We start from the raw sequence: 144,179 nt of genomic DNA, 5'->3' as shown, positions 1-144,179 counted from the left end.
TTATAACAATAGGAGGAAGAAAATGAGCATCTTTTGCAAACAATTTGTACATATTTCCTGGTAGCTTCACATACTCAGTTGGAAAAGATATAAATGAAAAACTTTCTTATGACCTTTCTGACATAAAACTTACCTAGGTGAGGTCATAATTCATATAGTTGTGCTTCAAAGCAATAATGCTGTCTGATCTTACTGTCCCAAGTTCCTCCAAATTACCGTTTTATTGTTGTGTTCAGACACTCTAATTCACAAAGGAAGGAAGAAAATTTACTGACAACCTGTTCAAGGTGTTGTATAGACAGTGTAATGAGATCCTGGTTACGCTGTACTTCTCCCTGGAGAACAAATCAGCTCAGAGTGTCTTCTTGTAGCAGAGACTTGCAGTGGAGGTTTTATCACAGGCTATCAAAAAGTACTAGGGATGATTTCTTCTGGTTTTGTTTTATATTGCAGCTTTGCTTTTTTTTTAAAAAAAAAAAAGATACAGTGTGGCAGTGAGAGCAATCAGAGGAGCAATTTAGAGAGGAGAGCACCAATTACTGGGTGCTTTTAGTTCATGCTAAGTTTAACAGACATAAGGCCAGCACCCCAAAATCGAGAGACAATATACCAAATAGTGAGCATCAGATACCTCATAACCAGTCCACTTTTGTGTTAAGCCTGTCTATGTTGTTTGATTGACTTACGTGGGTCAGACTCAGTCAGTGCTGAGCAGTGAAAAGGGAATCCAGCAGCAGTCACATGGTTCCCTCACAGACAGGCTGGCAAGGCAAGGTTGACAGTTTTGTACAACCAAGTATAAGTGATTCAAAGCAAAACTTTCAACTTGAAACTTATAATTGCTTTGGCAATCCATTTTTATGGCAGCAGCTACTTTCCTGCACCTACTTCAGTGACTAGTAATATCAACTATTATTACCAAAAGACGCCTCTCCTCGTGACTCAACTACCAGAAATATTACATGTGTTAAGTGTTTAGAAATATTACCTACACTCCTGAATAGAGTCCCTATTGACATATTAATAAATTCAGTATTTCTAGGCTTTCAAACTTTTGTAATGGCTATTTGAAGGTCAAAGAAAGAACTATCTGAGATTTACTCAAATAAGCCTAGCTCAGCAATATGTATTGCACAGGAAGAATAACCATAGTAATGAAAGGAAGAAAAGGAGGCTCAAGGGGACACCTTATCACACTCTACAGCTACCTGAAAGGAGGTAGGTGGTGATGGTTGATCTCTTTTCTCAAGTAACACAGGGGTTACAAGAGTAAACAGCCTCAAGGTTCTCCAGGAGAGGTTTATATTGGATATCAGAAAAAAAATTCTTCACCAAAAGAGTTGTCAAGCATTGGAACAGGCTGCCCAGACAAGGATTCACTATCTCTGAAGGTATTGCAGGAGTGCACGTGTGGTTCTTGAAGCATGGTTTACAGGCAGGTTTGGCAGTGCTGGGTTAACAATGACCCTAAAACCTTTTCCAGCCTAAACAGTTCTGTGAATCTGTGCTGGCTCACAGAAAGTCATCTAGTGACTGCAGAGTGAGCAGAAATTACACAGCAGGGACACCACAGAAGAATCGGTCTTGAACACTGAGCATTCCTACCTGAGTGAAGCACTGGGGACATGAAGAAGGCAAACAGAACCATACTAGAGTCATCCTCCTTGAGACAGGACCTGGGTTCACATCACATCTGCCAATTTACCTGCAGTTTCTGAATGGTGCAGCATGGATGCCTTGAGAGCTGCTGCCAAAAGGTGCAGCTTTAGAACACAGACACAGTAAAGGGGGGAAGGGTCTTCAGAGTCCTCTCTCTTTTCAGGCACATAATGCAACCAATGAAAAATACATCACTCAGCCAGTTATCCCTCACAGCACTCTTCTGATTTATTTCCCAGGAAAAAATGCTGTTTCGTTTCTGGTACTGAAAGGTTCAGAACCTTGTTGGGACAAGCTCTGATTACTAACAGCAGTCTGCTGTTTTATTCACAGCCCACATCAGGGAATGGGAACAGTTCAATAAATTTTGTCTTTAGAAAGGCATTTACAGGAAATGTTCTGCAAGACTGATGCTCAAAAATACAAGCTGATTTTTTTTTTAATGAGAACAACTTTAAAAATACTAAAAATTCTGCAATATGTATTCCAGTTCCCTTCAAATAAAAGAAAAAAGAAATACATTCAGTTTTAAACTGAAGCATTCTGTGTTGAATCAAACCACAAAAAGTTGATATTTTTTTTTCTATTTTGCTTTGGTTTTAATCACAGATGTTTCCTTTTTATTTTTTCCTTTTTTTTTTCCCTCTTTTCTTTTTTAATCAGCACAATTTTATCCCAGGGAATTTATACTAAATAACATTAAATCAATTTTAATTAAAAGCTTTAGCTATTTCCCTGAAGGTTTGTTTCAAAATCAGAAAGAGGCATGGAAGTTACTGGCACTATTCAGCAAATAAATTTTTACTAAAAGCTTAGAAAAATTTGGGTTGAAGGGAACCTCTAGGGGTCATCTGGTCCAATCTCACTCAGAGCAAGAGCGAGTCTACTCAAGGCCTCCTCAAGCTATGTTCTCAAAATCTCCAAGGATGAGGAGTCTCTAACCTTTCCAGCATTAAGTTGCCTGTGTCAGATATGTTTGCTCCATGAAGTAGCTTTTGTGGTGGTCCCCCACCAAGGGATGTGATCAGAGGTGGAGTTATAATGGCTGCAAGTAGAACAAACTTCACCTGTTTATTCCTCTAGATTAGAAGTAATTGTGGACAGCTTTCAAAGAAGCTTAAACCTTCAGTGAGTTTTCCTGAGCTGCAAACTTTTACAAACTCTTCCTCATGAAAGCTGAAATTAATGTCCTCATAAACAGCAACAGTTCATTATCTTACCAAATCCCCATCCAACTTACTCTTAGCATTACAATTAAAGAATACTAATAGCGTTTATCTAGCACATCTTTGACGTAAGATATGAATCAGACTCTGGAGGTATTGATCTCCCTTTGCTGGGGAAGGAGCTGCCAGTCAATGAGGAAACAACCTTGATTATTTGCCCAGATATGGTTAGGAGGAATCAAGGTCTACATGTATGTCTTTTAGGAAACATATGCCCTGTACTTGCATCCAGCAGTTAAAAAGAAACTGACAGTTTGCCATTGCTTTCCTTCTTTTCAGCTGAAAGAACCAAGCAGCTGTAACTACAACATCATGACAGGAAAATACAAGACCATTTAAATTTTTGCTCTCGTTGCGCATTTCCTGTTCATTTTTGGTGTGCTCATTTCCACACAATTACCAAAAATTTTTTAAAGCTTCCAACAATACTGTCATAATAATTTAAAAAGCAAATTATGTCCAGGTTTGTCAGATGCCAAAAAAGACTCAACTGTTTTTCATAAATCTCTAAGTATAAAGCCCATGACTCCCCACATACTGATAGTTCACAGTGGCCCCATGATAAGCAGCAGCATATCAAAATTCTGATTCTTTTCTTCTGTAGTCTGTTTGCTAACTCCTATTTATCTAGGATCTTCAGATTCAAACCTTCAACATGTTGCACGTACTGACAGTAATATCCTGTAGATGTAGGAGTCCTTGACAATTTTCTTCACTTGATGACTCTAGATCCTTCATCTGGCTTCCTTCATTATATATTTCTTTCTGCTCACCTTCGTGGTCCTCCCCACATCCCCTGCTTTCATTTGTTATGCCCCCTTCTTCCCAGCCATATATTCCAGCAAACTACTTTCCTGTGCTTTTCCCAGTACTTTTGTCCTGTGTTCTTTAATTCTCTGTCCATAACTGCTTCCAGCATTCTTTCCTGGTGGGAATGCTGTCATTCTTGAGCATGCACTTGCACTGAAGATGTCTATAAACCTTAGCTCTTGCCCTAAGAAAACTGCTGATTGACCAAACGAGGTAGAGAGAGCAGATGTTCTTGGGGTGAGACTGGAGTCAGCAGAGCACAGAGCAGAAGCAGCAGGTGTTTGATACCCTTCTTTCTTTGACTGTGGGGCATGTCCCAGCAGGTTTCTAAGATAATAATTTCATAACTACCTGTAAAATGCCTCATTAATAATAGTCATAATAACCATAGTCATCAGTTCTGTCCAGTTAATCACAGTTATTAGTCTTAAAATTTTCAGGGAGGTTTTTCCAGACTGAAAACTGGCAGCAGTGCACCAAAGCACAAGTGCACCAGGCAACAAAACCTCAATGCTTTACCACTCCTTGCTTCCTGTTTCTGGAACAGTCGTCCCGTGGAGCATCTCATCTTAACAGCCTCATGCAAGAAAGGTCAATGTTTTTTGTACAGTTTTAATTGGCTGGAAAGTATTTTCTGATTCTCAAGTCTTTGAATTCCAGCTTTTGCCAAACAAAGTAGTCCCAGCAGGGTCCCGTCAGTTACTTCTTCATTGCTTTATTTGAAAGGCTCATTCACTTGAGAATGAATTATAACATGTGATAGTAATTAGCTGCGGAAGTCTCATCAAATTCTAAATAAATTCCTTGTGATCAAAATCAGATTAGGCAAATAAATACAGAAAAAATTGATAAACAAAGGCTTCTGCAGGAGTTCATTGTATGAAGAACAGTTAATGAAAGTATTGTGTCCTCAAGAGCTTCCCCAAAGAATGGAAAAGCAGCAGGGACAGAAAGGCATCAATAACAGCAGAATTAACATGCTCTTAAAAGGAAACAGAAATTAAAATAAGAGAGGATTGAGGAGCTGGCCAGAGGATGTGGATGGCAAAGGCTGAGTCATTCAAAGATTCCTGGGCCTGGAGGTTACATGACCACTCCTCAGCCTTCTTTAAGTGCACTGAGATGAAGTAGGCTGAAATACAGCTCTGCTCAGCTTAGTCTACCTCACTAGGGCAGCACTGTTACACACCAGAGAACCTGTCCTACTCATTAGATTCATTCTTGATACCAGCTGGTTGTTTCCTGGCTTTATACCAGACAGTAGAGAACATCACTTGCCCATTTAATCCAGATTTTGAAATAAAATAATCCAAATCCATTTGGATTTTTTTTTTATTTTTAATTTTCTTTACACTCCATGCATGAAGCTGGGGGGTGGGGAAAAGGGGAAGGGCAGGGGCCAGCCTTTTGCAAAAAGATGAAAACCATTTGGATTTTCTATATTTTGTTAAAAAGGAAATGAAGTATGAAATTTAGAGGAGCAAATTTTCCCAGTGAAAATCAAAATCCACTGGACCATGATATGGTTTCAAGTTATCCCTTTGGGGTTTCATAAATCTCTGGTTAATTTGAGGAAAGATACCCTCTAGGGGGATAATACTCTTAATGGAATTGACAAAACAACTAGAAAATGTCTTTCCAGTCAGATTCACACTATTCCTTACTCAGGAGGAATAAAGACACAACTGAGAGCTCAAGGCAAGGAGTTCTCTTGAGGTTTCTTAAGAACTGGAAGTTGGAATAATCATCTTAGTCATCAAAAGATGAGTATTTAATGTCCTGGATTTTAGAATCAGAGCGTGCAATACTAACTATAAGCCATAGTTGTCAAAGACAGCTTCGTCATTTGGAAGACTAAAAATAGAAATGTCCTGAAGCAAAAGAATTTTCTGTCCAAAGATTTCTTTTCTAATTTGAATGTGGAAAAAACAAATATGTATAAATGCAAACAACTGAGGAGCAGCAGGTAAATGAAAGTGAAATATTTCAGTGAAATATTTCTCCTCTCATTGCACAATGGTTTCATGTTGCTCGTCCAACAATGAAGGACCATACTTTCAATCTAAGGATATTTTCTCTGGAGAGAGTTCTATTTGGAAGACTTTAGATCCATCTCTGAAGCAAGGTACCTAGATCTGTGTCAAATAAAGTAGTGCCAAATTCATTGCTGTGATGATGGGACAGTCCTACAACAAAGACCACACACAAGACAAAGCAGCTTGGTATCCTGAATGGTACTTTCCCAAATCGTCTATCTCTGGGCATCAGGGAGGAGAAACATTGAAACTTTTAGCAGGGAAAAATAATATTTCTCCAAAATGCAGAGGTGAAGAACTTGGTCCATGCCAAGGTTAGATAAATTCAGCAGCTGAAATGGACTGTGCACTTTGCTGCATCTGGGATTTTCATCAGGTGAATCAATATGAAAACGTGGCCAAAATCTTGATATTTGGCAGTCAGCTGACTGGATTTGTTAATAAATCAGTCAGTGCATTTATGAAGATCTCTGTGATGATCTTCAGGATTCAAGAATAAAATTCAAATTTCCTTGAATTATGTCTTCAAGCCAAACAGACAAAATACATTTTTGACAGCCTTCTTTCAAAGCACAGCCATGGGTTTTCAGCATGATAGAAACCTTTTCTCTTACTGGAATATGATATTCAAAGCTATGAAGCACTTTCAAACAATATTGTGTTTAAACCCCAAATCTCAGAGCAGCAAGGACATATTCAGAGTTAATATAGCCAAAGCATTCTTGACACCACTTCATTTTTCCCAGTTGGTGTGCACACTGTCTGCATGCCAATAGCTCTTAAACAGCAAAGTGTGCCTAGAATAAGTCTCTAGGACAGCTCTCAGAGCTGCTGGAATGATCAGGCAGGAAGGTTTTGCTGCTTGGTCACTAATTAAACTCTAGCCTCAAGATAATAATGACTAATCTCTTTTAGCTAGTGTTTAAATATCATGTGCAAAGTAGGGCAGCGGTTTGAGCCCTGTTTCCGGCAGCCAGAAGTGACAACACAGAATGCATTTGCACACCAGGAAATTTGCTAGCTAGTTAGTTTATTTCTATGTTGCATTGAAAGCCTCCAAAGACTGAAGGATATAAAGGACATGGAAAATAAAAAAAGGACATAACTGTGACATTTGTTAATGAGACAAAACATCAGAATAGTGGCATGGATGAGCTTCATGACTATCCATAGGCCTATTAGTTGTCCCAGTCAGTTATGTCAGGGCAAGAAACTGTATTCTAGTTTTCTTATACCAGGGCCCAAGAAAATCAGGCTTCTCTTCTACTGACATGTAAAGAGGGTCAGGACCTATGTTCCCTCTCTCCCATTCCATTGCCCTGCAGCAACACATGCTATGTCCTGTTCTTTAGGGATGTCCTCTCTCATCTCCTGCCTGAAATCCACCTTCTACACTTCCAACTCAGTCCCATTCCTTCTTCTTTAGGAAAGCAAAGGCTTTGTTTGGTTTGGAGAAGTCCTGAGCTGCAGGTAGACCTGACCTGCTCCTGCCCCAGTCAAATGGAGATCTTACCCACCTCCTGCTCTGAATCTGTCACCCCACCCCCTCACCCACCCACCCCCAGTTGTCTGTCATGCACCACCACCTGATGTCTGGCTGTGGGACCTCCTCCATCAGCCCCTTTGTAAAGTTTTCACTGTAAGAATTCACAAAGTAATTATTCTAGGATAAGAGCTTTGCACTGACAAGTGTAACATTAAATCCCACAGCTACATACAATGGAAACTTCTGATCGTTACAGTAAACACATCTCTAAATTCAGTTTGAAATCCCTTTGGCATTTCTTCTGGTATGCTGGTTGGTTTTGTTTTTGTTTTTAATAAAGATTAAATTGCTAGAAAATTTGCTTCTGAAGACTTGACCTTGGAAAATTCAAACCCTCACATGTCTAGACTGTGCAGTGGAACCAGTTACTTCCCCTTGCTAACTCCAGCATTTCTCAGAGGACTGCAGTTGAAGATAAAGGCAGCTGGTGACAAGGAGTAGTCAGACAAATGAGTACACTTAGGATACTCTCTCTCTAGAGGATTTCAGCTTGTTTCCTACATTCCTTTGATGAAAATATCAAACTTCCAGAGCAGTCTGGACTTTCCTCTGGACCTCTTAAGAGACAAAGGCACTGAAGACCAGGTTAGAAAATTACTTTTAAAAACCCACAAGCTGTTTTCTGCAAAAACTTACCTGCTCCCAAACCCCTGCTGATGTTAAAGAAGAGAAAAAGCATGAGCTGTTTTTCAATATCAGCCCTGTTAAATGACATCTTACAAGCACTTCATAAAAGAAATCCACTCGACTCTACAACAGCTGTAGAAATTTACTTTTCAGGCATGCATTAAAGCACACTGAAAGCTGTGCTCAACATTCCTCCCCAGTCACATGGAAGCTGGCTGCTCCTGTGGTCACACACGTGAGGCAGGAGCACTTGGCTGCAGCCTGTGGAACGCTCATCCGTGACACGTGAGGGTGGTTCTCCCCCAACACCAGACTTCCCCCTGGCTTTTCCTTCCTCCTGCAAATGTCAATTCTACAGTTATCCACTTCTTAAAATATTTTCATTTATTTATCACTGCTATTTTGAACTATATAGCAAATTCTAAACCCTTTCACATGAAGGGTTTTTTTTGAACGAAAATCTCGGAGGAGCCAGGGAGTCTGGAACAGCCATCTTAGTGCTGAGAGAGCCTTGCAGCACAAATCCTCACAGGCTGCTTCATTAATTAATAATCTGTAAGCATTTAATTGGTACCACTGGATATGTTCAGAACATAGAAATGACAGTCTGAGAAATGAGGCAGCCCAGGTAGAGCTCTTTCAGGAATGCTTTTCCTGTGAGTATTCCTATAACTTGTAGCCTGACACTTTAACAACACTGCACTGCCTTCCTCATAACATCCGGGGTGTTTCTGTGGGAAATACACATCTCATACTTCAAAAGCTGCTGTCAGTACTCCTGGGGCTGTGGAGCAAGAAGAAAGGCCCACTCTTGGGCCTTGACCAGAGGTCCCAGAGAAACAGAAAAGAGAAATGGAAAAGTTCCTGCTGACTTTGAACATAGCTTTTGCTTAGCATATACTCAAGATGGGTGATGGGCTTTCTGTGTAAGGGCTTGAGGGTCTGCTCCAGCAAAGGGTTTTGGTGTCAGTAAAATCTTACCCAGCTGAAGGCCATGACAGTGCCCTTAAATGGTCTTTTATTACCTAAGGGTAAGCATTAGATTTGTTGCGGACCGTTCCTAAAGCATCAAGGGAGAAGGCTGAGTCCCATTAGACACAAGAACACCACTTCCCACCCTTCCCCTTGCTAAATATGTGCATGACCTAAAAGGAAGCACATACCTTCTTTTTCTAAAAAATAGAATTAACCAATACAAATTAGGGCAGCTGTGAGAGGGATTGGAAAGCAACTTGGTAAACTAACATCTTCAAATAAGTGTATAAAATGTTCATTGATTCAAAAATCCTACATTAAAGTACTTCTTTGCTTCCTCTACAGATGGGGCCATGTCCCTGTGTGTCCCAAAGTGTAGGAGTGTAGGAGTGTGAGCATAGCAGCACCTTCCCAGCTGGACTGGAAGATGTGCCAGTGCTGTAGAGGCAGCTCAGAGCTCAAACTTAGAGCTGCCATCAGGCCAACATGGAAGCTGGATGGTGCCCACTGCAAGACCAGAAAGACCTGTGACACTGGACACAAAGGTGTGAGAGGTGGAAGGGAAGATGTCTGCTGCCTGACACCTCTTCTTGGCTTCTTGCCTCAGAACAAGTCCCACTGCACACAGCAGGAACAGGACTCCTTCTGCCTGCCACATCTGAGGGGACTCAGAGCTTTTCCCTGTGGAAATTTGTTGAATCCAAAACCTTTTAAACAACACGCTGTAGTTTCAGAGAAAATATATGTTTTGGTTAAAGTACTTTGCCATAAGGTTTCCAACTAACTCTAATTAAAAGAGCTTTCAAAATTCAACAGCCCCCAGTTTCTTGACTCATTTTGCTAATCTTTTTCGTGGCCTCTCATTCAAACTTCAGCTGGACCATAGCATCACTAACACTCTTCCTCTGCTGAACCCTCTAATTTGAAATCTTCTCTGCAGTTTCCTACTTTCCCTGTAACTTCTATGAAAGCAAATTTAAGCTCTGTGCCCACATTATTCAGGTTGTTGCTGACTAAAAGTCTCCCTGTGCTGTCTGACCTACTGACTTTGGCTTTCAACTACCCACTCACCATCTCACCCAGGGCTTTACACTCACAGCTAAGAGAGTGACTCAGCTTCTGTGTGATGTGAAATGGTTTCTATTTTACTTTGCACCACCTGCAGCCTGAGAGGGGAGCTTGAGCTCCCTGCTCTGTGAGCAGAGCATCAGGCATGGAGCAGGCTCTGCACAGGAAGGGTGTGGAGGTCTCCAGGCAGGAGGGGCTGATGATCCTGTCTGTCAGTGCGCTCAAGGCACACATGGTGGGCATGCACTTCCAGGTGAGCTCTCCTGCATAACTTAGGTTGCCATACCCGAACCTCCTTCTCTGCTCATGGCCTTGTTTTTCAGCTGGGCCTTTTGGAATGTTGGCATTTCCCTGCCTTAAGTGAGTCATGGCAATATTGAGGTGAGCACAAAATTCCTGGCTCCCCAGATCAGGGCACTGACCCCACATGCCTGGGCTCAGACACTCACTCAGGGAGGGAGCTGTGCTCTTCTAAAGAAAGATGATCAAACTCAAGGTTGAGCTGAAGAGCAGGATTGCTTAAGTTGTCTTTTCAGATAAGTTCCAGCTAATTCCCACCTTAAGTACATAGGGCAACAGTCTTACATATCAGTCTCTATGCTAATTTAGATTTTGTAAATATAGTTTGCATGATTCATCTGTCTGCCAAAAAGTATCTGGCAAATATAAGGTTAATGTAAAGACAGAAAAACATTCCTTTGAATGCTTTCCAGAAGCAGTTAAGGAATTTACACAATTTTTTTCAGAGGCATTCATTACCTTATACCTGCTGAGTTATGGCAGGCAGGTATAATAGCAAGGACATTCTAACAAACAATAACTCCTGCTGAGGAAAATAATATTTGCTCCTAAGATAAACCAGGTAGGGTGTGTTCTGATCGTCTGGTGACAAAACCTTGTAAGTGTGTATAATAACTGCCAAAGGCATAACTTCCAGAAGGTGGTGATGTGTTCTCAATGGGTGATATATTTCTAATCTTTTGTGATTTTGCCATGTTTTTTCTTATATACCTGCTATTTTATTGAATTTAGTGATAAATACAGTTTGTGGGCAGCAACACAAGTCAATCATAGCGATCAGTGGTCACAGCACATTAGCACCATTACAGACCATAGGGAAGTACAGCAGAAATTATTACTTATTTTATATTAGACACCCATTAGATTACTCATCAGATTACACCCCTCTCACATTTCCTTTCTCCCCCGCCGCCCCAATAAAAGAAGAGAGAACTAAAAGCCTAGAGTGACAAAACTAACCACTAAAGTGTTAATTCAAACATTAAACTACTATTATGAAACCTGTGCAACCAATTTCTCTCAGGAGACAATTATAGGCCATAGGACCACCAGTTATATGTATTAAATGGCACTATGAATATCTTTGAAAGCAAGAGAATATCTGATAAGTAAGCAGTAGAGAACTAACTGTGTTTTAGAGCAATTTACTAAGGTTTTATCTCTATTCACCTTTGTGTTACAAATTTTGCACGCCATCACCTCTCAACACCTGCTTAACAGTATGGTGACAAACTGCAGGTGTCTGTCAGACTCTTGCTGAAATTATAAATGCAAGGGAGGGGTGAATTTAGAAACTGCAAATGGATGCATCACAAAACACAGCCAACAAAAATATCTGTGCAAAATGTTGTTGAAAATATTTTTTCAGAAACCTCTCTTCCTCGCTTTGCTCATGGCATTTATACACTGATAGCTCATTTCCAATAATAGCAGCTGCAGAGTTTGGGTCACACATGCAGAGCTTCCCCAGCCTCTCTAATTCCCTGCACTTATCCCTTCTCCTAGCCTAGATAAGTTTTTTTCATTGACCCAAATTTTTCTTTTTTCCTTCCTTCCTTTTTTTTTATTCAGAAAGGTCTGCATGCTTTCATTCATCTGAGGACTTACATCAATCTTTTATCTGTGCTAAGGCTCAACCCAGCTCTGGGAATACAGCACTGTATCCAGCTCTGCTCCTGGCTACACAGAATAGCCCAGTCCATAAAAGTTTCATTCAACTGAAAGTCCTTTAAAATAATCAGCTTCCTAATACCAAGGCTGGCTTCTTTTTCATAGAGATGCAAAGCTGAGAAGTTGCCAAAAACTTTAATTTCCAGAGATTTAATTACCATTTTTAATTTCAGATGTATCTGAATTCTGATGTCTTCAGTGGAAAGGTTTCTGACATAACTGTACCTACACTTCGAAGTTGACAGCATTACTTGCCTCACCTAAAGGATCAGCTCTTTAAGTGCATCTTCTTGTCTTGGTGGCCAATTCCACTGACTTTGAGGATGTACTTCTTGGACACAGGAGGCTGTAGACACCCCTTCTGAAGCTGGGCCCAAACCTTTTCAGCTGCTGGTCCTATGCAGTGGCATAGGATTCTTTTCAAACAGAATTTCTGGGTTGTCTGCTCTCTTAATTCTCTTCTGACAGTACAAATTTGATAGTTATAGCTCAGGGAAGTAGCTAGAGGGTAATTTTAAGGGGCAAATATATGGTAGTGTTAACTGATCAATAACCAGTGCTTGACTGCATTAAAGGACTAAATTCACAGTAATTGTAGGTTCTATTCAGTCAGGTCTATCAATGGAATCCTTTAGTTTCATACTGCTGAACTTCCTGAGCTACATACTTCATGAAGAAAGGAATGAACCTGACCTCTGGGTATTATTTGTAATGCTCCAGTACTTGTAATTGAGCCAAAGTCTTGGACAATGTTACCTGTTTAACATAGTCTTGTACTTCCTAAAAGTTTTGCTATGGGGCCCACCATTTTTTAGAGAGATTTTCAAGAGGCCTGTGGAGCAGAGTTCATCTGTCAATAGCTATTGCAATTCTTTGAGCCTCTGCTGTGAAGAATTGTGTGATTGTCTTTTGAGCATCTCTTAACACCAGGTTTTTAATTGTTCAGCTAACATCATTAATTACTTTCCTACAATCTGAGTCACCACTGTTGTACATCTGGTGCTGTCATTCACCTTCCAAAATAGTGATAGATTATGAAATTTCACTGTTCTGATTGGTAACAAGCCAAGAGATTCATTATATTATTCATCCTGTTAAGATGCAACCCTTTCTCTAAAAAAAAAAAAGAAAAAAAGCAAGATTACTTCTGCTGGCATAACATTCACTTGCCCTAAAATTCCTCTGATGTCTTCTGCTGGGCTGTATATTACAGACTGAAAATACCACTTTGGCAATTTGGTGCAGGGAAGTTTAAACTTTAAACTAAGGAGGCAAGATTTTCACTGAAGTATAGTGAATGGAAATAATTTTTTATACTTGCTGATGGCAGGTTTTCCAGAGCATTTGTGAACATCTCCTACCTTTGCCAATTTAACAATGCTGTGCCTACACTGCAGCCACTAATCTCACTTCTTGAAGAGCAGATTAGAGAGCTCCACGCTGCCTCACCTGTCCATTCCCCCACAGCCCCTCTAGCCACCTCACAGGGCTGACAGGCAGCACAACAAACTGGCTGACAAACTCCTCTAATGAACCAAGCAGCATTATTTGAGACCAACCAGAGTTGTGGCACGAAAGCTTCATTTTTCCGCAGAGCTCCTTTACCTTTTACTTCAGTGCTGGCTTTAATGGTTCATTTAGATTGTGCTGAGTAATTGTGGTGTTCCATTAAGCCAGGTCCAGATGTTTCCTTGCTTGAGTCCTGTGACCCCCCTCACACATCACAGCCTCTTCATTCTGAGCCAGCTTTACGTCTTACCCTCATGCTCAGCAGTTGCTGCCAGCACTGTCATTCCCTGATGCCAGTTTTGAGCCTGCTTAGTGGGCCTAGGTGACATTGTAGCAGATGTCACCCCTTAGTAAAGGAGAGAGATTATGTATATTCTCCTATCCTAAAAGAAAGGATGGGAAAATGTATATGCAAATAGCATAGAAGTGCATTTCATCCTTTCATAAATAACAAATGATTGCAGTGCCTTGAGAAACTGAATTCAATTAAGAAAAATTTACATTACCGTTTTTTGCTCCGATCCTCCTGTGTTACAGTTCTCCTTGGAAGTCTGCCTTCCTAGCAGAGAGCTGCACTGGTATAAGCACTTTATAAAAGCACTTTGCAGAGGCATCCACTTCTAACCTGATATCTGGGCTATTATAAAGCAGTTTTCATGAAAGCGTGTTAATTCAAAGGAAAAATCAGAACAGCTTCTGCTCTCTTCTTTTAAAAACAAAGAGTTTTTAGTGATGGAAAGCAGACATGTATGCCTAAGGGAAACCATAAATTCTACTGTGTGCAGTCAGTGGAATACATGAAACCAAGAGCAGCTATGAAAAACATGGGTAAGAGGGCCACTGTTGCCTAGGTTTGCATGAAACATAACAGCTGGTTTTACATAAAGGATTCTTTTTGTGTTTGTTCACTGCTACCTGATTTCTCAGTGGTCTGTTTCCTGTTAGGCAATAACTGAATAATCCACTGTTTCTCTAGTGTCCTATGCAGTCATCTCTGGAATTTAAGATTACTATGTTGCTTACCATAATTGCCCATCCCTTGGTTAATGACTACAGTTCTAGATGGACAAAAAGCCTCTCATGTACTTACACAATCTGCCAGACACAGGACAGTGTGAAGCAGGGCTCAAAGTCCAATTGATTCTAATTCCACACAGCGGTAATTTCCACAGCAGCTGTCCTCTGAGGATCTTGCTAAGCCCCCCTATTTTCATGGGAGTATGAGAGCGACATGACTGCCCCAAATACAATAGCAGAAAGTGTCTTACCACCCATACAGCACTCCTTGCCTAAGAAGGGCACATTCTCTGAAGAACATCATAACTATCCTGACTTTTGCTTTTCCCACCACACTGGTAGTTCTCAGAGCTACCAGGAAATTATGAAAGAGTTAGTTTTGATGAGAGAGTATTCCCAATAATGAGAAAAAAATATTTGATCCACATAATTTCAAGAGAAAAGAGACATATCCAAAAATAGATGGTTAACCAAAATAAGAATCAGATGTTGAAAACTTTGAGAACTTCCCAGATTCTGGGAGCAGAATTGAATTTTAGTTCCCAACTGCCAGTAGTGTTCATAGGACCGCAGATAACCTTCCTAAAACTACATCTACAACACAATCTTCTGCCACAGCATTAAACTGTACACAGATGAGTCTTGGCTGCTGCTTTGTCTGAGTTACAGTGGAAGCTCTTCCATTTTGCTTACACCCAGGCCTGACAGCCAGACCAATGAATGAGTGGCAGAGTGTTTGCACACATTCTAATGTAACCTATATCAGAATGTATTCTAGGTATGATTTATCATTAATATGGAAGTAAATAACATCGCTCAGACAAAAGTTTTTAAGGCCAATCGATATAAGAGGTGGGATGAATGAGCACTTCCCAGGATGGGACCATGTGCTCCCCCAATTGTGTCCTAGCTCAATGCTAAAAGGAGGCATGGTTGTGATCCCTCTCCCTTACACCTCAGAGTCCCTCTACATGGCAGAAGGGAGCCAGAGCATATCCAGGGCTTCTTCAATTGTCAAAATATACCTGTAAAATAACTGTGAAATGCCTGAGTCTTCTCCTAAGTGCTGCCATCTCACTACAACTTCTCATAAAGTCATCTGGCATAAGAAAAACTCTGCAGCTCTCAGTGTTCAGCCTCTGCACTAGGGGTGATCAATCTTTAGCCTCTGGCATGATGGGGGCATGAGCCACCAGCACTATGGCAGAGACCATTAGAAAATGAGCATATGCCTCATGAGAGGAGAAGACAGTAAGTCCAGATGCTGATTTTCTTATGGCTCTACTACAACATTGTATGGTGAATGCCAGCTATGACAAATTATGGGATTTTCATATACCTACTGATATAAGCAGCATATCTGTGATAATGCAGACAACAGAAAGTCTTTAAAACTATGTCACTGAAGAGCTTTCTTAGTGAGCTTGTGAGACAGAGGTGCACAATAAAGTGCAAAGCTGCAGAATTTCCCTACCACTGCCACTTCCTGAGTGCATGCTGTCAGGAGAAATCCACTCACTGGGCTGCTTCTGATTCTCATTTTGAAGTTATCATTGCAAGCGCAATCCCCAGCAATGAGGTAACAGAGATATTTTAGTTTCTCAGTGGGAGGCCTCTATATATCAGGCTTGTGATTGCAGGGATCTTCCAGAGCATTACACCTTCCCTGCCTGACAAGTGTATCACATCAGAGGCGTGCTGGAGGGGTGGAGAAAGCAAAATGATGCTCACACAGCAATGTCACCCACAGCATCACTCTGCTCTGGTGACATGGATTGGAACGCCTGCAACCAAACTGAGAGGAGCTGAATTTCTATCAAAAGGCACAGCCTCAGAGAAGGAGCCTTACAAAAGGAATCCTATGAGATATATGCATATATTTATATATATACTTGAATGCATACGTGCTTGTGGATATGAATTTCTGTAGGTGATGCCGTATGGGATGCTGTGCCTCTGGCTGGCAGCTGGCAGGCAGTGCTTGTTAGAGCCTGGTTCCCCCTCCCAGGAGTGAAAAAGCTGCCAGCTTCCAGTGCAGGGCTGACTTTCACACAAGATTGTCCTTGAAAGAGATAAGGAAGCATAAGGATAATTAACCTGATCATAAGTGGGTCACTGTGTTACAATTGAGCAGGTATTATAGACATGTTTTTCCTTTAGTTAAAATTTCCAGTCCCACAGGAACAATTGATATTTCACAGATTCAATTTTTTATGTGTAATATTTGGCTGTAAGAGGACTGAAAAGATCACTTCTGCTTCAAACCCACAAGCTTTCTATGGTTTACTATGATAAAATATTGTTGCTGATTGTTTCAAGGAAACTTGTTTTCCTGGAAGTGTCTGGAAGTTTAGAAATAATCAAGAATAAGACCAAAAATCAAAATAACCATTAGGTTCACCAATCAAGCTAAGTAAGAAAAGAAGCTTTAGAAATCCTTCAAGCCACAGTTACAGGAAAAATGGCAGTCCTCAGAGACATGACTGACAGTTCTGTCTTTTAATCCCAAAAGCTGATTTTGCAAGTTTTAAATTTTTATGCAATTAACTATGGTCACAGAAGGTTGTTTGGGGGGTAACCTGATTAAACTATCAGTAAGACATATATGCCTCTAACATGCAGTATATGGTAATTAAACTAAAAAATTTGTTTAATTGGGTTACAAAGGTGAGTGCTTGTTTTGACTATTAACAGTATTTAGCTTTATGTCATTAATTTTTCCTTGAGAAATAAGCAAAATCATTTGCAGATATGAGTGAATGAAAGCTTGCCATGCCTTTGTAGTCATTAGTCCCACTTCCCTGCTGAAGACACTATATCATGCTCTGTACATCATCACAGAGGGGTAACAGGACCTTGCAACAGCAGCAGAGAGGCTCATTGTCAGGCTAAAAACAGGACCAGGGTAACCAGAGTCCTTGGCATGCATGTTACAGGCATCTATCTGAGTCTTCCCATCTAACACGAGCAGAAATAAAATGAAAAATGCCACAAGGCTTCAGACTACGCCTTATACTAATATACTTGTCTCTCAAACAGCAATACCCTCCTTCCTCTGGGTCACCCAAAGTGGTCTGGCTTCTCCTTCCCTCACCAACTGGAAAAAAACAGCAAAGCTCAGCTGTGGCTGTGTGGTGGCAGCAAGAGCACACCAGGCACAGAGTCAGTCCATCACTGAGCACAGCCTCGTGAGGAGGATGTGCAGGATCATCACAGCAATTTAAGCAACCTGGCCTGCAACTAGCACATTCTTTTTACCAGCAGGAGCACAGAGCTGGTTTCCACAGTCACCCAGTTCAGCCCCTGGCATAACAGTTATTATGAAATGCAACCTGAAATCAATAATAGTTAATAGAGGAAAGTGGGAAAGTATGTAAAAGGGAAAAGGCAGTGAAATTCTGAGGTTAAGTTCTAACTTTTCTAGCTCCGGGTACAAGCACAGGGACTTGAGACAGACATTTAACATTATTTCATCTACCATCTCTAGATTTCTAAGCATCATTCTGCATTTCTCAATGCCTTTCCAAAAGGAAGAATGAAGATCAGCTTTATGGGACTAAAAAATTTTATCTGGAAAAGAAGGGCCATTTTATACTGTGAGAGAACAGAGATGTGTAACTGCACATATTCATTTAGAGCAGGGAATATGGTGAAGCAAAACAAGGAAAACTAAAGCACAGACATGGTTATCAGTATGAAATCTTCTCATTTACTTCCCACTGTGTAATTTATTCATGTCATAGCATAAGGGAACATCAAGAGAAAAAAAGAAAAAAGTGGTTTGTCAGAGATCAATCAGTGTTGTTGATAAAGAAAAAGCCACCTTTATCCTCTAGGCAGCCCTTAATTGTGAACACACTCCAACATTCTTACAACTATGATGGTTGCAGCTTCTCAAAAATAATTAGTGTAGATGATGTTCACAATTATCAATTTTAAAAAGGCCAGAGGAACTGAGACATCAGTGTGAATCCCAGCTTCCTGCCACACAGCACTGGAACAGCAGCAGCCCAAACCAGCCTGTTCACCTCATTATGCTGCTGATGGGGAGTCATGTCCTCCACATCCCCCTTCCACACTCTCAATGAGGGGAAAACAGGTATGCAATAAGGACTTTGTTGAATATTTTATGGGACTGGAGGGATCCAGTCACTCTATTTTCTTCCTCTGCCTCCGGTGCAATGAAGAGGAACTTCAGGGCAGCAGAGAGTAATGCCTGAAGAATTTGATTCCTCAATTTTTTATGCCTTTTAAAAGTTTTTAAAACCCTGCTGTATAAGGATAATGGCATCTTCTACCAAAAGTACATTGCTGCTGACAATGGCAAAGCATTGAGTATTCAAACCCCGCTTTTATCCGATTCCCTTCTGTAATCTCCCAGATAAGAGCAAGCAAAGCGTTTTACTTGTAGACCTTTCATATCCCTCCTGGGAAATTAAAAGTTGCAAAAATCCACCGTGGGATACTGGGAAGCTTAAGGGAGAAATAATGAACCCTTGTTAGTGAGAAAGGAAGAAAAGTCTGAGGAACCTGGGGACAGAACTGTAAGGAAAATCAGCAGTGACTGAATGGCTCTGGAGAGGAGGATTTTAGCCAGCAACAGTGAATGGATCATTATGTATAAGGCCTTAAGGGACTCCACCCAGAGAAGATAGCAGGGAAAGTTTCTGCAAGACAGGAGGGAGACATAAAGTTTTTCATCCCTTTCTTTCAGATTCATGAGAAAAAAGGAGCATCACACCTTAAGGATGGCTCCATGCTGAGGGACAGCAGTAACCCATCTGCCCTGCAAAACTGTTGGGAGGAGGGTCAGGCTTTTCAACTGAACTTCATTTCAAGTAAAGTATTTACTTTGAAGAGCCACACAAATCTGGCACCCCTTCACTTTTATTGTTGCAAGTTATTTGCAGCGGAAATAAAGAACAATGACAGAGAGGATATACTCAGTTTTTGAAGGAATTTTTTATTATTTATAGCTGAGGAATGAACACCAACATGTTTTACATTTCCCAGTTGCAGATGTCACTTGATTCCTGGTGTTAAGTGTCCAGGTTGCCCACTGCAGCCTACCTGTCACTCTGGGCTGCTGGGCAGCATTTCCTAAGAGTTAAGGCACTCACAAGGACTGGGGCATCAAGTGCTCCCAGCAGAGGTGAGCTCCATGACCCCACTCTGCAATGCCCAGCACTGTATGAGACTGATGGAGTAGAAAAAAGCTGAGGGAATGTGTATAAGGGAGGCTCAGAGTCTGAGAAGAAGACACTGGGAGATGAGGGGCAAAATGAAAAGCTGAATATCATCTGAGAAACATCACCTGATATAGTACCATATTCCTTACTTTTACCAATACTGGTTGTTCTTAGCACTCTAAAACACACACAGATCCAGCTCAGGCAAGTCTCAAACCACGAGTGTTTAACAACACCCTGACGTACAGGGTTCGGGCAGGGTCCTGTGTGCCAAGACAAGCCAAAACAAGAAGTCAGGTCTAATGTGTCAGCCTGTGGTAAAATGAATCTCAAAATTCAGAGTGTGTGAATAGCATGCAGCCATTAGAGAAATGTAAGTCTACTTTTCCAAAACCTTAGATGACAACTTTCTAGCCTGAATACAGATGGCTATCGACCTTATTATAGCAATGTGGGTATAATGAGTACCGAATCCAGAGAGTAACCATTTCCTGGGTACAACATACAGATGAACAGGTAATCTCCCCCTCTACAACTTACCCTTGCTTCATAAGCAGGAATCATGACCATATCAAAGGAAATCAGAGAAAGTCCCAGTCAGTGGTGTTCACACTTCTGTTTTCAAATAGCTAATTTGAGGAAAATCAAGAACAACATGACTGATGATGATGAAATACTTCCAGTTAATTTGCAACCAACTAGGAAGCATATCATAGAATTTTAATTGGAGAGAAATGGATGAGTAGATCAAGACAATTCATACCAAAGAGTGCCAAAAATGATGGATGATGTGTTAGCTGTTGAGAAATTTTCATGCTTCTAAAAATTTCTGACGCATGTCAGTGTTTTATTTTTCACTAAAGCAAAAATTGAGGTAATTCATTTAACTATAGCTGGCATCAGTTTCAGGCAGAATTATGGCAAACTAGGCCAGGAGTTTATGACTAAAAAGATTGGAGTGCAACGGAAAAACAAGCCTGATCCCACATTCTAGTGAGATTTCACTTCTGTTTGATAAAGTTACCTGCAGTGGTGTAGAAAATTCTGGCAAAATCAAGAGAAGTAGCAGTACAAACCTGTGATGAAAGAAATGCACCTGTAGCCCTCCAATCTTACAGGCAACAGCAATCTCCTGTCAGAGAGGGAATGACACAGATGTAGTTTTACATGTCCTCTGGACCTGGGCTGCAAATTCAGTTTTGACTGACTAAAAGACTAAAGACAGAAATAGGAGCCTGCCACTCTTTATGGTATGGATGTGATGTTTCATATGGTTATAAAACCATGGACTATGGTTTATATATATTTATATATATTGCAACGATATATAAAATATATATAATATTTTATTTTATTATATTTTATATAATATTTATATTATAGATATTATTCTGTTTATATTATTTTATATTTATATATTTATATATGTTTTATATAAAATCACGGAGTATGGAAGTGGCCTTTGATGCCAAAGTTCAGGATGACACAAGAAGAAATAAGAAAGGAAAAAGGAGGAGGGAAATATGGCAAAAATTGCAAATTAAGAGTTATTTATAGGAATTGTTTGGTTGAAAAGAAATTAACTGTGTGAAAGATGCCCACATTGTCAGAATCTATCAGGTTCATAAATTCTTCCCTTTTTACTAACAACCTTAGCTAATAAGCAAAAGTTCTAGATATGTGTGCACAGTTGGAAAATGAGCTTTTCAATGCACAAGTGATCCAAAATGCAGAGGGAAACAGCCCCATGTGGGAGTAGGACATGGATTCAGGGGGACACATGGGATCTTATGGTGCTCCCTGGAGATGGGAATCTGAGAAGTCCAAGCCAGAAGAGATCTGCAGCTGCCAGGTGAATATGAAAGAGACTTTCCACAGATAAGACTTGAAGTACTCCCACTTCAAAAGGGCAGAGATGGCTGACCTGAATGCAGGCTCAGAGGGAACTTATAACAATTGTGAAGCTGAGTTCATCTCTAGATTCAGGCATGCTGGTCTTGAAGCAATAACAGAGACTTTCTGCATTTCTCAGCGAAGAATTTACCCTGATGTTGAAATATATTATTTAAAAATAATATATATAAGGTGAAATGCTATTTCACCTTCATAGACAACTGTACCAGGACATGATTTTCCCACACAGTGAATTGTGAAATATGTAAGATAGATATAGCCAGTGATTATGGACCAAAAAAGTAACCTTCAGATTCTGTTTGCAGTACAAATCTGCCACAGCAATCAATAAAGGCTTGTTAAACACTAGTGAAGAGAGAACAAATGGGGAAGTAGCATACCAAAAAGATACCACTTAGATTTCAACTAGCTGTCAAAACCATTCTCTTTTTAATCTCCAGCAATTCAGCATTGTTTGGCATTGTCATTTGTCTCCTTTACTTACACACTCACTCTGAATGCTTGCAGCAGTCTGATGGGAAACATTAGTGGAAAAAGCTATTTGTGAAAATACTTTGTTGTATTTGGAAGAACCCAATTCAATAGAGCTAAGAAGAAAATGTGATTCAAGAGGGCCACAAAATGCTTACATTTTATTTTTTGGTTAAAAACAGTGTATCTGACCAGTATTGTCTTCTCGTTACCTCGGGTTCCCTCTTCTGAGTATTCCTCTAGCTTTAGCACATGCCCAGACTATAGAGCACAGCGTAGAATCGAATGCCTCCAGCTTTGAACAAGCTTCCTCAGGCAGCCCAGCAAGCAGACTGTGCTGCACTTCATGCTCCCACTCTGGAGATGTCAGGTTCAGCAGCAGTGGGTCACAATACCAGCAGCAAGACCGTCACTCACAGACTGAAGCTGCCCACAGTGATGCCACAAGTCTGGCAGTCCCCAGGACATGGGAACTGTCCCGACACAACACCAACAAAGTAGAGGTGCTGTGTTATACTCCTCCCAAAACTAAAGATCTTTTGAAGAATCTGACCAGCCTTACAAGACAGATCCTCTCCTATAGGGGAGAGAGCAATTTTTCAAGTGGGAATATTCTCCATTCAGTGGGTCTCTGTGATACAACTAACCATTAACGTGATGAAGCCCCTGAGGATGGTGCAGCCACATACCGTTGCTTGTTAACTACCAGCAGCAACAAAAGCCAAAGCCTTACTGGCAGGGTTTTTTTAATCTTGATAATTTGACATTTAACAGCTATGAAATGCACCCTCAGGAAGAGGATTGACAAGTCAGGGTGGTCACCAGGGAGCAGGATACTACAAAATAGAAACAAGCCATGATTCATAAACTGCTGTAGTGCCACTGAATGTAGCAGAGCTCCCCTGGTGCATGTAAGCTCAGGCTCTGTCTGACAGGACCAGATCCTGTCAGGTCTCTAAAACAAATAAGTGGGCCACACTGCCCACATGCTCATTCCTTATGCTGTCCCACAGATTTTCCCAGTCTATCCACCCCTGCACAGTTCTTTGACAGAGTGGTTTTGCAGCACAAATATTCATATGAAATACTGCTCACTGCTGATAAAGGATCACACTGTCATTTTCATCCAAGACAGGTGCCAGGGAACTGCTGCTCAGTCTATGTGGGGAAGTAAGATATGCTTCAAGGAAAGAAATCATGAGCTGTAAATTAAACACACCGAAAGTCTCCTTGAAGAGTGATCTGCAAGCCCTTGTGCTTATCCAATGCTGACTACACAATGAAAAGCTCATTTGATTAGGAAAAAAGGCTGAAAAATCCATGTGACTAAGAAAAACATGTCCTGAGGAGGCTGCCCCTGCTACAGTACAAGAAAGCACATTGTGAAACCACCGTGATGTGGGTGGGAGAAGCAAATTCCAGAACTGCAGATGGTATGTGGCAGCATATTGATCACTCCCTGACAGGACTGCCCCAGCTCCTCACAGACAGTTTGCTTGAAGGAGACAGAAAACAGAGAAGCAAATACTTCTGCAACACAGGAACTATTCTAAACAGTCAGCTCATCATCTCCATGAAGTTGTCCACCATGGTTAGAGTTGTTCAGTTTCTTCAAAAAATTTTCATATTCCTGGACTTTGGGCTTTGAGACAAGAGAAGCTGTGAAAAGGACTTTCCAAGTCAGCTGTTAGACTGCAATGTATTTACTTTAGCCCACTGTATAATAATACAGGTTTTGTTTTTATAATAATGTAGATTCCTTTGTTTTTTCTAAGGCCTTATGCAAACTTTTAGCTATGTAGCACTGAACCTTTGAAGACTTGACCTTGTTCTTCATAACAAAAATATGTGGTAGGGAACCTCTAAGATGAAAGGCCCACATTTCAACCTGTGCATCATATTCAGCTGTAAAAACAGTCTTCACACTCCTCTTGAGAGCTATTGAGCAGGTTTAGCAGTAGAGTGCCTCAAAAGGAATTGCATTCACGGCCCTGAGTGCCAACAGCCCTGTTTTAGCTCATACTGAGGGAGAAATCATAAGGGAATGCTGATGAAAGGCCATCACATGCTGGTAAGCAGACATGGGAACAGATTCAAGTACAGACATGAAGTTTTTGCTCCTCATGATGGAGGAGCATGTGGACTTCTTGCTTTGGACATTTCAGGCTTTGTTTGACCCAAAACTTTCCGAGTCATGCACCCACAACTCACAGCCTGAGTAGAAACACTTAAAAGATGGCAGCATCCCCTGAGTCCAAGAAAGCAAATTACATCTGGAAATGATTACCATGCCTTCTGGGAGACCTGTGGTGGATCCTGGACCTGCCTCTGATCCATCCAGACTGCCTAAACAAGCAGACTTGGGTCTGTAACGTACCTTCAGTTTATTTGATGCTCTGGATCTCCAGAGGCTGGGATGGATTTCAAGTTGTACAGAGGTGGTGAACAGATCCAGTCCTTGGTCTCACATGCAGAAGTTATCAGAAACTTGTTCTGCTTCTCCTGCCATGTCTTGTCTTACTTGCCTGCTTGGTGGTCTTCAGAGTTCCCTGAGGTAAAATAACAGCATTTCCTATCACTCTTCACACACCTTTGAAGACAGTCACAGTGAAATTTTCTTGTAAATGAACATTAGAAGTAGGCCTTATTGGAGTGAAACATGTGCCATGAACAGTGACAGAGAGCTCCAGGATGAAAAAGTATCTCTAGCTCAAACCAGATCTTGTCAATGCAGACACAGATTCAGGCTCTGTCAACTTTTCCCCCAAGTTCTATCCAAAGCAGGAAGAAATACTATTCTGCTTCAAGCTGGATCAAGCAAACCACCAGACAACAAACAAACACACAAAGCTCAGCTATTTAATTTTGTAATAGACAATTTTGCCAAACAACTATTCCACAGCAGTAGGGATGATGTTTTACACCAACATATCAGCTATATACCAGCACCCTGACACAACTTTGTAAGGATGAAAGATCAAGCTGTGTGGTAGTCTATTTCTTTTTGGGCAATTAGACCAATTGTCAGAATGCCATTTAACTTGGCATTTAAATGTCAGATTTAAGTTGGGTGCCTTTTAACTTGGGTGCCTCATAATCTGGGTGCCAAATCTAGGATATATTGACACAGATTTTCAGGTTTCAGGCACCAGGTAGTGGCAAGTTGGTTTCAGACATGTGGAAAATACAAGCTCTCCACACCTCAGAAGGAATACTGTCCTCTTTATGTTTTAAACCAGGTGATACAGCTAGGGACAAAAGATCAGACAATCTGAAGAATTTGATTCCTTTTGAATGGAATGAAAGGAAACTCACTCTGTTTTACTGATACTGTGCACCTGCAGACTGAGTCACATCCCAGTGCAGATGTACCCTTTTACACCATGGCTCAAGGAACTGAAGAAGTTGTTTGCTTGTTTTATGTGACAGCTACTGATATCCTATTGAGAAGCAGAACCACTCTCTTTTAAGCTTCTTTCTTTGCTTTAGTCACTAGATCATGCTTTCTGTATTGGAACAGCTCAGTGAAGAGTGGGAGGGCTGAAGCACAAGCACCAAATGGTAGGACTTTTCCTCCAATGGCACTTTAAAAAAGTAGAAAGCCATAGTGAGCTGAGCCAGATGATAAAATAGAAATACAAATGTTCTACATTGCTAGAACAATGGGGAAATAAATGAAGGCAATCAAGATTTATGCCTGCTCAAAATGTAGTCATGTCCAGGTAAAAATGCACTCATATAGGGCAAGGCATAATTTTGTTTTTATCACAAGTGTACAAACTCATGACTATAGGACCTCACAGACAAGTATTAGCCCTTACTGAAATCATTTTAAGTACTTCTGATGATGTGTACTGAAAATTTCTATGGTCCAACTTAATAATTAGGTGCTAGATAACTTATTTTTTTTTTTTATTCTATGCAAAGAAACAAATCCTCCCAATTAATTCTGGTGCCCTCTAAATTGTTCCAGTACTAATTTAACATATTCCCAACTAGGCTGAGCCATTCAGTATAGCTTACTGCAATACAGATAATCATATTATCCTCTGCACACTGTTTGTTACCTCAAAAGCTTTTAATTCAGGCTGTAAAAACCAGTTATAGATGGAACAACAGGGTCTTATGAGCTTGGAGAGGCTAGAAAACTGGCAGACATCTGTCTCCTCCCCAGCAAGGCTGCACCCTGACTTCTCAGGGCAGGGAGAAATCCTGATCACCTGTGGAAGTACAGACAAGTGAAAGCATCTCTTTGCTGTCAAAGATCATACTTATGACTTTCACTTAAGAGCTCTGAGCTGTAAATTGTGCATTTTAGCTATTTCCCTTCATTTTGAATAAATAAAAATGCTTTCTTGCAAAAGTCAGTGACTCAGGGAAAGGTTTGTTTGCTCTCCAAGTGATTTGGGAAGGCAGAGGAGAATGCAGTTGTGGAGTTCTTGGCACAAATTTATGGTGTGGAAACAAGAGCCTGCAATGGAAGGTGGGAAATATTTAGAAAATTTGAAAACAGATTGTGTTTTATTGTTCTTGTTTCAATTGATGTGTGGACGGTGTTCACCTCCCAGCGGGAGGGATGGGGGTGAATGGCCGAGGAGGGAGCCAGTGGAATTTGCACACTCCAGTCCCACTGGCCAGTGCTTTGTTTTGGTACAGGGGAGGATGGAGGCTGAGGAAAGGACACTGCTTGTATATCTGAAAAATAAAGAGGATTTTTAACTGTTAGGAATGAATTGCCTTATATTAATAGTTTATGGGCAAGAGGAGGCAGGGAGAAAAAAGGTGGAGGTAATTTTTACCCCCAAACTAGGTAGAGCAGGAAAGCACACGTTTAGACAGTCAGAAATGTTTACCATATTAAATATTGGTAAAATTTTGCCCATTTTGTGAAACACATGTTGTCATTGTTTTGACAGGAAGGAAGGAAGAGGGTGGGATAGTGGAAAAAAGTAAAGAAGAGAGGAAGACAAAGCACATGAGAACGTACACATGAAGCACTTCCCAAACAGTTCAGAAAAATATGCATAGCTGAAGAATTATTACAGCACTTCAGAAAACTGGGGGTTTGATTAGGATCACCTGGCAGTTTAACCAAAGCAGCCAGTACATAATGACCCCTAATAAACCATCCCAGATTTTCACAGCATTACAAAGGGTGTTTTCAACATGATTATTTGCCTTCCAATTACAATCAGTGATGCTTTGTTTATGTAAGGTTACCCCTATTACATCAGGTGTAAAGCAGATCAAGTTCTTAGAAAAACCAAAGCTCAGTTGGCTCTGCTTCTAAGCAGAAATCTTATATTTCAAGATCCTTGCAGTTCAGGCTTCCAGGACTGCTCAGCTCAGAATGCAATGGTTGACAGTGGCTGTAGAAAATAGCCATGTTTTCACCTTCCCTGCCTGCCACTGGCTGCAGCAGTCCCAGACACATGGCAGGAAGGGAACTGGAAGTGCCACATGTGGTTACAGAGCAAATTGTCTTTGCATGGTTCCTAGCATCACTACAGGCCATTGCTTAGGGGGAAAGACTGTTTGGCAATATCTAGGCATCTAAGGTTTAAAGTCAAGAGGGGTTCAGACGTGTGCTCCTCAATGCCACGTGCTGCACAGCACTTCTTCATAAGCCTTCCTCTCTCCTCGACTGAGAAGGAGCAGGCACTTGGCTGCCTAGTGCACATGCAAGCACTCATCACATCCTGCTCAACCAGAGGGACTAGTGCCAGATTTCAATATTCCCTACCTCCATCAGTCCATTTCACTCCACTTACATAATCTATGGGAATCATTAGGGGAGTATTTGCACAAGCTAGTCTGAAAAAGAAGGTCAGCCGGTGCTAATCTGCTGAGAAACTGGCAGCCCCTATGAGCTCGTAGCACCAGAACCCATTTGCTTTCAAAAGCAGCAATGTCAGATGCAAACAAGGTCAGGTCAATAACCTCCAGTTTGCTGCCAGTCTACATCATGGGCACACTGGAATGGATAGTCTTGCTAAATGTGATGAAGTGTTTTATCATATCTACCCTGGCATCTAATTTCCATGTTAACCCCTTGCTGAATTCTGTATCTTCCATCCGTTATCTATCATAATAATGTGTTATTTCATGTGGAAAGAGTCAGAATTAACACAGCTGGGGAGATGGGAATGTTTCCATGATAGAGCTACCAGCTCCAGGCATTTGCTTATTGCACACTAATTGAAACCTACAGTCACATGAGGTATTGCTGCTATTATGGCCAGCAAGAGCCATGCAAATGTTAGGGTGAGAAATCTGAGCTCCCCTTAATAAAGGTAAGATAAATTGTCCTCTGCTGTGTTCACATCTTCTTGTGCATTCTTACAAGCAGTCAACCACCTATTAAATTAGGTTACAACATCTGGAGAGATGGAACTTATGCTTGCACATGCAAGGGTTTTACATTTTTACACATGAAGTCGTCATGCCAGAGACCTGGTTGCAATAATACTTTCATACTTGAGTGCAAAGCAACAGTGTCTCTTATCCAATCCAAGCTTTCAGTCCTGAGCTACAGAGCTGTCATTTTGCATTCTCATCTCTGAAAACATAGGGTCAACAAAAGCCAGGAACAAGTTTGTGAAATAATTTTGATTGATGACGGTAAGTTTGTTCACAGTCCATTGCCTCACTGAGCAGTAGGAGGCCCTTCTACAGTGTTGAGTCAGTGTCTGTAGCTGGAACTAGAAGTCTAAGAGCAGGTTAATACAAAATCTAACACAAAGGGATCACCAAAGTCTAAAAATCATGCTAACACCAACAACAAAAAGTTGCTGCAGGAAAAGGGCACAAATATCCTTAATGCTCTTGTCACATATCCCACAAAAACATTTCTCCAGACAAACACTGGATGGTTTTCTCAGGGACCTGTTGTCAGTCAGGACTCCCAGATGTTTATTTGGGGCTGTGATTACAGGGCTCAGCTCCAGTATTCTCTGAAGTGCTCTCTGAATGGGAGCACACAAAGAATGTCAGTTGCCTTGAACTCTTCCCATGCAAACTGGCACATGGACATGGTGGTACTCTCTGAGACTCATCTGAAAGCAAAAAGTGATGCAAGCCTGCATCATAATGACATATTAGATGGTTAGAGGTACATCAGGTTCTGCTAGTGGGTTACTAAACCCTTAAAGAACAAACAGTACGTTTGTCCTGTACTTCCTGAAAAGATCATGGAAGCAAAATGATTCAACTTATTTCCTGTGCTCCCTTACAGGTCTTGCTTTCTAAAGACCCACATTTTTTGGCACAGTTGTCTTGGCAAAATTCAATGTTTTTAAAGACTTAGTACAGATGCACAGTCACAGCATTTTTCATTGTACACACATCTGGATACAGATCTTTCTATTCTCTGTTAAGAATGGATGGTAGGTGTTACCTTTGTCTATGGATTAAAATTTTAAAGCCACTCAGGTGCAACATTTGCCAAGAGGGGCTCTGCATCTGAATTAACACACAGTTTTGAATGAAGCACTAAGTATTATCACATGTTTTACTTGTATATGCCTGCTCAGTTCTTCCATGTTCATCATGGAACATCCATTGACTTAATTCTATTAAGTCAAACTAAGAAAAATATTTAGCAGGTAGAAACCTGCCTACTTTACAGTGAAGGCTGAGAGATACTTGTTAGTTGAATGATTTCAAGTATCCAGTTTGAGAATGTTTTCCTCTGTCCAGGTTTTGAGCTGAGATAATCATATTTTATTAGATCTGCACCATAGCAGTTCTCCCAATTGAAATATGATAGCTAGAACACTCATCTGCTGAAAAACAGTCCATCTGGAATGATGAATCATCAGCTCTTGTCTGCCAGCACCCACCCATACAAAACGTGTGTGTCAACCATCCTTTGGATTTACCAAAAGTGGATTTACCACACTTGTTTCTAAGGAATCCACTAAATTAAAAGCCTATTCATTAAAGCACAGCTTTAATTCATTTCAGGCTCTTTCATGCCCCGTCATGTTATGGATATTCCTATTTCACAATCCAAGCAAGCATAAAAGAACAATCCATCCTTTGATTTGCCAAAACATTCACATGAGTTGATGACAAATATCCATCATGGAAGAAATAAGAGCTTTCACATGATGCCTAAAAAAGAAATGTTCAAATGGAGTAACTTCAGTAAACAATTTAAGTTATTTTGAACAAATATTTGTGCGCATCAGGAAACAAAACACTCATTTTGTTTTTCAGCTACTCGTCATAAACAACAAGAAATGAATAACTTTTGCGAATTCAAAAACACCACCAACTCCCTTCTTTCCCCTGATGTTTGTAAATTGTCTGCAGCAATGTCCTACATACACTGAGAAAAACTGCTGATTGCTGTCAAAAACGAGACAAATGGCACTACAGAGAAAATCTCAGACTGACGAGGAGGTGATTGACCCTTCCATCATGCCCTGTCTGGAGGGGGGCTGCTGCTGAGTTGTGAAGAGACAAAACAAAAGAAGAGGTTTTCCCCATTCTTGGGCCAAAGGGCTTGCAGCACAGTTTGTATCTCTATCCTTCACTCAATAAAAGGCCAGAGTGTGCTGAGCTTGTTACTCCTGGATGCTCCTGGAGCTGTGCAGCAGATTCACTTTACCCTCAGTTATGTGACTCAAAAAAGCAATATAATAGTTACAGAATACTGGTAAAAACTGAGGGAATTTTAGAGTCTTTTAAGTGTCTCCTCTCCTCATATATAGTTTTTTTTCCCTTTCTTAATTTCCAGATTGAAAGTTCTCTCATGCTAATTGCTTTTGGTCTTGACTTTTTAAACCCTGTACAGGATGTTTAAAGCTCGCCTATCTAAGTGCACTAGATCCCTTAAGGGGTTCAGCCCTGAGGACATTGACTGTCTATAAACAGCAGGCAAATGATCCATCTGTTATGAGGGAATTGTATTGCAAAACCATACACAGCAAAACTTTGATTTTGTATACACTCCACGGCTGAGCATTTTTTCTTTCCTTTATTTTGATCCACAGTTTGCTCCTTTGCATTCAAAGGCTGTTGGTAGAAAAGGAAACAGGAGGAGAATTACAAGAAACAAATATAACAGCAGAAGTGTCTTTGTACATTATTTGGTCCTAATCTTTAAGAACTTTTGCCTTTAGAAGGTCAGCAAGAAGGTACCTACTGATCATACTGGACACCATTACTTAGGCAAAACAACTAATCTTAAATTAATTTTTACTTTGACTCATAATAACTAATATGAAAATTTTGAAGTAGATTCCTCTTGCCTTGACTCACTCTTTAAATTGGCTGAAAACTCAGGGCAAGGGTCTGCCCTCCAACAAAGGGATACAAAAGTCAGATAAGCCAGTCCAGAGGCAACAAAACTGCCCCCCTAATTCTTCCCTTGGAGAACATGCCCACAATGCTCCCCACTACAATTTTTTCTGTTGAACTGCTTGCAGAGGATGATTCAGAGACCCTGACACCCTCTGGCAAGCATCTGTCTCACAACTTGACAGGTGACTCACCAATACAGTGAAAGTTTCATTGTGGGAAAAGTGGTCCCACAGTATGGAAAAAGAGACTTTGTGGCATAAGTGGGAGGGAAAGAGCTCTCTAGCAAACTCAAGCCTGCTAGAACAGGTCATCTTGGTTTTTCAACTCAGCTCACCAGGGATAAAAAGGGAAATTACTTCAGCTACTTAGTTCATTAAGATTGTATTTAACAACCTCAGGCAGGAACCATCAGGCCCTATGGCATCTAGACCAGTTAAAGGATGTGGGAAGTATGTATGATTTACACAGATGAAATAAAGGATTTGATTTAGATAGATAGACAGAAAGAAGGACTTAGTGCAACACCATTACTTTTTCTCTCTCAGTCCCTCTGCTCTGCCTCCACTCTTTTTTCACCAAGCAATGGAGGCAAAGCAAAGGTCACAGTTCTCCAGAAACCCAGGCAGCTGCTGCCAGCAAAGAGGTAAGAAAAATGCAGTTATGTAACTTTATGAACATTTTGCTTACACAGGAAATTTAATCAGCAAAGACATCATGTACTTTAAGACTTCCTAAATAGCAGTATTATCTATAAAAGGAATGAATGCTATTACATTAATTCCCCTTCCGGAGGCAGAAGTACATTTCATCCCCTTTGCCTTCTTGGCATCCCTGTAAACTCCAAAGTATTTACATGTAGTGTGCTCCAGGGCTGCTGAGCAGTGAGTGTTTGATTTGGGCAGCTCTTAACCTCTCAAGCTCTTCTGAGTACCATATGCTGTGTGATCCAAGATGTCAGTTTTAAAAACTCTAGGTTCTTTCATACCAGTGACTTCTAAAACACTCATTCTTCTATAGAAGTGGTAACACTGCTCCTGCCTTGTGATCTGTCTCTTCAAAATACCTTAACATCTCTCCTCTTTCAGAGTTACACAACTGAAAATCACACTATAGGTCTGAAATAACAAAGACTTGTGCTCTAAACTGCAGCATCCCCAAACATTTCCCAAATTCTATTTGGTGAAAAGGAAAGAGGGAGCAAAGCTGTGTACATATGCTCCTTGGAAAGATACAGATCTAGTTAGGGTTTAAGCTCATGCTTCCTTGTCAATCTCTTATGGTCCCAGAAGAGACACCAGGAGGCAAAAGAAGAAAAAAAACTGCAATAAGCTGACTTATCCTGTGTTATATTCATCTTTTCTTGAGCTGAGCAAAGCTAACTTGCTGGAGAGCTCCTTAGGCAAATCCATGTCTCTGCCATGTAGGAGCTAAGGGTTTCTTAGCATGTCTTACAGGATTCTGCAAGTCCCAGGTGCTTCACTACAAAAATTAAGATATTATTATGAGAAAAACTGCTAATTTTATCTTTATAATATTCCTTAAAACAACACTTCTTTTTTCCTGTTTATCGGGGAAGGAAGAAACTGGAAAGAATTAATCTACATATTAAATCTTTTGAATCTCCCTCTTTTTAACAGTTGGACTATACCAACAGTATAATGTTTGAACAGGAACCTCTCCTACCTACATATCCATATTATATATATAATACCTATATGTAGGAGCATGCAAGTCAAGCTCATTTCATGCACATAAATTCTTTTTAACTTTGTTAGAAAAAAACATGTCCTCTTCTTTTTTTCCTGATCCTGAGGACCCACCTTTAGCTTTACACCTCTTCTGCCCTGATTTTCAGGGCATTTACTTCAGGGCTAGTCCTGCCTGCCTATTGTCTGATTTCTCTCCACCTGGCTGACCATATTGTGAATGGTGTTTATGCACAGACAGATGAGGCTTGTTTAGCCCCTTACATGTTCAGCCCCATCCTGTCACATTATTAACTGGCAGCATTTCTAACAATGACTACAGCTACTGCTGTGACTGGTACCCCAGCTGGGACTTATTTCCTTGGGCTCCAGAGCTAGTCAGGAGAGAAAATGTCACTTCAGTTAGAAAGCAGACTCTGCAAGGGAACTGTAGTGTTCTTCCACCTGTGTGATCCAGAGAGGACAAATAAAAGATCCTCTAATCCCAGTATGTAACAACAGTAGTGAGGAGTACAATGCTGTCACAGGAGATGAGTTCAGACAGTGACCGAAGAGAGAAGCAGAATAATTCATGGGCAAAACCTATTCCATCTTCAGGCAAAATCTGTGTAAATAAAAACAAAAATGCTGCAGGAAGGACTATGAAGATATTTAGGCAAAATTGTTCAACAGGACTGCGTTTGATGGAATTAGAAAATCTTTAATAACAACATTGACACTCTTCAGGCCATATGTCCAGTGAATGGCAAAGTTCAATGTAGCCTTTTCTAGATGTTCTCTGTCCTTTTATCCACTTGAGCAATGAGCTATTACTCATTCATATGCTAGCATGTCCATAATTCAGTGTGGGTATTATTATACTTGCTGGGGAATTTCCCAACAAAATTGATTTTTATTTTGAGAGTATTTACCAATCAAAACCAAGAAATTTTAGGCAAATTGTAGTGAAAGACAGAAGCCTGTCCTGAAATTGTCCTGCCACTTTTCATTTGGGGCATCTAATGGTATCAAAGGTTCCAGCATCTCAGCTTCTTGAGGATTTTTGCCATAACCAGCACTATCTCACCCACCAGGTCTCAATCTTTCAGTCTCCTTGACTTGATTTTGGATCATAAGGAAGAGAGAGCCTCAAGTACCAGATCTTTATCAATTTTTCTTCCTCTGTTTGTTTCTCATTCATAGTCCTGTAAAAACCTATCCCAGATGATCAGCTTCACTTATTTCACATTGCATTTCACTTTTTCAGGTCTGCATCTTAGTTTTAGGAACAACCTATGCTGCTATAACAGAGACACTACAATTTGTATAAAGCAAGAAGCTTTCCATTTGAGAGCAAGTTAACTCCCAAGACATTGAAGGACAAAAATTGACAACGCTTCTCATTTCACCTTATGCCAGCGTAATCCTTGTTGCAATATCTGAAGAGACAATTTCTTCTTCTCAAGATGAACATTAAAACCTGATGGGCAATATGCTGGCCAAAATAAAGCCACACAGCCACATCAAGCACTGTTAAGGCAAATGAGCTCTGCTTGCTAGGCATGCTGTTGAAGGAACCAGAATGAGCATTAGAAGTGTTTGAAGACATCCCCTCAGGGCTAAAAAGAACAAGCTGAACTGAATTTGATCTGTACCATGAAAGGTACACTACCTAGAGGCCTAGCAGCAGAAAGTCAGTAAATGAAAGCCACGCTATACTTGAGCACTGCAAGAGAAACAGAACAAAGGTAAAGCACGTTAATTATGCCTGTGTAATTGATAATTAATCTGAAAAGAGAGAAGTGATGTTCATCATTCATCTACTTCAACATATGACATTAGAATAAATCAACACTTTCATAAGGTTGACAAATCTGGGGAAGAAAACATTGTGTTCTCAAACAGAGAAAGCCTGAAGATTCTAATCTAACCTATACCAGTGAATGACAGAGGACAAACACAGGTGTTTGATGCCCTGAGAATTAAAATAAATCAAGGACACAGGGGGAAAAACAAGGAGGGCTTCAGCATTCTTCATTGGTTTTAGATTACAACAGGGAAAAAAAAGAAGTCCAGGTTTTGATCTTAAGGAAAAGTTGAAAACTTTACCCAACCATGTATTTTGTACTATTGTTATTATTTTATTATTAGTTTAATATGTGTTCTTAGGTGCTGATATAAAACTGAAAGAATAAGAAATCAAAGTTATTATCCTGGAGTCAAGAAAGGATTTTAACTGTTGCCCCATTTTACTACACGTACAACTATGACACAGTAAAAATCAATTGCTGGTTGATAGCATCACTGTATAAAACAGAGTGACTATATGCCACTTGGTAAATCTTCTGAGGATTGTAGTTCTCCTCACATAAGTTGTTAAGATGTGAACCTGAAAGACACAAGCCAAAGCTCTTAAGCAGGCTTCTACTAATTTGGCAGGTGGCACCAAATAAACAACCAACACTTCAAATGAATTCCCCATGTTCTAAGGGAAAATCAGTGTGGAAAAACTCAACACTGGAATTTTTTTTTTCAAATACTGATCAATTCAGACCTGTCTTTGTGTATGTGTGTGTGCATCCCCAAAAAGAGGGAAATTAAAGTTTAATAAACCCAGCCTTTGAACATCAGTTTGCCACTAAAAAAAAGGGAAAAAAAAGTGAAAAAAAAGAGAGCAGTTTCAGCTAGACAGAAATGCTTCTTTTCCAAAAATTAAAATTATTTTGTTATTTCTGTTAGGAAGAGGTAGATACTCTTTTCAAGACAGCATCAATATTGCAGGTTTTAAACAGGGGGAGACCTTTTATTGTTCTGCTGCCAGTTTACTGATCCTAACTTCTTCCACAGCCCCCATCACACACCTCAGAGCACTACAAAATCTTTTAATCTATTTATCCTTATGGCACCCCTAGGAGACAGCAAAGCACTGTTATCCCCATCTGCCGGGTGAACTGATGAAAGGAAGCCAGGCCCTTGTGAACTCATCATGAGCAGACCAAAGTCCAAGGGCAGAGCAATATCCTTCCAGCAAAGTGGCAGGAGACTTTATCCATGGCTAAGATACCCCACCAGATGAGGAAGACTTTGGTTCTTTGCTCACAGTTACGCAAAAAACCAAAATCTTCTCTTTGTCATCTTGGAAATTTTCAATGTAGTCCAGCAGCTTCTTGCATGTTGTTTGGTACCACATTTGAGCAATGAGACCACTTCAGGAAAAAGTGCAAACAGATAACAATTCTGTAAAGTAATTATCCACTTCTGATGACACCCTTTATGCTGGTGCCAGAAAACCTTGCAGTGTATTTTGCTCACTGTTTTCTCTATACAGGAGGCTGCTTCTCCTGGCACACAGCGTAGGAAACCTGCACTTTCAACTCAGTGCTTGGAATGGTCCTGAAGGAGTCAGGTCTTGCAGCAGTGAGGAGAAAACCTGAGTACAGCACCTCTGAGTGGTCTGCCAACAGTAATAGGAAAAAAGTGGCTGAAAGTGAAGCAGAGATATAAATTTAGGCATTCCTGACTTTGCTTGCAAATTCTGGTGCTCCAGCCCCTGGACTATTTTCACTTTTGAACCTTGTAGATTTTTGAAAGGAGATGAGAAGCATTCCTGCCCTGACCAACCAGGACTGTTTTAATCCAGAAATATATTAAAAATCTCTTCTCTTTACCATCTGTTAACAAGACAAGCACACATGGAGTGGGAATGTTAATCCATGACATTATCTTCCTTCACCTCCTCCAACTGATACCTAGAGTATACAGCTATGTGAGTCTGATTTATGCAGAAAGAATAAAATCATTAACTGTGGTTAACTTGGCCAAAAATCTTCTAAGATGGAGGTAGCTGTAAGCATTTGGAAAGCATAAAAAATAAGTAAGGAAATTAACTGGCAAAGTTAACCCAAAGGAGTGGAAATGGTTAAGTACTGTCAATTTTTATACTAGACTAATACAGAGACTAAAAATATCAAAAAGCCTTGTTTTCACTTACAGCTCCCATTAAGACATGTATTGCTAGAGTAAAATAATGTTGTCTGGGTTTCAGTATCAGGCACAAAAAGGGCATAAATAAAGGACAAGTGTATGGCAGAGACGAAAGGATTCAGCTTCTGGATCAATATACACAAGGCCCAACATATTAAAGGCCCAAATTGCTGCCTATATCTTTTCCACCTAAAGGCAAAATGGGCTGCCATCATCCCTGTTTGCTACTTTGCCACATCTCACAGCTCAGTCATCCCAATTTTTGCATTTACATTGAAGCCAACACTTAATGAGACAGCAGCAAATGCTTCTGTCTATCTCACCATAATATTACAGGTTTGCATTCCCCCTTCTGAATTTTATTCTCTAATCTCTGCTGTATTTTACAGACTCACAGGCTGGTCAAGGTTGAATAGGAGCTCTGGAAGTGATTTGTCCAAACTCTGTTCAAACAGGGTCATCTAGAGTTGGTTGCCTAAGTCTACACCCAGATGTCTTGTGAATAAATATATTTATATTGTCTAAGACCTTTAATCAACAGTAAAGTCTAAAACAAATTAGAGCTAGCATATATTCTAGGAAGTACTAGAATACTTTATGCTTCTAGGCATAGTGATCATTCAAGTTACAGATGTCCTTAGAGAGCCCACATATGGCAATGACTATCCACCTACAGCAAACTTGAATATTGACTGTTACTGACTGTCAGCTAAGTTAGATTCCCATCATGTTCAGTCTAAAAGGATACGGTGGTTGAATAGAAAATCTGCCCCTCTGAAAGTCATTTGAGATTTTAGGTAATATTGATGGATTGGACCTGAGTCTCTGTCCCAAGATGTTATAGTGTAAACAAAGCTAATGAACACGAAAAGGAGGGCCAAGAGCAGGATGAGATGTCTCTCCCATCTTTCAAGGGAACAATGGCACAGAGAAGAGATAGGCTTCAACTAACTTGCACCTAGTTCAATGCCTTGTACCTTCACCCAAGGTGCATGGATCATCCAGTTTGAACAGACAGCCTTTCCCAAATCATATTTCTTTCAAAGCTGTTAAAAACAATACCACTTACCTATGAAACATGGCTGCAAATAAACATTCAAATCCCAGACACATTTTAGGAATAGTCCTGTGAGCACATATTGATGGAGCTTTTACAAAGATTGATATGAAAAAATCATGTTTCCCTGCTATTTACTACTTTAACTTTACTACTTTAGCTTTACTACTGCACCTGGAAGCTTTTGCATTAAGCTTTTGCATTGAACACAGCTCATCACAGCACAGCAGGTCCCAGGTTTCCATCAGATTTCTACATAACACACACTGCTTTCTTTATAAAAGCTTGACTGATAAGACAAATGTGCCTCCTGAGCCAGAGGAGCACATTAGCAGTAAACTTTCCATGCAGGCATAGGCAGTGGCTAATAAAGTGCAGACTAATGGAACAGAGTCAACAGGGATCTCACAATCCATGAACTGATCATGTAAATGTCCTCTGATTGTTTACTTGAGCCATTCTAAGCACAGCCTAAACACAAAGCACATGGAGTTTTTCAAATGTGAATGAAACTCTACTAAACATCTAGACACTTTCTTCTTGGTTTTTCTCCAGTGCATTTGACTTTCTCAAACCAGCCTAAGTTAAAGGTGCAATTGCCACTGGAATGAGGAGCCAGCTAGTTGGTGTCCTTTAGAAACACCATTCTTCTTCAAATATGTCAGAAAGGAAAAAAACAAGTGCATTATGAAGCTTGGAGGGTAGCTGTTGTAAATCTTGATGCTGAAAGTGATCATTTTAAGCTACAGATTCATGCACAGGTTACAATGGTTGGGTTCTTATGGTTTTGGTTTCTGGGGGAGTATTGTTTGTTTGTTTGGGGGGGTGTGATCTCAGTTTTAAATGGAGCATTGTGCTTCATAGATAAAGTTAATATAATGCCAGAAATTGTGAGGCACAACTACAATACTATGGATGCCCAGCTCACATTCCTGCAGCTTATGTACAAACCATCTTTCCCATTTCTCTAACCAAGCATATATTATTTTTCCGCATATGCAGACACTCCACAGCATGTACCTGTCCCACTTAAAGCCCCAGTCCTTCAGTATTCCTGGCACTCCCACATAACAGATGTCATTATCTGAGGTTTGCCATCCATGGTCTGCATGCAACAACTGGTGTTGAAAACTCTTCCATGGTGAATATAGGGCAGGTGGCAGTAACAGTTCTTGATACTGGCAGCATGGATGTTTCCCCAGGAGCTGCTGGATAAATCCCCCATGCTTCTCACAGAGCAACTGGGACTTGAAACAATTAGCAACCAACACAACCATGCCTTTAATGGCAATGCAAATGCTAAGAACTTGGCAGGATGAGGTTGGGATCATTGGATTAGGATGGAAGGAAAGCTAGGTCATATTTACCCCTGAGGTGAAAGAAGAAGAGCAATTAAGAAAGAAGAAGGATAGGACTGGGTTCCTCGTTTTGGCAGACAGGTAAAAAAGGGAAGTAAAAGCCAGAGAGTGAACTGCTGCTTAGAGGTGTGTTAAAGGAAGCAAGGAGCTTAAAACTGGGAAGGGAAGACGGGTGGGAGTGAAGTCCTACTTTGGAAAGCAAGCAGGGACGTGCAGCTTGACCCAAAAGCTAGCAACTGTTGCTGCCCCGAGTAGTGCTTCCCAAACAGAGTAGAAAGTGAATTTCAGAACAAAAGGTTTATGGAGAACCCCCTGCCCATTCTCCCATCCCTTTTATTTCACAGAAAGAGAAATCTGATTCTTGATTTCACAGAAAGAGAAATCAGAATGACTTGTGGTTGAAAGCTGAGCTCTGGAAACATGGCTCCACTCCCAGCCAGCTGGTGTCAGAACCAAGCAGAAGTGAACCCACAGGACTATAGCCAGGAGCCAGAACAGCTCTGAGGACAGGGTATCTATCCCATATTCCTTCTCAGGGATGTTGTCTACTGACATGATGCTTTTCCATTGAAACTGGACTACTGAGAGAGTACTGTGGAGCAGCTTCCAGGTCTATGAAAGCAGAGATACCATTTGCAGTAAAAAAAAACCAACCAAACAGAAAAAAACAAACTCACAACACATGTACACTGGAAATAATGCCAGGGAATAGCAGTGGTCAATTTTTTTTTTTCTTTTTCATTGACCACTAATGCACACTACAAAAATTTTATATCACTGAAGAAAAGCTTCCCACAAATGCTTAGATGTAATTTGGCCTAGTTAAAAAGGGGGTTCTTAGGCCTGAGTTTGACAGAAATCAGTGATTAAAGTTAAACTCATCCATAAGCACCTGCAGGATCAGAGACTGTGTCCCCATAGTCAGCTTTTTCTAGTACAGTTAACAACACTGCCAGGGAATCATATCTAAGACTGTATTTTGGTATATCCAATCTGTTTAGCTGATGAGTTGTGAATCTCAGAATAGATAATTTCTACAAAATATTGTTGAAAATTTGCTTTTCTGACCCCCAGTTGTCCTGATAATCTGCTTTCTTTTTTTGTCAAGATGTGATTCATTAAACTGATTTAAATGTACTTTGATTTTTTTTTAATGTTCACATCAATCATGTTTGCTGAATTCCGTATTTGTATTATTTGTGAGATGCATAATGTTTAGAAACACATAAACAATACATTCACTGAGGATAAAAACTACCAGCTCCAAAGGCAAGAAAATTATGTTCCTTCCATTATCTAGATTCACCAACAGAAATCTCATAGATGAACTCTATTCTAATACACAGCCAGATAAACAATCTTCTTATCTCGTAATGATTTCTTGTCATCTAAATCTCCATTACTTCTGCCATCTCATTTTTATGTAATTTCCTTCTTACAGATGCTTTTATGTTAAATTTCCCCAAGCAGACAATAGATACTACATTTTCTTGATAACTACTTCAAAGCCTTTTATGTGGAATGAATATAAGTGTAGAGAAGCCACAGGAAGGTTTTGTGTTCTCATGCATTCCCAAAATATACATATTCTATATTACAAATTCCTTCTAGATGGAAACTACACTCATTCTTCTTAGAAACAGTCTCATTTCCCAAGGTAAGGATTAGGAAGCTAAATTCCAGGCTTCAAAAACTTTTGATATAATATTATTGCTCATAATACTGGGCAAAAAAAAAAATCAATTCAGAAAGTCCCTACAGCTTATCAGCTGAACCATATTCCAGAGATCAGATGCAACAATATCATCCTTTAATTGATTCTTGTCCACCAGTACAAATTTCTTCCTCTAACAATCCTGTGAACCTCACCACATTTGTCTTACCAAGGTATAGGTTCTGAAATCTGTCACTAAAAGATGGAGGAGTGAAACCAAACCTGAATGAAGTGCAACTTGCCTTTGGCAACTACACATCAGCTAGACTAAGCTGATAATTTTTCTCTGTGAACTTACTGAGGCTGCATTCAAGCCCCTCATCCAGATCATCAATAAAGATGTTAAACAGGGCTGGGCCCAATACTGAGTCTAGGGGACACCACTGGTCACTGGCCCCCAGCTGGATGCAGCACCGTTCACCACCACTCCCTGGGCCTGGCCATCCAGCCAGTTCCTAACCCAGCACAGAGTGCTCCTGTCCAAGCCTGGGCTGCAGCTTTTCCAGGGAATGCTGTGGAAGACAGTAGTGAATTCCAGGTAGACAACAGCCACAGCATTTCCTTTGTCCACCAGGTGGGTCACCTGGTCTTAAAAGAAGATCAGGTTGCTCAAAAAGGACCTGCTTTCCTAAACTCATTCTGGCTGGGTCTGACCCCCTGGCTGTCCTGTATGTGCTACATGAAAGCACTCAATCTGTTTTATAACCTTCCCCAGCACAAGGTCAGGCTCACAGCCCTGTAGTTCCCTGGATCCTCCTTCTGGCCTTTCTTGGTGGCACAGTGGCCAGGTTCCATTCATCTGGGACCTCCCTGGTTAGCCAGAACTGACGATAAATGATGGACAGTGACCTGGCAAGCTCTTCCACCACTTCCCTCAATACCCTCAGGTGGATCCCATCCAGCCCCATAGACTTTTGAGTGCCTAAGTGGCCCAGCAGGTCACTGACTACCTCCTCTCAGATCTCAGGAGGTCCATTCTGTTCTCCATCTCTGCCTACCTGCTCAGGGGCCAGTTGCCCTGAAGATAACTGGTCTTTCTGTTAAAGACTGAGGCAAAGAAGGTATTAAGTACTTCAGCCTTTTCCTCATCCATGGAAACAATGTCCCACCCCCTGCATCCAATAAAGGATGGCAATTCTCCTTGGCCCTTCTTTTGTTGTTAGTGTATTTATAAATAATATTTTTATTGTCTTTCATAGAGTGGTGAGACTGTGTTCTAGCTGAGCTTTCGCCTTTCTCATTTTCTCTCTCTGCGACGCAACACCTTTGTACTCTTCCTGAGTTACCTGCCCTTTATTCTAAAGGTCAAAACCTCTTTTTTCCCTGGGTTCCAGTGGAAACTCCCTGTTCAACCAGGCCAATCTTCTCTGATATTTTATCTTTCAGCACATAGGGATGGGCTGCCTCTGCATCTCTAAGACTTCCTTCTTAAATATGTCTGACCTTCCTGGACCCTTTCACTATTAAGAACTGTTTCCTAAGGGACTCTCTGAACCACTGTCCTGAACAGGCCAAAGTCCACCTTCCGTAAGATCAAGGTAGTGGTTTTGTTGATCACTTCCTTAATCCATCAAGAAATAAAAAGTCCTAAAGCTTTGTGGGCACTCTGCCCAAAGCAGCCTGTGACCACCACATCTCCCACCACCCCTTTTCTGTTCATAAAGAGCAGATCTGCAGGACACTGCCCCTGTAGGCTCCCTCACCGGCTGTGTCAGGAAGTTATCTTCCAGGAACCTCCTAGACTGACTCCTTTCCACTGTGCTGGGTTTCCAGCAGAAACTGGAAAGTTAAAGTCTCCCACAAGAACAAGGTCTGGTGATTGTGAAACATCAGCCAGGACATTCCATCTGCCTCTTCATCCTGGTTGGATGGTCTGTAATAGACTGTCACCAGGATATCTGGCTTACCAGCCTTTGCCCTGATTCTCACCCCTAGATACTCAACTTCATCATCACTATCCTCAAGCTCTGCGTAGTGAAAAGACTCCCTGAGGTACAGAGACACCCCACTACCCCTCCTTCCTCGCCTGTCCCCTCTGAAGAGCCTGTAGCCACCCACTGCATCACTCCAGTCATGACAGTCACCCTCCACCTTTCCCTGATGGCAGCTACATCACGTCTTTTCTGCTGCACGATGGCCTCCAGTTCCTCCTGGAACTGTGTTTCTTATCCATACTGCAGGCACTGGTGGAGATGCAATTGTGACTGCTCCACTCTCCTCCAAAACCAGCCTCTATGTGTCTCAGGTTCTGCACCTGAAATGAATTGTAAGCATTTGAAATAATGATCCTTAAATCAATGAATAATTCTAACCACTGGATGTTGTTGAAAAACAAGAGTATGTATGACTCAGATAAGTTCATGTACGTATTTTGAGACTCCAAAGAGAAGGGGTTTTGAATTAACAGGTTAGAAAAACAGTATGAAGAACATCCTGAGGGCAAATGAGCTAACAATTGTGTCATGACATGTATTTTAGTAAGAAAAAATATTAACTGCCATGGTGAGCTAAGTGATCATTTAGAATTTTGTAGACAAAGGAACCACTGCCCTGCTGAGTTTTTAATGACTTGAGAACAAAAGCATCTCCATTTAGACACCAGAAGCATTTGATCCTTACAACCCACTGTTGCTGTGTTCACTAGGTTGTGCCAATACTGCCCTTCTGGTTCAGTGTTGAAGTGAAACCTCAACTGTCCTAATTCACCATCTGTCAGCTGGATTCGCAGTGTGGTTTTAGCATATTCAAACTAGATTATCTGAGCAAGAAACTCATCCAAAAGCTCTTCTCCATCTACCCATGCACCATATTTACCCCGGTCTGTAATGGAGAAAATAAGTGGCTAAATCAACGACTTGTCCATCAGACAGCCTCAAACTACTGAATGACCAAGACTGCTGTGAGAATTAAAGGATATGGTATCAAAACTTGCAGGGACTAGAGACCAGGTCTGAGTTACCCACCCCAGTTTGCGCAGGTAGATGTTCAGAAATGTACGTTGCATTTCGGCCTTGGCAATAGCTCTCAGTGTTCCTATTACAAAACTCTAATGGATGTCTCCATTTCATCTGTCTAGCACTACTACAATTTTATAGCTAAACATGTCTGGATTTTCTCCCTCAACAGTCAGTCTGGAATTACTCTCACAATATTGCAAAATTGGGTCATTTCTGATTCTTGTTTCATCCTGTCCATTTTAGCTGCAGCACTGAATCATGCCACCTTCAGACTGTGTAACTGGTTATCCACATGGAAGGTAAGTAGCCTCACAAACTGCATTATGCAAAATCCAAACAGGGTTGCTTAATGCCAAGGTATTCCAGCATCAAAGGGCTAGGACACCCCTCCTTGCTGCTGCTTCTCTGTGTGTCTCTATCCTGAGTTTTCCCTGCATCCCAATGTGCTAAATATGACTGTACTTTGCAACTGCGCAAAGCCTGAATTCCTTGTGCCCGTAGCTCTCCTTCCTTTCTTGTGCTCAACATGACAGTCTCACCATCGTCCATTTTTCCCCCAAATACTTCCCCCAGACTGCCTTAGCCTAGGCTCTCTTAGTCGTGGGTCTGGGACAGTTTGAGACAGGCTCTGCACCAGAGCTGGAAAGCACCATGATGTGTGATTGCTCCTGCAGCAATGACACAGACAGAAGCACAGGTCACTGCAGCACCAGGTGTCCAAGCACGTGGTCTCTAACACAACCTGCAGCAGATCCAGGGGATGTTCAAGGTTTAGTGACCACTGGAAAAAGCCCTCTTCCAGGATAATTCTTGGCTGCAGCCCTAGGAAGTACCATCCATGGGAGCTCCAGGTGAGGATAATGCAGGGCATTGTGAGGGCAGACTACTGCAGCTGCCTTCCCACAGCTGCTGTGTGCCAGGCTGCACCCGTGCTTGACCCATTTACAGTTGCCATGGAGAGAATGAAGCATAAAGAATTTTCACTCCTCCAACTGCGATGAGATCTCATGGAAATAAATATCTATTTGTGAATTTAAAGGGGAAATACAATAAAATAATTATGAAAATCTATGATGTCCAGTGACTGCTGACAAACATGCATTATTTGACAGTGCTAATCTATCATCCTTTGTTATCAGCAGGCTGCAGCTCTAGCCTAGCCAACCCTCTTAACAAGAAAAGAGAGGAAATTTGGCACAGTTGTGGCACCATTCCTTTAAAGACTTTCACATTCAAAACTCAAATACTTTTCATCTTAATGGTCTTGTAGCACAAAAATGGATTAAAGCAGCATTAAGCCAGGAATCACATTTTTATGTGCAGTGCAATTTCTTGCAAATTCCATGAATAGGTTGGTCTCCCTCCCAACAATTAGATTTCTTCCCTCTGTAATTGTGTTGCAGCTACCAAAGAGAACAGCACAGTGAATCTGATTCTGTGGGATTGCAAAGAGCTCCTTCCCAGTGCTACTACTCAGCAAGGTTTCATAAAGAGAGAAACACTACTATATAAAGTCCATTGAATTGATAGGAAATGACCAAAAATGGTTCATTTAGGCTTCAGTAAACATTTTATACATCTTAGTGACTTTTTCATTAGTTTATTCTCTTTTTCTGCTAAACTGTGAATTTATGAATTTCAAGGATGTATAAAAATGTTAAGCTATTGCAAGCAACTCTGCAATCATGAGACAGCTCAATTTTGCACGCTTGGTGGCTGAAGGTAATTTTGGTCAAGCCTCTAGATACTAATATTTGTAGCACATAATAGCAATAATTTATTGAAACTATGGCTCAGTGAACAATGCTATCTACACTCACTTGTCAGTGGATGGCCCTTGATTAGCCATTTATGTCCAGGTAGCTAAGCACATTCATTATTTTTTATTTTCATTTGTTAAAGAACTTAGAAGCCTATATGGGGATCAGCATTCCCAAACATCACCTGCATTTGGAGGAACTTAATCTTGCACTAGAGATCTGATCCCACTTTTTTCCACTGAGCCTTCTGATTATTTTACATTTGTGATAGCAGGGAGAGAAAAACAAGCTAAAAGAACAAAGTACAAAAATCAAGGAAGGCATATAATGTGTATTATTCTAACCAGAATGTCCCACAGGGAAATGATTCAGGGCTAGCAACACTGAAGACAGAGGAGGGGAAACGGTGCTAAAGCACATTTGAGTGACACAGACCCAGGCAGTGGGTTTGTGGGGGTTTGAGTTTGGTATTTTTTTCATTTTGTTTCCCGGTAAAGATTAAAGCAGACAGCTGAAAACTCAGAGGTAGGCAATGTCTTTCATTCATCTTAGAGACAGAGGGAGGTAACTTGTCCCGCGGTAACACAGTGCCATCTATTGATTCCTTTCTTTAAGGGAAAAAAAGAATAAAAGAAAACCACACTAAATTATATCTTCATGTTAAAAGGGAAAAAAAAAAAACAAGCAAAAAACCCCACAAATACAAACAAACAAACAAACAAAAACCACAAAAATAAACAAAAACAACAAAACCAATCTAAATTACCCCTCATGGTAGGGCAGGTGTAATTAGTGGCTGCAGTGCCAAATGTCAGCTGTCCTGATCCTTACTGTGAGCTTTGAAGTACTGCAGCTTACCTGTCTTGACTACCCATAGTTAACTACAGCTAAACCCAAAATATTTATTTCACAGGTGCCAAAAAGCACAAAAATGGGAAGGAAACTTTTTTTTAAAAAAGAAAACAAGCCCAGAATTTCTCATCACAGAAGACTTCATGACATACAGGGATTTTTGGATGCTGGCAGTTACTCTACATCTGATTTATCCCCATCCTGTCAGTTGAGGTTCTGGTACAGGTGCCTTCCAGAAGCCACACACTCCCATGAGTTAAGTGCAGGGTTACATGCCAGGAAATTCCACATATTTTATTTCTGCTCCCATCTGACCTGAAGAAACCCATCCCTCTGTATGGCTGTGTAGCTGCCCTTGGCCAGGAGACAGCCTCAGGCTGCACAAAAAGGTGGGGACTGGGATGCAGCTGCATGGTCATGACTTTGGCACATGACCACCACGTGGGCCCACTGCTTCAGCAGGTGCTAAACGGGACTGCTACCTTTCCCTCACCACCAAATCTGCCTTTTATCTTCTTTATTCCTAACTGAGAGGAAGATTTAGCCCAGGATTTAGAAGTGCTCATAGCCTCCCACAGATGGGTATTTTTCCATAGTCTTTCAGTGAGAAAGAGCAATTCCTAATGCAAAACCAAAGAGAATCTTTTGCACATTTTTGATTGAACAAATTTTTATGCACTGGTGCATCATTTACCTTTTCCCAAAGATACCTTTTTTTTTTCCCCTTCAACTCAAAATAGTTTCCTGAAAACTATTGTTTGCATATTGGGCTATAAAAACACCATGAATATACAGAGTCTGAGATGATGTATTTAAAACAATGGTGAACAGCCTTCTAGAACAGTAGAAGAGCAGATCCTGAGGGCTTTAATAGTTCAAAACTGATCGATATTCATCACTAACACACAATTTTCAACTTACATGACACATAGGAAGTAGTCCTTTTGCCCTGTTCTGTCTTGGCACACTCAGATACCATAGTTAGGATTTCATGACACCTTTAGGATGTGTGTGAAGAGATCCAGTGGAAAGCAGTGAACAACAAGAGATCCAGAAAGCATGGCATACAAGGAAGACTTGCATGAGGTAATATCACCTAAAAATATATTAAAACCTACTGAAAAGAGAAGTAATAAAATCTTCCTGCCTCACTCGGACAGAAGGAAGATGTAATGACCTTCATTCACAGTTAGGAGAATTCAGGTTGCATGCTAGCAAAAAGCACCTCAGCAGCAGAGAAACAGTAGAGATAAGGGAATAGAGTGTCTGAGAGGCTGAGGACTCTCTTCAGCCAGAGCTCCTTACTGACAAATTTATATAAAAATACGGATATAATTACTCTGGCCAGAAGCAAAGCCTAGACAAGTTCATGAGGTTCTTCAAATTCTCCTTGCTCCATGAACCTCTGATATTAAAATTCTAGCCCAGAAAAAAAATGAGCTTCCTTCCAATCACTAACACAGGGTCAAAATACAAGTACAGCCTGATTTCACACATGCTGGTGTAAATCAGGAAATACTAAAGTAGGGGAGGTGGAATTACACTGCTGTAAAGCCCAAAAGGATGGCCTTTAAGATCATTAAGCTAGAGGGTTTTACTGCAACAAAAGGCAATTTCTAGATACTTTTTGTACCTATTCTAGTTTCTTTGTAATGTTCTATTCTGGGCTTTATAGTAAGAGTGATATCATCACATCATAGCCCTGGTATTTAAATAGTGTAAGAGGTGGAAAAAAATATTAGCCAGGAGAAAGATAAATTGATTTGATGCCCCTGCACCATATTTTAAACCCACAATAGAAGCATGGAGATTAATACATTCTTTTTATTAAATTCTACTTAGTAAACCAGTTTCTCTGCCTTCTGTGGCTAACAGTTTCACACAATTTTCTTTTTTAGACTGGCTAATTTTGTGCAGAAAAAATGCTAACTAAAAATGAAATCAAAGGGCTTAGTTAAATCTTTGATTTTCTCTGTGCCCCTCATTTGCTCATTTGTAACACAGAGATCATAGCTTTCTCAACCCAGACATCTGCTGTATGATTCATTAAGATTTGTAGAGTGGTTTCCATATTCTCAAGTTATTAAAATAGATCACAGCAGATAATCCAAAAACTACATTCGAAATTAATTTCCTTTTACTGGATTTTTGACAGAATTCAAAAAATTACTGGAAGATCTGTGGTTTTTCTTCCAAGATACACAGTCAGCCTGTGTGACTGCCCATGCTGAGCGCAGCAAATAAATCTCTCAGTAGCCTCAGTGGGAATGGGATCAGCTCATCATTTCCCCACTTCTTCTACAGGAAGCCTGTCACTTTACAAACACAATGATCACCCCCCAAGAGGTACTTCTACTCCTGCATTTGCATCCTCTCCCCGTGGATCTCCCTTACTAGCACCTCCCAAAACGCTGGCCCACGCCTTTGTACATGGATAGACAGCTTTCATTGCACACAGGAGTATTTAAATGTCCTTTCTATTTAGCATGAAAGGCAAGCAGTCAGTACAACTTTGGTTTTGAGGTAATTTACCTACTGGCAAGGATCAGCCTAATATCACCTACTGTTGGGTGGAAATAAGTTTTCCTTGGGGTAAAGGGGATGCACAGTTTGCCCGGCTGCATGAAGAGCATCATCCCTTGTAGCTGTGATAACATTTAACTCCTCATGTGTGGACACTCTTATCCTAGGAGTAACAAGCACATTTTCATGTTTAATCCACTTCTGAAGATTAATGTTGGGTGTGAGTAAACTAAGCAGGAAGAAGACACTCATATGCCAGGAGCTGATAAAGCAAAGTTTATCGGTCTCAGCATAAAGCAAGACACACCTGAAGCTGTGGATATCAAAAGCCCAGGTTCCAGGCATGAACAAATCACCTTAAAACTTTTGACCACGCAGGAGTAGCCTGCAAACCAGGAAACAGGTATTTGGAAGTGTGAGGCAATGGCCACTAACTTGCCACAGGTATCTGGGACAAAATGTTCTCACTTTCAACTCTTGATGCCATTGACCCCAGACAGCTTGATCTGTCATGGGTGAAGCTGTTCACTTCCCCATAGCTGAGAGGCCACCAAGCAAGGACAGCTTCCACTGAACACTACAGCAGTTCTCTTGCTTGAGCACTGCATTATCTTTCCTATTTCTCACATTATTTGGTAACTGTGTCCTATAATTTTGGTCTAGCAAAGCCCCTCATTTTCCACTGTTTCCAAATATAATTCTGAAATAAGGAAGCCTTAACTTTGGGTTGTTAACTTTGAATGCCAGATTATGATTTCCATTATTTATTGCCACAACAGATTATTCAAGAGGCATCTCCACCCAGCTAAATGTAAGGTTTTGTCTTCAGGCATAAAAATATCTCTGTGAGCTGCTCAGCTCTAGTAAGTATTTAAATATATACTTAAATTTAAGCATGCAAGTTGTCCTCTGATGTCAGTCAGAATTCTGTTTAAAAGTAAATCTGTGGTTAACTCACTACACAGACTTTTTTTCCTTTTACTCAATACAACATAGTTGCTATGGCAATAATCAGTAGCAGAGCACTTATGGTGAAAGGCAGAACGTCTTGATTGTCATGTGAAGATTCATACCTTCAGAATTAAATTCTTTCACTAGCTGCTGCTGTTCCTCCCGCTGGCCCAACAGACTGCAGTGAGTCTTTGTTAGCTCTGATAAGCAGCACAATGATTGTCCAGCTTGCTCTGAATGGCCACTTAGCAGAATTAACAAGGCCCTGTACAAACAAACACTCTAAAGATGATTCTGTAGAGCAGGTGTTCAATCTACAAGGAAACAATCTTTTACTTGGTAAGGAAAGCTTTTAATTCACTTCCTCTATAAAGAACACCTGATGGATTCTATTACGCAAATGCTAATCATGATCAAAGCAGTTATAAGAAGGGATATCCAATCCATGATCGTAAGTCTATAGTCTTCTTGTGTGTGCACAATATGTATTCAATTTTTATCAGAGTTTTATGGAGCAACAAACAAATATAGTGCCACCAAGAACAGAAAAATATCCCCAGCTACTCAGAAGGAAAAGTTGATATGTGAGGAAGAATAAGTGAAAAGGTATCAAAGTAGACAGAATAGGAAGACAGAAGTTGCTGTTTAGCCTTGAGGTCCCAAGCAGGTTCGTACAAATTTCTGAAACTATTCTGTGTGTTGAAGAACCTGAGACCTCTTAAAATACGTGCTTTTAGAAGGTACTCTCAAGGCTGGTCCTGAACTACTTCTTGGGAATTTTAGGAGGAAAAGTCAGTTCCTCAAAAGTGTCCTCATGACTCAGTTGAAGCGCACTTGGGCTTTTGCAACTTCCAGCTATTCCCCCTGCCCTTTCAATGACCATGTCCAGTATAAAAAATTCAGATATCTTTCCCTGAGGTCACTGTAGGATAAACAAGGACCCAGTGTCTTGCTACCACCTTCCACAAAGGTTCATGGCCTTTATATGCAATCTGAATACAAGCTGCTACAAAAGATAACATCCCCACAGTCAGGTCCCAAGGGTGTCCTGGGATTAAGCAGGCCCTGATGCTCTGTTTCAAAAGTAAAGTACACACAACATCCCTGAAATTCAATGCAAATACTATTTTTATAGCAAGAAACACACACTAAGCCTTTGAGATTATAGCTGGAAAAAAATTTAGGTACTTTCCTTAGCATGTTCCTAGGGAATCTGCATTTATTCTGACAGTTTTCATGTAAAAGATTGGTCACATGTTAATACAGGAAAGTAAATAAGTAAAAAGACTGAACAGTGTTAGTAAGAGCTACTTCACAATAGATCTGAAAATCCACTTTATCTCTGCTTAACTCAGCTGACTCTGAAATGGAACACACCAGTGGAAATTTTTTTTGCTTCTGTTACCTATTTTTGGACTTGTCAAAAATATATCACTTAGATTTTTCCAGTTTTTAGCTGATAAAATGCTTGTTGCTTTTCCCTATATACCTTCATATTGCTATGCTTTTCCATGCACAGTAACTGAGCTTGCCTTACCTCAGTCAAGCCCTGTCTTATAAAGCCTGATGTCTGCAGTCCATTTCATAATGTTAGAGTCAGGTCTTACACAACTGTAAATGTCCAACACCTTTCCATTTAAAAGACACTAGTTTAAAGTCTCAGCATAGGAGGTGGAAGCTGAAAAAAAATACCCAACAGAATCTGCCACTACAAGTGGCTGGACATTTTGACAGACACAGGTTGACATCAATTTCAGGCAAATATTCAAAGATTTGATATTTCAAAGTATATCACACCTGGATCTGGTCTAGTCCCTGAACCTGAAGCCTTAGGCACAAGGATTTCTCACAGGAACAACTTTCCTGCTAGCTTTTTAGTGCTTTGTCCTTTTGCTGTTTCAAATTTCAAACTTGCAGAGGCAAAGGTAAAGCAGACAAGAAAAAAGTCACTGTAAAAAGATGGGAACAAAGGGGTTTTTAATAATCAGAAAAAAAATTAATTTTTAGAAGTTGGTGAGCTTCAGTAACTAATTTTTCAAAAAATATTACTTAATATTTAAAATATTTTTGAAGTTTTTCACTGCCTTTAACAATGGACACTGACCCCAATGATAAAGATAAATAAGCTTTGACATGGAAAGCAATGTCTTCTCCTTGTCCAGGGAATTCCCGGAGAACTGCTTGCTGGGAAATCATCAGTAACAGGCACATAGGAAAGCCTCGTGAAAATGTTCTTCACAAATGGGTTTCCTATTTAAAAGTAGGCCCTCCAGCCATACACTTTCCACAGTTTGAATTGAGTATATGGGATCCAGTATGAGAATTTGATGTTTCTTTTGTTGAAACATTAATCATCTTTTGCAGAAATAGCAAAGCAGTTTCATTCTCTTTTCAATTTATATAAATATTAGATTTGAAAATACATAAAAAATCACTTTGTACTTCTAAAACTTAAATTACCACAAACCTGAAATGTCATTTCATACAATACATGCAAAACTGAAGAAAAACATAACAAAAGCAGGAGGGAAAGAACTGAAAATACTTTCCTAATATATATGATCAGTCAGATAAGTTTTCTACAGCTATCAACAAATTTGCTTCAAGAAGATTTTATTTGCAGTTCAGCCCTACTAAAATGCCCCTAAAATTAGTTCTCCTTGCTCTGTATTTCCACAAAAGCTTACAACTATCAGAACTTAGTCTTGCTGAAGCAAAAATTATGAAATTTTTCATAATTTTCACCACCACTTGCTGCAAATTAATATTTTTATAAAATGTTTGTTGTGCTTAAGGTAAGAGATATAAAACCACCTTAATCTTGCAGACCAAGTCAAACCATCCCTCCAGTAAAGAGCCATCAGGCAGAAAGGAAAATTCCTTTCTTGGCTCAGAAGTTTGTGAATGCTGAGAAGACCTCTGCGGGCAGGGGTAGTTCCTCAGCCTCCTCCCATCCCATCCAAATCAATCAGCAGGACAGCTCTACACACCCTTCAGGGCTGGTTTATATTTAGAACTTAATAAAGAATAAAAAATAGCAAATCATACACCCACTCTGCTGTGGGGAAACAAATGTGCTAGTCAACGGAAGATATAAATAATCGCACGATGACACAACGAAACGCCTCATCCGGTGGCTCCAGTTCAAGTCTCTGTCCAGAGGCCAGCAGAGCTGCGCCATGTACTCCATTAATCTCTTTTCCAAAGTGATGGATTCCTTTTTTGGGAATGAGCCCAGTTCACTGAGGAGTCATTTTTTCCCCCATCAGCTGAGATCAGTCACCAGTAACTCATCACTTCTCATCCAGCCCGTGCTCTTCACTTGTAACTGAGACTTTCCAGCAATGATACCACAGCTGGCCTGCAGGAAACACCCCCAAACTCCCTATTCTTACTCTGGGAAGGGCAGAGGAAGGAGAGAGAAGGCAATCAGATACAGAGCGATAGGAAAAGTGTGACCTTCCTTTCCTTCGATAGTGACACCATTTTCTCCCTCAGCTTTAACCTTTCAAAAACATTCAAGAAGCCATGTGAAAGCTCGCAACCTCAATGCAATATAGACATAATAACTCCAAATTTTTAGATGCAAAAGAAAATCCATAGTGCTGGGTATAGATACCAGGCCAGAGAAGGTGAATGTGACCAACAGCTCCAGGGAAGAGCCATTCTGAGTTATTAATCCACCAACTGCAGGCACTTCTCTTAAAAACTGGTTTTATGTTTCATTAAATAAGTTGGACATGCTGTCCTGGGAGCAAGAAAAGAGCAGTTTTGGGTACCTAGCTCTCCTACTGTGACATAGTTTACCTTTAGGGGCTGTATGAAAAATAAATCTTTATCAGGGACTTCCATGCCCCCTCCCAGCCAGCTGCAAGTGAGGTTGGCATGAGAAGTCATAAACACCCGTGAAAGGACTGAGAAGCCTGGAACATTCGGATGTTAAATGCACAGAGGGTGGTAAATTTATAGAGTGGCTAAGCAGGGGCCTGGGAAATTGCTATGAAGGTTACCCAGTGCCTTGCCTTGGCCATCCAAAGCTGGCTCTGTAAGTCTACTCAACTTCACAGGAACTTGCAGACACATGTGACTGGAGGTGTACAGGGACAGAAGAACTGGGATGTTTACTGCTTTCCAGCTGCTTTACAAGAAAAGAGTACTGGAATGGCAGGCTTGTGCCCTCAGGGTGGCCCACAGCGGTGTGTAAAATCGTTGGGGAGTTTATTTACATGCTTAGTCACTCTCTCTGACCTCTAATATGAGCAAAAGCAGCATAAAATGAGGTCCCAGCTACTGTGAAAAATTGCCAGATAATGGGATTTATGGAAGAGCAAATGTGTTTATACACATCTCTTAGCAGTTAACCACTGTATTGAGCAAAAGATGTGCTGCCACTTCAAGGGTTAAAGCAGATTCATAATTAGAAGGGAGACTACAAGACCCTGGTGCAATCCTGCTGTGCAGGACAAGGAGGAGGGTGGTGAGTGTATACACACACTTGCCTCTCCTCACAGCAATATTTTTATTCACTTTCCCAGATAACAGAATCAAAGAATCATAGAGCAGTTTGGATTGGAAGGGACTTTAAAGGTCATCTAGTTCAATCCCCCTGTCATGAGCAGGGATACCTGCATTTAGCTCAGGATGCTCAGAACCCCTTCCAACCTGGCCATGAATCTTCACAGGGACATTAGAGTAGCTGTAAATTGCAGAGCTTTTTGTTGGCTGGGCTATCGCTGTGGTCCTGGTTCAAGTTAGTGCTGTAGCTGAAAGCCTCTGCTGCCCAGTGCCTCTTTGAGGAGCAGCACAAAGTGAATGAGTTTGATCCTTGGATCCTTGGCATTAACACAGCTGCCAGCACCTTTGCTAGCAGTTTCTGGGCACATAGAATGAGTTTCTTCTTCTTAGTTCTAGTAGGGCAGAGCTGAGGCACTACTGCAGAAGACATTGCTTGATCTGCTTCCATTTGGGGAGGAGTGAACATTGGTCTCTTGGGCTGTAAATTCTACCAGCATTTCTCCATATTATACACGGTTTTCTCAGAATTAGGGGTGGTGGAGGAAACAACTCTAAATATCCATGATACAAACATTTTACAGTAGAAAGAAAGCACCACCCTAAAAATGGCACAGAGCCATCATTTTAAATTACACAGGGCAAGAGCAATGCCCCTTTGGAAAATGTCATTTCAAGGTAATGAGGGTGTTAAGGAAAGAGTGTGTGACCCTGCCCATATTTATGCTCCTGAATAGGTGGGGATGTGTCACGAATCGCTGTTACCAACCCCAGCCACTCCTCATTCCCGCACGGCAAGCTCTGCCTTGCCACCAAGGGACAAAGCACAGCTGCCACCAGAGCTGCTCCATAGGAGCAGCTCACAGCCAGTTTATCACTGTGAACCTGCAGTGGGGAGCCAGCAGTGCCAAAAGACAGAAATAGCAGCACTCCTTTTATCACCCAGGGTTCCACAATGCACAGTGCGGTGCCAAAAGGTCCATGGACAGGGTGGGGAGATTCCCCATACCTTTTCCTAGGGCTCATCACTTAGTCTTGACATTTCCAAGAACTGTAACAAAAGGTTTCTCATTCCCAGGTGTGGCAACGTGACCCTCACCTCTCAGTTCAGGAGCTGGTCTTTACAAAGCCTGGGCTGCATGGGATGCACCCTGAGGAAAGGGTGCAGTGCCACTCTGCGTGACTGCTGCCCGGGACCATGAACTGTATTAACCTTCTGGAGGGAAAGGGGGAAAAAGAGACTGCCCCTCATCTGAGATATACAGTCACCTTTAAACAATACTTTGGTCACACAGTCTAATGGCTGTCTCTTTACCATTGCTCCATCCTGCTCCAGGGAGAATTGCAGCTCCAAGTGGAAAGTTAAGAGCTGGAGCAGTGCTTGGCCAAAATTCCTATTGTGATGAACAGAAGCCAAATAGTGAGAGAACAGGCTCTGCAGGGCTGGTCTGAGCTCACCCCCAAGCTTACCCATCCAGAGCAAAACTGTCCCTGATTGGTGAAAAGGCATCCATTGATGTTGGAAGAACAAAATGCTGCATTCAGCAGCTTCCCTAGGACAAGAGAGCACCTTCCTCATTCACATTTTTCCATCAACAAAGTACATATTAGTCTTCCCTACAGTGAAATAAGAGTTACTACCATTCTGATGTTTCAGATACCAAGTGGTCTGCATGAAGATCTACAGGACCACAAATCACATCTATTCAAAGCACAGCAAATTCTTCAGGGCCACATAGAAAAAAACAAACCAAATTTCACATGAGGTTTGGGAAACCCAGGCAACTTCTGGTTCAGTTAAGACAAACCTGATTTGGCACACCTAATTCACCTGCTGCTCTGATCATGCAGGGCTTAGTCCATGCCCAGTTACTACTTTGAGTGTTCATCATTTCTTAAATTTAACTCAGAGGATAGCTAAGTGGCCGCATGTGGAAAGAGAAAGAGTGCTATGAATTATTAATAAAAATCACCTGACTTAGCTTCAAGGAACAGAGAGCTAAAGAGCACTCAAAATCTGACAGCATCCCAGCAACAACTCCATGGAGGACAACTCCAGCCCTTAATGGCTGGTTCCTAAAACCAAAATAACTGAAGTTCCTATACCACTCCATGGCAGTGAATTCCAAAGGAAAGTTTGGTATTGTTCAGAATATTGCCATAGAAATATTATTTTCCTGTGCACAGATGAGTGTCAGCAGTTGTTTTTTCTCTTTTACATTATTTGAATGGTCTCAAAGGCAAAAGCCAACACCCCCTCTAAAAGCTATTTAATTTTTTTCTTTCCTGAGCTTCTCCCAAGTCTAGTCCTCACTTATATTCTATTTCTTTATATCTGCTGTTACTTTAAGTATCTTTATTATTTAGAGGTATATAAATCGATTTACAAGATTCATCTATAGTGAAACAAGAACTAACCAGCCTTCCTGAATTAAAAGTCTTACCTTCCAGTGATCCACACAGAAATCTTTTACTCTTCCTACCTCAGCTCTGCTCTACCAGACACCCAGCAGCCAGAGTACACACCAGCTGACACCTTTTTCCTTGAGTTCCAGCAGTAAGTTTTCCAGAGTACCTAAAGACAACACAAATCATAATACCACCAAAGAAAGGAATAAGCGAGAAAATTTCATCCAGGAACATTTTGCCTCTCCCTTACAAAGCAACTTTCTTCTCTGGTGAGATCAGTCAAACCATTCAGAACATGACTGCATGAGGGAAAAAAACTACCCTCAACTCACTTTGAAGAAATGTCTTGCAGGCATTACAGTATAGTCTGTCCTTAAATTGCCTCCGCAGCAAGAGGAAAAATGCTTCACATTTCCAGATGTAAGATGTGCAAAGAAGGTTAATTAACTAGAGTTCATATAGTGCTTTGAAGGTGGAAAGACCTCTGAAGGAAGTGTTAAGAACAGATAACCAGAATCCATCTTTTCCAACCTCATAAAAAGCAAATCGATGCTGCACAAAGCATGTACAACAGAGAATTTGTCCAGTTGTAGGATTATTCACCTTAAGTTTTACTTAGAGCCTAAGGGCTTGCTTAGAAATTGGTATTTCCCAGCTGTATCTCAGTCAGAGCTGTGATTTCACTACCAATTTTTGACAGGTAACCCAAATGGGAGTAAGAGAGTAATGAGAGTAAATATGGCTGAAACATTAAGACATTTTCTTCAGCACTCGGGGCCCATAGTTCTGATGTTTAAAAAGCAGATTTCTGACAGCTCCTTCAAAATGTATTTTTTTTCTGTATCTGTCCAAGTACATAACAGCCCAGCTAATAATGCTGTTTCTGCAGCACAGTATTCCCATTAAATAATTCATATCACTGACTAACACTGGTGAGAAGTGGTATGCAGTAGCAAAACAACAAATGAATCTGAGTACATGACAGCACATTTCTAAATATTAATTAGCAAGGAAAGAATGAGAATATTTAAAAATCAAACCAAAATGTACTTCTTGCTGTATTTTGTCTTTAGACAGAGCATTATCATCCTTACATCCAAACTTCATGCACTGCAATAACTTAGCCAAACCTCAGGAAGGACAAGAGGAATTACTTTCCTCCCCCAGGAATGGACAGCTACATCTCTCAGGCAAAGAAGCACAATTTATTTTGGTAAACAATTTTCTAATTCCACTGTGGAAAAGAGGTATTGGTCAGACCCTGCAAAGAAAAGTGAGTCTTAGGCAGGATGGCAGTAAAACCAGAACCAAACCATCAGCTGATTGTCAAACGTAGACTATCAGCTAAGAGGAATGTGACCTCCCCTGAACCCTTGTTCTCAAACTAAGGTAGTTGCATTATTTAGATGGGTGGATGGCATTAAGCACTACAAATACTTAGCATGTTGTGCTATAAAGAGCTCAGGAATCTAAAAAACTTGTTTTCTCTCGGGCTGTTCATGGAAAGAAACTGAATAGGAAAGTAAGGTCTCAGAGCAGAGTGAGATTTTCTTTGGAAGCACTTGGATAAATAACTCAGCTTGCCCTTCTAACTGGAGCACCACTCTATGGAAACTGCATATCTGAACAATTATGCACATACACATATTTTTAAACATAAAGCAAAGGTTTCAATACATATCAGCAGCAGAGGAAGCAGCCTGAAGCTCCTCGCAGGGGTCAACTGATTAGAAGAATCTCACAGCGCTGTAACAGCAAATTTCTCCCTGAATCTCCAACAAACTCTGGTGCATGTGGCTCTTGCAGGATGCTGGTTTTCACCCCTGTCCCATATGACTCAAAGCCACAAAGGTCAGAGACACATCTGACCATCCAAAAAAACCTCTCCACACTATGCATTTGAATAGGCAAAACTGACAACTCTGGAAAAAAAAATGATTAAAAGTAGGAATATGAGTATGGGTTACAAAAGTATTCTTTCCATCCTCAAAAAGCTTAGTGCAGCTCTGGAAGCAAACCAGCACAGGAAGGATGTAATTTCCTAATCAAACTTCTAAGGCTATCTTATCATACCTACTCAACATCCTCTACTTGGAAAACTGGCTCCAGTGTCTCCTTGGAAAAGGATGACTGAAATATAGCCATTCAGCAGGACTGAAATTACCTACTTACAGCTTAATAAGTATTCATGTGAAAACATGGGTATTTCACCACGAGAATCCCAAAGAGAATCCCAGACAGACATTCTGCTGTTTCCACCAACAAACATTTGGCATTCATCCTGAGGACAAAAGCTCATATTTTCACCAGTTAAACACAGTCAATTCACTGCAGCCAAGTAAGTGTAAACAAATCAGTTTTAAAAAATTAAGGCAACATTAGGAAATGTTCCTTTACTTTTATTTTTTTTCTTTTTATAAGTCAGCCCTTGAAAATGCCATTTTACAGCTGCAGAAAATGTGACTTTGCCTGACTTTTTTGTTGGGTCAGCCAAACCTGAAGAAAAACATGAAATCTCTCCATAACCAAGGATAGACCATTACTTTAATAGGCGCTGTTCCCAAAGGAAGAGAAAATCCAATTACTAAAATGGTAGTATAATCTTTTCATTATTATTTCAGGAGCTCAGAGTTAATTGGACAAGTTTAGCACCCTGTGAATGAATGTGTGTCCTCACTTCACAATAAATAGTCTATAATTACTTCCATTTCTCTGAAACCAGGAGATAGCTCTCATTAGCAATACCCTGGAAGAAGCCTTTTGCAGGTTTGGGTAATATTACAAACCCCATCATTATCATATCTGGGCACCCCACAGAAGCTCTTACACACAGGGAAATGTTCTTATTTCATTTTTCATGTAACTGCACAAAGGCCCCACATGCCTAAGGGGAAGCTGCACAAGTGCTTTTGTCTCAGCCTCCACTGGAGCCCAGCATCTGTCTGTCACCTCCTCATGTCCCAGCGGGTTCCTGGGACCAGGCACTCCTGCCTTCGCTTGAGCCAAGCTGCAAGGTCCAGCACATCTCCCCAAAGCACAGGACAAAACCAGAGTGGAGGCACCCAGGTGAGAAACCTTGGCCTGATCCACCTGACAGGTCACATCTTCCACCTTCCTCTTTCCACCTTAAACAACTGCCCATCCAGGACCCCCGTGCTCCCTTCTGAGGGAGCACCTGCATTTTCCAGGATATTATTAAGGACACCTGGTGCCTTAACATAGACAGGCTGTGCTGTGGTTAACTTGTCACCCACCAGAGAACACACCTGTCAGGTGTGCTCCAAAACTTGCTCTTCAACACAGCAGCCCAGGAGTGTGCATCTGCCCCACTGGACTCATCACTGACTCCTGCAATTCCTTCCCTGCATATGAACATACACACACACACACAGAGTTGTCTTGGTAAAAGAGGTGTTTGTAAAACCTAAAGGTGTTGCAACACATCATCCAAGTCCCACACTAGAAGGACTTTTTTCAGAATTTGGAGTAAGTTTCTTACCTCCAAATCTCTTTGTTAAAGAGAACAGAAATAGATGCACAACATGACGGTAGTATTACATACAAAGTTAAAGATTATTTGCAGATTTAGCACAGTTCTGCTTATTCTCTCCAGGATCATGCTGACTCTGCTGTTAATTGCAATGATGTAGCAGAGCTCAGGCTGTGTTCTACACTGTTGGGCTCCTTTGGCTGAACTGGTATTCTCACACGGATTGCGCTTTCCCTCATAATCTCCAAATCCATTTCAGCTGCTCCTTTTCAGGAGGCAGCACCATACACATGGTCTGGCTGCACAACTAGCCTTCAGCTGAATTAAGATTCTGCATCCTGTCTAACCAGTTATAATACTGCATGGCTTCCCTCTTTTTCTCATTATACCCCAATCTCCGCCTAAATTACAGCTGTTACCAACAGAGATTTGATGTATTCTAGAAAAAACCTTGTGCATTGTTGTCCCTTAAGTACAAACATCACCCTTCAAGTACAAAAACAAATGCTTGGAAAGGAGGGGAACAAAATTCAATGAAGAAAATGTCCCAGAATTTCCTGCAACTGTTGTTGGTTTCCTTTATTCATTATATTTAGCTTTCTATAGCATATTTAATTACCATCTAGGGTGGAAACCTAGATGTTCTTACTCTAAGACTAAGAAAATTTCATTCTATTTTCATTTTTCACTCTCCCACCACACAGAAAATCCATAAATTTAATAAGAAGCTTGAGGACAAGTACTTGGACTCTTCAGCCAGCATCCCTTTTAGAGCTGAGATAGGTGTTGAGCTCAAGCTTCAAGTCTGAACTAAAACTAAAACCTCAGCCCTGAAGACAAGCCTTGAAAGAAACTCCTCATAGTTTTCTCAGAATCCCAGTGTCTTTTTCTTTCATTATTCCTTTTTTTTGTTGTTGTTATTAAGAGGAAAGTCTTAAGTACCTGACTCTGCCTGTGAAGTTGAATCTTAAGGTATAGCTTTCTGAAGTTTGGAAATTCAAAGCTTGGGTTTTAAAACCAGACTAGCTTACAGACTAGCTTCTGCACTTTTAAGTTAGGCATGAAACTTTCTCTGACCCAAAAAGTCAAATCTGTTTTCATCCCTGAGAGTTTTACAAATATGTCTTACTTTGCCTGAGTCATAAACACTGTGGGAACATGGACATAGCTTGATTTGAATATAAACATTAGAGCCAATGTGTTCCCTCTCCAAACAATATGCAGAGTCTCCCTATGCAAAGCTGCTTTCAGGCATTATACAATAACTGGGTACAGATATAAACAGGCTGAGAAAAGATCTGAAATAGAACAAAAAATAACCCTATGCTAATTGAGAGCTGTAAAGGATGGCAAATATATTAAGACCTCCCCATGTAAAGTAATCATCTCACACCAGCGAGATAATCTTCTAGTGTTAAACAGAACTGTACTCACTCCATCAGTAAGAATTAACAGATGGAGCAACTCTTTGAGATTTATATAACAGTAATTAAACAAATCCTCACAATGGCCACATGATTCCATGCACAAGCCAGGGCAGACTACAAAAAAAAAAAAAAAAAAAAAAGCTTTACTGTCATGTTGGAAAATTCCAGAATGTGTAGCCTGAAGAGCTCTGTAAGAGCCGTCAGCCTCCTGATTTGAATCAGCCTGCCTCATCCTCCAGGATATCCTCTTCACTGTCCACTTTGAGTGAGAGCAGAAAACTCAGAAATAAAGCAGCTGTAATAGACACCTTCATTATCTGTAGGAAGAAGTCCTTGGATTGCTTCATCTGTAAGATGAGACAGTTATCCATACACATTGCTACACTGCTCATAGCTCTTACAGAAGCTTCTTATAGGAAAACTCTTTGTGCCCACAGAGAGCTCCTGGTACAAGCAGGTAACTTGTCCCATGGCACCTGTTTCACTGCCACAAGCACCAACCAGCAGCTCCCTTTGGAGCTAGGATCTGAGGAGGTAGGCATGGGAAATGCAAGAATTACCTATTACTGCTGGCTGGAAATTTCCCCACTGAGTAACACCCTCCCACCTGTACAAGCAAATGTGCAAATGTCTACTAATCTAAAAGGGCAAGAAATAGCAGAATAAATAAGGTACTTGAACTGCACATTAACTGCAGAAGGAGGGAGTCCACCCACTGGAGGTGGAAAATGCAGAAAGGGACAATGTTTTGTATCTTCACATGGGCTCTCCCTCCTGCCCAAAAGTCAGCAGAATCATTAGCACCAGCAGACCTCCCTTTCCTCTATGAGGGGCTGGACACAGAGATGATGGAATGAGGCTTCTCAGAAGTTCACCTCTGAGAAACCTTCACAATCATGTTGGACACAGAGCCGCCACCTCCGTACCCCACAGCTGGGGGTCCTGCAGAGTTCTGTCCCCACCCCACCCACTACTCCACCTCTGGTGTCTTGGGCCAGAATCACATAGATGAACACACAGACCTTTGTCTCCAGGATGTGAAACACATCTAGAAATCTCCCATGACATCTAATGCAAAGATAAAATCAACCCCTGAAAGCAAATTCATCTCATTAAACCTGATCCTAGAGCAGATCCAGGTGGGGGAAGGTATCCATCCATTTCTATTAATTGTGCAATATCACATCTGCTGGTGCTGAAAACGTCTGGCCCCCGCATCCTCCATCGCCCCCCAATTAACAAACTGTTTCACAGCTTTTGGGTTCTTATGCTCTTCCAAACAGGATGTGTAAATAGAAAAGAAATTGGCAGAATGAAACGTGCTGTGATATGGCTGTTTATTCCCCTCCCAGCTGAGTGACTGGGGATTAAAAGCACCAAAGCAGGTGTTCTGCTGCCACCACATGGTCATGAATAGACCTAGGCATTTTAAAAATAAAATGTTAATGCTTCTTCAGAGTTCATCAATTCACTAAGCCTATCATTTTTACGTATTCCCTTCACATGCCTTCAGCTGGGGATTCTTGTACTAAACCCATCAAATGCCCACAGCTCCAACTTGGCTGCTAGGTCTGCTCTGCAACCAGGTGGCATCCAGAGATGTGGAGGTGTATCCAAGTCTATTTTTCTTTTTGTTGAAAGCAAACAAGTTTGTGAGATACCAGATTTTAAAAAATCTCTGCAAACAAATGAGAAAGAGTTGGAAGTTGGTTTTAAATTTTGGTGACAAACGTTTCCAACAGTTCATTCTCTCAGGACTAAATTCTAGGTTTTATTAATGAAGAGTGACGCTGTCTGTGATGTAGCCATATTTTTGTGTAGGGATGTAAAAACCACCATCACTGAGGTCTCAAAGTGACAAAAGGCTTTAATTTCAAAATAGTCAGAGAACAGCTATTAGGATGATTCAGGTCCCTACCATAAAGGTTATAATTAAAACATTTATTGTCTCCATGAATAGCAAGAGAAAGTCATGACCCCATGGTTTAAAAACACTTAGTAGATTAAAGGTAGTTCCTCAGGCTTTTAGTGTAGTACCAATCCTTGTCAGATATCAGTGAAGTGCAATGCGGGTGGATGTGTGGACCACCCTGTTTAGAGCGAAAATGAGCTCATTTCTCTGCACAATATCAGTCTAAGTGCTTGCTACTTTGTCCCTCAAGGTAATTCACCAACCAGAGCTACTGTCATATATTACAGTTTCTCCAATCTGCCTTAAAGAGACAGATTTTGGAGGCAGGAATATAAAAAATATCAAAAATATTTAGAACCTGTAAGACAGGCAAGTCATCTGGCTTGGGATGGGTTGATTGTGCTGTCCATACTGATCTTCTCATCTGACACGAAAAGCTGACTTTAACATTAGCACTTGGGATGATATTACTTGACCAAAATTCAAGAAAGGAATGGCCAAAATAGCAGCCTGTGTTCTAAGGAGCCATTTTTGAAAGCTCAAATTGCTGTAATTTATTTCACTCTAAAATACTTCCGTTGACACATGTCAGTGCTTTATTGTGATGGTTTTGACCTCAGTGAAGAACTCGTAGGAATCCTTTGCTCCCTCCCTGCCTATGCCTGAGGCTTTCATCCCACCAAATGGCAAGTTCAGATCTCTCACAAGCCAGCAGTTGGTCCACACCAATCCAGACTGCAGCCTGTGTGCCACCCTGTGAACACGTCCCACGTTGCTGGACCACACTGTGGCTGCCAAGCCGTATTTCACACCATTGGCTCTTCTGATCACCTCTTCTTCTGTATCAAATGCTACCACACACGTCACAGGACCAAAGATCTCTTCTTGCATGCAACAAGATTCATCCTTGACTTCAGCAATAACTGTGGGCAACATGAAATAGCCTTTCTGGTTGCTAGGTGGGAGGGCCAAAGGATCCACTCCCTCTCCACAGAGGACTTTGGCTCCTTCAGCCTGGGCTTTCTTCACATAGTTCCTTACCTGGGGAAGCAGCAGAAAAACATCACTGCTAAAGGACACCAAATCCCAAGGGTTCACACATCAGCAGGAGCCCCTGAACATCTCCAGCTGGAACATGCTGCCCTCTTACAACAGAGGGCAGCATTCCCTAACTTTTGTTGCTAGTTTCTGTGCATGCAAAGCTCCGTATTTCTTGCTGAAAAAAGCAATTGTTTTCTACTTCCTAACACTTACCAGCCTAGCTGGCCCTTCCCACTAAGTTCTGCCAAAAGGGTAGAGCCCTTGATGAAAACACAAGTGGTCCCAGAGCCTCCCTCTCTTCTCCCAGGAGCCTGGACAGCCTGCCATGTTTCCCATGCCACGCTTCACTCATTTACTTCAAGGAATTAGTAGTATTTTCCTGCCTCACAGGCAAGGCTTTTTAATTGTTTACATGCCACTAGGATAATGAAGCCATGAATGCTACAGAAAATCCCATCAATAAATGATTAAAGATGTTTCCGTGGCTGCCGCTACCATATGCTTGCTGCCTTGAACACATAGGACGTACTGTTGATCTGCTTCTGCTGCTCTGAAATCGTTTCCTTGTTTCTCTCCTTACAGAAAGACCACAGAGATACCACAGGACTTCCTTATCTTTTTCTTCTTGTAGCCATTTTAGTAGGTAAAACTTGGAAGTTCTCTGTGGTGCTACAGACCCAAGAACCTCAGAAAGTGGGTCTTTCTACCACTCTACTTCAGAACAAGGGAACCTGGAGAACCTCCCGAGGCATCAGGAAGCATATCAAAGGTCTGGCTTTCTCTCACTCTGTGGTTTTTCGGTCAGCTTCTTGCGTCAGAGACTTCTGGGATATGAGCATCTGCTCTCCCTGAACTCTGACACCACAACTTTCATTTGATATAAGCCACTAAAGCAGACTGTGTCTAACTGTGCACCATCTCAGCTGCTCTCCACACACAGACCATTAAGAATTACTGCAAGCAGTTCTAGGAAACTGTTTTGTACAAACCAGAATTTGCCAGAGTGACATAAAAATAAAACTTTTACGTTGTCAACTAACTTATTTGGCAAATTAGTGATCTTAGTAAACGCACTATTAAAACACAAGAAAATGCTGAACTCTAAGATTTGTGAGTATAAATTCAGGACTTAGAAACCATTTGAAATATCTCATTCAAACAGGAGGAAATATTCTTTTGCCATTTTAAATAATTTTCCCCAGAGCATTTGATTTTTTTCAGAGTAATCACATGATCCCAAGCCACAGGCAACAGAAACCTCATTAAAAAGATCCCTTATAAAGGCTTTGAGTTATCATCCCTCAGAGCTAATCTTGGAGATGGCAAGATCCTTTCCCACATACTCCTGAAACTACCTTTTGTAGCCCTGAGATGGTACCACATAAACTCAGGGTAACATCACCTTTTCTAGATGCTCTTTACTTATTAGTGCTCCCACATCGATGGTAGGATCTGAGGGATTCCCAGTCTTCCACTTCTTTGCCTCTGCCACAAACCTCTTCAAAAACTCACTGTATATTCCCCTCTGAACAAAGATCCTGGAGGTGCAGAGACAGATCTCACCCTACCAAAAAGAAAGAAACAAACAAAATATCAACAATATTGGTTCATATTACATTGCACTATTGACATGTACTAGTAATTACAACCCAGTTCACTTGTCACCCTGCATCCTTGGGAGCGTAAACTACATTAACCAGCACTGAAAAGTGTGATTTTTTCCATATAAAAAACGAAAGGAGAAGGAAAAGGCAAAACAGTTATCAGTATCATGCACTCATTACCATAACTAAATTTAATTTTATTGATTATATGTTTTCTTCTCCAACATTTTTTATAGAAAAAATTATTTCTAACTCTGAATGATCTCTCTCTTCATTTCCTGATAATCTCTCTCTGATACCAAGCTATTTTTCTAACATTTGTCCAGATACGATTTCGTTCTCTCTCTGAGGGTGGTGATGAGGGAAGAATAATGTTGGTAAAATTTTGGGGGAAGTCCCCTAATTTAATTCTACCAAATCAACAACCTTCCCACTTACTTGCACAGTGGGACTTAAAGCAGCTGCTTCCCTGAGAGATAAGAAATGTATCTACTTTGTTATTATCTTCTGACAGAGGGCACAAAGAAGAGCCTTTTATTACTTTGTTTCCCTCCTTGTGGAATAATGAAACCTTTTTCACATTTTTCTACTTAGGATTTTCTCAAACACGGTCTTGAAGTAGACCTTGACAATTTGAGATTCAGATCCAAAGGTAGGTGCACGCATGCACACAAACCCTCAGAGGCGCCCCTCCTGCTGCCAACGGGGTTTATGTGTTACAGGGGTGGGAGGCACCTGGTTGGCAAAGCTGGACCTCACGGTGGTGGGGATGCACTGGCTCAAGTCGGCATCATCGAAGATGATGGCGGGGTTTTTGCCCCCCAGCTCCAGCGAGAGCCGCTTGCAGTGCGGAGCACTTTTCTCTGTGATCCGCTGGGCCGTCAGCGTGCTGCCCGTGAAGGAGAGCAGAGGCACGTCGGGGTGGCACACCAGGGCTTCTCCTGCCTTGGCACCTGTTCCAAACACGACATTCACCACCCCAGGAGGCACCCCTGATGGGAACAAAGGCACACAGTCATTGTACCCCCTCCTGTCGCTCCAAGGGTGTCAATTTCATTTTGTCCCTGAAATTAGAAAGTTATCAGCAGCTCAAGAGTGAAAAATACTAACCTTTAACTTCAGTAGTAGCTGAAACCCATGATGTTAGACAGCTCTATGGGTCATGGGTTAAATGATAAAACCAGTTCCACTAATCCAGCTTGTCTGACATGCATCACCAAAGACACAGTGTACAGTCATTCAGGGAACAAGCAATTGTTCTCCCAGTTTTAATTAACAGCACACCAAATGCAGCCATGACAGAGCTACTAAGAGCTGCGTCTCATGCCTTTATTCTCTCATGGCTCCTTTGTTTGCACCACAGACTTAGGACATTCATAAGTGGAGTGTAGGTGGAGCAAAACTTTTCATCAGAAGATAGTGGAAAAAATAGAGCAATAGCTGGATTGGGGAGACAGGACAGTTTGAGAACATAGAAAGACTTTTGTTCTCCAGTGCAACCAGAGTCTTTCCCAAAGCCTTTGAGCACCTTCTGATTTCTGCAACTAATAACAACCCAGTGCACAGACAAGCATTTCCACTCTGTTCCTGCTCCTTAGCATGCTATAGGACTTACCTGCTTTCTCCAAGAGTTTGCACATCATCCAGGCTGTGACAGACGTCATCTCACTTGGCTTGGCAACCACAGTATTTCCACATGCAATGGCAGGAGCTATTTTCCAAGTCAACAAATACAGTGGCAAATTCCAAGGACTGATTAAACCAGCTACAAAATAAAACCACAAAGACGGGAGGTCAGTCTGCTGGGATAACTAATTTCTCTGACCTCAAGCAGTTATACACCAATTCAGATCTATGAAGGGAATTTGGCTATGGCTTTTATTTCCAGACAAATGTACAATAAATGTGCAGCATTTCTCACAGGGTTTCTTTTCAGCATTTCTTTTAACTCCTTAAAAGGTCTGTGCAAATGATTCTAAAAGCGATCAGCAGGACTCTGAATAAGTTTTGCACCTTCTTCAGGGCAGAATCTTGTATTCTCAGGGAGTCTTGTAGTGTTCCACAGGAACATTAATGCAAGGTTAGCTATAAAAATAATTCACAACAACTGCTCTGTGGTAATACTTTGTGTTAGCAAATGAAAGCAATTATAGAATGGTTTGGGTTGAGAGGGTCCTTAAAGAACATCTGGTTCCAACCCCCCAGGGACATCTTTCACTAGACCAGGTAGCTCAAAGCCCCATCCAACCTGGCCTTGAACACTGCCAGGCTTGGGGCATTGTCCATTTCTTCACGCAACCTGTGCTAGTGCCTCATCACCCTCACTGTAAAGAATTTCTTCCTAACATCTTATCTAAACCTACCCTTGTTCAGTTTTAAGCCATTACCGCCCTGTCCTATCACTACACATCCTTATAAAAAGTCCCCCTTCAGCTCTCTTAAGGTCCCCCAAGGGCTTTCTCTTCTCCATGCTAAATGTGCCAGCTCAGATCATATTTCTGATTTCTCTTGCTCCTTAAAGCTGGTTTTGGTTTTGTTTTTTTTTTTCAATTTTAGTATTAAACAAACTCTGTATAACATATAGTACACATTCTCCAGATAAATTCTAGTCTAACTTATGAGTGACAAAATTTATCACTGTGTAAAAACTGCTGTTCCAATGAATTGCTGAATGCCCAGAATTATTTTAAGTAATTGCCTTTAAGAATATTTTCACTTTGGATATTAATAGGAAATTATGAAAAAAAATCTGTAATTGTCACACAGGATTTCTTTCTGTTTGACGGAGCTGATGCAGTAAGGACTTTTCCTTATGAGAATAATTTAACCAGAAAAAGTCATATTCTCCACTGCTCAAGAAAATTTTTAAAAGGGTCCTCTAAGTTAGCCAATTTTATGTTTTAAGTTCAAGAGTAAATGTGGGGAAATTACATATATTTAATGTTATATGTTATTTATATTATATATAACATAACCTAACAATGAAATCATTACAGCACCGTTACTTGTCAGCTCAGGACAACCACTTTATTTTCTGAAGCAGCAGCAGCATCTAGTGGCCGAGTCCAGCAATTCTCCAGCTAGGGTGGTTTATTCACCCACGTGCCCTCGGGTCACAGACTCCTACTGCTTTCCCAAAGGAGAGGGGTATCCTGCTCTCCCCGCTGGAGCAGGACCTCAGCGCTCTGCACATCTCGCTGATTCACAGCTGTAATGCTCACCCACAGACACACACAGAGATTGTGAAGGTGAGAGCAATAGATTAAGCTTTTTAGGCATGCAAAATTTTCAATATTTTTTTTTTTTGTGCCATGAGGTAGCATAACTGATTTTACATGGAGTTGCTGATGCTTTGGCAGACAAGCCCATGTTTAGCACATGACTCAGAGACAATAAATGCTTTAAAAAAAAATCTTTGATTTGCTGAGACACTACTGAGGCAGACATTCTGCCAAGCTTTTCAGCATGTGAGGATCATCATACCGACTCCCACAGGTGCCCTCGAGGTGTAGTGCACACAGCCCATGGCTGGCATTTCGGTGCACTCTGTGACGTGATGAAGGATGGAAGAGGCAAAGAATCGGAAGTTGTGCACAGCCCGAGGGATGTCCACCGTTCTGGCAAAAGTAATGGTTTTTCCTGAAACAAAAACAAACATGCTGCTGTTGTCATGGACAGAAACACTGCTTTATAGTCTGCTCTGAAAGTTGATTTGTGTGTCTTTTGGGAAATCTCTTTTGTCCTGCACCCAAGTAATCCCCAGCACAGTGCAACTGTAGTCAATGACAACAGCTCCCCATGCAGTAATGCATTCCAAATATCTGACAACTGAAGTAAAAGTCAGCAATTCTGAAAAGCAAGAATGCCCCAGGGATCCCAAATCAAAAACCTCCTCAAGGTTCATGCACATCAACTCCAATTTGCTCCAACAGTTCATACCATGCGAAAAATGTCATCCAAATCCTCCATTTCAATATTCAGCAAGGTACACTGTATTTGAAATCTGCAGTTCCAGTTCTTACCCTGATCCTTTGACTCTGCTTGTGCAAATGCTTCCAGGTCATGTTCAATCAGATCTGCCAATTTGTTCAGGATCTGAGATCTTTCCAATGGGCTTTTTGAGGACCAAATTGGGAAGGCATCTTTGGCAGCTTTGACAGCAGCTTCCACCTAAAAAAGCAAAAGAGGGATGGTGAATGCTAGCAAAAGGTTTAAGAAAATATTAAACACTCATCAGATTAATTAGTATTTCAGGGATTAATAATCCAAACCACATTCTGGGAAGATGACAACTCCTTAGAGCTTCTCCATTGTTACCAAGACACTACCCCATAACTCAAGAAGTGTTACTGAAACAGAATATCTAGAAAACAAACTTCCACTGGAACTCCTTGTTTTTCTCCAAATTACAGCAACTTGTGAGCCACCCACCAGGCCTAAAGAAATGCTGGACTGGTCAGCTTGCACCATCAGGTGCCACTGGCCAGAACAAATAAAAAAAATATTGTTTTTCATGAAGAAAAGAGCAAGAACCTCCCCAGAGCAAATGCAGCTTCAGTCTAAACATGCACAACCCTTGCAACACAAGACTTCAGCCACACCAGGCAATGATGAAAGTAAGGCACTGGGGAAGAAATTGACTGGATGCTCTGCTAGCTCTTGATTTCTACCATGTGGTTCAAGCAAGGACTAGCAATATATTTAGGGAATGGACACTCAGAGAAAAATTTTATCTTACCTTATCACAGCTAGAAAGTCATTAATGACCTCACAGAAAAAGAATAAACTTCCTTTTTAAGCTGTTGGGGTTTAGTCAGTTCTCTTGCCAGACACCTAACAAAGCCTACAGATACGAATCATTACATGCATTTACATAGATGCACACCACTCCTATCAGTATTTTCCTTGAGATGTACATGACTGCTGCCTGGTCCTTCAGCCTGACATTTCAGTGTGCAGATTACCAGCACTTTTCTGAAGCAGACCCATCCTCAAAGGATTAAAATTCAGCAGAAGGCTTTCTGTCCCATCAGTCATTTCGTCTGGACTCTTAAATGGAAGTTACCTGCATCATTCATCTGTTAACTTATAAGCAGCTCCTACTTCATGTTTACCAGTCTCACACTAACTAATCAATATCCTTCTATATTTTAATTACCTGCCCTATTTCCCAACTTTTGCTTCCTATACATCACTTATTCAATACTCCCAATGTCTAATATATGCATCAAAGTGGTGGTTTAGTCAAAGCTGCCTTAGCTGAGGTCCCAAAATTTTTCTCATACAATTTCTTCAGTTTTGGAGATCTGTCAAAATCAATAACTAGGAGGATGCTGATGTAATATTAATCAGATCATTATGATCTCTCTGAATGTTGCCATATTGCTAGTTCCCATGAAGTGACTGAAGGCTCATATCCACCAATTCCACAAAACTAAGTTTCAAATTTGTTCCTTCAGATTGTGATGGGTCTTGAACAAAAAATCACAAAATATTTTACAGATACTCCAAAGACGTTTTACTAATGAGGGCACAAAAGTTCAAACAAGCAAAAAAATAAAATCTTTCTAATTCTTCTCCTTCCCCCTCTCACACACATCAGAATGTATGGGCCCTGTAAAAATAACACCCAGATTTTGAAAGCCAGAACAACACCAGTGCAGGGGGCGAGGTGGGAAATACACCAGCATGCAGAGGGTCACATGGATCACTGGCCAAGCTCAGAAACCTAGACTCTTCTCTTTCCACTGTAGTTCAACAACCTGCTGCTCAAGTGCCAATGGCAGCAGGCTGTCAGCCACTGAACAGCTGAAGCAGGACCAAACCAGGCCTGGGAAAGGGGAACTGCAGCTTCCTGAGTGAGTCCAGTGCAGATGCTACGCTATCCTGAAAACGTTCACCCTCTGTGAAACCATACCACCTTCACTAATTAACTTGTCTTTCAACCCTCCCATCCTGTGCTGCTGCTCATCTGTCCTCTCATCTGTGGCCTTTTCCACCAGGTGCTGCCAGGAGAGGAGATAGTCAATACTGCATTTTTAACCCTTCAGTGGGTTTAGAAGGACCAAAGTATTGCTTTTTGACAAACAGCAGAGGAGAAAACTAGCAAAGGAGGGAATTAAGTGGCAGTAGATTCATCAAGGAAAAAGAGAAAAAAAGGAGAGAGATTTGTAGAGAACGAAGCATACAAAGGTTGAACAGTTACTTAGTTTGACTAGCAAAAACCAGCAAAGAAAGTCAAGCCACAAAGAAAACACACGCAAGAATTCAACTATGAACTCCTGTGTCTGAAACACTTCCTTCTGCTTTCCTCTTCTGCACGAGACAGACACAGAGAAACAACACACAATCCAGACCCATTGTAAAAGGTTGCTATCAAAATAACCCAAGCTGAACTGCCCTCAGGATAAGATGTTTGCTTCTGCAGGGGATGATGTGCAGGAGACAGGTTCTTTAAAGAGAAGTGCTTTCAAAGTAGATATTCACCAGCAATAGTTAGTCCTCATCAGTCTGTCTTTTGGATATACAGGGCACCTGCTCATTTTGCTGTGGTACTGCTATGTAGAACTTAAGATATCTAGCTAGGGAACAAACTAGCCACTAGAAAAAAAAAAAAAAAATTCAAAAAAAAAAGAAAAAAAAATAAATCAATGTTTTTGGCAGAAAGTGGCTAAAATGGCCACAGATCTGACCTGCATTAAGCTCCAGGGTCAGCAACACACTTGCTGTCTCCCCTTGTTTCACCTTCTAACTTCCCAGTAAAATTAACCAAGATAATATGCAACTGGACATTGAGCCTTGCTAGAAACCAGCATCCTGAGTCCTTTGTTGAACTCTGGTCTAAATGCTTACTTTGGTATCTCTAGATAACCTTGAGTAGTATATGACTGCATTTTCTTCAGCACATTCCATAAATCACCAGAAGATGCCAGCTCTGCAGAGCACAATCTTCTTGTATAGTTGTCTAAAGTCAGGACTAAAGCACTCACCAAATTTACAAGTCTCTAAACTGGGTTCCCATTGCTACACACAAACACTGACTCAGAAAGCTGCAAGAGAAAAGCATTGCTCTTAGGATGTTTGAACTGTATCTTTAGAGTGCCCATCAGCCTCTGACATTCTCAGATCTCTCTGGTTTTAATGATTTTGCAAATGAATGGACAGGAAGATTTGCACCTGCATATCAAAGAGCATACTTTTCAGGCATAATTAGGATTGGAATGAACTTACACAGATGTATTCCAACAAACCTGCTACTCTTTAACCCTTGGTCATCAGCATCTAACAAATATTTACCCAGTTGAAATTACAGTGCAAAGGTTTCTGCTGAGAGAAGCTGTCAATAAGGCTGAAATGCAAGTGAAGGGAGCAGCTATACACTGTAGTAGTTTGTTTTAAAAACCATTTTCAAAATGCTGTCCACTATTTGACAATATTTTCCAAGCCCTCTGTGCTATCCAAGCTTCTGTGGTCACTTCCCTCTTCAATAAGTCTGAAACACTACTTTGGACACAGACTTGTAGGTCCCCTATAAAGCAGCATCAATGAAACTGCAGCTCCCCTGATGAACATCATTGCCTATCCACACCTGAATACATACAGGGTTCCAGGAAACATTCACCCCAGTAGAGAGCACAAGGCCAGGAAACCCTATGGATGCAGAGGACAGGGTATGTTATAAGGAAACGCACTCATCACAGACACTGAATACCCAACTGCTAATGTCAAAAACAGACAGGCCTGAAAGCTTTTTACCATCTTCAGAGAAGAGACACCAAGCCAAAAACCCTTTTAAGTGAAAACTGCAAATCATCAAGACACTAAGGGAGACCACAGTTGCATATGGTGCCTCTAAATTTATTTACAGAAGAGATCAATAAACAGTGTTCTCACTTACAGATTGTTTATATTTACAGCTTGTCTGGGTGTTACTATTAATTTATGCACAAGGCATCTCCTACCATGTGAGCTAAAGGAGCTCCATGCAAATTACTGAAGCTTTACTGATTCACACCAGAATCCAGAGCATAACTTTCTAATAGCAAAATGAAAAAAAATGACAGCATTTGCTGCATCAGCAGTGAATTACACAATAGTACAATATAATCAAGAACTTACTTATTTAAGCATTGAAATAATAATTTTTCTTTTCTTTCACCTCCAGCCTCACTCACTCAAAAGGTTATTGCTACACGCATTAACATTTTTCACTTCTTTGTACATGTGGATAGTACTCACCTCTTCTTTGCCACTGTCTGGAACTCTGCAATAGACATCTCCGGTGGATGGATTATAGGAATCTATGTAGGAGGAACATGGAACAAATTTGCCACCTATGAAGTTTTCCAGTACTAAGAGAGCCTTTGAGAGAGCCATTGTTGGCTGCTTGCTTCACCTATGATGTTTTTTCAACAAGGCATCAATTTAGATTAGTATGTCTGTATGTATTTGCACAGTGAGTCCGAACTCCTCCCCCCTCCCTCTGTCTTCTCTGCACCACTTGCTTACAAGTGGGAACAAACCCTGGCAACAACAGCAGGAAAGAGCAAAGTGGAAAAAAGTTAGAACTTCTGTGACACTTGGTTCTTTTTCAGGAGCTGAAGGAGGAAAAAACAGCATAGTTGCTGGAAACCAGCTTTTCTCTGTCTACAGGAAATAAAGTACTGAAAAAAAGAAACAAAAAAAATTATTTGACAGGGGAATCCTGTAACAGTTTTTCAAGTTACAGTTTGAAGACATTCTGCAACAACTAAACAAAATAACACTCAAACACCTAGCCAGGAACCTACTTCTAAGAGTCTGCAGACAAAAGAAAATACCATTAAGACCAGCATGTCTGCAGCTCATGTTCACAGTTTTGTTATTATCAATACTTTTCCTTGCATCCCAAAACCAATGCATTTATCAAACCAGAAGATTTTAATTACCAAGAAACTCTTTTCCATCAGTATCCCCAAACATCAAATAAAACAAACAGCTGAATGACCACTCAACTCAAACATCTGAGAAGCACAATCCTGCCTGGTACGCTGTTATATGTTGTCAGAGATTCATCTTTTTTTTCCCCCCTGCAAAAAATGCAAGAGACTGGCTGTCATGCTTTCCCTTCCATAGATATTGCAGTGGAAGCCACCCTACTATAGAGAAGCCTGTTACATATAATTAGTTTTTCCATTAACTTCCCAAGAACCTAAACTGCTTGGTAAGAGCTGCGTAAAAGACATTTTCTCCAAGACAACGCTGAGAATTATCAAATTGCTTTAAGATTGCATGCCACCTCCTCGTTCTCCAGAGATAATCAAAACAGTACACCAGAGAGCAGTATGTTCTCACCAGGAGATTGTGAATATCTCAATCAGCAGTTTAGGAAGGTTTTGCATCCTAGACAACTGCCAAGCCATCAAGTCTTACCTGGATCAACATGCAATCATATTTTGATTGAAGAAAGGCGATATGCTTCTATTGCACAACAACAGATCATTTATGCTTCAACCGAGTGGCACCTCTAGGCAGAGTTCAAATCTGTGTTGAAAGGTAGTGCAGTCACGTTGAAACTGGATTATGTAATACCTCTGCTTCTCCCAGTCTGCAAACTGGGAAAGCATGCAGTAGCTTTTCTGTCATGATAGATAAGTGGGCCTCAAAATTTAATGCAAACATGTGTGAGAGAGTTATCAGAGGTTCACCCTGTTTCACACTTCTTGTCCATAAACTAAGGAATTTATGCAAGCCTTAGAACTGAAAACTATCTCCTGACTTAAGCGCAACCTAAACATTATCAAAGTTTGAAGTCAAGAGGTTCAGTGCAGGAGCTTGGCAGTATAAACCTCTGGAATCCAACAAGGGCACCTAAACTTTCACAGTAGCATGTTGAAACTGGTAAATATTTAAGTGCAACTTTTGGTCTATAAAGAAGACATTAACAATTAGTGAAAATTCATAAACTTGGTAGGTAACAGTTTTCAGCTTTCATAAGCTTTTACAAAAGTCATTTCCACATAAAGCATTGCTGATACTTCTACAAATATCCATGCAGTCAACAGTACTATTCATCTATGTGATCAAGTGCAGGTAGCTATTGAATTGGGGCTAAAGCAGCTAAGTGCAAAAAAAAAAAAAGAAGAAATCCTGAGTGAAGAGTAGGTACAGACCATACAGGACTGCGAACTAAATAACAACCATAGTGGTTTTGTGTTCTTCACTACTGTGGACAGAGCTTTACTTCGGTTAACCCCACAGACCGATGCTCTGGAGCGAGTGCTTCATTTCCTGCCTCCCACCACTAACTCTGGGCAATGGTGAATTGTCTCCACTCTGCATTCATATACAGGTCCTGAAATACCTGAGGTCCTCTGGCAATTCCTACCAAAAAGACTTCCAAGTTGCAGTAAAGAGTGTCTGTCCTGAGCTGGAAGAGGCAGAAGGACCCTCCTCTCAGCTGGGAGGCTTCATCTGCCCCATTACTGAAAAGCAGGAAGGAGTCACAGGCGTAAGTCAGCATAATTTGGCTTTAGCAGACACCATAAGATTAAACTGTCAGCCTTTGTTCAAAAGAGCACTAAGTCTGGATGAAAGAGATGTGTACACACAGTCGCTGCACTGAGTAACATGAGAAAAACTGAAATTATTTCTTCAGAAAGCCAACTTGGATGCCAGTTTCGCATTTTAACTCATAAGTTTACTCTGAAACTTCTCAGTTATGGTAAGTGAAGAATGATTTAACACAATTTAGGAGTGTTTAAATAACAAAAGACGAGCGAGACAAATATGCTCAGACAAATCTATTTTATTATTCTTACTGTTTAAAAAATAAAATTAGCCAAAGTTGGCACAGCTTCCACTACACAGCAAAAGAAAATTTCTTTTTCCTTAAATAAATTTTGGGACAGGGAAAACAATCCCGTGATAATACTACATGCCATTCTCTTGAAAACAAGGTAAATAGTTCTTTTTTTCCCTGAATATGCATTCAACTCAAACCTAAAAATATTTTATACCAATAAAGTTACTTTACTGAATTAATGTGCAGCAAAAAAGCCATCAAAGAAAATATGTAAACAATTTATGTCTGGAAGTAAGGAGTTTGTTTCATGATAATTCATAATCTTTTTATCTAATTCAACTTTCTAATATTTTTCCATCAACTTCCCTAAGGGCTAAATTCCACATGGAGAATGAGGTTCTTGAGAGCAAGAAGTGCAACACTTGCAGTTCCTTGTCAGTTGGCATCTTATACTGCAGCAGGAGAGACTGATGAAGGGATCCCCAGATGTCTCACAATTCGACTTTTGTCACCACCATCTTCTCCCTAGTTAATTGCACTTGTTCCTTCAACTGAAATAATTGGATTCTTACATTGAAGTTTGGATATCTGATTGAGTTTTGCTTGGACGGTGGAAATTCTGTCACCACTGTCATTCTTTAATCTAAAAATATAAGCAAATGGAAAAAAAATAAGTACTAAGTGTAAAATTATCTCAGTGTTCTTCAGTATTATATAGTTGTGGAAAAAAATAATTCCTTTTCTGCTTAAATTCTTGGAACAAGAAGACAAGTAATAAAATAGCAATTCCCAAATAACATATCAAAGAGGTTATTTAGTCCCAATTCTACAAACATTAGTCTAGTTCTAAACATTTCAAATCTCAATAGAATCCCACTCACCTCAACTTAAATTTAATGAAAAATTGGAGCAATCCATCCTATTTCTGGATCTTATTTAAGACTAGACAGATTTTTAGGAGCATTATACATCCATAAGGCCTCTGACTGACCTAGCACATCATTTTTACACATACATGGATAAACCAGAAAGGTTCATGCTCCAAGTTTCGACATCAAATTACTCAGTTTTAAGTTCTCAGTACCAGAATTTGCTTAATGTGCAAGATTTTTAAACGGGACAGCTAGAGGGACATTAATATTTTTTCCTTCTAGTAGAAGATAAAACATTTATGTTTAGACCCACAGTCTTTGCTTTCTCTCACAGAAGATCAGAAAATTTTTTAGGCATCAGTAAGAATCAAATATACAACTGTCTTTAATTTTAACAGAAAAAGACATTGGACCCAATCTAGACACAGTAAAAATGGCCAACACTTCTTATTTACAAACTACTTCCAGTGTATTCATACAGGCAGATTTCAAAAAGATTGATGTATGTTAACTCAATGGGAAAGAGGGGAAATTGTAACCAGAGTAATTTTTAGTCCTAATAAATTAAACAGAATCATGACAAGTTTTCCTCACATCTTGCAGAAGCACTGTCTCTTTTTTAGAAGGAAAAAATCACTTTTTAGGCTAGAAGGTGTAAAATAGATCTTAACCATCACTTCATTCCTCTGCAGTACAGAAAGTCTATTAGAAAAATGCCATACCTCTGTAACAACTCCTGCAGCAATAGTGGAACCACTATAGCGTAACATAAACCTCCCCAGCTCTTTAAAATCTTTGTACAACTCTAGAGCAACAGGCCTTTGAGTTTGTAGTTCTATTAGAGCATTCTGGCCTTTAGCCAAGAACCTGTAGGTAAAAAAACAGAAAACTCTATCAGAAATGTATGCACGGTTAAATGAAGAAAAGAATACTGAATAAATGGAAAAAAATCATTTCAGAAGGTGCACAGTATAATTATCAAGCTTGATTTCAAGTATAACCCAAGCCATGAAACTAAAAACACATTTTCCTGGAGTATACATTTTAATAAGGCATCTAAGTTTTCTTCAAAAACTTCTTGGCACTCACCACAGCATTTAACAAATTGAAGCTAATTATCTCATTAACACCTGTTTTTTCATGTCAAGTGGAAATCAAGTCTTGTTTCAACCCCACAACTAAAGAGAAAATTCATTACTTTGTAGGAGTCTACAACAGTTTCAGACATGAAATTTCTGGAAAAGGATTATTCTGAAAATGTTGTATGTATCAAATAACATTTTTAGCCAAATACAGAGTTAAATAACTAAAGGGACGTTACTGTTGTTGTAGTATGGGAAAACTCCCTAAATTTGTTTTGCACTGACACACTGTCTAGTCAAGCATGTTTTAGACCATCTAAAGAGTTAGCCATCTCCAGAATTATATAAGGATCCCATGCTTTAACAGTAAAAAAAGAAATACTATTTAAAAAAAAAAAAAAAGAGAGAGGGAGAGAGAGTGAAAAATCCTTTAAGTGAAGGGCTGCTGATCAAGGATTCATTCCCAATTCTGCAAGTGACCTTAGGCCTAAGTCATTGAACTTCTCAGGTGCTCTGCATTTATCAAGAGGGCAGGAGGTTTTTCAGTTTGTAAAGCACATTGAAATCCAAACATGAAACCAACTAAAACAATAAAAGCATATTCTTATAACATACAATTGGTTCATAGTAGAAACTGCTTGATATACTGTGTATTAAATGTCAACCCATTTCTTGAGTAATTATTAACTATTCATAACACTTACTTAGGTTTTTTCTTTGTCACTTCACCAGTGCTTTTGTGCAGGACACTCAACAGTCTTGTAATAGTAGCAGGTTCACTTACTGTTTGATAGTGTAAAAGCACCTGAAAATAATTTTTGCAGTTATTAAACATCCTACAGTAATCAGAATCCTAGGTGTTAATAGCTGAAAACAGCAGCATGTTTTAAGACTGATTTTTTAAACATAATTATAAAACTTCTCTCACAGGAGTGAGAGATCCAGTACACATCCAGCAACTGTTCCTAGTTCCTAAACTTTGTGATCATGACCAACATGACACAAAGGCTATATTTTATGTCATCATAAATACATTTTTCATCCTTTAGTGTTTCGCTTTTGCCACCTCAGTGCATTTCTGTAGCATGAACTGATATTTTATTTATTTTAAAAGGTATCTTACGCTTAAGTGCATCATCATATTTCCACAAGATGTTAGCTTCTAAAGTCTAGCTGTGGCTGAACTCACATTCCCTGAATTGGCTCAGCTATGTATTAAAAGCCAGCAAGAATATGCATAAACAGCCACAGTGGCCTCTTCTATCCATTTCAAATTACAGAAGAATCTGTTTCCCATGGACAGACAGAACCAATTCTGGATTCTGAATGTGTCATATTCAAGAGGTCAAACAGAGAGGCAAAGCCCTGACCTGCCATGAGCACAGTTTTCACAGAGACTTACAGGAAATCCTTTAGTGATTGGAACCTCAATATTGAAGATGAGAACCCGAGCTCTGAACCGAGTGCAAACTTTAATGGGCTCCTTGGGATCACAAAATACACAGCCCACACTAGAAGAGAGAACAACAACAAAAAAATAAAAAATCAAATAAACAGATCTCTCTTAACATAGAAGATTTATCCTTTTCCAGTACAATGATTAAGATAAGCAAATGAAAAGCAACACCACTTTAATATAACCAGGGTGGTGGGGGGTTGTAGGTGCATGCATATCCAGGAACACTGTATTAAAACCTGTTACAAAATGCGTTCCTAGACAATGTCTACCTGATTTTGTGTGTATGCATGAAGGGCTCTGTCTAGCTCAGTGAACAATTACGTCCATTGCTAATCAGTTTCTGAAAATGTCATTGTTTCCTGTGTGCAGTTATTTTTAAGAATTAGACTTTCATTCAGAGATTCAGGGCTTCCGTTCAACAGCATAAAATACTGCAGGGTGCCCAAAATTACCAAACTGCTGCCTGTAGTTCAAATATTTTCTGGATAATAAAGGAACATCATAATCAGGACTCAAAACCTGAGCTTTCAGCAACACACATTTCCAAAAAATTCTACATGGAGTCACAAGACAGCTGCTGGTAGTTACAGGTTGGTAAGTAGACTAGACACAGCTTTTTCACAGGGGCTAGTTTTAGCTATTTAAAATTAAAGGAAAATTAATCCCATATGGGAAAACATGATGGAAGGAAAAACCAGCATGATTAAACATATACATCAAATTTCATCAATATCAAGAGGGCTTGAAAATCCATAGCTCTTCTTGACAACTCTTAACAGATCTCCAAAAGATGAATGACGTCAAGGTAACAAATTGACTCAAGACTTCATTCAACAACTAGAATAAGACTTCCCTCACCCTTTCACCACTGAGAATCCCACCCTGCTGCTATGAAACAGCAACACTTCTCCCTTATATCAGAGCATAGATCTGAAAAACTATCAACACAAGGAGATTTTCAAAGAGTAGCTTGAAAGATTGCTGTCTGAACGAACTGAGATGTAGAAAAGGTGAACAAATTGTGGATCCAATTATCTGGCCTGAACAACAACAACATAATGCTTAGCATGAATCCTACAGAATGGAAAAGAGACAAAGTGATTTGCTGCACCTCAATATCAGGCCACCCCTTAGCAAAACATTTAGGAAAATAAATCTTACAAGCAGCTAAATGTATTGAACAAATAGTTTCCATCAATTCCACTCGTACAGATTTACTTGTTAGTACAATATGGCAGTTGTTTGCATGTGTCCTGTTAGAATGATTGATAATTTGAGAAGTTCTTTAAAAATTTTCTGTTTTATTTAGCAACACAGGTTGAATTTATTTGGCAAGTAAAATGTCCAAGGAGTAGTCTAAAAGAAAGGGCTTGGAAAGCTACTGGTGTCAGCACTGGGGCAAAGGATGAAAACTGATAGCATTTTTCTGAGGCTGCCGTTGCACATGCAGCAGATGTTTCCAACGTTTGCACATGCAAGCCAGGTGATATGCATCACTTTGGTTTTAAATATCCTGGTAGCCACATCATTCTTCAAGTAAACTGCTGCAATGTAGCCCAGTGTAATAGTTATACAGCTTTTCATTAAAAACAAACCGTTACTTAGACTGAAACCCAGTTTTGCTCACTTGATTTTGATGATATCCATGCCGGTCAAAGTGAGACTAACGTGATCTCCTGCTGCAGCCCAATCAACTGGTTCATCATGCAGTGTGATTCCTGGAAATGAGTAAGAACAGAACCTCACAGTGAAGTACCTAGGTTCCAAGCTACAAACAAACAGCTCTGTTTGGGCCATTTGTGCTTCATCAACCATTACTCATCAATTTTCGGTATGAATGGGTTGAGAGTAAAAGCTTTTTAACTGAGAAGACCAAGGAAGCCTTTCTTTCCCCTTGGTGAGGATTCACTATTCTCTCTCACCACACCCTGCACCATAACATGGCCTTATTTAAGCCAGAGGAGGGGACCTGGCCCTTGTTGCCAGCACAGATGACGCAATCCTGAAAACGCTGTAGTACTAATATCTCCATATCTGCCCCACCCATCCTTTGAGGCACACGCACATCCTAGACCGCATCTTTCATACACTTTAATGGTACTGTGTCAACTTTCATTTACCTTAAGTGGGTTTGCTGACTCTTTCATAAAAAAGCATAACTGAAGCCTTTCATTCGCGGCATCGTGTCTATTAGAAAGCACCTTTACAATCAATTTAATTCGGATTTTTATGTATTTTAATTTCTTTAAAAGATAACCTGGCTGATAGGTGAGGACAAGACTAATTAGTTCTGACTGAACATCCTGTGGTTTCTGGTGGACACCGAGAGAAAAAGATAAAACTGGTCTTTTAGAAAACTGTATATAGTTCTAGCATCTAGTTCTATTTTGCTGCAGATTGTACCTCTCGACATGCAGATTTGTTCCCAAAACCACTTGCCAAAAACATGCCAGAAAGCATGATTCAGCTATAATCATGTTAAGTACCATTTTTTAAGCAGTGCTGATAATTATTTGATATATCTGTCATTATCACAGAATGAAAGAAATTCAGCCTCTTGAAATGAACAATTTGTAGCCTAATGTGCACATTGCCTTAAGTAAATACTGTATGCTAAATGAAACTATTACTCCTTTACATGAAATATAAATAGCATATGCTTAATGAACTTATATGCCTAACCTTCACTTGCATTTCAGTCATAGGTGAGGCAGTACAAAAGAAAAACTGTGCTGCTGGAGATACTCAGACATCTTTTTCCATGGTACTTCCTTCACTCCCCACACAGAGGAGTGACTACAGTGGTCTGCTACCCAAATTCATCCACATTATTGTAACAATCCTGTGCAAGTGAATAATGTGCATAGAATTGTATAAGCTGATAAGACTGAATTAGCACTGAACAAGTTGGGTTTGGAACAGAACAGACAACCAAACCAACACATTGCTGAATACTTAGATAAAAAAAACCTATTCATATCTCAAGGACTCCATTTTTTATTCACTGGCTAATGTAGGAAAATCATAATTTTATCTTTCTATTTGCATATGAAACAAAACCAACTCTGCAGTACAAAAACAGCAAGCTTAATCAGGAAACAGCTAAGCACTTAATGTCTAGCTATTTCTTTTCAGAAATCAAATACATTGAAATTAAAATCAAATTTTCTGCTCTTTTCTAGTTGCTCAAGACAACTATATCCTGAAAGTTTGATACTATGAAAGGATCAGTGACAAATCTTACAACATCAAAAAGGAGCAATGATTTTATTCTCAAGCTTTTTCACAATCAATTCATAAGATTAATTTCTAAAGGTTGTTCAACATCCTCACACTTCCTAACAGCAGAGACACTCCACAGTAAAGCCGAGTACTAATGATTCCTGTATTGAATATCTTTATAGATATTGCTGGAACTCAAATGTTTTTACAGGCTCTTCATAAAGCAATGTCAAAAGCCACAAGGCTATAACACTAGGATTATCTGATATGGTAAAAAAAAAAAAAAGCATGCAAGATTTCACATACTCTTCACAGACATATTTATACAGACACAGTCACATCTAAAGAAATTCGTTTTATGCTTTCACAATTTATGTTTGACAGTTAGTATCAGTTTGACATATCAGCTACCATTTCAGTAACTGTTTCTAGCCTAGTATTGACCTGAAAGTAAACATGTTTCTGAAGACTGTACCTTTTGCAGTGCAAGTTTCATTGGGAGGCATTGCCAGAAGTCGTTCTCCAACCTGAATATAGCCTGCTTCTATTTTCCCAGTCACACAAAATCCTGAACCTTGGTCTGTAAAAAACACAGCAACAATTTCAAAAAAACTTCATAATACAGTCAGTTCTCCACCAGAAGTTAGTCCTTCACCGATGCACAGACAATTTTTTTATAAAATGAAGCTTTTTTTTTTCCCTTTTCAGCAGGGTTCAGTACTTGCAAGTTAGCCAGCTGTGCATCATAATGAAAATGAAACATTAAATTCAAAACTCTAGATCTTATATTTTGCAGAACTAAGGAAGAAATATTCTTCTTTAAACAAATGTAGGTACATAAAGAAATATTTTTTAGTTTTTTCAGTATTAGACTAAGTCCCTTGATTTCTAGCAATATTATTTAATTCAACACTTTCTCACTATAATTACAGGTAAAAGGAATATGACAGACCTCTCATAATAATTCTCATGCATACAGGTGCGAATTACTATGCTATTTACTGTTTAACTGAGTCAGAATCCTACATACTCTGTCTGCGTATTACTTTTCTCCTGGAAAAATCAAAGAATGATTCAGTTCTATTTAATATGAGAAACTATTATAACTGGAGATGACTTAAGTATTTCTGAATAAAAAATCTATAAAGTTTTTGTCCTCAATGTCCTAATGGTTCATCAATTAAATGATATGCCAGTTACTTTCCACAGATATGCTACTCATGCACATTTATGCACATACACCTTAACAAATGCTTCATCTTCTTAGCATGTGTGTTTGAAAAGAACTCTCTGAACTGATTCTAGAATGACATTTTCAGTATCCACACAAACAACAAATAATCTTTTGCTGAACATCAGAACTCAGCAATATAAGCAAGCATCTTAGTATTTTGTGTCGCACATTAAATTAAAAGCTGAATTTAAAGCTGAATTTAAAAGAACAAGTTGATCTCAAAATTTGAGGTTACTTACTACCAACTCGCTCTTTGCATTCATCACAGATACTGACGAATGCTTCTGTGTAATGAATGCTTCCATCTTTCTATCTGGAAAAATATTACCAGTATGCCTGCATGCTAATCTCCCTCTTCATTCCATCAAACGAGGTGAAACATAGACAATTAACAGATGACATCAAATGTCAAACAGAAAACTGTCAAAGCTCGTACCAGCTAGAAAAAGAATACCCAAGTCATGTTCCAGACACCACCTCAATACCACAAAACAACCTGAAGCTGGCTTGGCAAGCACTTGTGGCAACCAGAAACATGAATTGATTCCAGGTTCTCAATCACTCCCAAGCACAATCAAGAACTATTTATCTTTTGTTCACATCATCACCAGGTCTGGCTTGGTAAACCAATGTGGTCTTTGAAGCTTCACCAACTGCCATGCTGATTGCTTCCCAAAAAGTGTCAAGTTCCTTCAGTTCCCCCTGAAATCAGAGCAAGTGCAAAATGGACACTGGGGGACAGAATGAGGGCATAAAAAATGGCCCAATTTCTGTGCGTCAAGGCATTTGGGTTCTTCCAAGACATGTTCTTTGTCCTCAGGATTTGAACAAGGCATTTTAGGGTCAGATCAGTCATACCCCAGACAGAATTAGAATCCAGCAATAATGCAGCAGCAGAGGGATTTACAGGGACCTCTCAGACCAGGAAATAGCTTGCCTGGAGAGAATGAATATGAGGAGGACTGTGGAGGATAATAGCTAAAAGCTGGCTGAGGCAGGTGAATCATACCTGAGCAGCCTCAACAGAGAACGGGGTTTTCCTGACTATGTAGGAGTACACTCAGCACTCTCACTTTTTACTCTTCTATGGACAGCTCCTCCTGAGCATGCACAGGTACTGGAACAGAGCTGAGAACAACTGTTGCTTCATGTACTTGTATCTACAGCTACTTCCTCTGGTGGCATCAAAGTTAAGTTTTGAGATCATAATATAAGAAAAAATAGCTTAAAAAAACACCAAAAGGCCGCATTTAGTGATAAACCCTCTATATGTAAATTGAGTCCCTTCCAAAGTCATTATTTTTTTGCATACTTTAGCAAAAGAGATGTAGACAAAATTGCTCATTTTGTGAAACTTTGCTCAGCCTAAAAATGATTATTGCAGCTGAAAAGCTGTGATATTATTTTGAAAGATCTCAATCAATAATCCTAACACACTTTCCCACAGCTCACAAAATTAAAAAAGAAAAAATAAATGCAGAGATGGCATAGATGACAAAACCAGTGATATCACACTGGGGTAAATTCCCATGCAAGTTTTCAATATTTAGCACCATGGCTTCCGATAAATCAGCTAACCAAGGGCGTGCACAATATGTAGTGTTTTCTCAAAGGCCCACATGAAAATTGCACAAACCTGGTATTTCCAGGTTTATACTACTTAAAATCAGTATTTTGATATGATTTTTTTTTTTTTGTACCTCCCCTATCAATGCCCTAAATAGAAAGCAAAATGCCTTAAAACATGAATTTCAATGATCATATTCGATTACAAATATTTACAACAGTTCAAATCATGCTGTCATTTAGTTTGCAACATTTCTCAAGGGACCTACAGAATGTTTCAAATGGGATGAGTCTAGATGCCTTACTTCTTCTGAGTCACCTGCAATTGTAAATTACTAAAGGGAAAAAAAAGAAATCAAGTTTACCATGAAAATCTTACAGGTTCAAGGCAGTCTATTATTGCCAGACAATCAAAGTAAGAACTGGTTATAGTTCTTGCTGTTCCTATCTTTATTAATGCTAGGGAATAGCTCACTGCCTTAAATCCTTTGCTAGTTGTAACAGTCTCACCACCACCACCACTTTCTACACCTCACCTGCCCTAATTTTTATATAAAAGTTAAGGAACGTATCATTATTCACAACTACAACAATGAACAGAAAAGGAACGAGACAAACTTGCTTAAAATCTAGGACTAGAAAGCAAAAGAGTCCAAAGCCACACTCATAAAAAGTTTGAGAAATACTGATTTAGTCCAGGAGAACCAGTTTGGGAAAGTCCCACATTCTGTCCCACAGAACCATGAACTCATTACACAGACAAATAAGTGGTCATGCAGATTAGCTTCCTCAATTTCTTTTCCAGTGTGTTTCACCTTTAGCAGTACTACTTAGATTTGGCAAGGAGTAGTACTTGAAAATGTACTATTCTGGTCCAGGACTACATATGAAGTTTCAACTTCAAGTCTTTGACAGCATTTTTTAACACTTGTGTTAAATATCAGTGAAATTACTATAATATTAGAAATATTATAAAAACAACCAACCTTTAAAAACATCAGCAACACATAGTCTAAAGGGTTTATCCACTGATCTCTGTGGTGGCTTGAAAGAATCTGCAAATAAATTGATAAGATCTTTTAGAATGTCTGTATGTAATAACTATCTCAGCAACTTCTCAGTTAGAGGAATTAATTATGTTCCATTCCAATGACTTTGTCTCACATTTTCCCCAAAATAAATGTTTTAACACATACAGGACTAAGATGTTTTATTTTAAATGAGGAAAACTGCACTTACCAATTTGCTCTAACAAACAGTTTCCTTTATACCATTGTGTGAGGTCACTTGACTGGCTCCTTGTGACTAGATTTTCACCACCAAGGCCACTTGTTGGGATATAAGCCACATCTGATTCCTAATAAAGAAAAAAACAGCATATATTAACAACAGGATCTCCTAGCAGAAGCAAGAGGTGCATTTTTTCAATGTTTGCATCTAAACTTTAAAAGAATAGTTGTCACATTCATATTTCCCCTGGAGAAGGCAAGTTACTCAGTGGATCCATTTCCTTTGTGGTTACCTCTTGCCTGATCACTCTGCTCCAACAAAGAGCTGGAGACACCTAGATATGATGGTATCAATGCTGACAACTAGAAACTGAGTTCAGGTAACACAGTCCTCCATGTTAGACAGGCAAAATTTTGGTTTGAATTGCTGCTTTATGCATAGGGATTGAAGGAAGACCACAGCCAGTCCAAATGAACAGTAGTTAGAACGGAGAAAACATGAGAGGGGCATTCTCATGAGGTCATAATCCACACTGACACTTGCTCCAGTATAAAACTCTCTACTGTATTTCATGTAAGCTTGAACATTAAGATAGACCATTCTTGGTCTCTCCTGCTTTGTAGACAACAAACCCAAGAAACTACAAGTGATCTGAGTACCACAAAGATTCAACAGACCTAAACAAAGATGATGACACAAAGAGTATTAAAGAACTGACTACCTTTATGTAGGGCTCAATGTCACCCTCCCAGGAAGAAAATGAAACTGCATTAAGTACACCTAGTAGTCCCAAGAAAGTAACACAAAATAACCTGACTGTAGGAAAAGCTCATCCCACCCAGAAGCTTAAACAAAGCAACAAAGGCCTCACAAATATATTACCTTAAAGCCAGCTTGCTTAAGAAATTGGCCAAGCTTACTTGTAATTTCCTGAAATCTTTCCTGTTGCCAATTTACCTAAAATAAAGCACAGATTATGATAGGATAATAAAATTATGGATTTTTAACCATGACTTGAAAATACAGCTGCATGTCATCAACTCTGTAGTAGAAACAGATGTGTATTTATAAACATGAGATTTCCAGGTGCATTCACACTTTAATATAGAAGACACATTACCAATTACTGATCACAAACTGATCAGTAATTGCAAGCCCTTCTAACTTCAATAGCAACTTTTTTTAAAGGTTACACAAAATTCAGATTCAGTAAGATATATTAAACATAGTAGTAACTTAAAACATAAATAGTAATCCTTAACACACTTTACATATTTAAATAAAACTATTGAGATCTTGACCTGAATGACCACTAAGATGATCTTACAGATGCTGCTGAGATCAACTGTTATGTGATATTTCCACAAGCACAAAAGGGACCCCTGCTCATTTTAGCACCAAAATTAACCTTTTGCGTACTTTGAAAATACACCCATAAATAAAAAGAATGGCATCATAAAGTCCAAACATAAGGGACAGAGCTGGAAAGCAAAGAAACAATGCCTTATTATTAGTTTCACAATACTGATCCTTAAACTTAATATCCACCAATCTAGACAGAAGCCCTTCAATGAAGAAAAGCCCTTAAATGAAGTAAACTAAAAGTGTACCTGGTCCATTTTATTGACTGCAACAGCCAACTGTGTCACTCCAAGAGAACGCACTAATAATCCATGTTCTCGCGTTTGTCCACCCGTCTCAAACCCTGCTTCAAACTCTCCTCTGCTGGCATCCACTACCAAAATTGCCACATCAGCCTACATAATAAAGGAAAAAAAATCAAAAGTGGTTAAGAGGTGGAAATAATCTGGATAAATACCTCAGTCAGTAACATTTCACACAAAACTTACTTTACACAGGAGGAATCCTGTTGTGCTCCGAATGTAATTGAAACTGCTCAGTCCCATCTTGTATTATACCCACTTCAGTGAGATATTATGGCATTATGTCATCTTATGTCATAAACCAGCACGTCCTGGTTAAACACACGACAACACTGATTTGGGCAAGCTGTCCACTTCAATCTACCCACTCTGGATGTTGCACTGAGTTAAACAAAAGCAGCCTATGCTCAGAAGCTTTAGAACACAATATTTGAGCACAATGTCCAGTTTTCCCTGCCTCAGTCTCTACACCCTCTTAGTGAGAAGCTGCAAAAATTACAAACAAATCACCACACTATACAAATGGGACAACCAGCTGTACTGTACAGTTGACTATATGCTGGTTGTGAACGCTTCACAGTCCACTTAACACATTGGAGCCTGCCAAAATCACAAGGTGGCAAAGACAAAGCAGCCTGTTTTATCACTCTGCCAAAGCATTAAGAGCAAATAGTCTACAGCACTGCACAAAAGTCAGCATGTAAGCACTGGGAAAAACACTGATCTTGCTGTCAGCCTTAAACACTGCTAACATTTCTTGCACTTTTCCTGCTTTGGTAAGTAATTGCCAGTTAGTTCATCATAATGTTAAGTGATGGCAACAGAAGTGAACAGCAAAGGTGCTGGTGTCAACAGGCAGGGGTAAGACAATTTCAGAGGACTAAGGACATGGATATAATGGAAAGTGAGGAGAAAAAGTGGTACTTTCTCCCATTCATTAAATGGTTATGCTTCAGAATTGCAGGAAAAAGAACAGAGTCCTGACTCTGAACTTCCCTCACCTCATCCTAGGCATGAAATCCCCACAGCTCAGAGATGGCAGCAGTATGAGATTTCTCAAAGGATGACTGATTAATTTCCTCAGAAGTGCATTGCAGTGAACTTTTTCAAAAAATAGATATCCTCCATTTTCTACATTATAAAAAAAGTACCCCAGGACTTACTGAATGTGCATCAAAGGCCAGATTTTGGCCTTGATAAGGCTGATTTGCATTTTGCATAACAGTAGTTGGGGATTCACCTCCTAACAGCATTCTCTGCAACAAAAAGGCATTAAAGCCATTTCCAGCCATTGCTTCAGCACTGAGCCTACTCTAACAGGCAATGGAAAGTTGCAAAGTTTCAGTGATTGCTTAACAGGCTCCAGAACAGACCAGTCCCTCATCACCCTGGGAGCTGGAACACAGACATAACAAGCTTTATTCAGTCAGCCCTGTCTTCTGCTAAACTGCTACAATTGTTGGGGGATCTGCAACTCTTCTTTTAATACTTCTGCCCGTGTTACTTTTCTCACAAAAGAAAAAAACTATTTAAACAACAATTAGCACATCTGAGTTAACATTTTCCACTGCTCTGAAACCGAAGATTCACTTCTAGTTTTAAAACTCATAAAAAATTGCTACGACACATATTCCAACATATAGATGGCTGTATAGGCATTACACCATAATTTGCAAACTTCTGACTATTCTGCAGCCTAACCACTGCGTCACAAGATCTGAATTCTCACCCAGGCTCTGCTTCAGAGCTAAAGCAGAACTTGGGACAAACCAGTCTCCCTACAGTGCAGTTCTCTATCTGTACAATCATACTAGCAGTACTCATCCAAGTACTCAACAAAGATCTTAAGATACAACCCATGTTTCAGACAGTTATGACACACATAAAGCAAAAACCTATACACAGATTAGCTTTGGAAAAAAAAAATTGATTCAATGTCTACTTTGGAGAATCAATCTCATTTAAAAAAGGGTGTCTTTAAGTGAAAAAAAAACAAACCAACAATCACTCCTTTTGTATCATGTAACCATGTTATTTTTCCCCTGCCTCTGAGGTATTATTCCCACAAGTAACTAATCTATAGGAGACTCAATTCAATGCGTAGTGTCCAATGCTTTTGACTTCACCTAGTGTTCCTAAAACAAGTGGCATGCAGTCTCTGCAAATATCCTCTTGACAAGATAGATGTATTCTGTATAAACTTTGTTATCTGTTTTCTGATCCCCTACAAAAATATACTGTAATACAAAAAAATTAGTTTTGCTTGACCAATAAATCCTTTTTCTTTAAGCTCAGTCACTTAAAATCTTAACCTACAACATTATTTTCACAGAACTACTCACTGTATAGCCATATACCACATCTGAATAGCTTTCAAAGCACAAATGTGATTTCATCAAACTGCAACTTACTATTAAATTACTTGCATAATAAAACCCTCTTCTCAAACGTTAGCATCACAAAAAAAAAGCAACTACATTTAATGTTTAACAAACATTCTTTTTTAAGTTTAGAAAATGCAAAGATAGATTAACACCATCAATGATTCCATTCCACCTCAGATTGTAAAAGAAAAAAAAAAACCACAAAAACAATTAAAGAAGAAGTTACAAATAATGCTTAAAGATAGACTATCTTTACCTGTGCAGCTCCTGTGATCATATTTGGAATGAAGTCTTTGTGGCCTGGAGCATCCATCAGTGTAATTACTTTCGTTGGTGTCTCAAATTTGGTCATACCCACATCCATTGTCACTCCCCTTCAACAAAACATGCATGTAATGCACCATTAAAACTGCTTTAAAACTTCACAGAGATACAAAATAAGCTATTAAAAACACTACCATAAAATTATACACTTCATATCTTTCACTGATTCAGCCTTCACCACAGGGGTACCTGCGTGTTGGAAGAGCAGACCTCGTTATTTATTCTTACCTTTATTTTAATAAATCCAGTTGTGAAGAAAAATACCCAGAATTCCCAGTACTACCATGCACTTACAGACTGTATCACAACAAGCACAGCAAGAACATGACAACTGAACTGTGTATTTAAATCACTACTAATTATACTTTTGATACTTAGTTCTTCAGAAAAAGGTATCAGAGTAAGAGAAACAAAGCTGAGTTTAAAAAAGCAACAATCAGTGGTATAGGACTATAGAGATACAGTTACACATTCGCAAAGATCCACAGGCAGAACTCCTGATTACCAAGGAGGGATCACTACACACTTAGTTCCACATCTCGCTAACCTCCACGTGCTCTGCATGAGATGGATAAAATCCATCTCACCAAATGCAACACCTACCATACACATCTATATCTGGGTTAGTCATCTGCATCTCCCTTTACAGACAATCCAGTCAGATAGGAACTTTCAAGGGACAAAATATCTTGTAGTAGCAGATACTTTTAGTATGCTACTTCCAATCACCAAAATTCCCAACAACAAATTAAGTCCCCCAAAATCTGAAACATTTACAGATGACTCCAGAAAGTTTGTTTTTTTTAAATAAAAAACTCACAGCAAAGAGAAAATAGAACCAATCAAAAATACCAATTCAGAAGACTCACTTCTTCAATATAGAAATCTAATTTTAAATTTCATATTTCAAATTAATAAGGGCCTTTTATAAAGCATACAAATATATTTGTTAATTTAATTTTTTTAGTACTTTTTTTTTTAAAGTAATCTAAGTCACATGTGATGGACTGACATTTCAATGCTTAGTTTATCAGACTAATATTTTCTAATAAATGCTGTTCTTTCACAGAAAAAAAAGGTAGCTTCCATCAAAATGTATTTCTACCTTTCTCTTTCTTCACCAGTTTCATCCAAGACCCATGCATAGGCAAATGAAGCTTTACCAGCCTTTTTAGATTCCTGTTCGTATTTGTGCATAGTTCTTTTGTTCACATTTCCCAAAAGGTAGAGCAAATGACCCATTAAAGTACTTTTGCCTGCATCAACATGTCCTGTGGAAGAAAATAAATATTACAGCAATTTTATTCATTCATATAATTTGGGTATAGCTCAAGAAATATACTAAACATATGAACCTCACATGCACTGATAATGCTTCTGTAATCCATAGAATTACATAATCCTGTGAGACAGAGACTCAGGAAGACAGTTTATTGTAACAGCCAGTTAGCATGACAGCCTCCAAATTCATGCTAACAATTCACGCTGCAACAATGAAACCAAACCAAACACCTTCTATACGCTCAAAGGGATGCTAAGTCAATCTCACTGTCCAAGTCAAACATATCTGAATGTACTCCCTCCAAAAAATGCAGATGCAACTGAAAACAGTACGAGATTTCCCTTCCCTGGCATGAGGACAGTTTTGCTTCTGTATCACTTCCAGATTCTATCAACGCAGTTTTTAAACTTTATGTTTGTCAGAAATGTAATTTAACAGTATTACCTATTACCACCAAATTCAGCAGCTGCTTTCCTCCTTGTCTCTTCTCCAACTCTGCTTTCACATCTATTTGTTGTTTTGCCTTGCTTGACTTTTTTGCTGGAGTAGGTACCATATTCTGATCTTCTGAAACCTGCACTACTTGGGGTGAAAGAGTAGATTTTGAGACAGCCTCAAGTACCCCAGAAGCTACACTGGCATCTTCAGGTAACAGTCCTTTCTGAGGTGTATTAGTGTGGCCATTTTCCTCAGCAAGCGCACTAGGGGAAAAAACACAAAGAATGCAAATGGCAAAGAAGACATGGAAATAGGAGAGAGAAATTGAGTTTTCCCTTCACTATCATGTAAACCCCAAGGAGTATGTGATAAGCCCACTAAGGTGGAATTGATAAGCAGCTGGATAAAAACTGCACAGATACCAGCTCTGAACATCTTGTCTGAAAAACACTGTTTACAAAAGCAAGATAAGAAGAAATCTTGTAAAATATATAAAAAACAGATAAACAAGCTTTCCTTTAACAGGAAAGGAAAGGACAATTATGCAGAACAACTACAGAGCAGGTTTCCTCTGAACTAAGAGCCCAAGTCAACTTCGAAGCACAGATCCTGAAACAGTTTCCACGTACAGTACCATTGCTATTATCTGAATACAGTTATGTTTTATTGTGAGAACAGCAATATAACATAAAGAGCGGATATTAAGCACATGTAAGCTGCAATTTAAAGTGCAATACTTATACAGAACTATGAGTTAAGATTTATCAATATTGAAAAAATTTGTTTAAGGCATCCAGGACTAAAGAAGTTTGGATTCTCAAACTCCCTTTTTCTAGTACCCTGTTCTCCTATAAATCACCATACTAATCCTAATGGTAAATAATCCTGAATGTATTATTTTCTTACACTCTCTCTTTTTATCTCCATTTTGTAAATGAACATATTTTCCTGATTTACACAAGCTTTCTGAGAATGTACAATATTATTCTTTATCTGACATAGCAAAGATGCTAACTAAAAACAAACACTAAGTAATATTTTAAAGACAGTAAAAGCTTTCTTACTGCCTGACAAAGCTGCATGGTGAATCATTAATGTAAGAAACGAGACAGGAATAGAAGCAGTTATTACAGGTCTGCCAACATTCTATCACAGCAAATGTCAATATACAAACCACTGATTATACAGTAAAATGAAAGACCCTGCAGACATTATATTTAAAATTTTATCCAAGGGGAAGAAGCTTCTTCCCCTGGAAAACTGGAGATCTGTTCAAACTCAGTACCATAACGCTGCAGACGGCTTTCTCTGGAAAAGATTTATGCAGGCTCTCAGAGTCAAGTGTTTCCACATCCACAGTGAAATCTTCACTCCCCACTGTCTGTTTACATGCCACAATTAACTACCCAGTTTTAATCTTTTCAACTTCTACAAACAGAACTATTTGTTTTGGTACTTTAGAATCCCACATTGTGACATCTCAGCTCTTATTTGACATTAATTCTCATTTTCTGTCTGTGTAGGAGTATTTGCATTGCATTAGTCCCTTTCCATTACACAGATCTCATGGAACAATACAGTCTAAACATGTTAGTCTACTAAACAAAGCTGTTGAAGAGTTATGATCTAAAAAATTAAACATTATAAATATTCAGATCAAACACAAACTTAGCCTTTCATTACAGCAGTAACATGGGACATTTTATGGCTCCCCCTTCTTCCCCACAGTTCCAGAACCCACCTGTTTTATCAGCACTGCAGCAGACTGATTGATTTTGACACCTTTTCATAAGGCCCAAAGCCAATTTTTTCTCTTGATTGTGAGACCAAAGCAGAAATTCCAACACTCATTTTTTTGGCTACAGTTCCAAAACCCAAGGTCAAGTTCTTGCCTCAAGGCTAGATACCCAGGCATGGTTCCCAAATTAGCTAAGCAAATAACCTGTTTTATGCCAGCCATGATGGCTGCAGGGGTACAGATGGTACCTGTGCTTCTGCATCATGGACAGACAATTCCATATAAAGTCTATTTGATATTAAATAAAATCTAGATGTATAAAGTCTATTTCTATTTTTGTATTAAAGTCTTTTCTAAAAAGAAGTTACTCCATCAAAATAATCAAAGCCACTTGCAGGAGAAGGACAAGTTTCTATCAAACTGCTGCCTTAGGTCACACAATCTTGACATTCCAGAATTCACACTACAAAGCCAACTGTTCTGTATCACCAGCTATCACTCCAATATTACAGATAGCATTGCAGCTTGACAAGCTGAATAACCTTTATAACACTCGATTCTCTAAACCAAAATAATAGCTGGTCATCATTGCTTTACATGTAGCAATGGAGAAAGTTGATTACACATTAATTATTCCACAGGGAAAAAAGTCACTACAAGCATTTTTGCTTTCTTTTACTGGAAAAGGTAAGTGCATTTCTATAAGACTAAACAGAAGGCTCTGACTTTAAAATTCCTTAAATAGTACATTAAGGTTTAGCTAAAAATCTATTTTGGAATGGCAAAACAATTATTTTCTCCAATGTCTCTGCAGGGAAATTTTACTTCATGAAAATGGACTGGAAACAATCAAGTTGATAGAGAGTAAATATACAAAGAATTGTGGCAACAAAGTTTTCTACATATTTTAAAAATATGTATTAAATATCATCTGAATTATGTAAAATATACCAAATAATTTTTGTCTCAATCATTTAAGAGAGCCTCATATATTTACAATTAATCTGCATCATACAACTTTCATAAATATTAAGACTCTTCCATGTTTTCCCTTTTTTCAGGCAAACTTCAGTTCGGTCTCAGCATAATATTGAGCATGTTCACACTAAAGTACCAGGACTAGTGCCAATATGCAAAGGTCACACAGAAATGCAAATATGGTATTTTACATTAGTATCAAGTTTTCTTCCTTGAAAGTCTAATATTTGAAGTTCTGGAGAAAACTATTTGTATAAGGAGTCATATCAAAACAGCCTTTACAGCTGGCAGTAGTTTTTTTCTCCTTTTCAGTGCCTGCATTTCTTCCCAAACCAAATTTTCAAAAGTAAAAAAAAAAATAAAAGGCAGTTATTTAGATGAAGATTAAAGTAATGTGACCCAAAAACATAACTCTCATATTTTTCCATAGCTTTCCAAAATATATTGAAGCATTGTCACATCAGTTTAGCAGACAAGAATGTATTTTCAAAGAGAAGTTATTTGTAAGCCTCTAAATTTCAGTTTGTTAAACTAGGTAACAATTCTTCTTCTAATTGCAGATGGAAAGATCTTCCTGCAGGCCAAAGCCTATGTCAGTAAGGAGTCCCCAAAACAGAATGGAACTTGTGTGGTAGAATTCAAACTAATTACAGTATCTGAAAGAACCATGGTTATTGGCAGAGACAATAAGTACTCTCATTTCTGCGTAGCTTTCATTGCAACCACCACTACTTAAGGCTGCCAAATAGCTTTTATTTTGGGTGATGCAAAGAAAAAGTGCTAGATTCAAATGAAATGAGTGAAATGAGGCTCCAGCCATCATTAGGCCTTGCTACTTTTTCAAGGGTACAGTATTTGAACAGTCAGTACACTGCTAGAGTTAAAAAATTTCAGGTATTACTGTGTTTTGGAAACCTGGATACAACTTGTGTCACAATAAACCTAGACTTGCCATTTCAGAGAACAAACATCAGAATGGACAGAGCATATGATCTACTTAAAGAGTATCCCTAATAACACAATTTGGCTTTCTGCTGACCAGTGTCAGGGAAAGTTTATTGCTAGGTACCAAAACAGAAAAGTGGACAGATTAAATTCTAGTCTCATGGAAGTACATGAAGAGAAATGCAGCAGTAAGAAAATGACAGTTAATTTATGCCTCATGGCAATCAGATGAGTAGTTTATTGAAAGCTTGATAATGGCTCAGAAAAATGCTAAGGAGCTCCACTTCTGACAGTCAATAAACAAAATTAATGACACTGGAAATGCTCTTCCGCTAGCCTCTTCCCACAAGGTTTTTCAAAATTATTGAATTTAAACACCTGTCAGAAGGTAGTATCTAGTGTGCCACTAGTGCAGGTACTTGAGAATATAACCAAGTCAACTGTACTAGAAAGCATCTTTGGTAGCAAAGTTCCAGCTTGGTCTGAACCATGATGATCTACCATATGAGGAAAAATTTATATTGGAGGAAGACCACTTCCTAAACCATTGCTTGCATCATTGTTTGAGAACTTGATGGAACTATCAAAAGCAGTCTCAGTTTGCCAACCACTGCTATGTGGTAATGTGGAGCTGATTATGCAATTCAACTTCTTTGAAAGGACAGAAGTATTATGAACCTTGCATGTGCACTGAGATGATGTACTCAAGAAAGTTCGACCATCAGCAATTCAGGTGCAAATGTCAAAACAGCCTACCACAGCTCTTTTGGAAAACAGCAGACAAACCAAAGCCGGGCAAGGACCAACATTTAGTCAAAACTAAAAATGCCAGGCCATAAACTTCCTATGCTGTCTTGCCAACAAAGACCATAACAGCAAACTGAATATAATGTTATGGTTACATTACTGTTTTCTGGGAAATATTAATAAATACAACATATATTGTTATAAGACATGTTAGAAGGCATTCAATCTCCCGCAAGTATTGAAAGGTTCACACCACCACGCATTCAAAGGGAACCTGAAAGCTCATCTGCTAAATATTAACTCTTCAGAATTTAGCTTTTAAACATTATTTTCAATTTTCTAGTCTGGATGCTGGGTGAATTATTTTTACACAACCAACTCCTTCGGAGTACTTACAGTCATTACAGAAATGTCTACATTTATTTCCCCTTTCAAGATTATTAATTACAAAATATTGGTCAGACTAGTTAAAATAATCAACCCTTTTTTGGTCACAACTTCTTCTGCCTTCCTTTATTGCTTAACAGAAAGAAAAAGCCCAGTAAACAGTTTTGCTAGAGCATCAGTTTACCAGAAAACTCCATTTTCTGTAGACAATCCCACTAAGAAAACCCAGCAACAAAGGCAATCAATGCTCAAAACAATTAATGACTTCTAATAACCCATCAGTTTCAAATAAGATTCACTGATTAATATGAGGTTATACCTCATAACAAGACTGAATCACAGACTGAATAGTTAGTCAAAGAATGGGATTTTTTGCTAATGCAAGGCTGCTGCTTTTAAAAACATGGTCCAGAAATTACCTTTAAGATCCCATATGAGTAACAACAAAAACTAGTTCATATGTACCACACAATTTCCTTCTAATGACATCTGCACCAGCACCACACAAATATTTTGGGGTGAAAGTAGGGGGCACAGTTACAAATGTTTTAGAACCCATTTAGAATGCTTTGAGTAATTTATACTGATGCTTTTGCTCAGTGACATAAACTATGTACTTAAAAAGCTGTATTATTATAAACACCTTGCAGTAAATTAACAATTTAATAAGAACATAAAGAAGTTATGAAAAGGGTCAAAGGAACAAGTCTTTCTTAGGTGTTAATAAACACAGATTCCTTCTCCTCCTTAACAAGTTATCTGTAGTCTGCCATTAATCCAGAAGGTAACTGCAAAATTAAAAAAACAAACCCTAATACTCATTGAACTGAGGTAGAGGCTCATGTTTTGTTTTCTTTTTCAACTTTAGAAAAAGATGATTCTCTGCTTCTATAAAGTCAACATCACAGGCCTTGGCAGTGCCTCCACAGCAGTCTGTTAGACAAAAGAAGAAAGGAGGCCCTTATCAGATTCCTTGAAGAAGGGTTCTTTCAGACAGGTAACTTTACCATTTAAATTGTATCTTCTTCCATATTCATTGATTAGCTGTGCTCCAAATCTCAAGCTGGTTTATGAATCATTCCACTTCTGACCTATTCCACCCACTTAAAGCTAAATACCTAATGTATAAGCAATTTCTACAGTAAAAAGAAGTTTGCTTTCAATTAGTATTTCAGCAGTACCACTGAGTGAGATGAATTTAAAACTATCTTCACATTCACAGAATAACCAAATAGTTTAGGTTATAAGGGGTCTTTAAAGGTCATCTAGTCCAACCCACCGTGCAACTAGATCAGGTTGCTCAGAGCCTCAACATGATTTTGAAAGTTTCCATGCATAGGGCATCCACCACCTCTTCAGGGAACCTGTCCAGTGTTTTAACACCCTCACTGTAAAAAACTTCTTCCTTACATATGATCGAGACTCTCTTGCAGTTTAAAACCATTACATCCTGTGTCCTGTCAGAACAAGCCCTCCTAAAATCTGTCTGTCCCCATCTTACCCCCTTTAGGTACTGGAAAGCTGCAATGAGGTCACCCCAAAGCATTCTCTTCTTCAGGTTAAGCAACCCCAGCTTTCTCAGGCTGCCTTCATAGGAGAATAATCTTATGTGGCCTCCTCTGGGCGCACTCCAACAGGTCCATGTCTTTTCTGTGCTGAAAACCCCAGAACTGAATGCAGCACTCCACATGGGGGTCTCACAAGTACTGTATTAAGGATTTATCAAAAGGATTTACCCACAAGTCCTGAAGGCTTCATCTTTCTTCTGCTACTGAACTGTAAGCAAACATGATACAAACTATGTCAGTGTCCCTGAAAACAAGCAGAATGGGTAAGAACCATGTTGGAGACAAACACCTTTGATCACAGACTGAGTCATCACTAGCCTATCCAAGAATTACTTTAGTCTACAGATGAGGAAGCATTCTTCTTATCTCCTGTGGAGCAGGCACACATGCTTAGTAAGTATCAGAGACACAAAATTCTGTATTTGCTCTTTTTTAGAAACAAACATTTTAAATAGCCATTATTATAGATTAAAAAAAAGAAAAATCAATCACTACTTAAAATTAGCTGGCACATCTTCTTCACTTGGTTAATATTTCTTTATTTTTCTAAACTAAAATTAAATTCCAGATTAAATTACTACACAAAAGTCTCCACGAAAAACTCCAACTTCTAAGAAATTTAATAAGAACATAAGAGATGAAGGTGCCTGGAACTTCATGACTCTGGTTGTCAAAACCAGAGCCACTGATTAGTAGACAGCAAGCGAAAAAAAATATTACTTCCTTTATGTATCACAAATCTCAAACAGTACAGACAATTTGAAAGTCCCAGAAATTTTTCATTTGGAGCTTATTGCATCTGAGATTGAATGAAGGTGATGTCTTTTAGCAATGACATTTACCAGCATAAAGGAATAATGACATCAGCTTCACTCCTTTTATTAAATGTGCTTAAGTAGATGAAACTGCTTGCTTTTCACCCAGTTATCAAACATGCACAAGACACTGTAAGATAAAGACTATGCTGCCCTCTTACTCCCAACAATGCTCTCCAGATCAGAACTACAAACACTGCAGGATGAGGTTGGGATGTTGGCACTTACACTTGAGAATTTTTTGACCTCAGGATGAACTATGCAATTTCTTGCCACACAATAGATGGCTATTGTAAGACTGGGTTCAAAACCAGAATAAGGGTACCTAAGTAAGAAAAATACGTTAACCATTCTAAATAGAAATAGACAAAACCAGAAAATAGATAAAAATTGTGGGGAGCCACAGAACACTGCACAATGATATTTCATGGAACATATTCCCAACATACATGCCCTGTCCTTATATATTCCTTTAACTATTCACTGATGGCTGCTGCTGTAGGTAGACTCTGATTGAGATGTCTGCCGTCTTGCTCTCATGAGACATCCTCCCCAACAGTTCCAAGTCAGGATAAAATTAGAACCACTCTAACTTATCTATAGCACAAGTAGGACCGAACTCTACAACAGTTGTACCCTGGACACCTGTTGAAGTTAATAAAAGCTGCAGAGGAAGGCAAGGTTTAGCTATAAGTGATTGTTTTCCCCATCAACTATTATTAAATATATTACTTCCTTTGAAGAACAAGCAATTACAGTTAAGCTTTATTGATTTCATAATTCCACTTAGAGAACTAAATTTAAAATAAACGAACACCAAGAAAGTTCAGTATTCTATGAAGCGGATGTTTAAATAATCTGACAACCTGATATCTCTATGCACTATTCATAGTGAAAGGATTTGTTAAACTCAAAACGTGAGGTACCATCTTCTGAAAGTAATTCTGAGTCAAAAAAGAAGCTGAGATGGTTAGTTCTGAAGAGTGACACTAAAACTGCTGTGAAAAATAGAAAAAATAAGAAGAAAACTTGCTACAGGTGCATCAGTCTGAAAGAAGAGCTGCTGATGTACCTTGATGTATGAGGGCTTGGCTTACCATGGAACTTCAAATCCCATAGATTGTTTCTTTCCAGACACTGTCATTTTGGTAATTTTTGGCACAATTTCAGATTCCATTCTGGCTGACTGGGAATCCCTTGTTTTTCCTAGTAATAGACAAAAAGTAAGTTTGAACTTAAGGTTGTGACTAACAGGTGTTAAATATAAAGTTTAACAAGTCCCATTACTTCTCTCCAACCCAACTACACCAGTCCTTTATGACCAACTCTCACATTTCAGTGTCTTATGTGAATACATTACATAATTAATCAAAACAGACTACAGTTAAATCTATTGTGAAAATCTCACCTCTATCTCCAAGTAATCACATGACACCTACACTATGCAAGAGCTTTTCTAGAAGCAGCTCTGCAGGATGCCAAAAGCATTTCATGCAATAAGAGATAAAGAAACAGTTCGCAGCTGCTCACTAGATGATTGGATTAATTCCTCTTTAGAGTTTTTCTTTTGCCTTAACATTGTTAACACTGTAAAGCAAAAAAATATGTACACCTCAGGGAATGCTAGCAGCAGCACCAGCTATGTGTGGGTTGCAAGACCTTCCCTGAAATCTGAAAACAGAGTTGTCTCATACTGAATTACACTCAAGAAGCCAAGCAATACTCCAAAGCTAGCTAATTTCAAGGCTATTTAGAAATAATTGCCAGAATTGAGTAACTTAAAGGTATTAACATTTACCGTAACTTAAATGAAAACACAATTAAAGTTCATTTGTAATTTTGTGAAAGTAATTGCACAACTAATACCACTGCAGTGCTATTAATTTCTTATCAAGCTGTAAAAAAAAGATACATTATTTACTCTGCAGAGGAGGAGTTTATATAAAAGTTTGGCCATTTTCATTACACAATTCCCTTGTTATTAGGTTAGGATCCTTTCTTCCTTCAAGGAAAACAACTTTCTGCTTTACAGCATTTGTGACAGCTGCTGCACACTGTGTTCTGAAGGATGTTACACACTTGACAAACCAAAGTAATAGCCCAAATTTAGAATTAGGTTGCATTTTTTAAACACTAGCTTTAACTTTTAAGCTTTAACTACAATGGCATCTGAAAACTAGAAAAATGCCACTGCTCTTCCAGTATTGGATTTGGATACTCAAGATACTCAAGAGTCAAGTGAATACCAAGTTACTCTTTCAAGTATTTTAGATATATTACATTAGGAAGAACTGTTGGAGCCATATTACATTAGGAAGAACTGTTGGAGCCATTTGGCCCTAGTAATATATGTTAATGCTGCATTTCCTTCTAAAGCACAACGGCTACACCTTTAAACCACAAGATCATATTGGTTTGCAGGTTACATAAATGGTTGCGGTCAAGACTGCTGAAGATTTCAGGCAAGGAAGCAGAATACCACAGATGTCTACAACAGCAAACCAAAAAAGCAGACAATCACAGTACAGATGGAGACGTTCTTATTTATCTGATGACTTGGTCTTCATCTCCCTCATTTGTCTTATCTGCTAATACTCATTTTATTTATATGCCACCTGCAGATCTCTGGAAGAAGTAGTTTGTATGTGGTTTATTAATAGTTGCAGACAAATAAGAAAAAAAGATAAGGGAAAGAAAGGCAACAACAGAAAGCATGGGTTAGAAGAATGTCACATCATATAACAAACATATAAATATTTAGAATATAAAATTCTCACTGGACAGGGACTGTTAGTTAAGCACAAAGATTGTGTTTCATCTTCAAGCTCTTATATTGATCGCCTTACAGCACTTTCTTTAAAAGTAAACATCTCAGTTATAGTAAAAATTACATTAGGTTTGTTAAAAAATTGGTATCATTTTTCCTGCATCAATTCTAACAATTTTCAAGCAGACATCATTTTCAACTGACAGATAAACATGAATGGTTTACATGTCATTTGAAAGCTGAATTCTCAGAAAATACCATGCTTGAAATCTGGCTACAAGTAACTAATAATTACAAAAAACACAATTAAATTGAAATTAAATTAGTTGAAAGAAAAGACAAAAATTAATGTTATGTAACTTGAAAATAACTTGAAATATATTAGTCCAAAAGTCAAAGGTTTTACAAAATATGTCTTCTCTAATCAATTTCAAAATTAAGCTTTACTCTGTACAAATAACACTGCAGTGTTTGACACAGACTGAAAGTTGAATTGTACAAAGAGACTAAATACATTCAACAAATGGAGTACTTGAGACAGAAGAAAAGCCTTAAAACTAGAATTTAGGAAACACTACAAGTTAAAAGAAGATACAAAACTACAGTCACAAAGAACAAGAGTAAGTAAAATAGTAGTCCATTAAAGCTGACAGTTTGGGTGGTTCTTTTCTTTATATATATATATGTGTGTGTGTATGTGTGTCTGTGTGTGTGTGTATGTGCATGTATATATGTGTATATGTATACACTTTAGTTTTATAAGTAACAATAATAAATAATTATATAAATAAATAAACACTGAAGCATAGTTGGAGCAAGGAAGCAGACTGGGATCATACAAAGACAAATCAAACCATAGAAATAATCCCAGAATGGCGACATTCAGACAGATGAAAAGGCAAGGCAAGAATTATTAGTAACACTACTGATAGAAGCATCAAATACAATTTTCTGCCTTCAATGTTTTTATAACCAAGTACAATAAAATCAAGCAGCACATTTGAGATAAGGACCAAGTCTGTCTTTTATGCATTGCAGGCGCCATTAAAGATTAATAATTATGGCTTCATTACAAAGGACAGAAGGCTGGGAAAGGAGTATACTTTACTATCTAATCTATAGGGAACCGGAGAAAACTGCATGATAAATTCTTATCTGCTCTAGCAGGCAAAGCAAAAGCTATTTGGCACTTAACAGATTGCATGCAAATCTTTAAGTTGCACCTTGGAACTAAAAGGAAGTCAATGCACAAAGCTGATACAATTCTTAAAACACTTCATAATCTACAAGCAGGGTACCTTATGGCAACTGAAGTGTACTAGAAACCCAGAAACAATGTAGAAACAGTAATCCCAATCTGATTAGGACAAGAGCAGCTGTGGAAAATCAACTTCTGAAGGGAAAGGATTACAAGGATACTCAGATTTTTGCCAAGAAGGCCTTCATAAAGTTCTTCATGCCTACTGCCATTTGGACATTCTCAAACACACACCTAGGTAAGTCAATGGCAACAATGGCAATTTCCTAAATCAAGAGTACAGATAAAGTAAAAACAGTTACATCTTTCACAAATTCCAAAAGCAGTCCCAATACCTTGTTACATTTCACTATTCTAAGCATTGCAAGAAGTAAGTCTAGGTGTGTATCCCTACAAGTAAATGCACTGATTGACATAACAGTAGGAAAATTTAAAAATTTTCCTTCCACAGAAACACATAGTGTACATTTATAAATCATAAAAATTAAAACTGAAAATAAAAAAGTAAAACCTTAAAGGCTTATCAGCATGACAGGTCTCACAATTCAAAAATGTTCAGAACCCCAAACTTCTAGCCTATTTTAAGCAAAGCAGCTTCCATGGGAGGTAACCCCCAGGGCGGCATTTGGTAATTAGACTGCACTGACATCAGAGTACCTAGGCTAAAGCACACTGTAGCTACAAGTCAAACACTACTACAAAACTAAAAGTGTACTTACTGATGAACCTTGTCTCAGTATTAAACTGGGACTAGCCTAACGCCAAAGCTAACAGAGAAGACCTGCACATCCATTACTCCAATACAGCTGGAATGCATGACACCTTGACAAAGTTCTATTATTCTTGGCTGTGTTTTTACCTTTCCTGTGACAGCCAGTTGGTCTTCTGATTTAAAAGAATTTTGACTTAGTCAAAAAGTTTTACTAATGACACCTGATATAGCTTCAAAACTGTTAGCAATACAACCCCAAAATCTGATGGCACAATGAAGTACCTGCAGGCTGATAAACATAGACGATGATGATGACATAGACAAATACATTTGCAGGAAGGAAGTAAAACATTGAGACAGTCTTTAAAAATTAACACAGTCTCTTTAGACGCTCAAGATGGAATAGCAAAAGCATAGATTTAGCCAACCACTTCCCTTCACTGTGAGCCAATCCCTTTGGATTTCCTTTCTAAAATTGGTTGTAAGAAGTACCTGTAGAAGATCTGTACAAACAAATCAAAATATTACTCTGGCTACATTATCAAACATAACAGGCTTGATAAGTCCTTCTTTCAATTTGGTTCATATACATACTTAACACTGAAAGTAAGAGGAAGATAAAAATTAATCTTTTCTCTAATTCTAAGGTTTCAGTAAATGGAAGAGTTGATTGGCAGTCTAGTCTGCTCCCAGGTAGTTTAGAGGTGAGTGAAAAGCAGAGTCTATTAAACAGCCACTCTCTCAAGAAAGACATGTTGATATCAAATGGATATTGGCATATTTGGAGAAATGCATGCTAGCACTGGGTATCTAAATCCACACTGACTTTGTTGAGATGACCATATCTTTCCAACAGCAGAAACAAAATGCCACTCTTTTCAATTCCCATACACAGAAGCTTCTCCTCCCAACTAGTCTTTCACTCATCAAACTGTAAATTGGTACTGAAACTTTACACTCAACTACCTCATTGTACAGAGAAGGCTGTTTCTGATACAGTGAACCAGAATGTTCCATGTGCCTGGATTCAGCTTGAAAAACAAAGACAAATGTCATGTCAGGCATGCCTCGAGCCTATGCTTTTCCAGATAGCAACCTCATTTAAAGAAATCCATGTCTACTCAAACAAACTACTAAAGCTATATAAGCAGTGGCAAAGGATCACATGTTCAAGGGAATTATGTTCAAATTAACTGTAGGCAGCTTGCAATTAGTTTTTCACTTGCATACTTTTGACATTTTTATTTGCTATATTGACTCTTCTCTTTTCAAAACTGGATGTGCACTTCAAGGCAGCTGCATACCATTTCAATTTTGAATTGAAATTTGAATTGAGGATCTTACATTTAATTGGCACTTGATAGACAGAATAAAGTTATTTAAGCAGGTCCTCCTAATGCCATCTAAACCAGCACTGCCATGAAAAAAAACCACACATGCAACACCATGCTTTCTAACCTGCAAGATACGGTTCGCATCCTTTCCTCTGCTACAGACTTTCTATATAACCACAAACAAGCCACTTACACCTCTGTCTGCTGATTATACAGCACAGCCACCAATCACATAAAAGAAAACAGGGTGCTGGTTTTGTGCACCATGACATGAGAAGACACACTTCTGTCTGAAAAGCAGAATTAAGAACCAAGGCTCCTTTCAAGATAATACTTCCCTTCCTGTATGCTGTGCTATGATTTTAAACTAATTTTAAGACCCTATAATTGTGAAAATATTGCAAATATGGAGTACATGAGTGAGTCAAGCAGATGTAGATACCCACACAATTACACACAATTTCATGTTCAGAAGCATGTATCACCTGTTTGCCCACATATATCTGGGTTTATATTAGTATCTAATAAATCTATCATTTCACATAACCCACATGAAAAACTTCAAAGTGTTTACATTTTTCTATTTATACCATAAACCTCATGAGCTTTAAGCCTTTAAATAATTTTATGAATTTGCCTTAAAAGCAGTAGAATTTTATTTCTATCTCTTCATATGCAACAGCACATGTGAAAAAACAACATAAGGAATTATCAAAACTTGTCAAATTAGAGATATACCACTGAAAATAATTTGGTTTGGTTTTATAATTTAAGTGAATTATTTGACACTCATAAATTCTACAAAATGCTGTAGGATATAGTGGTAACTTGAAGTTTAGTTAAGTTTGCAGTGGGATGCAGTACACCGTATCATCAGCGGCACTGATACTGTGTATTAATATTATCAACATATCACAAACCTCAGAACAGTATCAGAAGTCCAAGGCTCTCAACAATGTACCACCAGTACATAGCATGACAAAAGAACTAGAACATCCTAGGTTTCCTAAACTTAGCTTCCTAACTTTAAAAACGTTCTGCCTGCATATAATTTGCTGTGCATCATCCCTATAGTCCATCAATTAAATGTCTTTTGATGCAACAGCAGTGACAAAGTCTGCATGTGTGAGAACTTCAACTTGCAGAATTCCTTCCATATGCAAACTTTAGTATTTAAATTAAACCAGTTCAAAGTATCCAGTTTTAGAAAGCCATATGACATCATGCTACTACAAACAGGAATATACAAGTGGATGCTACTGAACTTCCACAGCACTTCCAAAAATAATGCAACAGTCCAAATAATAGAAAAGGCAACTTGCTAAGTCACCACCCAGTGATGAGACACAGCCATTCTAAAGATATTACTGAAAACAATTCTCCAAACAGGAACACTGAACTTTTTCTTTTTAAAAGAAAGGTTATTTTCTAATAGAAACCACAGTCAGGGGCTTTCCAGGTAACTTGGTCTCATTGTTATAGCTATTAAAGTCTCTGCAAAGTTTCAGATGGTGAATACAATTTTTTTCATGAAACTGGGAGTAGGCATTTTCACTGAAAAATGCTGAAAATAAAAATGTTCACTTGCACCTAACTACAAGAATTTTTGATAAAGAGGGAAGAGAGATACAGCAAGTTCTTGAGTGGTAATCTCTCCATCATGGGCCAGTTTTCTGGGATCCACAACACACAAACAGCACAGATTGCTACCCCAAGACTGAAGTTCGAGAAACAGTTTGCTCCACTACATACAGCTGCAACAATTGGTTGTGCAGCAGCCAAAGTCAGAAGGGCTGGTGGCCTCCTACATCCAGCTGGCACTCCTCACCTCTCTGGCTTTACTTTCAATGTTTGCAGCTTTCAGCAAGTTGACATCTCTAGTCCAAAAATTAATTTGTTTAAGTGACGCTCCTGCCTGGGGGTGACCTTTTTATTTTTTTTACTTCCAAACAGGGAGAATGAACAAAACTGGAAGATAAAAGATACAACAGAAGATTTTTTAAAATGTCACCTAAGGAAAGTATTATTTGCATAAACTAAATCCTTCAAGTGATCTTTCCCCATTCTGAAAACCCACTTGATTTTGCCTTAGCAAACAGTTTGCACATGCTCTTATGCTTAAGTTTTAAAAACTAAACCCCTGAAACACTTCATCAGTACATTCAGAACATAGTTTCTGCAACTGTTTTTGTCCAGGCTAGACACATCTGTGTCACCTGAACTCAAATTCTACTTCTCCTATGGTCTCCATAGTTTCCTACCACATCAATAAACTAGAGGTATAAATTTGTCCTGGATAAATCATAAAAACAAAACAAAAATGGAGGGTAAGAGAAGAAAACCATACAGTGAGAATGAAAATAATAATGGCCAATGATTGGAAAAACAGGTAGGAAATTTGGAATATCTAGATAAGGAGTTTGAAATTATGAAGTAGAAAAAATGTAACTTCATTAAAAAATCTGGAATGACATGAAGAAATAAATACTGTGTTTAGAGCAAAACAATAAATTGGACAAAAAAACTGAACACAACTGAGTAAATCAGAGGATTAGAAGAACACAGACATGGATGTTAGATCAGGTTTAAGTGGATGGAGTGGAATGTGTTATAACAAGGCAACAACACTCTTCCTTTCCTGTCTGAAACACAGCCAAAATTTCTGGAGTCTCACCATGTCTCCTGCCATCAATACTATCTCCCCGAATGAAGCCAAATGATACAGAATCCAGCAGTCAGTTACAGCTGCATTTTCTTGCTCTTCTCACCTGAAACAAACAGCTTCCTGTGAGAATTTTCTGGCCATCAGGACTTACTCAAATTACATACGGTCAAGCCTGCAAGCAGCACAAAATTAATGTTACCTATTAAAACTATTTTTTCCCAGTGACTCCTTACTACATTCCATCAAGTTGTGCACATTTAATTTAGAATATCTAATGTTGCCACAGAAACGTGTCTCAGATAACAGTATATATTTTTATATAAATTATTTTATTCATGTCTATTACAACTGGAAGCTTTCAGCATTTTCACAGCTTAAACTTGTACGTCTCAATATTTGGATGCTTAATACAACATTCCAATTTTTATGAAATTATGTTGAAGCAACACATGACAGCAAAGAAATGCACAGACCAGTTCTATAAGTAGACCATTGGTACAGTCTTTCCAGAAACATGGATAATTAGTCTGGTTAGCATTCATGGTTAATCAGTTACAGGAAAGACAGGCACTGATGCTATAGTAAAACTCTTAAGATTTCCAGTTTCACTAAGCAAACACCTCCCCTGCAGAAGAACGGAGATCTCCTGTACAGCAAGGCGGACTGGGGGGTGGTGCATGTTTTCCTTTCGAGAGTACCCAAACATCAGCTGTCTCCTTTTGGTGTTTCCGATACATAAAATGCGTAAAGCTCCAATAGGAACTCAGCAATCAAAACAGCAACTTTCTCGTCCATCGAGTTTTTCGAAGGATGTCCCTGTGATATTTCTCATACCTACTGCTTTTAGTTCAATGGACTAAAATTCAGTCCTTCACATGACCGTAACTCGGCATAACTCATCCTGTAACTACTGAAACTTAATTTGTGGGAGGTGTATTGCTCTGCATTCTAGCAATGCCAACAATACTTATTCTCAATCCGTAACTGAAGCTACGATCTCCTGTAAAAATAATTTATTAGACATTTGCAGTTGTTCTGTAACAGCACCTTTACTCTCCCCCAGATACACAACCATAAGTCGTTGGTGGTGTTTTCTAACTCAACGAATTTTTCTTAAATGACTGTGAATTGTCTTTCACTGAGATTTAGAAAAAGCTCAGTCTGATATTTCTGAAGTGCAACTTCCTACCATAAATGGTCATGTAAAGAGCAGTGTCAGCACTATAAGCAGGATAACCCTTAGAAGATATCCCCTTTAGCCAGTCACTTAATTAAACAGAACACAGAGTCCACGCAAATTACCAGAATTTCTGTTAAACCTTGGCCCAAAATGAGTATGTAAAACTGAAAGTACAATATGTACATTCTATTACAATTATATCAAATTTCCAAAAATAACAAATAGCAACTTCAGGTTTAATTCATAACTAACATTATAAAGCCAGAGGATGGTGCTATTTGCCTGCACATCATCCAGATAATCCAGAAACAACATCATGCCCTTTATATGTCAACGTTATTTATGCAAGTACATTCCTGTTGATTGTATTGAAGGAGTGCAAGGCATTTTACAAAAAGAAAGCTTTCCTGATCCACAACTTTTACTTATGCACTAAATCTACTGCAGTATGAAACAGAAGTTTAAGAACAGTGAGCATGAAAAACATGGAAACAAACTGACAGTATTTAAAGAATAAAAATGATCTTACATTTGTTCAACTTTTCCACAACCATTCTGCAAATTTTCTCCACAAACTTAACAAGGCAGCCTTTCAATGCTGCAAAAGAAAATGTATTTACTAGCCCTAATGACTGTTAAAAATGCAAGTATTTCTAGCATTTTTAAGTTCCAGAAAATTGCAAAAAAATTTGTGTGGTAAGAACTTCCAGGTAGGACTAGCTAAAGCCTTATTTAAATTTAGGTCCCCTGAATTCTCAACCCTCTCACTCTGTTGTTGACATTACAATCACACTAGATCCTCTCCATGACTTCAGAGATGGCAATGCAGATAGCATAAGGCAATGCCACAGCACAAGGCACACTTCAGAGTGGAAGACTGGTGGCTTCAGAAGACTAAAAGCCTAATCACATATCAAAAATTTATCAGTTACTGAAAAAGCAGTTCAGGGGCTTATGTAAGACATGATTTTAATGAAGCAAGTGTTCAACAGGTTGAGTATAGGTTAAAAGGAAAAAAAAAAATCAAGGTCCAGCAGTACAGCAATTACTCATAATACTGTGTATAAATAAACATGCATTCCTTACTGTAAATTGAAATACAAATGCATTTAATAAAAAAAAATAGGAGTTGTTTGTCAGTGCAAGGGAGAAACTCACTGACTGACACTGACTTTTGCATTTCTGCTCGCAAGGTTATGGTAATCAAACAGCAAATCCTCAGAGATGCTCCCTTTCAGTTTGTGGGGTTTTTCCCTTAAAAAGACAAGAAATAGACATATTCTGCTTACGTATATTACAACGAGTCAGCCAAATACACACATTTTGAAAGCTTTACTTATAATGAAGATAAAGGACATGAAGACAGTATTTATTAGAATTTCATTAAAGGTAAAGACAGTGGAGGTATAGGATTGCCAGCAAAAATGGAACTGAAAAGATGGAAGTACATTATGTAAAACAGTTTGTATTTCAGGGGGTTTTGCCTTGGTTTGATGAAACTGACTTCTTGATAGTCCTTGCCATGCCCACCACCTCCTACTCAACAGAGACATCTTCCCAAGCCAGCAGTTAGAGGACTTCTCTGCGATCTGGCAAAAACCAAGTACAAAGTCTTTACTCTAACTGACAAACTGTGGATGATATGGATATCAACCACATTAAATGTTCAGACTCTTGATGGTTTTGGGGGCTTTTTTCTTCTACTTAGGCAAGCGACAACTCTCCCACTAAGAAGCCTTTCACCTTAACTACTAACCAGCTTTGGGTGTAAGCCTCAGTTCAAAACCATCTTTGTGCTCTATATTTGTTCATAGAACTCAAAGCAGAGTTAAGTTGCATTTTTGCTACAAATACCTAGATGCCTCTTGAATTCCTCAGTCCATAGCCATAGTGGAGATTTGAACTCAAGAAGAATTCCTGCAGGGCATTGTGCTGTTTTCACTAAGAAAGAAAACTGCTACAGAAGAAACAGATACTACAGAACAAAGATGAATAAAGTTTCAGAACTTTTTTTTCTTCTGGAACATAAATAATGCTCTAAATAGTCATAATATAAAAATGTACCAAAGATTATTATGGTTCTCTAAACAAAAAACTACCATTAGACACAAGAACAGAAAAACCAAAACCATTGCCAACAAAAAACCTCTATTACAGTGAAAACAAGTGTGATATTTTAAATCCCAAAATAAAAATCATTAAAATGTATCATTTTGACCAAATAAATGAGACACAGTCATTTTCCAAACTGTCAAAAAACAATGTTTAGTGTTTGGGTTTCTTGGTCAGGAGCAATTGTAATAAGATGAGGAAACTGACAAGGAAAAAGCTGAGAGTATTATCCAGAAGTAATGATGCTGGAAGGCAGGCTCCAGTGAAGGTAAAACACAAGACTGACATTCTAACAAGCTCACCTTCAGAAACAGTTATGTTCCATGCAAGGCTGCTAGTTCAGTGAACCCAAGAATAAGAAGTGAAATAGGAACTAAGATGTTACACCTAATATTTGCTCTCACTTTTTAAAGCAATCTAGCAGAACAGGGCCTGCCTGTGTGCCCCCAAGAAAATGGGAATTTTTTTCAGAGCAGGTTTTGTAGCAGTGCACACAGACACTTTATGTAAGGTAAATATCTAACTGCTGTAAATAGCTCACATGAACTAATAATACACACATGAATGATGGAAAAGGTACCTCTGACAGGTGACAGGTGCCAACAGAGAACTCCCAGACCTAGGAGCCGATAGGCCCTTAATTACCGGAGAGGTGTAATCAAATACGATAGAGTAGGAGAGATGGTACTTACAACTTTACAAAACAGAATAGCTGAAAATCTTATCTCTTTTCTATTTCAACTAATCTCTTAATATCCAAAACTTAAGCAGCTACTAAAAATGTACAACCTCGTAAAAAGTTAAATAACAGATTAACTAAGTTAATTTTAAAAACTGAATCTTTAAAAATTAAACACATACATTTAAAAGCCACCTGAACAATTACTTTAAAGATAAAAATGTTAAATGCTCGAATTTATACCATTCAGAAAGAACAAATGTTAAGAAATGACAAATCAGAAATAAAAGGAATTAAAAATGCGTTGATCTTTGCACGTGTAAATTAGGTCAAGTTAAACATTTCACACAATCTGTTCAAAGGAAACATGCTGAGTGAACATACACCCTTTGACAATGCTTTTTGCACTAGGATTAAATGTAAAATAATGAAGCAAAAATTAAGAGAACCAAGAAAAGTAATTAACAAGGTGCTGTTTCTCCTTTGCATCTTTTCTCCAGATAAGACTAATATTGATCAACCTGCTCTTCCTTACCTCAACTGTTCCAAGATTTCAGATTAAGGGATGATGTTTCATGCTATTGGTTTAATTTTGCATTATTACTCAACGTCAACATATTACATGGGGGTGGGTGGGGAGAGTTAAAAAAACTGCAGGATCACAATTCTTTCATGGATATTTCAGAAAAGCCAAGTAAAGTTTAACATTTTTTCTTATATCAGATTCATCCTAAAATAATTTAAATATTATATTTAAAAATTATTTATATGTAGATGGTACAGTTTAAATACTCTAGAGGCATTCAATTTTAAAAACATAATATCAGAAGAAAACACCTAAAGATTTCCTCCTTCCAGCTTAATTTTATTTTCAGTGTTCTCACATCATGAAAAAAAAGTGGTGCACCATCAATATGCTACAATATGCTCACAACCTGCAATTCAATACTAGAGTTTACATTTCACAATGTGCTATTATTTAGCAGAATGCTTTCCCTATTTTATATTAGAGACCACTTTAAACATCTTCCCCTCTCAATACTACTTGCCACTCATGGTGGAACGTCTGAAGAGAAACAAAGGGAAACGAGGCTTCAAGTCCAGTCACGCTCGTATCTAGTTCTTGATGATTTGTCCCTAACATAATGGGGTATGGGAAGTTGTGCTATTCCACATGTGACTGACTGCTCACAACTGGAAGAGACCCTGACTGCTCATAACTATGCTGGTGAACCAGTATTTTATTCTGCCTTACTACTGGCATTCAAAGCTCAGCTCTTCTGATATAGCTAGCCACATCACCTCTAGCATCTCTTGCTGGTAGACTTTACAAATATTCCTCTGCTGTAAAGGAATTTTTTTGGTTTTTTTTTTTTTTTGCATGTACTTCCTAAACTTGAGCAGTTCCTCCCTTTTGGAAAGAAAGAGTGCAATCTCAGTTTTGCCCTCAGTGCTACATAGACAAAAGTTCGATTAGCACACACACAAACCTATTCAACAGCAGCTATCTTTAACAAAAGACAAGTAATAACCAAATAGATCTACAGGAGAGGATGACCACATTCTCAAAGCTTGAGATAGAAATGTTCAGATAAAGAAGTTTGATACTACAAAGTCTTACTTTACTGTCACATAATTTTCTTCTAGTTTGTTTTTGTGAAATTTTCTGTTTGTCTTCACTGTAAGAACATCTTTCACTGCTTCCTTTAATTCTAATGGAAAGCATCCCACTCATTCCCTAAATAAACAGAATTAGTTTGCCACACTGTCATCTTGTCCCATTCATAAATAGAGTACATTTGAGGAAGATCAGAAATGAAAAGGAAGCAATGGCTACTAAAAATACAAATTAAAAAAAACAACCTCAGCATTCTTTCTTATTTAAGTGTCTTACTGGTAATCCAAAGAATATTCGAATGCTAGGTGTGAAACTGCTAAAGATCTCTGAATCTAACTTGCAAAACAAACTTAAGCTGCATCAATGCAGTAGGCTGATCAAAGGCACTTAATTTATCTGCAGTCCAGAATCTCCACAATATCAAAACCAACAGATAGCCAACATTAGCAGAAAAAAAAAACCAAACAAAAAAAACACAAACCTGAAAGAAGTTCACACAACTATTACTACAAATTTAGAGACTAATCTTGAGCTATCTGAAAAGCCACAAAGTTTTCCTGGACCATTGCAATGCAGTTTGCACAAACACCTAATTACAAGAGATTATATACAAGAAAGACATATTTTCCTAAGGAATACATTATGGATGCTATCAGCAACAACAAACATTACTAAGGATTTAAAGAACCTACCATTAACTTGGTGATTTATTTGACAAAAGGCCTTTGAGTGGCTAACTGATACAAAATACTAGAATTAAGTTCTAACTGTATTTATCAGGGAAACCACTGCAAAGAAGAGCGTAGATACTGGCCAACCTGGAGTAAGCAAGGTACAAAAAAGCTACTTGCAATGCGCAGCAGCACACATTTGAGAAACACAAAATTAAACTTTAAAAACCCTACCTATTCTGTGTTAAAATTTAGGAAAAGTTTATAAAAATTACACCACACTTCAGCATAAGAAATGTTTTCTCTTTTTAACTGCAGCATGTTTTACATTATCTGCATTACTTATCTACACTTCCGATACTTAGAATATATATAACTCTGGAATTTATTTATTCCACATTTTCCTAGGAACTCTTCTGCTGTCAGCCAAACTTCTCTGACTTTCAGCATTATCAAAAATGAACTCGTTTAATTAAGACTAGAAAAAATTAAAACCTAATATTACTAGATCTGAAAAAGAGAGACCCATATTTAGAAAATAACAACCTATATATAGATGTAATGTGAAGCGTAACACTGGAGGCTCTGCTCTCCATTGCCAAAATGGTTCAGAGACAAAAACTGATTTATAAAAAGCCACATATCTTAGTTTAGAAGCAAAATTGAATATAGTAAAGTACAGCCTACAGTTTTAGACAAGCTTTGGAAGATTTATCAGATACAGATCAATGCCAGAAAATTTCATTTGCCAGCAAAGCCGTGCATTTCACTCTATCATGACTTTAGAAGGGAACTCACACGGACTCAAGTTCATTGCTTCGTGTTTTTCTCTACGCTTCACATTTACAGTAGCACCTGTAAGCACACAGATAGCATCTACAGTCTTGTAATAGCTGGTTTGCATACGTGTTATCATAAAAATGGCATCAAAAGCATTAAATTTAAAGCAAGCACATCTGTGTCTTGAAAAATGTTTATTTAAGATCTTTGGGTTTTTTTTCCTTTTCTTCAACTCAAGCACAGCCCTTGGTATATACAGAGTTATGCCATCCTGCCTAGTGGACAAGCAAAGTTAGTCATTTTCCTGTTTATGTGGGTCAGCAATGGGGAAGAGGGAAACATTAAAAATAGGAAAATGTGATTCTAAAACCACAAAAAGATGCAGCAGGGACTCAAACAAGGAGTACCCAAAATAACTTCAACCCATATTTTGGAATTAATTAGATACAAAATTTCCACTTAGGGTGAGCTTCTATAGGCAGTAAAATATAAAAAATAACTGAAGCAACAGCCATTCGAAGTTCTTCCATGTCTCTGACAATATGGCATTACAACTTCTTCAGACACAGGCATTTTCCACAATAAAGTCAGTTAGTTTTCCAAGCTTTTGGCATTGTAAGCATTAATTTCTGACAGTAGACTCATGACTTCTAATTGCAATGGCCATTTCAATCATCACAACAGAAGGGAATAAACTGGTACTTCATATATTTCTAAGTGTCCACGCTGAAGACTGAAAGGCTGTGAATGCAGAAGCTGAGATGATGAAAAATGGGTCCTATCTTGTACTCAATAAGAAAACAGTTCAAGTGTAACTAGAGGCACACAAGTGGTGGCATTTCTGTTACGTCTGATATGTACCTGCCATAATAGACTAGAATATGCAAATAATATGCTTTGTAATGATTCTGAATCATCCACAATACTTCAGAAACACATCCAGAAGACTGTACAGAGATGAAGTTTGCATGGATGACACCAGTCTTCTAGGGAAGGAACAGTATTTGCAGTGAAAAGCACTTTGCATAAACAGAAATTGTTAAGTAATTTTGTGTTTAAAGCTTGCATTTTTATGCAATCCTGGCTTTTACTTTTTAACTTAATTTCTGAATTTTCCCAGGTTTCCTGATAGCACTCAAGCTCCTTTTTACCAGTAGGTAATGTATTTTAACCTGCTTCTTTCACTCCCACTATTTTGGATTGGATATGTCACTTCTAATGTTTAGATGTCTTACTAGTTTCTAAAGCTGAAATGCACTAGGTTTCAACTACGAAACACTACCATGTCAGCATTCCCAGCTGCCTTGCTTTGGAGTACTCAAGTGCAAACTTCAGGGAGGATTTCAATCTTTAAATTGATACATGACAGCACCACAGCAGCAGTGATTCACCCGTCTTTACAACAGGATTCCTAAAAAATCTGACTCCAATCATATCTTCCTGACAATCCAGCAATCCTGCCTGAGAGGTGAGTACATTCTTCACTTTACCTTCTAAAGACACTGATAAAACCAAGTGGTAGTTGATCTTTACCATGACCCGAATGGACTGAGATAGAAGGACAGTGTAAGAACAAGTGGAGCTTTTTCCCCAGGATCTCTGATTCTTCTGGAATCCCAAAGTTCTAAAAAGGACACTATCATTTTTAGTTTCATCCAAGTTCTCTTAGCTTCCAAGAAAAGCACCCAATTTTCATACATGATACAGTCAACCACGGAAATGACTGACTTTGTACCTGGTTTACACTTTGTCCTACCAAAAGTAAACCAAACTAGTGTTAGAGGACCATAAAGGAAAACTCAGAAAAAGCCTGGAGTGTCACTTTTTCCAGTGTAGGTGTACAGTATGTATGAGGAGAATCTCAAAAATGTATTTCAAAGGATTTTAAAAAGCTTTTCATTGCTGGTGACACATTTTTCCCTGAAATAAGCCACTTCCTCTCTAAAACCCACACAGTACCTCCGTGTCAAGATTCAATAACTTTGCAAAGTCTGTGTATACATTTTTCTTACCCAAAACACGGAAGTCTTAAAATCTCATTTACTTTCCATGATTTAAGATATATCATGTCAGATTTCAAACATTTCCACTGAGAAAACATTTTCTTTGTCACAGACTGAATGCATAACATATCTGAGCATAACTAAGTACAACAGGTCCTCATCTCTGTAGCAGGCATTACATTTTTGTAATGTTACAGAAAAGTTATCACAACCAACTGAAGTTGGGAATAAAAATTTCTTCTGAGCTACCAATTTATAAATAATGGATTTTCAAATGAGCAAAATCAAAGCAACAGAGCCTGATATGATAAACGACAGTAAAACCTGAGGAACTCTAAAGCTAATGAAAATATATTGTACATCACCATTAAACTTCAGAATGTTTGCTCTTCTTTGAAGTCTCCCTATAAATAAAATTCAAAATTATCAGTTTGTCTTGTATTGGTTGGCTTTTTTTTGTTATTGAAGGCTCCCAACTTCATTTGTTCATTAACCACAACCAGGAGTGATAGAATTTATCCGTTAAAGCACAATAATCTGCATTCTGACACTTTGCACTAGGAAGTAACTGCTATCACAATGTCCATCAGAAACATAAAAAGACAGTCAACAAACAAGAATTTGCCCATGGAAAGAGAAACACCTGTCATTCTGAACCAAAACTAAATCTTACTGCATTCAACTAAGTGAAAAGAAAGAGCTAATTACATCAAGTCACATTGTGGTCATGTTTGTATAATTTTTTTTTCATTTTTAACTGCTACTGGTGTAAAACAAAAATGAAGGAAGATATTTATACAGGAGAGGCAAAAAAAAAATCAGAAAATAAAAAGAAACATTAACAAAATGCAAGGTAAGCACCTACCAATTATATTTGTGCTTTTCTTGAAACTGCCCACACTGCATTAACAGTTACGTCAAAATCCTGAATACATGCAGAATTAATAAAAAACATAAACCAAAAATACATGCCAGTGAAGAAATAAATACCTGTTTCTCTATTAATATCTATGAACTGTTTCTCTGTTAGAAAAAGAAAGTAGAAAAGCCCAATATCGACAAACTTAGACTTAAATGTGAGACATGCTCTATTCCTAGATCATCTGGCATGTCATGAGTAAGGCTTTTCAGCTTCCTGTGCCTCACTTTCAACTTTGACTCTTTATTGTAAAGTTTTTTTCTTATTAAATATTTATAAAAATAGAGCTGTTCTTGGTGCTAATTTCTTGAGAAATTACAAAATAAAACAAAATAGGCACCACAAAGACAGCTCAACTCTAGATTCCTTGTTGCCTCAACAACAATCAAACCAAACAGTTTGCAGCACTTTTTATTTCCTGCAAGGACTGCACATTTACAGACATCTGACCTCCTTCTTATTCAAGCATCACTAAAATCAAAAATCTTAATGTCATAAAGTGGTTAACAATTCTGTTAGTGGTGCCTGAAATGGAATAGAACCTTGCTCAATCACCAGTATCTGTTTGTTCTGTAACACTAACACAAGCAAAAGGAAACGAAAATGTAGTTTAACTAGAAAAGAAACACACAGAAATGAAATGAAAATGCAGATCTTTTTCACTGAGGGTACCATTTTCACATAAATACTTTTTAGAAATTTGAATTTTAAGAAAGATTTTTCGGAGAACCAGTAAATACCAGCTACATTTCCTGAAAAAAAAAAAAAAATTGCTTGTCTTGACTATAGTGAGAACAACTTACTACAAGACTGTTTCAAATTGCAATCTCTGAATATCACTGATACCAGAACAAAGGGCACCTGAGAAATGCTACACCTGTCAAGAACATATGTTACCACTCAAAAAAGAGAAATCTGCATTAAGCTCCCATTCTTTCATGTTATGGATAAAAAGACTCAAAATATCAAAATAGTGTCTGTCTTCATCAGCTATTACCTCCATACACTGACAAAATCACAAAATTACACCATATTCTGAGTTGGAAGGCAGCCACAAGGACAAAGTCCAGCTCCTGGCCCTGCACAACACCATCCCCAAGAGTCACACCTTGCACCCAAGAACATTGTCCAAACACCTCCTGAACTTTGTCACGCTGGTGCTGTGACCACTTCCCTGGGAAGCCTGTTCCAGTGCCCTAACACCCTTGAGGTGAAGAGCCTTTTTCTTACATCCAACTTAAACCTCCCCTGACATGACTTCAGGTCATTTCCTCAGGTCTGGTCACTGGCCACCACAGAGATCAGTGTCTGCTCCTTCTCTTCCCCTCATGAGGAAGCTGCAGACTGGAATGAGGTCTTCCTTCAGTCTCCTCCAGGCTGAACAAGTCATACAGCTCATACTCATACACTGCCCATACAGCTTCCCTTCATGGCCCTGCTTTGACTGCTCTCTAACAGTTTAATGTTGTTATATTGTGATACCCAGAACTGCCCCCAGCACTCGAGGTGAAGCCACCCCAGCTCAGAGCAGAGCAGGACAATCTTCTCCCTTGCCCGGCTCTGATGCTGTGTCTGATGCCCCCCAGTACAGGGCTGGCCTTCCTGGCTGCCAAGGCACTGCTGGCTCGTGTTCAACTTGTCATGGACCAGGACCCCCAGGTCCCTTTCTATGGCACTGCTCTCCAGCCTCTCATTCCTGTCTGAATGTATCTCCAGGGTTCTTCCACCCCAGGTGCAGAATCTGACACTTTCCCTTGCTGACCTTCACTTGGCTGGTGACTGCTCAACCCTCCAATTTATTGAGGTCTCTCTGCAGGGCCTCCCTGCCCTCAAGGGAGTCAGCAGCTGCTCCCAGTTTTTTATCATCTAAGTACTTGCCCAGTATCCCTTCCAGTCCTGTGTCCAAGTCATTTATGAAGATGTTGAAGAGCACAGGGCCAAGGATGGAGTCCCACTAGAGATGTCTGATGTCACCTCACTCACTAAAAACCTTTGTGGCCAATCCATGAGCCAGCTGCTCGCCCATCTCATGATGTGTTTATCCAGCTGCATGCTGGACATTCTGTCCAGAAGGATCCTGTGAAAGTATCAAAAGCTCTACTGAAATCCAAAAAGATTACATCAACTGGAGTCCCTTGGTCAACTAGGCAGGTTACCTTGTCATAAAACAAATCAGACAGGACTTTACTGTCATAAAGCCATAATGGCTGTGACCACTGACTGGGCTGTCTTTCAGATATTTTTCAATACCTCCCAAAATAATCTCCTCCATAACTTCATCAGACACTGAAGTGAGACTGACAGGCCTGTAGTTTCATCCTTAATACCCATCTTGAAAATCGGGACAATGCCCACCAGCTTCCAGTCAGCTGGGACCTCACTGATGATCAGTAAATACTTCACGAGCAACTCTTTAAAAAAATCTCCATAATCTCATTAGGAAAAGAATAAAATAACTTTCACTAAGTTTTCATAAGTCTAATTCTTCAGAAATGGTTCAAGAATTCTCTTTCAAATATCATTTTAATCTCTACAGACTACAACCATTTTACAGGTTCTAATCATCTTCTGGTCTTACCATTACCAGAAACTTACAGGGTAATGTGTTATTTTCTAAAGGAACACTAAGCATACTAATCAATTATTTGAGCAACAAACTACTGACATACCTCAGAAATCACTGACAACTGTTTCTAATGGGCCATTTTTAAGATGGCCCATGGTTCATATAAAGAACACTTCCATGATGACGCTAGAAGCTGATGAGAAGTTTCATACAGATTGCTCATCTCAAGAAACACCTAAAATCATAAATTGCAATTAGCTTTTATTTTTTGGTAAAATGGTGTACTTGAATAGACCACATAAAGGAGCAACTGGCTGCATTAATACAGCAATACTAAAATAGAGACCCATTCCCACTGAACTACATTGAGATAGCAATGAGGAGTGAAGAGTGTGCTTATATAAATAATTAAATCACCACTGACTCTTTGTTTCCTCACATTGTTCTCCAGTGCAGATAGGTAACTTGCACTCATGACATTTCCTTATCCTCTAATTAGAAGTCTGGACACATTAAATTGAACATAAAATCTAAGTTTATCAGCTGTCAACAAAATGAAACAAAAAAAACAAAACAAACAAACAAACACATAAGATACCCATAAAAATTCAGCTAAATTAAAAAAAAATAACACAAGGGAAAAAAAACTTAACAACAACCCAAAAAAATAGAAGCACCCCCTTTCAGCGCTTTAGGAAGTTTACCTTTACTGCATGAATTACAATGTGACAAAATATTTGCTTGAAATATTGATCCATAATCAAACCTAATACAAAAACATTTTAAAAATTCGAGAAATTGAGTACTTTAGATTTGAAAAAGATGCGATTGATTCTTTGCATAAAGAATCTAGCCTACAGCTGTTGTATAAAGGTAAAACTACTGCCATTGTAAAATGGCACTGTAATAAACTACATATGCTTCATAAAAAGACAAGCCACATCCTATCTTCATACAAATCTTTTTTCCAGATACTCATTTTTGCAGTTGTAGTTGTTGCTGTTTAACTTTCTGAGAAAGTGCAGATTTTCAGAAATTGTTGATTATAGAATGTTTGCAATGGCACAGTAAAGAAAGAGGGCAAAACACAAGACTGCAAAGACTACCTCCCTGCACCAATTAGTCTCTTAGAAATAACATTTTGAAATACTCTTGTGAAAAAGTTCTAGAAATTCAAGCACCTTGCTGCATGTGAAACTTAAGGTCTTGAGAACTGTCCAAATAGATTTTGCCTTACTTTCTCCAAAGGAATCTTCTATGCAAAGAGTGCCCATACAAACCTAGACAAGAACTGGAGCCTGTTTCCACAACAGATATAAACATTACAGAACATTCAACTCTATTTCTATCAGGTAAGTTAACAAGAAATTGTAATTAACTCAGTCCTTTAATAACAGGCATTTTATTTAAATACATAAAGCAACATCCAGAAGTCAATTTTGTACTGAAAATAGCCAGCAGCCACTTAAAAATTATGCACAAAATAAATCTGATGCACTAAATGCCTTAGGAGTGTACAGTATTACTATATCTATGCAGTTTAATATTATCTTTTTCTGTTTATATGCAAACACAGACAAGTATTTTGCAATGTTAATATGTGAATCCCAAAACAAGTAACACAATTAACCCATGATTAACCAAAGATAGACAGTAGCTGCAAAATGAGAGGGGGAATTATATACATAAATTAAGAAAATAAGCTCACTGTGTCAAGCATAAAACAGGCAGATTTAGTTCACTAGAATTCTAACATTCATTAGAATGTTCAGAGCAAAGGCCAAACACAGTTGTTAAACAAAAATTCCACATACCATATCATGCAGTATTCTAACACGATTAAACCTGTCTTCTATACCATACACCTCGTTCTCAGCAAAGAATTAAAGGAATAAGTAAGGAAATTACTAAAATACCTGTTTAATTTAAAAAGCAAATATAGCAACACAATACTTTTTGTTTAGAAAAACAAAACTATAAAATTGTCTAGTCATGAAAATAAATCTCTGCTGAAAATTAATTGGAATTCAGGTTTATTCACTACTTAGGTACCTTCTCCAATGTTCAGCCTGCAGGTCTGTATTAATTCAAGTCTTACTTCAGGATTCAGGATTGCAAACTGAGGAAAAATTCCTCTCCTACTGCTTATACAGTGAACAGCATATACTGCTCCTTCATGACCACTAACACCACAGTCAAATGCCAATGAAAAAGTAATTATATATGAAAATCTAGCTACCTAACAAGATCCAACGTTGTTTACTAAGGTAACAATCCCATAGTAAGATAGATCCATGATAAACATACAATGCTGATGCTCTTTGGCGTCAGTCACTTGTTCAAGCTTTAATCTGCATGAAAACTATGCCAAAACTGAGCTTAAAGTACTACAGATTGCCCACTACTACTTGTTCCAATGGTATCCACAGGACCTATATTTAGTTGTATGTCCAGTTCATGATCTAAAATTATTACAAATGCTAAGAAGTTTTATGCAAATAAGGGAAGACAGGGGAATGAGAAAACAGACCAAAACCAAAGTGAAGCTAGACAAAGAAAATAAGAAAATATTTAGATGGGAAAGCAAAGCTATTCAACTTTAGAAGACCCACATGCATTAGAAATCTCTACTGACATTAATTAAGTCCTCTGGAGTATTTGAAACAGACAAAAACAAAACCACCTACAAATATAACAGGCACAACAATGCCAAACTTTGCATTCATATTTTATGTTGAAAAATTAGAATCTCTCTACTAAAAAATACACACAGTTTTGGGAAAAGTGAGCTTTAATTACAAACTCTGCTAATACGATCCTTTGGTCAGTATGAAAAACAGGCTTGGATTTTTAAGCAGGGGGAAGTTAAAGCTTGGACTAACTGCAGAAGAACAGATTACTGAAAAGCATTTCATATTCTTGATACAGTAGAATTTGCTATTATGACTAATTAAGTATTATGACAATCAGTATTACAATCAGTATCCACCAGACTTCTGTAGAAAGTCGTCTCAGGAAATCAATTATGCTCCTGCTAATGAACTTATCAGATCATAGTATGTACACTGGATTGTATTGTTTAATCCTTTAAAGGAACACCAAATAGGTTAGGATAGATTAACACGTCAACTGGAACATAAACACTGCAGCACTGTCATTATATAAAATTTTTATTAATTAGGGTAAGAAACATTAATTTAATTCACAAGGTCAAATATCACACTGCTCTTAGTCCTAAATGACAAATGCATCAACTAGACAAACAAGCAAAATATACAGACCATTAAATTTGTACCTGAGAGAACTGGAACATGTTTTGTTTTATTTTATTTAGAAACAAAATCATAGTGCAACCTGAAGTCAGGAATAAACCTAAAGGTTTTGTCTTCTTTATGATGTAACATACTTAACAAAAATTAGATTAAAAATAGATGAAAGTCATATCTAGTGTTTCATACTAGCTGCCAAGTTTAGCATAAGTGTATGAATGCATGTTTTTCTAGTTGCAGCAGTATCTCCATTGAACTTATTGTTGTTCTGGATCTAAAACACTGACCATGACACTGGAAATATATTAGAGGTCATAATGTGTACTAAAAGGAAAGTGAAAACATACATGTGGCTACTAATTTGAATAACGGGGCACCATAGTAAGTCCAGAATGCTCCAATTTGGATCTTTCATCTAAAGATTCAAAATAACAGCAATGGGTTCAAACAGTAGAAGAGAATGAATTTCTATTTCTAAAAGAAGTTTTTTCAAAAAAGACAAGAGGCAGACACAAATAGCACTTAGGCTTTGCCTGAATTTTTTTTTCCATTGAGCAAAGAAAGATTCTCATGCTACATTTGAAAGAACCAATACTTCAGTAATTCTCTGAAAGACTGAGAATAAACAATAGAATCCTAGGAAAACTTCTTATGAAATACATGCAGCATGTACATACCTATAAAATTGCTGGTTTAAAATGCTGGATATCACATTTTGATAGCTAATTGGAATCAGGGGGCCACAACAATTTAATTGCTTGCTCCCCTACAGATTTGGTCCTATCAAAAACTACACATGTACTACCACAACCAGAACTGTCAAAACCTGAGGTTCTTGAGGTTTTAAAAAACTAAAGGCATTTCTGTTGTTATAGTGTGATCAGTATAAAGACAGAATAATGATATTGACTGGAAACATCCATTACAAGACTGGCAGTTTAATAACATACCTTTACCAGAAAATCTAACCTTAAGAACATTTAATAAAACAGTTGTAATATAAACTGAAGTTCCTGCTCCCCAAACTATACACCATGTAGCAAAAGTAAATTGCATTATAAAATAATAGTCCACTTTTCTTCCCAATGAACTGTATCTTAACACCTAGAGTGATATTTCAAGAAGTCTAATGGTGTTTACAGAATTTTTTACATGCAGTATCTGTATAGTAAAGTTCAAGACTTTCCAAAAGTTAAAAATGTTAAACTGCCAGTGAAAATTATGCAAAAATTAAGATACTCAGTGCAACACTTTAAAAGTTCACATATAAATTTCTACCTATCAGCAAAAAGTGTAATATGTCAATTTAAAAAATGAAAAAAAAAATCAATTCTGGATCATAAATAGGTCCTATATAATTTTTTTTAATATAATGCAATATCAACACCAATGCTTTCTTTTGTTTTTTTCATTACTGTCTTGTAAAAGCTTTTCTTTGGTTAGCTTTCACAATATCATCAGGAGATGCTGATTTGAAGTCAAATGGTGTTATGGCTATGGTAGGACCAGTTTCCTTGGGTTTTACATCTTGTACTTGTCTACTGTATAGGAAAGTTTTATGTATCCCAACTGTGTGCCGCTTATACCCTTTTGGAGGATAACGGAGGCACAAGGTTAAAGCAAAAGCTGAAGGTCTTGCACGCAGCGCCTTAATCCATGAAAGGGACAAATCCTGCCTCTTAAGACCATGCCCTTTTTTGGGTTTCCTGTTTGTTTTGGTAGAACCAGAACCTTTTCCTTGTTTTTCTTTTACAAGTTTTGTTTCAGGACTTAAGATATTTGACTGTCCTGGCACACTTTTCTCTGTAGATACCTCTGCATTTTTCACAAGGACACTTAAATCAATGTTCGTTCCTTGGGAGGGCCTCAATTCAATTACATTGCACAAGGGCAAGTCAGTCCTTTGCTCAGTTTTATCTAATTCAATAGTCTCTGCAATTAAATCCGAGAGTGATAAATTCTCAACCTCCTTTACTGGAGAAACTGTAGAAAGGGCTAGAGAAGACAAAGATCCTGTTAGCTCTGGCATCCCACCTGAAGTTTGGGATTGACTTACTAGTTGTGATAATGATGAGGTTCCCAATTTCCTATCAGTGAGACTTGCGGTTGACTGGGTATAAAGATCAGCCAAAGAGTAACAGTGGCTAGCACTGCTTTCCTGATGCTCCTGAAGCAAGTCAGCCAATGATGTACTTCCAGATCTTAACACTGGCAAAGCAGCCATGTCTGAAGAGGGGCTTTCTTGCTTTCTACTTCGTGCAAGTGAAGAAAAATTTTCAAGAAGTTGATTCTTTTTATTTACAGTATGACTGACTTCATTACCAAGAGCCAAGTTTCCTAAAGCACTTGCTAAACATGGAGGACTATAAAAATCTGCATTAATATTACAACCAGAAGTTTTTGATGAAACAAGAGGAATGCTGTGCTCAGGACTCAGAGAATCACAAACCACATTCTGCATCAGCAAGGATTTCAAGTCCTGAGTTTCCTTGCATTTCAGTGGGTTACTTCCTATGCTAGAGGAAACGTCTTGACTGTCAGGAACCAAACTTACTGCATTAGCACTTTCTGGTAGTTGCTTCTCTGCCTGTTTATTCACAGGTTCACAAAATGATCCTTTACACAAATCATCACTGAACGCAGATGACAGAACAAATGAAGAGGATTTCAATGCTTTCCTTTCACATGAAGGTATATTGGATTTTTCAGAATTTGTAGTTAAAGAATAAAGAGCTGAATCACTTTTGGCTGTCAAGTTTCCAAACCCAGGTTTGTTGGTGTTGTCAGCAAAATTGTCTACTGCACAAGAGAAACTGTCTGTATCAACACACATTTCTGGACAACAATGTAAGTCTCCTTACCTTACAATAGCCAATAATTTTCAGATGGAAGTCCAGTCATAATGAAATATCCCATTTTTTAAAAGTTGACAGCAGCAACAAAAAAAAAAATCAAGAAACATGAAAAGGCATTTCATTACTAAGTGTCTTTCAAAGGTAAGGAATGTTCTACAATTAAATTACAGGCATCTACTGAAATACTTCAAGAACTTGAAGAATTAGCAGAGAATGCCAGTGAAGAGTACAAATATTTAAGTACAGATCAAAATAAGTAAACTACTGTATAGACACTACCTAAAAAGGTCGATACTAGGGATGAGAGATGTCAATTTACCAAATAAATAACAGAAGCACTAAACATTTAAAGATGCTTTCCAAATTTAAGGACATGCATTAATTCAGTTAAGTCATATATTATAAATCAGAAATCTATCATGAACTGTAGATGGTCGCAGCTTGAATTGAAACTGACACTGAGGTGTTATTTTGACTTCAAGCTCAAGAAAAGCTCTTTCCTTTAAATGTTTTAGAATACACATATAGTAAGTCAGTTTTCTTTTATTTTCCAAGAAATGACTATTGCAATGATAAGCATCTTCACAAAATTAAATCATTGATAGAAATTAATCACCTTGAAAGTAAACAATTAAATAGAAGTATACCTTTTGTAGTCTTTGCTAAAATCACAGCATCCTTATTCTTGGTCTTCACATTTTGCTTACTGCCTTGTGAAAGCACAAGATTCAAAGCCTTTTGTACATCAAATTTAGTATCCAGTACTGCTTGGACCATTGCTTGTTCTGGTATGGACTCTGCCAAAACTTCTCTCATTTGATCAAGGCATGAATTAAGACGGGCTGAAAGAAACACATTATTGTTATAAGCTGCCCAAAAGTATGTCTTCAATGGCCTAACCACGAGCACCACACCTCCAATTTGCGAACAGAAGGGAAAAATATTACAATAAGACCTTTAGAAATTAACTTCAATCTCATTTACTGCCCTGATAGACTTTGTTCACACACCCTGCAGAACATCTGACCTATTTCAGAAATTGCAATAAAGAACATATTATTGACTACTTATTAATCTAGAAAGTCTCAGTACTGAAACATTTTGATGTCATAAAATAACTATCTTCACCGCAGAGAAGAAGTACAAATAATCACGGTAAAATTATCCAAAGTAATATAGTAAGTCAATGTAGAATCCCACTAAACAGCACATTTTAAGTGTTTACAGATGGTACAATTAACACCCAAAGTAAAACAGCATTTTCAGGGTCCTCAGGCCTTAACAACTGAAAACCAGGATCAACATGCCAGGTTTCAAACTACCTGTAATCTTTACCTTTTCAAAAACTGTAATATATTTTTGGCTGATAAAATCAATTTTCTTTGGAGCATATTTCTGCAACTATAATATGCCTTTACTAAGATACTTGCTGGACAACAAGAGACTGAAAATTCACCAGGTTGCCACTCACTGCAAGCCATACAAACACTAAAGAGCAGAAGAAAATCTTCCTGAAATCCCAGTTTCTGCCCGTTCAGATTTTAGAAAAAAGGAACTGAAGAACAGGAAGACAGCTACATATTTTTATTTGAACACATCCTGGAAGATGTTTAAGTAAGTTTGTTTAAGGGAATTCAACATCACAGAATTCCAACCTTCCACAAGGTTACTTATATTAGCACCCTTTACCTGTAATTCAAATAGCAAGTGAATCTTCCCCAGACATTTGTTCTGCAAAACAAGTGTGGGCAGAGCCCTGCACAATGTGCTGGTTGACATTTTACTATCTAATACTCAACAAGAACAACCTTGTAAAACTCTTTGCAGCCACCCTGGCTACATCAAGAATTTTGTATTAATGGCCAACACTACATACTGTATCAAACATAATAGGTCTTGTGAGACCACTAATGTTTTCACAGTAGAAGTGGATATTTTGAGGTTTCTTTTTCCTCTTTTATTAGTCTAAAATGTTACTTTCCTTCCTGCTCCAATACTAGCTCTTAACTGGTTGAGCCTGTCAAAAGCATTCCACAAATCCAGAGGACTACACTGTCTAGAAGACCTGTAGCATTATACTGGCTAATTCTTTCAAACTGTCCTCCACAGCTTTATTTCCTGCCATAAAAACATGTATATTATTCCCTAACATATCATATTTAACCATATCTCTAAGCATTAGCTTAACTTCTACCAATTTACTTGACATGGAATCAAAATTCTTTAGAATTCACTGTTCTGAATGTTCTGCAACTTTTTTAAGTACCAAATGTCAATACACTTTAGTCTGATCTTTTCAACATTTTAAAAATAACCCTGATTATTTCCAAAACATTAAAAACTATATTAACCATTAATATTTAGGAAAGAGACTTGTGAATCTTTTTCACAAAGCACGTAATTAGGCAATTAGGCAGGAAGTTTAAAAAACAAAATCAAGTATTTTTCCCCAACCACTCAGCTCAGAACTCAGCTTGCAATGTGGAATTCACGGCTGCAAGAATGAATGAAAACAAAAGTCTTACGAATTCAAAACAGGGTAAGAAAAGATTGTACAGAATATTGGCTACTCTTTCAAGGAAATGCAAGACTTTGAAAACCTCTTAAATACTGCTACTTGCTATAATTTGGAATGCAAAACAAAGAAATAATTTTAATTCTAATACTCAGTTATAATATTCAAGAGTCAAGATCTGAGCTGTCAGTACAGCTGTTCTAATGCCTCCACTTCACATAAAATCTCATTATTTCTAGTAAGAAACTAAGAATACATTTCAATGTGTGCAACCAAGTTACAAGTAGTACACAAAAAGTAATTACAAACTTGAAGAATGACCACTGAAGGTAGCTCCCTAAGGGTATTTTTTAGTAACAAGATTCCAAAGTTGTGAGCAATGTCAGTCAAGTAAGAAATATTAATTTAAGACTACCCTAGTAAATCTTTAATTCATGTAAGAGATTATTCTGATAGTTGTTTTCTATAATTACCTCTATCAACTTCAGCCAACTGATGAGTGGGTGTAAAACAATCAGCAGCAGCATCTGTACCTTCATAGCCGTATTCTTCTTCTAATGGCTCAGCAAACGTGGCTGGTTTGTCTCGTCTGGAGTAAATAAACTGAGCTGCTGCATTAGGTAAAAAACAAAGTATTAAAAAAAAAAGTCAAATGCTTCTTCCTCCTTTAAAAGCAAAACATAACTAAAGGTCAAATAAGTTAGGATGCTGAACTGCTGCAGTTTCAAGGGGTTTCAAGGGGTGGTGAGACACTATTGTATAATTACTACTTGAGGACTGCACAGAGCATACAACAGCTTATGCTAAAATATAAATAAGTTGCCATCACACTGGAACTACAGGCTGGGCAATATCACCATAACAATGAAATGCAATAATTCTGCAAAGTTCATCATTACAAAAAAGATTATACTCCAGGAAAAACAGTATTGTCTATACGAATCTATGGCCTAATGTCTCCAGAACCTTATACAATTATTTTTAAACTTTATTTGAATCACAAAAAGTTAGCATAAAACTAACAGTGCTTTTATAGTATGTGACTGTTAAATTACTGATATGAATTTAACAGAGTTGAACACATCCTTTCTTTCTTGGAATTTCATTAGAAATACAGCCCATGATTAAGAACACATATTCACACAAAACTTTAAACAAGTGCGTGGTTTCACTCTGTTTTAGTAATATTAAGGCATATACAGATAAAACTCCTTGCTGAAAAAGAACCCCAGTCATTATACTCTCTCAGAAATATGCAAACTATAATGTAAACTAATTGCCTCTCATGATGTAAAATCTGAAATCCACAGAAGTAGCAACTCCTAGCAACTGTTTCCCAAATGCATACACACCATTTCATATTCAATCACCATAACTGAAGTAACTATTGTTATACAATCTAGATGAGATTATTTTATAATTGAAGCTTCCACACAAAGTGTTCTTAGGAAAATTACTGCACACAGACAGGAATTAATTTTGCTGTTTATCAGTCTACACTTGAGCAAAAAGTATACACTGCACATTTTCATGACTGAAATCAACAGCATGGGAGATGGACCAGAGTTTTAAAACCTAACTATCTCAAGTTCCTGAGGTCAGAGGTCACACACTACATCACAGTCACAGTGGATTAGATCCAAATCAGCTACCCGCAGTAGCACAGCTGCATGTCAACACCAGCTGTACTATTTCCAGGGCCTATTCAGCTCTAGAAACACTGCCACCAAATCTGGGGAAACCCTAAACTGATAATCCTGCCAGAGACTTGACTGGAGAACACAAACTAATGGTTCTATAGCCAGGCTGAATTCAGCTGGGCTGAACCACTCCAACTATGCCTTACTTGAGCACACAGCCATCGCTATTTTTACATCTACTTTGCAACATTGCAAATGCTGGAAGGCTGATTAGCTCCACATGCTCTTGCATGAGAGGACCAGCAGTGCAACCCATATTTACTCAAAGATGAGTAAAAGACATCAACTATCAGGTGCACAGGTTAACAACTGTTAAACCCAGGTAGATCCTACTAACCAGATAAAATAAATGTGAAAAGATACCAAATGTTTCAAGATTATTAACACATTGCCACAGAGCATATTTTTACATTACCAAGTACATTCCAGCCATCTAGGATAATATATATGTAGGACTCAGGATGTGGCCAGCTGTCTAATGGGACTTTCAAAAATCCAATGCCTAATACTACGTAACTGACTGTAACAGGATTATGGCCACTAGGCACCTTTCAAAAGTGTCACTAGCTTTTAAAATTTGTTTTAATTTAGAAATAAATATCTGAACAGGTATCAATGAGCAATACTTGATAATTATTTGAACTAACCTGTTGAAGGAGAAATGCAATAATCATCTTCTACTGATTGGCCATACACATCATCATCTTCAAAGTCTATGAAGCAAAAACAGCAAGATTAATCTGCACAATATTATCTAATAATATAATTCAAAGCATAGATTTTGCACAAGGTTTTATGAAACAATGCACTTCCTGTATTCCAGAAGTATAGTTAGATTCTGTTTATTTACCGATGTAAGAAGCCTCTAGGTTCCAATAATACATTGTAATTTCATTACAATAATATAATTTAACATTTAATGCTCTATTCATTAAAATGAAAATTTTCAAGAGCTACCACACTTCACACCTCCTCCTTCAGCATCTCCTTTGCTCTCACAGACTAAATCCAACTTTCTACAGTTCCACAAATCTTTACCCACAGCACTTCTCTTGATATGTTTGCTTGACCTCTCAGTCTTCACCCCATATAGACAGTTTAATTATAATTTCTACTCCAACAACTCAGGATCAGCATTTCTACTCCGCTCCTATGCATGTCTCACATTTCTTCTCTATTTTATGCTTACACCCATCCACCTTGTAAAGAAGTTCAGCAAAGCAAAAAAAACAATTCACAATTCCCTTCAAATATGCAAAATTGTTTTGGGTAAAAAGCAAGTATCTTACACAATTACTTAAAGACAAAAATATTCTTTCCTCATAAAAAAAGGGCACCAAGAAATACAAAGAATAAGTTATGCAACTTCCCCTCCAAAAACTAATCCTAGTATTACATCAATCTTAAAAAAAAAGTGTGATTTTCACTAAGTAATAATGAAATACATGAAAAAAGTGATAAACAACATTAAAGACATTACTGCACTTGGCAGTTTCACAAGTAATATCTATTCTTCATTGTTTTAAAAGACAGACCACCACATGCACTGACCATAACAATTAGCATTTAAAAATTACATAAATTACAGAGAACACAGTAAAAGCTACTTAAGCATTCCAGCTGTATTGCCAAGATATTTGCAGATGGCATATCACATTTGGTTATGATCACAGAATCTCAGAAAGGAGAGGGGAAAAAAATGGAACGTGGTCAAATAAAGACCAGAAGATCTAAGGCCTCAGAAGCTTTCCTATAAAAGGAAACCAAAAAATACTCTAAATATTTTACTCTAAAACTTTTCTATTGAGAAATGCGAATCATATATGGGCATTACAGAAACACACGCAGCGTAAAAAGAACAATTTGCATTAAATAGAAAAAACAGCCTATTTCATTTGGGCCATAAATGTTTCTGTGTGACTACAGAAAAAACATATGGTGGCAAGACCTGACAGGTAACCTCACAGTGATGTTTCCAATAGAAATAGCAACTTAATGGCTACAGCAAATAACTGTGTATCTCAGCAAACTCATTAAAAGAGAGTTAGGAACACTGAAATTAACTCTATGGATTGCGTACTCAACTTCTCAAAATCCAGAGAATCAGCTGAAACGAACATTTCAACCCATCTGTGATCAAAAATGGTCTCTAAAGGATGAAAAATCAAGCAGTAAAATTCCTAATTTAGTTCAAGATTTTCAAGGTAAATTTACACTAGCAGAAACCACAAGGTGGGAACACATAGCCAGCACAGCTCACCAGAATTTACAACTTCCAAGAAATTCCAAGATCAGAGTGCAAAACCCAATTTCCACTACTATAATACATAAAACCTGTGTAGTCTGTTCACTCAACTGAAGAGCAGAGGCAGGCTGAAGCATTTCTTGCATTTTTTTAATAATCTGAGAGTGAAGCAACAAAATTGCTGCTCTCTTACCTAAGGGTTCTTCAAAATACCAGAATGAACTGAAGTGTGTCCATTTCTCCACAGCCCAAGCCAATAATGACTTTGAGGGGGAAAAAAATACTCTGATTTACAGTTTGCCTAAGCTAATGGGGCCAGGGCACAAAGAAAACTGCAGGTACAAGACAAGTTCTTATGGAAGACCTCCTTCATTCCGTGCAAGAAGCTTAATTAAAATGAGAAAGCTGCCTGAAAACGAGATTATTCCTTAAATGCACAACTCCATCTTTAAGATTCTTCCTCAAGTAACAGCTGCTGACTCCTATTAACATCAGCAACACTTTGCTAGAGTTTGGCCGTGAATACAAACTTTTATGTTTTGCAAGACTAAAAATGGATGGGTTCAACCGTACTGAGGCCTTTTTCAAGTCAGTGCCGCCACTAAAAAGCGGAGTCAATTTGGGCAGCTCAAGGCAATGCAGGTAGAACCCAGCTGTGCCTTGGACCTCGTCCCAAGGCCACGCTCTCCTCGTGCGGAAGCTCCCGGGAGGCCCCGGCGGCAGAAGGAGGTCCTGGATGGCGGAGTGGCCACGTGTGCCCGACCGTCCCCACTCGGGCCGGGAACGGGGCGGGGAGAGGCCTCGCCCGGAGCCCCGGCCAACCCCCGCCGAGGGGAGGTGAGGGGGCGGCTTTTCCCCTCCCACCGCCCCTGACAGCCCCCCGGGCCCTCCCCTACCGCCGTGCGGGCTCCGCCACACCCTCCTGCCCGCGGCCACCGGGACGGGAGGCCCGGCCGGTGGCAGGGGCACAGGCCGGGAGGAGCGCGGAGGGACCGGCAGCTGCTGTCACCAGCGCCTGCTCGCCATAACCGCTACCTTCGTCGTAGTTATATCCTCGGACGTTCCTGTGCCGGGACATGACGACGACGGCGGCGGCCTCGCTGGCTCGCTCGCCCGCCCGCGGTGGCGCTGGCGCGGCCGGCCTAGGTCGCCATGTTGAAGTCCTGGCGCCTGGCGGAATCCCCCCTTGCGCAGGCGCGCGGGGCGGCGCTTCCGCTCCGGTGCGCTGCTGGGCATGCGCGCGGCCCGGCCCGCCTGGCTCGCGCGCTGGCTCGGAGCGCGCGGGGCCGGGGGCGGCTCCCGGAGGCGCTCGCGCCCCGCCCTCGCGCTGGGCCCGGCTGGGGCGGCCCGGGCCGCAGAGGGAGCAGGGGGGGCGACGGCCCCGGCCCCGGCCCCGGAACGACCGAGTGGCTACTGGAGGTGGCACTTGGAGCTGAGGTATAGCTGACCTGGTGGAGACCAGCCCGAGTTTAGTCTCGATAATCTTGGACGCCTCCTCCAACCTGAACAAACGTTGTGGTTCCGCAGGGTCTAGTAGCATAGAGTCTTATCTGAAGTAGCTGTCTGTTTAGTAATGCGAGTTACAAGGAAAAACTAGATAAGAGGTGCCATTTTCTGTCAATTTATGAGTTTGGTTCAAGCCAAAAATGGGAAATTTTACATTTAAGCAAGTGTTTTAAAACTTACTCAAAAATAGTTGCATCATTGATTAAAAGGGAGCATTCTACATAGGTCTAAATTCACTAAGGGTATGCTTATTTAAAAACACTAGGAAGAAGTGTATTTGTTCTGTGTACCACCACAGGAACTGGGTTTGAAGGGCTTTGAAATTAAGGACAAGGCCTTTCTCAATTCTGGATCTGAAACAGCTCCAGCTGACCTGGCTTTTGATGATGAGTAGCCATTACAATCCAGGGGCTGACTAGTGGCCAGGCTTAGGCGAGCTGCTGTAGGTAAATGCAAGCAATGCAAGTAATAATTAGCATTGTTGTTGGCAGTGTTAAGAAGCAAAATGTCAGAGCATTAGGCTCCATGAAGCCTTGATCTGACTACATTGGCACATTACTGTGACACTTTCTAATGCCAAGTTTCAGCGTGCAGGAACAGTTGCACTGCCAAGGGTTCAGATACCTGAGGAATGTTCCTACAGCTACTTGCCTTGCTGGGGCAGACAGGGAAGGACAAGCAGAAAAGACCTTAAGCTCTGGTGAGAAAGGGAGTTGGGATGGAGATCCCAGTTTACAAGCTCCAGCTCTGACAGAATCTGTTTCTACATATGCAAGCCCAACTGTTCCCCAGATACCTGCATTCATCTATAGACTCAGGAGCTGCTGGGCAGATGATGCCATTAATATTTCTGAAGTCAGGTGTCTTCATCTTTGAGACCTTCAATAATTTATTTACCATCTTTTTCATCCAGTCTTGACAATACCAGAAATCGAGTCCCCCTCCAGCCACCTGTGTGCTTTAGGTGTCCTCCAATACCCCAGCTCACAGCCACACATCCCTACAATCACATGCCCTGCTTGTGTAACTGCCACCTAACTATTGTCTTGTCCTTGCCCACATGCCAAAATTGTCACTATCTACCACTCCACATCCTTCCTGGTCACCACCACAGACAGGGAGTATTCACCATAAGCCAAAAGTTTGTGTTCATATACAAATAATACGCAAAGGTGCAGATTGTTTCCTTATGTTATTTGCGTATTTCTAACTCATTTCTACAGACAAGTACATGCAGCTGAACAGGCTTAGGCTCTATAAAATGACTTTCATACAGGGCTAGGATTAAAACAGAATTGGAAACAAAGATTTCTGATGCTGGTATCCTGTTGGCCTTTAGTGTCCCAAATGTTCTCTGCAGCAGAGGTTTAACAGTAGTTGTGCTAATCATTATCTGTCCCAATCTCTTGACATGAGTCAAAGATACTGAAGTGAAGACTTTCTGTCATCCATAATTACTACAGCCTGGGCAGCACACTTCTAAATTCAAAACCTGATTTCAGCTTTCTGCGCCTACAGTGAAGTAACTTGAGACACTGTATCACTACAATTATAGAGCATCCTGCCAGTCCACCTCCAACAGCTTTACTTTGGAAAATACACGCTTTCCAGCCTCTGGAATTATTTCAGTCCTGTTCTTCAAATGTCAAAAACTCCAGTACATATTAATCATGTAAATTTAGGTTGGTTGTTTTTTTTTTTTTCTTTCAGGTAGTGACAGTTCTCATTTCTCACACCTGACCGTTGTGTTGTGAAGATATTTCTTTTATCCTTCTTATTGATGCTTTTTATATAAATCACCAGCTGCTTATCAAATAATAATTTTTTCATGTTTGAATTTTTTTTATTAATTCTCTTGATTTTCAGTGACTGTGACCTCCACAGATATAATGCTCATTTCATTTGCTTGATTGTCAAACGTAACATTGTTTTCAAGATTTCAAAATTAGTTCAAAACAGGAAAATAAATAACAGTTGTAAAAATATAAAGGATAAGCCAAATGAAGTCAATGATATACTATGTAGTCTTTCCATGGTATCAACAGTGAACTTAAAAGGTTGCTGCATTTCTTCATTTAAAGTGTAATAGGCTATATCATACAAGACCTAAGGAAAAAGAACCCAAAGACAACAATTTCTTACAGGAGCACAATTATTTCATATTATCTAGTATCTTCAAAGAGTCATAAATATTCTGTGATTATTCCTTGCCTTTTCTTAATTCTGAGGCCTATAGAAATATTTTAGGGAAAGATGTTCAAGAAATAATAAGCTTTAGTCCTCAAGCCCTAGCTATATCTCAGTGCTACTTGTCCTGAATGTAAGGTTCATGGAAAGTATTCATCTGGTAGCAAAGCAGTCTATAACTAAACATTATTCCTTCAAGCAACAACTAAAGCACCATCAGAGAAGCTCGTCAGTCTGGCTCCAGAAGCTCTGACTGAGGAATGACTAACCAGGTCACTTCTGGCATTCATTTCCTTCCTGCCCACTGAGATTATATATTACTTTAAGGTGTGTGCCTTAAGAAGTGAACTAAGACCACCAGTCTCAATCCAGGTGGCAGCATTTCTGGTAATCCTCTTTTCTTCAGCAATCTGCTAGGCACTCCCAGCCCCAGCACTATGAATTTTTTTTGTAAATGTAAGAATCAGTTGATAAAATATTTAACAATTTCATTTTAGCTAAATGGAAAGTGTTTCATATGATGTTATTTCTTCTTAAAGTGAAACTGCCAAGCTTTTTCATAGTTTAGTAGACTTAGTTACAAAATATTCAGTCTATTTCAATATGGTATTGTCCTTTTAAACCAAAGGGCTGGTCTGGGAAAAAAAACAGCATCATTCCAGATGTTTTACCACACTACCATGTGTGGGTGTTAAGTTCTAAAATATAGATATTATCAATCACTAAACACGTTTCCAGCTGCTAAATGATCTGACTAGCTCAAAAGAACTGCAGCCAGTAAATACGTCTTTTTGATGTCATGTAGTCAGAAGCTGATTTAAAAGTTAGAAAACAGAGTATTAATAAATTATCATTTTGTACATATGGTAAATAGCAAGTATCTCCAATTTTCCACAGTATGAATGAGCTTGTTAAATATATTTATTATTTCTTTGGGAATGGATCAATGCAGAACAACAAGTTTCAGATATGAGTGATTTATGTTAAGTCAAGACCTTACACAGTTTCAACAGGACCTATTAACAGCTAAATTAGATGGCAGCTGATGGCAAACAGTAATGTAATGGCAATTCAATCTGGAAAAGTGACCTATTTGTATAGTTTAAAACAGAATCATTATGACTAGAAAAGACCTATAAGATTATTGAGTCTAATCCAGCCATAAACCTAACACTGCCAAGTCAACCACATTTGTGTTCCTCACAGGTATCTAAACTTCCTGTTACAATAAGGAATAAAATATTTCAGTGACTTTGGGTACATCCATACTTTCTGAGTCTCTTTGATTTCAATCCCAAGTTCACTTGTTATCATGCTGCCTCCCTGCTGGCTCTCAGACTGCTTCTCATCTGCAGTGACCCAAATATTGGCCCAGAAAGGGAAGTTCAGTCTCTGCAAGGAGGGCAACTGCCTTGAACTGCACAGCTGGGACAAGAGGAGTTCAAATTCGAGCGTGGTTGCCAAGAACATGGTAACTAAAGCCACTGTGAAGCACTCAGTGAAAACCTAGTATCTATTGCTTTTACCCCTGAATAAAAATAATATTTTATTACAACAGAGTGGCATTCACTTCTAGTCGGTCTATGAATTTTATTGTTGGTACAGAGAGAGATAAGTGATGAAAATTATCAGGGGTATTGGAAATTTCTTATATGAAGAAAGATGAAAAGGATTAAGAGTTTGTCTTACAGACAAGATGTATAAAATGGAACCTGGCCAAAGTTTATACTAGGAGTGGCTGAGAAATAACCATTGGTTTTGTTTTTTTTTCTCATAGTAACAGCTTTTCTCAATTTCCTTGAAACTGAAAGAAGGCTAATTTTAAACTGATAAAAGTAGACAGTTTTCATTTAGCGCAGAATTAGACTACAAAGTTCATGAGCAAAATAAATTATCATGGCTAAAAAGTTAACAAGATTTAAACAGTTTAGACCCTTGTGTAGATGACAAGAATACTTAAACATGATCACAATAAATATTTCAAGTCTATTTAGAATTCTGAGAAGTATGAAAATTTTCATGTTAGAGATTCCGTATATTTTCTTTCTACAGGTGACTGACAGGATAAATCAAGGGAGCTGAAGACCTAAGGAAGAAACAAAACAGAAGGCTGTCATTATGACTTGGTTGAATATAATGCACGTGTCCACACTAAAGCAATTTATAATGACACATATATATATTTATAGTGCATAAAGGCAGCATTCTGTTGTGTGTGGTTATATACATCAATTTATGAAGCACTTTTAAAAGTTTGTCATGGATCCTGGCTACTGCTATAAACTGTGACTTCATCAATTTTTCTGTAATGATGGGACATAGAGATGCAATCAAGCTTTCAGTAACAGCAGTGAGACCTTTTTCTACTGCATCCACAGGAAAAAAAAACAACAAACCAACCTTAGATCCTGGAAAATGTCTTTTGAGAGACATTACACAAGTACCCGTAGCTGCAAATCAAAACGGGGTAAATATAGCTTGAGAAATCCATCGCTTTTCTGTATCGAGTGATTAATGACACAAATCTACTAAGACATTCCACTACTGATCTCTTCTTATAGACCTTAAATGAAAAACAAATGCTGAGACGTGTGCTTCTGTGAGGCACAATAATATTTGGCTTGTTGAGAAGGCAGCTTGTTAAAGTCTAAGAATTATGTTAGAATTACTTTGATTTTGTTTTCCGTGTTCTGCACTTTTAGATTTTTCAGACCTGCCTTTGACAAACCCAACTATATATTTTGGGCTATTGAGTCAGGGAAACCCCCCGTACTTGCCTCTCTCATGGTTAACCTCCATGGTTATTCTGAGTCACGTTTCTTTGCATGTGAGACTCAGAACTGAGTCTGTAAAACTGGGATACATCAGGTTGAAAAGATTTATATGGTGTTATTAAATGTGTCAGGAAGCACCATTTGATGAATAAGAAACATGGCTTCATTCAGACTGATACTATACGTCAGTCTGACTAAAGTCTTTGTTTCCTCTCTCCTCAAAAATTTCACTTTCAAAGGGTGATTCTTCAAGAAATTACCAAGTCCCTCTTTATCTCTCAAATGATTCTCATGTACTGCACACTGAAGAATCCCATAGCAGGTATTGCTAATTCATCCTGAAATCACATGATATTATGCACTTCAGATGCTCTTTTATTTTGCATTTTTTGCTTTGTCTTCTGGTTATATTTGGTGTATCCTAGAGTCAAATGCAGTCCTTCATCACAAAGCAGAGACTCTAGCAGGGAATGGAAATCTTGCAATAATCTATGCAATAATATCCTTTTAGTTCCATTTTTTCTTTTTATCTGATATCCAGAAACTACTTAACAAGATGCTCATTTACTATCTAGTTTGTTTCACATGTTTAAAGTATAAAATTCTATCACTTGCTATTAGAACAGTGTCCTATCTTCCATGAGCTAATCTTTTATGGCAGATGCACTGTCTTAAATGTATAAATCTATTAGAAAACCGATCTGATAAGAATTTATGCCTGCAAAATGATGATTCACTTATATCAATGTACTTGTCACTCGAGCCTTAAAAAAAAAATACTTAATACCACAGAATTGGGTGGGTGCTTAAAATATGCAAGACTTCGATAATAGGAAAACATTAGCCACAAAGTGTGAAGGAGAAACACAAATTAAAAAATAAAATTACCAGTCCAAAGTTTGCAAGTTTGTACACTACATATTATGAACAGCAGCATGTGAGCTTTTGGTCTTAGGGTGCTGCAGCAGCTACCTCGTGGGTGACAGCCTGATTTCAGTTTAACTGGCAGTATCTTACTCATCTCCCCAGTTTTCATATCTGTGCTTTATAAAAGCAAACATAGCTTAGGCCATGTGAATCAATATTTTAATATTGATGTCCAGAGCTGAACTGATGTGGATATTCTAATTAAACATCATGGTATCTCAAAAAAAAAACTGTCCAAAAGAATAGTCTCACTTTATAAGCTATCTCTGAGGACAGGTTAACTATATGAACGTTTGCTTAATGTGCTTAAAATTATAATTTTTTTATGTGATTTTGTTGCTGATTTCAGGTGCTTTCATCTTTGTATTGAAGTCCACATGTGTTTTATGTTTGTATCCGTGGAATGAATTCCCTGAAAGACACAACAGCCTTGTAGTGTAAGCCAAATTCAGTTAACGTTATTTTTTTTTCACAAAGCGTGCATGAACACAGTGGTTCTTTCTGTCTCTCTACTATGGATAAAATATTTTCCCAGAATAGTTCATACTGGTACCTTGCACCAATCATTCCTACAGACAATACCTGTCTAACACCAGAGGCTTTGACTTACAATATCAACTATATCATCTTTGAATTGAGAGAGTCCCTGCAGCAACAGTCTCTCTTTGCCCTGCATTCATAGAAATAAAGAATGAACTTAATTTTCCTTCTACATTAGTAATTTTGTGGAGGCTTTTGGTGGGTAAGGGTTTGAAAACTTTTACAGAAGCAAAGTTTATGAAAAAACAATTTTAAAATACTTAATCATCATAAATTCAGTATCAAGATGCAGGAGGGGGACTCAAATTAGTGCTCCCTCAGATGGAGAAACATGTAAAAAGTGGATGTTACATGCACTGTGTATACGCAGAGTTTCACATTAGTCATAGTGTGGACCCAGTGATGGGTCACAGAAATAGAGACAATTCTGGTTACAGCTGTGAAGATTAGTTAGGGGACAACAGACACAGTGCAAAAGAATCCATGTTTCATCCCATCACTGCTTGTAGAATAGCTTCTTTATTTAACATAAACTATTCCTGTAGTCTGAAGTATTTAGTGGAAATTGTCAAAGACTATCCACATTACTTCAATTTGACTGTAGGATATTCAGGACTTACTGAAATTACTTTTATTCAGTGTTTATTAATTGACACTCTGCAGGTTTTATAGTGAGTGAATTAAGTCACTATCATCTACTTTGCAAGGTATAAAAGTGTATTAAGTGAAATTTAATCCAGAATACATTTTAATCCTGTAGCAATAAATTTAATAATAAAATGTCTGCATGCCACTCAAAACCCTTATTCTGGTGAAGCATTAGATAGATGCATCAGTAATTTGCTGGATTTCAAATATTTGAGGTTATAATTTACAGCTATGATGCAATGCCAGACCTCTGTATCAGTCACATAATTCTGTTAAAGGAAAGCTTAGAATGATTGGAAATGTTACTACCGTCAGGATGAGTAGGGGCATCCTTTGCAATAATAACAGAAAATATTCCTACTACACTTTAGTTCATCTGTGCTCATGAGGAAATCCACATTTCATTGCCAATAAAAGCTACAGCAGAATGCTACTAATACTGTCAAACTACAAGATACTGGTCATCTT

The 144,179-nt window shown here is 38.8% G+C and overlaps 2 protein-coding genes across 3 annotated transcripts; both read right to left on the bottom strand.

The window, feature by feature from the left end:
- Window positions 1–63,422: 63,422 nt before the first annotated feature.
- On the bottom strand, window positions 63,423–74,974 carry ALDH8A1 (aldehyde dehydrogenase 8 family member A1). The gene is made up of 7 exons (XM_005518366.3): window positions 74,802–74,974; window positions 70,586–70,733; window positions 70,047–70,202; window positions 68,179–68,328; window positions 67,299–67,555; window positions 66,362–66,523; window positions 63,423–64,959 (listed from the first exon to the last, which is right to left on the bottom strand). Exons 1-7 carry the CDS (start codon window positions 74,937–74,939, stop codon window positions 64,507–64,509), a joined length of 1,464 nt encoding a protein of 487 aa, XP_005518423.2. The 5' UTR covers window positions 74,940–74,974; the 3' UTR covers window positions 63,423–64,506.
- Window positions 74,975–77,331: 2,357 nt separating this feature from the next.
- HBS1L (HBS1 like translational GTPase) lies at window positions 77,332–136,313 on the bottom strand. Of its 2 annotated transcripts, XM_005518369.3 has the most exons (18): window positions 136,165–136,313; window positions 133,532–133,597; window positions 131,658–131,795; window positions 129,317–129,511; window positions 102,379–102,487; window positions 94,110–94,366; window positions 93,489–93,654; window positions 92,316–92,433; window positions 89,622–89,768; window positions 88,894–88,968; window positions 88,021–88,138; window positions 87,768–87,836; window positions 84,457–84,561; window positions 82,387–82,477; window positions 80,703–80,811; window positions 80,005–80,105; window positions 78,941–79,085; window positions 77,332–77,989 (listed from the first exon to the last, which is right to left on the bottom strand). In XM_005518369.3, the coding sequence occupies exons 1-18, from the start codon at window positions 136,205–136,207 to the stop codon at window positions 77,978–77,980; spliced, it is 2,064 nt and encodes a 687-aa protein (XP_005518426.1). In that variant the 5' UTR covers window positions 136,208–136,313; the 3' UTR covers window positions 77,332–77,977. The 2 variants fall into 2 exon arrangements, with proteins under 2 accessions (XP_005518426.1, XP_014119055.1); XM_014263580.2 differs by lacking the exons at window positions 77,332–77,989; window positions 78,941–79,085; window positions 80,005–80,105; ... (9 more) ...; window positions 94,110–94,366; window positions 102,379–102,487 and adding an exon at window positions 123,690–128,670.
- Window positions 136,314–144,179: the final 7,866 nt, after the last annotated feature.

The sequence above is a fragment of the Pseudopodoces humilis genome, chromosome 3 (assembly GCF_049639895.1).
Source record: "Pseudopodoces humilis isolate 2021_Gansu_Grassland_sample_001 chromosome 3, ASM4963989v1, whole genome shotgun sequence".
Classification (NCBI taxonomy): domain Eukaryota; kingdom Metazoa; phylum Chordata; class Aves; order Passeriformes; family Paridae; genus Pseudopodoces; species Pseudopodoces humilis.
This window is presented reverse-complemented; position numbering and strand designations above follow the sequence as displayed.

Coding starts and splice junctions, on each gene's coding strand:
- ALDH8A1 (XM_005518366.3), bottom strand. CDS start 74,939: ATGGCTCTCTCAAAGGCTCTCTTAGTACTGGAAAACTTCATAGGTGGC. Junction 70,734..74,801: donor CAGACAGTGGCAAAGAAGAG/GTGAGTACTATC, acceptor TTGCTTTTTTAG/GTGGAAGCTGCTGTCAAAGC. Junction 66,524..67,298: donor GGTCCAGCTTTGCCAACCAG/GTGCCTCCCACC, acceptor TCTTTTTGGTAG/GGTGAGATCTGTCTCTGCAC.
- HBS1L (XM_005518369.3), bottom strand. CDS start 136,207: ATGTCCCGGCACAGGAACGTCCGAGGATATAACTACGACGAAG. Junction 102,488..129,316: donor TTTAGCAAAGACTACAAAAG/GTATACTTCTAT, acceptor GTCTATTACTAG/GAAAAACAAGGGATTCCCAG. Junction 84,562..87,767: donor TGTTGCTGATGTTTTTAAAG/GTTGGTTGTTTT, acceptor TGTTTTTTACAG/ACCAAGGTTCAGGATTTTGT.